Source organism: Dermacentor silvarum, chromosome 7 (genome assembly GCF_013339745.2).
Source record: "Dermacentor silvarum isolate Dsil-2018 chromosome 7, BIME_Dsil_1.4, whole genome shotgun sequence".
Lineage (NCBI taxonomy): Eukaryota > Metazoa > Arthropoda > Arachnida > Ixodida > Ixodidae > Dermacentor > Dermacentor silvarum.
Genome location: NC_051160.1, coordinates 53,432,054 through 53,553,105, shown reverse-complemented (window position 1 = coordinate 53,553,105; position 121,052 = coordinate 53,432,054). Strand labels below are relative to the sequence as shown.

The window sequence follows — 121,052 nt, the reverse complement described above, 5'->3', positions numbered from 1 at the left end:
TGGATACATTGTGAAAAGCTCACAAAAGTAGATGTTTTCGAAACTTTAAAAAATGCCGCCATTACCACTCACCAGAAGTGACACAACATAGACGTATTGACCAGGGGAGGCAATTGCTCTCCCACTTTCAAACGTGGGGAGCAAAGTGTGGCATTTGCCCCACCACTTTTGAAATCAGGCACTTTCACCTGCACACTGGAAAATACAGCAAAACAGCATTTGAGGCCAAATGTTACAGTGGAACCTCGTTGATACGATTCTGCGTAATACGTTTTTCGGGATGATACGTTTTTATCTCTTTTCCTGATAATACGATTTGGTTGGATAATACGTTCGATGATACGATTTTCTGATGATACACTTTATTTTCCGGTTCCCGTGAAGATCGTATCAACAAGATTCCACTGTATTTCTGAATAGAGAGGTCACTTAATGCCTTTATTTATTACATACACTTCGCTTCAGCAGCGAGGATTGCCATTTCGTGACACACTGTAGCGGATGACGCGTGGGATGCACCATATTGTAGCGTTCCAGGGTGTCATACTGCTGTTATTCGAAATGTTTCCGAGACTCCTAATACAAATGCATACGATACCAATTTCAAATTCTATCTGAGTAGGGACAATCTTAAGTGTAATGCATTGTGAAACTTCCGTGTTCCTGCTTTTAATGGAAGCGTTCCAATTTATTAATGAACCCTTGCCTTCTCCCTATTATCGTGTGTCGTACGAAGTTGGTTGTTTGCTTCTCCTGCATCTTCGGTGAACTAAACAAAGCACCTTGTTTTTATTTGAGAAAAATTAGAGACACCTTATGGGTAGTGCTTAGGCAACGTTCCAAGTGGGCGGAATAAATGCGTTTTGATCAAATACAGCTTTTGTAAAGAAATGCTTCTGCAAGGGTTTCAAGAGTGTCACTCTGCCGTTATCAGCTACGTTTCCCAAAGTCCCAAGGGAACTCTGCGTTTAAGAAACATACTTAAAAGGAATGGGTGACATCTGAAGAGCAATGTACTATAGCAAATGTTTAACTTTCCTGGCTTCCTTAGTAGACGTTACAAATAATTATTAAACCATTGTGTTTTAATTTTATTATTTGTGATATATATGAGGTTTGCCTGTCCTCAGTGAACTAAATGAGGCAGTGTCTTTATATTTAGTGACAGTAAGGACAAGATAATGAGTGATGCATAGGCAAAGTTTAGAGTGAGTGGATAATGGCGGCTTTAGCAATAAATTCCTTATGCAAGAGCTCAAGAGCATTATGAGTGTGTCTTACTACGACTGCCACCGAGATCAAATTTAGCTAAAGTGGGTGAAATGCCACAGCAAATCTCTGAGCGAAGTTGAATGCAGTTGGATCAAACACAATCTTTGTAAAAAATTTCTTAATAAAATGTTAGAGGGTGTGATACAGTCGCTGTCAGCTGTGCTTTCCAATGTTCCGACACAGCTGTAGGTTACAACAGGTTCATGTTTCGTGGAAAGGGGACGGGGTTCGTGGTAAGTGCAATGTGACACAAATTTTTCGTTTCTGGCCTAATTGGAAACATTTCACATAATTACTGAACCTTCTTTTGTTTTTCTATCTTCATGCGTCATACAACATTTGTGGTTTTCTCCAGTGTCCTCAGTGAACTAGACAAGGCACCCTGTTTATATTTGGCAAAAATAAAGGCTGCATTATGCCTAAATGTACGAATACAAATTCATTTTCCATCATTCGCTATACAAAAAAAGTAGTGATAGCGAGGACACAGATGAAAAGCCCGTGAAGGAGCTTGACAGGGCCAGTGCCCTATTCCGACATGGCAGAGATGGAAAAGCGCAGTACATCGTAAATGTAATTCAGGTTTTAAAAAAAATGTATGAAATGAAAAGGGCCTACTGGTACACCAAAATTAGTACAAAAATATGGAAAAAAGGCTTTCTCAAGCACAGCTATAAACATTAAGAAATTGGAACGAGCTGTCTTAAATGACTATTTTCTTCTTTAAAGCAGTGTAAATCGAATCATCTCTCGTTCATATTAGTGCGTGTGTTGGGTATTTTCCATCGGTCACTGTTTCGCATGTTAATGTTTCATTTCATTTTGAAGAATCGCAAGTTGCTATTTTAAACAGAATAGTTCTTTCTTGGAGGTCTATGAGGCCTGTTGTTGTGAGGCCTGTTGTTGTGTGTTGACATTTATTGTGCTCACTTCATAGCGCTTTATCAATCGGGCAAAATGTAAGTCTGTTATGGGCAGAAGTTTGAGTTGTACAAAGATAAGTTTAGTATGCACATCATATTTTATGTTGGCGATTGCACGAATGGCTTTCTTCTATAATAAATGGATTGTAAATGGATTGCAATAAATGTGTAGGTAAAGTTCAAAGTGAGGTGATTAATGACAACCTTTGCAGTAAACTACGCAGGCAAGCAATCTGGAGCTTTGTGTTTAAGAACAAAGCAGAATTTATCCCTCTACCTTGGGAGAACTGTGAATGCAACCGAGATCAAATCTAGCAGAAATGGGGTGGGGGAACAACATGGTCAATGTTCTGTTGAAGTAAACTGCTTGTTCATCAATTCCTGGCATTTTCAATGTTCCTTAACAATAGGTGCTCAAAAGCATTACATGCAGGCAAGGTTTCAAATGGAAGAGTCATATATATAGGCAACGCTTTAAAGTGTGTGATATAATTACAGGAAACTGAAACTCTTTTTTGCAACTGCTTTAGAAACAGATTCGCTGAAAACTCATTTGTAAATCTTCAGGGTCTCACACATCTGTTGTCTCTTTTTCTTGTGAATATTGCAAATATTTTTGTTGATTGTACTTTTCTGCGTGTTGCCTTGACAATACCATTGCCTTAAGTAGCGATAACTTTGAGCTGTAGACCATTGCCTTAAGTAGCGATAACTTTGAGCTGTAGACTTATAGACCAGGTACTATCCTTTGTATAGTTATTAAAATTGTTTGTGGCAAATACGTATTTTTTTACGTGTGTTCTACTGCTGCTATTGTGCAGGGTCAGAGACCTTTGCCAGGCACTCATTGCCATTTGTCCCTGCATCATCTTGACATTATGAATAATTTCAAGAAATAAATTCAAATATGTTACCCATCCTTGATGGTTCACCATGTGGGATCGATAATCAGATCTATGTCTGCTTATTATAAAAATAACTGACAGGCGTACACAACCTTCACATTGCATGTGCGATGCACTACCAATTGTGCTATGGCGTATACATATGTATATATGTATATGTATAAAAAGGAGAGACGAGAGAGGGAGGGGGTGCCAGTGGATTTGCGGTTTGCCCCCCCCCCCCCCCCCCACTCAAGAAATAGTTGGTACGCCACTGGCACTGAACCCATAACGTTGACGTGGCACCTTGGCATGACCTCCAAACTTGGGCAGTACCCACAACTTGCTGAAAATCTAGGAGGCAATGGTCTGGGATCTGTATTATATAGCTGCCAACCACCACTGCATGCGTTATCTGCTTTGGCACTAGTTAAAGGCCATAAACAAGAAAATGAGATACCTACCAGCCTCGCAGCTTTGCAGATTGCTTCAATGGAATATTATACGCGTAACCAATCTGTCCAAAGTGAAATTTCATTGTAGTTGGCCTAGGTGTACCTGTTGTACGTGGCATACACAGCCGTTGGCTGCTGCAGCTTAACTTTTCTCAAGTTGAACACCAGCTCCTAGATAACAGAGTGCTTGAAAGCTTTGTCTGTAGCAGTATATTGAAAGACTGGTGTTACCAATGAATGCATGCTGTAAAAAAGATGTGGTCATGCGGGGTGCTGCTTGCATCCCCGATTGAAAGATGTGGCCTTTCCGTCCTTTCAGCCAAACGTCTCAAGGCATCCAGGCCACCTTTTATCACAGAAGTGTAGCATTGGATCAGATCTACAGTTATCCACATAAACTGAACCATATATATGTGTACAAATCGAAACACGGTTGCAAAAAATAAGCTGCTTAACATGCTTTTTGTGTCTGTCTGCCAGTCCTGAACAGCAGCAAGCTACGAGACAAGCACGCAGAGTGTAATCTCCTGGTGGTTTTAGCCAGGAGCCTTGGTGCGTGAAACATTAAGCACTTTTGTATGCATTGTTATAACGTATATACTTGATTGTAACGCGAGATTTTTTTCTAGATTTTTGCTACCTGAAGTCGATCCTCGCGTTAAAATCGAATACCAAAATTCAAGTTGTCTATAAAGTGCAATGATGCACCCAATTCTAATGAACAAGAGGAATGTGCAAGTGAAAGCGCGCGAGGGATGCGCGCTTTTGTGGAGAGCGAATGCACGGCGGAGAGCAAATGCGAAGTCTCCATCGTGCGAAAGGCTTTGGGGGAATGGGAGGGAGGGAGGGGAGGCCACGTTTAGCTGTGGCACCAAATGCGTATCTCGTGAGTGGGCGCAAGGGGAACTGGCGACTCAATCTCTAACACGAAAGGAGGAAAGCGCGAAGGCAGCATGGGAGGGAGGGGGCGCGGCTTTCTCCGCAAGCCACTGCGTACTTTGCGCGGCTGAGGTAGCGCGCACCGTATCTTGAAAGCGATCTCCAGATGGCTCTGACCTTTGTATATGCTGTGCTTTCGCCGCTCAGTTTCCGTTGAAGCGATAGACTGCATGAACCTTCGTTCAGTGCTGTTGCCGCTTGCTCACACCAGCGTTTTGACAGTGGTTGTCTGCGGTCATCGAGTGTGATCTATTCATGTTTGCTTGTGCGCACTGACACCATGCTTGTTAATTCAGTTAGTAAGCGAATGTGTCCAAGTTTATGCAGCCAATAAAACTACTATCCTTTACTAATTTGCTATCGCAATTGATGCTTCGGCTTTTTTTTGGGGGGCGAAACTGTGACTTTTTCATGCATCCAGTGGTCTCGCATTACTTTAGCAGTTTTCTTCTTCATTTTTTTTTCTTGCTGGATGCAACAAAAAGTCACCCCTCGTGTTACTTTCGCGGTTTTATTTTTTCTTGATGGGCGCAATGAAAAGTCACCCCTCACGTTACAATCACGGTCGCGTTACAATCGAGTAAATACGGTAGTTAAATCTTACATACTGCGTGAACTCGCAAGGATATTTTCATGGAATGGCAACTATGATATGCAGTCAAGCATATATGTAGCTAAGCAGATAAAATGTGGCGAACTTCCTCATGCTAGCACCAGCTGCTTCCAAGCAGTTGTCAGAAGAGTCCTTGGTCCTTGGTCGAGGAACCATATACACTAGAGGACTGCTTTGCTTCTTGATGACTAATGCACTAAACAACTGCCTTTCACTTCATAAGGAACATTCCTTAATATGTACTACCAGGTGTTTGTGCTGCAACTATCTCATACTATTAAAAATAAAAGAATCGGGACAAAATTATCACTTTTATTTACTGGCCAAGTTTTATAGCAGCGGTGGTAATGAGAATTTGCAGAATATTTGTTAACTGAATTATTTATTGACAAATTTCACAAGTAATCTTTTAAATTAATGACTTTAGGGGCAAGTCACTGCACAACTAATATTGGTTCTCAAAGCATAACCTCTTGATAAAAAATTTTGCGACTAGCACCAATTTCGAGAAATATGAGCTGAAAGTATGCTGTTCCAGTTCGCATTAGTCTATACTGCATTTTTACAGAGTGTAGAAAAATATTTGCTTTTTTCATGGAACATGCATCCGGACTACAATAAAGAACGTCGGAAGGCAAGGGCTGCCTCCCTCATTAAAGCCTATGGCGACACCACGGGCGCCACCTTCGTCGACGCAGCTGAATATCAAGATGCGCACCGCTTCGCCGCGGCTACCACAGTAAGCGGCTCGCTCAAACATGCCGCCAGCATCGTGACCCAAAACGCCGAGACGGCCGAGGAAGTGGCCATCACCCTGGCCACCCTTGATCCGGACTGCCATACCATCGTGAGCGATTCCCGCACGGCAATCAGCAATTACATCAAAGGTCGTATTTCAAAACAAGCGCTACGTATCCTAAACCAAGCCCCTCACTCACTTGAAAAGCAAATCACTCTCGTCTGGTTCCCAGCGCACGCTGGCGACGTACACCTGCACCTCACCAACCTCAACGACGTTGCTTACTTCGTAGCACGAGGCCTTGTCAACCGTGCCGGAGACAGCGCAGGTGCACCAGCGGAACGCGATCGCCTCACCAGCTACAACGACTTCACGAAATCATTCTATCTCAACAGAAGAACCTTCCCCATCCCTCATCACAAGCTAAACAGAGCACAGGCAACCACCCTTCGCCTGTTACAGACAAACACATACCCCTCACTAACACGTTACCACAGGATCTACCCAGACACCTACCCTAGTAACATTTGCAAGATCTGTAAGACTGAGGTAGCATCGCTTCCCCACATGCTATGGGAATGTAAAAACCAATATCCGACAAATAATACCGCGACCCTCTCGTCGAGATGGCACGCCGCCCTGCGCAGCTCCCAACTCGACGACCAACTCTGGGCTACCCAGCAAGCCTGCGAGGCTGCGAAGAGGCAAGACCTCGATGTCCCCACGTGGGAGGCCTAGGCCCAGCCAACTAAACTGCTGGTTTAAATAAAAGTTTGTTCCTCCTCCTCCTTTCATGGAACCTGCGCTCTCTAAACTTTTGGAATGAACCATACATTGCCAGATACCATAATGGGGATTGTACTGTAGCAGAATTCTGCATCATTAATAGTTATAAACTGCACACACGCGAATAAAGATGCACTATGTTCATGTGTGGTCCAAAAAAAGCCATTTTGTCATGTTTTCACAACATACATTAGGCGTCATGTGATCAGCAGCGCAATGCCATAACCACGAACTACCACGATTCGGAACAAAAATTCTCTGAAAATTTTCAACGCGTCTTCGTTGTTTAACCTGAACCTATGCTTCCACCTTTTACTTCTGCAAAATTTAAGTACCACATTCAGTGTCAATGGCATTTCATGCACATTAAAGCTCAGGGAACTTGGCGTTTTCGAAGATCCAGGCGCATAAAAATTTAACTACAAAAACGTAATAACACCCCCCCAACCGATGCGGCATTTTAAATAAATCTTGAAATGTATCCAAAGAATATGACATAGCACATATGTATCTACGACGTCAGTATGTGATGTCCACATAAAGAGTTCAATTCTGAAGTAGAATGAATGTCAATAGGATATCGGCTACTACATATTTGCAAAGTGCATGTTAGTAGGACGTCCTTTAGATGTTATAACGAGACGTGGACAAATGGATCATTCCTGGATGTCGACAGGATATCGGTGGTTTGCTGGGATAAGGAACTAATTATTTAGTGAAGAAACTTCCCTGGAACAAATTCGTCAGGGCAGTTTATTATGATGTGCTGTGATTTTATTCTGGCTGCAGCTGCCACCTTCTACAATTGTAATTTCTCCGTGCAGACACTGCAGAGCAACTTTCACGAAATCAACAACAGGTATTTTCAGATTTTTATGCAGCATACATTTAATAGCTCACAAGTCTCACTTTTTAAGTGAGCACACGCACTTTTTTTCCTTATGGACACCCATAAAGGGGGTAAGTGTGGGTTCTTTACATTCTCTAGAAAATGGGGCTTATCTTGTTCCACAAATAATTATCGTCATCTATCCTTCCCACATTTGCCTTTCTTTAACAGTGCACCCGGTACTTGCAGGTCACGAACGGCATGCGCGTTATCAGCGTGATCGACATAGCATTCTCGAGAGGAAAGTAGGGAGCACAGAGTTTTCAAGAAAAGAAATGCAAGCGACGCAGATGACATTATTGATTGTCGTGGGACAAGGTAAGCTCCAAAGGGTGAAAACTTTTTTATGCGGCTGTTACAAGGTGCACTTTTGATCGCGATCAAGCCCGATCCGGAAGTGGATCCAGTCGTGAATGGCTCCTTTGCGCAAGCTGTGCGAGGGAGCCTATCGCATTCAAGAATTTCGATCCGGATCGGGCTTGATGACGATCAAAAGTGTTCGTGTGACACCGGTATGTTGGCGCGCTTTTTACACGATTTAAGTGCACAAATTTAAATATATCTTACATTCTAAATTATGTTTACATTATCTGGGGCGTCTCATGTCCCCAAACAATAATCATCCGTCTTGTTTGCGTTTTCTTTATTGAAAACTCTGCGCTCGTGATTTAATTTCCTGTCAAGAATGATATGTCACCCTGATAATGAGCATGCCGTCGTCATCGCGCAGCGTCATAAAGGAAATGCACGGCAGATATACAGTTTGCACCCTTCGGGGCTTATCTGGTCCCCAAACGATAATCATCTATCTTGCGTGCCTATCTACCTTTATTAACGGTGGGTGCCCGGTACTCACAGGTCACAAACGGCATGCGCGTTATCAGCGTGGCATTGCATTCTTGACAGGAAAGTAGCGAGCGCAGTGTTTTCAAGAAAGGAAACGCAAGCAAGGCAGATGGCAATTATCGTTGTGGGACAAGATAACTCTCAAAGGGTGCAAACGTTATATATAAGAGTGTAGATGACCGTTATTGTTTGGAGTACAGTGTACTATAAATAAGAGTTGTTCTGTTCTATAGTACACTGTAGTTTGGGGCAAGATATGTAAGCCCCAAAGGGTGCAAACTTTTCTTAGAGTGTATCTATGAAAAGTGTTCTATATACACCTCAAATGCGGTTGTCCTACACTCTTAAAAAAGTTTGCACCCTTTAGGGCTTATTTTGTCACACAATAACCGCCATCTCTTGAGCGCCTTTCTTTCAGGACCACTCACTCACTTACTTTTCCAGTACTTCCAGGCATAGCCTCCTCGATAAACGAGGAGGCTATGTTCCAGGTCACGAACGGCATGCGCGTTATCAGCGTTAGAGCAATATATCGACAAGAAAGTACCGAGCGCAGAGTTTTTCAAGAAAGGAAGCGCAAGCAAGGCAGATGACGATTATTAGGCAGATGGCGATTATTATTGTGTGACATATACAGGTAGGGTGGCTAGAATTGGTGGCCCAATTCTAGCCACCCTACTATAGGTGCCCCAGCTATCATGCAGCACAATTAAAAAAAAGAGGAACGGCGTTAAGCGAAGGAAACCTAGTGCGTACTGTTTACAGTACAGTGGAGTAGCCGCCAGTAATTTTTTCGTTACTGAGATTTAATTAGGTAATTGTAATTAATGATCTAACTGGAGAAGTACTCTTAATTATCAAAGTGTCAGTGAGAAAATTGTAGAGCAACATGAAAAACTCCCGATACAGCTTTCTGTCGCTCAATCTGTGCTACATAAATGTGTTTTTCCGAGTGTGAAAGAAGCCCGCGAATACACGCAGAATTCCCGCACGACTGGCCGCTCGAGGCACTTTGTGTGTATTCGCGGGCTTCTTTCACGTATTGGCTAAGCCTTTAGCGCAATTCGAAAAAGACAGGGACGTGACAGATGCACAGGACAACTGTCCTGTGTCTCTGTCATGTCCCTGTCTTTCTTTAATTGCGCTAAAGGCTTAGCCAATATGAGGAAACCACCGTGAACCAACTAGCCCAAGGATCAGCCTTGTTGAACTTCTTTCACGCTCGGAAAAACACTGTTTGGGGCTTCCCTTTTCCCTCCATCAGTCAAGTTTGCACCCTATTGGGGTTTATCATGTGGTCAAACAATAATCAGCTACCTTGCGTGCATTTTTTTTTTTTTTTTCCCTCCCTGCCCGTAGTACTTTTAGGTCACGAACGGCATGTGCGCGCTGGAGTACTTGCGGAAGACCGTTCCGATTCTGGACCACGAATCAGATCGACTAGCGCTTGAGCACTGGAAATATGCAGAGTGAGAGGAATTTGACTTAAGAGGCGAAGACATTGATCCCTACTATAAAACACCTCTTCCAGGAAATTTTAGCGTTGACACAGCAACTTGAATCCACGGTGGTGCTTTAACCTTTCATAAATTGCGCCCGGGCTTCTCGCCGATGGCGATGCGGCCCGGGCATCGAACATAAGGGTTTTTCCAAATGATTTGACAGCCTACAAACCGTCACGTTGACACTCGCGTTGACAGTACCGATTGTTTCAAACGAAACTCGCATTAAAGCTCATTCGAAAGAATGACAGCTTCCTGATCTCTCACGCGGCAACAACAAACCAGTGGCAGCTCAAAAAAAAAAAAAAAAAAAAAGTGTCGGCCTCTCACGTCCTTCGCGCTGTTTCACCGTCGCGCCGTTTGCGTTCGCCGTGCCACCTAGCTAGGCAAACACAAACACCCCTGCTGCTATGCTATCAAATACGTGTTTCTCTTGCTGCTGTGATCGGGAGCGTTTCTCAGCTGGAGCTTCCTCTATGTCGTGCTGTCAAAACTGCGATTGTTGCGAAGGGGCGCACCTCCGGTGAAAAAGTACGCATCGCGTCCTTTGCTTCGCAAGCCAACAGTGCGAAGACGACGCGTAAGTTGCGTGCTTCTTGTGTTGACCGCTCAAACACGCCGTGCCGTCGCTGTCGTGCGTTGAACCGCGAGAACCACTTGTTCGTATGCATGTCACACTTCGATGTTGGCACCGTCCCACGTCCCGTTTGTTTCCTTATGTTTCTGTCTGTTCCGCGATCAGCCCCCCACACCTTCTTGGAATGTTACGCAGGGCAATCAACCCACTCTTGACCGTGATCATAAAAGCGGGCCGAAGGGCTGTGATTAATCGCCGCTATCCGCGCCCAATTACGACCCACTACATGCAGCTTGCCGAAAGTAGGTGCTGCGCTGCTTGTTCGCTGATGACGTGCCTTGAAAGAGCTGCTGGTTCGGCGAACGACCAACAGTAAACTTGTGCTACTCCATCGGTAAACTATTTGTGTGCCGCGTGTGATCTCTTTCCGTTTATCTCTGCCCGCCGGTGTGTCCCGCCGAACACCGTGTTGACGTTTTCTTTCCGCTTTCAGATTGGCGGTCGCTGACTTGCCCGTATGCCCCAGATGAGTTTGCCGGTCGTTCTGTGAATGGATCGAGCGGCTTTGCGAGTCTCGGACGGTGCGTCGCACAATCACGAAACACCGCCCGATGATTCGAGCCTGAGGTAAGCGAGGCGGCGACGATTGCTTTGCCCTTGGGGCGGGGAAAACGGAATCGCGCGTGGTGTTCCCTCTGCCGTGTTGACGTGTTTGCGCCCGGTATGGTTTACGATAGTTGAAAAAAAAATAATTAAATAAATCGTCGAATGTGTAGCTGTTTTGGGTCGCACGTGTTTTTGCGCCACGGAACCGTAGAGCCGTTCAACGTCGCGGCGCCGACGACGTGGACTCCTATGTGGAAGAGTACTCGACGGGCGAAAATTACGATGGCAGCTGTCATATACAGCATGTGCTGCGCGTGGGAGTGAGTGTTGTAGTCACGAGTCAGGCTGTAGACGCCCTGCTCGGAGCTTTCACGAGTGCCTTTGGACGCGGGTAAAAGCTTAGTTTTTGCTTAGTCGAAATGCGTTACATCGTGCACCTTTATATCGCTTTCAAATGTGATATTCCCTGCGAGCCGGGAACCGAAACAGAGCCTGCGTTGTGTCAGTTTCTGTTAATTAGTTGCAGTTTTGCATATACTCTACTGCACTTAATGTTGGCAGTGCATATTTTTTTATTGTCAGCGTTTGGAAACATTTAAATCAACTTAAGATGTGACTTGAGAGCAGTACACTTTCATTTAGGAAGAAAGAGTGTACTAATTTTGCAGCTTGTTGCTACGCACTCTTTCGCTCTGTAAGTACAAAAATAATTATTTGGCCAGCATGAGATCAACAGGTCAATAGTGTGATAACCAGATGTCTCGCCTGAGTGCGGTTTGTCTGTCAACCAGCTGTGCACCAGGTGGGTGAAATGTAGGCCATTGTACTACCACTCATTCTGCCTTTTCTTGCTTTTGCCTCTGGCAGTGCACTAGTTTCCTAAATTTTATTTTTGCTGCCATTGCTGGAAGGTAAAATGCCATTGCAGCCAGCATTCTACATTGCCTATAAGAAACTGCCTTTAGGTGTGTCGCATAACCAAGGTAATTGATTGTCGGACCACCTGGTAACAGGACTGATCTTCATGCTAGTGCTCAATATGGCTACGGGCTAAACCGGTCATTCCAAAGCACATGCTCCCGTGCCTTGCTACCCAGTCAGTAAATGATTGTGGCTAGCATGCTGGGGGTGGCGGTGATAGTGGTCCACTGCTTTGCTCGTATGCCCACATATGACTCTTCCTTTTCTTAGAGTGAACTGTTATCACAAGTTCAGGCATTGTGGTGGCCTCGCAGTTTCACTGTTGCGAGTGGTGTGCCCAGCCTGTGACGGTGTCATTCTGGTCCAACAAGGGCGGTGTGTTTTGAGGTACCTCTTAGAGGTATTTCCTCATGGGATACAAGGTCTGTTAGAAAAGTATCTGACCTTTGGCCGAAGAAAAAAATCTGGCATAATTGGAGCGTTCGAAACCTAATCACCCTCAAAGTAGTCTCCTTGGGACTCCACACACTTCTCCCAGCGGTGCTGCCATTGTTGGAAGCATTCTGAGAAGGCCTCTTTCGGAATGGAGTTTAGCTCAGCTGTCGTTGCAGCCATAATGTCCTCTCTTGTCTAAAATCGCGCTCCTTTCAATGGCCTCTTGATTTTGGGAAACAGCCAGAAGTCGCAGGGGGCCATATCAGGAGAGTAAGGAGCCTGTTGAACTACAGGAGTCTGGTTTTTCGATAAAGAAGTCTGAATCAAGTGCGAGGAATGTGCAGGAGCATTGTCGCGATGGATGCGCCAATTTCCTGTTGACCACAACTCCGGTCTCTTGTGCCACACAGCATCACGTGGGCGACGGAAGACATTCCTGTAGTACTCTTTGGTGATTGTTTGACCCTGTGGTGCGTACTCGTGGTGTTCCACACTGCGGGAGTCAAAGAAAGCAGTCAGCATCACTGTTGATGGCTGACCGGAGCGTGGCTCGCTCTCCACTGATGTGCGGCCGTCTTGAAACCGGTTGTACCACTCCTTAATCTGTGTGCTGCTCATAGCATCGTCGCCGAAAGCCGTCAGAATCCACTTGGCTGTCGCCCAGTTTCTGGCAAAATTTGATGCAGTAGCGTTGTTCCAGTTGCTCTGTCATTTTCCCTGCAATAAAAAAAAAACGACGAGAACACTGCGCACTACCCCACTCAAGTGCTGCGTCCAAGCGACTGACGCTATCGGCAGGCGGGAAAAAATTCATGCATGCGCACGAAGGTTCAAGGTTGGCTGATGCAAGCACGCTTGTTTTATATCCATCAGGTGTTCGCAAAAAAATAAATAATAAGGTCGAATACTTTTCTAACAGACCTCGTATACACATTGCCTTTAAATGTGTGCTCAACATATGATCTCTAGGCTCCTGTTCCTTGCTGCTGTGCCCCTTGCTTTATGTAGACAATGGCACCAGGATGCGAGGGTGCATCCTGGTGCCATCTTCTTTCCCTGTACCCGATATTTACTATACTCTCTGGCTTCTCGCTAACTTCTTAGCTTGATCTTATGCCGATATTAGGACTTGTAGCTCCAGTTGAATTCCAGCAGCCCTGGAATCGCAAGGACATTTTGTTTTCAACCTGCAACACATTAAAAGTTGTCCGGGCAGTGTTCTTTCAGGTCCAGAAGGTCTGTGATGCCAAGAGAGCTTCTGCAATGTTGCTCGACTTACAGAGCATTTTCTTTCATGGGAGCTGTTTGTATGGAACTCTCTGTCTCCCCATTGCCTTGGGAATAGTGTGAACTTGAGCAACCTTTTTCACTCCCATCCCCTATAAAATTGTTTTAATTCAGTCAAACTAGACTGGTGCTTTGCCTGACTGAAGCACCTCTGCGATGCCAAAGCGAGCAAACAACTGGTAAAAAAAAGAAAAAAAGCTTGGCGTCCTATGTTTGTGTTGCTTGGACCTTGTCCAGTTGGAACAACTTCAAATAATGCTCAACAGAAATGATGTAGGGCTTGCCTTTATAAAAAAAAGGAAAAAGGAAGGCCCGTACTGACTACTTGCCCCAGAAGGTCAGGAACACATGTATTAAGTTCTGCTTCGTTTGGAAGCTAGTGGTGTCTCACGCAGGTCGGACATCTGCTTATGAAAGCTATGATGTCGCTATTGAAGGCAGGCCACCAAGTGGACTCTCGTGCTTGAGCCCCGGACCTCGCACTACATTGGTGACCAGTGTGTACTAGCTGAAGCACTTCCTGGTGTAGACTTGGTGGAAGTACTAGTCTTGAGCCTCTGAGCAAAAGTTCTTGTACGCCAAACAACTCCTCAGTCACACTGGCATATTTGCGCACTCGGAGTCGCTGATTCCGGCCACTTGTTTACCAATTAGTGTAAGGCCCAAGGCATTGACGCGTCTTTCTTAGGCTCAGCTATGGTTCTATTTAGCATGTCAGCATATGGGCCGGCAGTTGTTCAACTGTCAGAAGTTCGTACTCCTGTACTACTGAAGCAAGGCTTTTACTAAAATTTCAGGCTTCCATGAAAATACTTCTGCATTATGCATGTGCTTGTCTGGAACATATGCGTAACGCTGAAGTAATGTAATGCATTTTAAGCAGGATATGCCCCAAAGGGTGTAAACTGTTTTTAGTGTGCAAGTTTGCCAATGTTTTTTGAGGAGAAGAGAGGCACTAAAGGTTTATGGTCAGTCTCTATGTGAAATTGCAGACTTGGCGCTGAGCCGTGCTCCCTCAAGGGCTGCAGAAGATAGCGCCAACCTTTCCCTTTCCCTCAAGAACCACTTATCATCATCATCATTGCAGACTAAACACATACATCCGAAAGTGGCCACAGGCCCACGTCACCGGAAGGGCTTTCTTCTCAACTTGGGGGCATATTTCTCCTCCGGTGGTGACTTTGACCTTGAGGAGTAAGCTACAGCTAGGCAATTCACTTCATTGTCAACTTGTAGACATACTGCGCCCAACCCAAATGACGATATGTCTTGTGGGGTCTCACTCGCGCTCTTGGGACATAGGGACGACAACACAGTAGTGCAAACAAACAAAGGGGCATTTATTGCACCTTTCATACACTAATGCACGCTAGCCGAATTACTACCAATAGAACATTCACATGGGCGCGCGACAAATCAAGGAAGTCCGACTCACCGTGACCGGATAGCGAGCAAATATGTTCGCCCCATGCTACGACACCATCGCCTAGTCGTTCATGCATACGGTCACGCGAACGGTGGCACGTTCAAAGGATCCGTGTTCGTCCATACTGGTGCCCTGCTCCTAGCCACGCGAGACGGTCTCGCGAAGCGTGGATTGGCGCACGCGCGGGACGTCTGCATCGCTCACGACCCCAACCCGAAGAGGAACAACCTTCTCCCTGTTGCGCCCGTGTAACCCTCCACCGTGCGGCGAAGCCGGATTACAGGAGACGGGAGCCATGCAGGGAAAACAACATCAGGGGACGCGTGGTAGTCGCGCATCCCCACAGTCTGCTGATGTCACCTGAGGTTTCTGAGGGTTGTAATAGCACGGAACTGGTGTTGTTGGTAAAGCTGCCTTGATGTCAGCAAACCGTCACTTTTGTGGCTCTTTCCAGTGCCAACTGACATCACTCAGTATAATAGGTCTCTCGAAGGCTTGATTATCCCACCTAGTTACCCGCTGTCATAGCACAGTCACTACAGCGCTGTGCTGCTGAGCTCGAGGTAATGGTTTTATTTTCGTCCACAACGGCTTCATTTTGATTGGGGTGAATGCAAAAACGTTTGTGTGCTTACATTTAGGTGCATATTAAAGAAGCCCAGGGAGTCAAAATTAATGCGGAGTCCCCCACTACATTGTACCTCATAATCATATCCTGGTGTTGACACGTAAAACCCCAGAATTTAATTTGTCTAATCAATTTATCAGCAAGTCTTGGGAGGAACTGTGCTCGTATGACCACATAGGACAAGGCGCATATGCTTGTGATTGGTCTTCCATCTGTGTATAATTATAACATGTATAAATTTTCAACTTTTACAGTTCTTTTTCTCCGTGTTTTCCGTAAAGATACGATATTGTGCGATGCATTCACTGGTGACTGTGCCTTAACTTCATTACAGTACATCCTCGAACGAAAGTGCCGGAGCAAAACGAAATCCCCCTGCCAAGCCACCCCGACGGCGGCACTCGGTCACATCGTTAAAAGGTTGGTACGCTTAAAAACCTGTCGTGATGAATCGGCTTTCCGCAGTGCACAATGCTAAGCGATGTCAGCAGAGAAAGGCCATTGCCACTTGACAATGCTTGGTGCTCTCATTGGCATGGAACACCCTCATTAGACTTCAATGTCATTAGGGCTCATTTTTAACCAGGGAAGATTTTTCAGAACAAGGCACCAGACGTGCATGGGCATGTCTTGCCTGAGCTTTGCAATAAAACCTTGCAGTGAGGTTTCATTATGCTAGAAGTGTGTGATGTAGAATCATTGCCATCTGTATCTTAGTAGCACTAATGAGCAATAACATGCTGAAATTTCCACTGACATCTCTCAAGCGTGCACATAGTTGTAATCTGCCATTGAGCTAGAAGCATATGATCCCTCCTACCTGCCTTTCCCTTGTTCTTGTTTTTTAAGGCTCGATAGATTTACATATATTTACCTATGGTAGATAGCATAATGCTGCTGCATGGACTATATTTTTTGAAGAAGTGGACATTGCTTGCACAAATTCTGTGTTGCAGTTAGCCAATCGGCTTAGTACTTACTTTGTTGTGCATGTCGCAGTTGTCAAATTAAAGCCCCTTAGTGCTCGAGCCATGTTCATTCAGTAGGATTCTATAGACTTAAGTTTCGAGGTAACCTGTCACGAGAATCATTGTGAAGTGCTTTGGTGTTCCACTTCATGTTTTCTCAGGAAACATTCGTAGCAGTGCATGAAATGCCCAGGTATTTTCGGGATGCATTTTGGAGGCGAGCTATGTTTGTACAACATTCCTGTCGAACTCTTTCCAGACACGGAGTCGTACAGCAGCCTCTGTCGCCCCTCGCCAAGCACCACGTCTGGTCGGCAGGGGCGTCGCAGTGACGGCGACCCTTGGGCTGAGCACGGCCAGTGGATTCTCGACCCCCCGCCAAACTTTGGCGGTGGCACGCCCCCTTGCTTCTCGCTGAGCTATGGGGGTGGCCGTGGTGGATGTGGTGGTAGTGGCACGCCGATGCCCGACAGCCGAAACGACTTCCGCTCTCTGCCCCTCAGCGTTGCACAGGAGCGCAAGCTGTGCCATTCAACGGTGAGATTCGCGGGAGTTTGCTTGGCATTATGAATGAGCCAGAGCTTTAGTCTGGGGGGAATTATGTAGACATTTACCGTATTTACTCTATTCTGATGCGTACTCTATTGTAACGCGCACCCCTGATATTAATACCTGAAGAAATTATATACTTACGTTGGGCAACCTTACAGACCTTAATCGCATTTGCACATGCCGTGCTCAAAATGCAAGAGATTAGACTGCTAGTCAAGCTTTTGTCGAAGGTCAGTCTGAAATCGACTGCGTGCTCTTGTGTGAGTGAAAACCCCACTCTACGAGAAGGATTGCTTGTAATAATATATATATACACTGTTGAAACGTTGATGAATAAAAGCAATCACACTTAGGAGAATAAAGTTGCCCTTGATATCAGTCGAACAAAATTATCAAAGTAACATGCACTCATGCGCATCTACCGTTGTTTGAGACATCCTCAAAACAGCCTAGATGTTGGATCGGAAAATTACACATGAGAGAAGCTTCTGTGTCTTCGCTGCTGCTGTCATTTAAAAATTATGTGGCTGAGTTGACCAAAGCACAAACTTTGCATCGTCTTGCAAAATTTTGCAAATTCCAGAAAATCGGACGGCGAAGGCTTTCTGCGTCCGAAATTTCAGACGTTCTTATACATTATGTGGCTCTATGGGGTACGTGGCGGTGCCGTGAAGCCGTCCGAATTATCAGGCGTCTGAAAAATTGGTCGTTGACTGTACATTGTTCAAATTTTTGTTGCTGTGTTTATTAGTATAAGATTTTCAATTTGCCTTTATCATACAGGTTTTGTCCGCAAAGTAACGAGACTGCCTGCCGCTTGGCGAGCGGGATTTGTGGTGGGGATTCTAAGCTAAGTAATGCATCGGGTGGCAGTCTCTGACAGAGTCAAGATCTGAAGTGGCGCAAAAGCTGTTTTCAAGTTTTTGTCACGCCAGAAAACATCAAAAGTGGAGTGTTCGCTGGAGCAGCAGTACGCGCTTAAATTTTGCTTTCACCTGGGCAAAACCACATCCGAGATGCTTGCCTTGGTTAAGGAGGCTTACAAAGACGGGGCCCTCAGTGAGTTGAATGGACGGAAGACCGTTGAAGACATGGAGCGATCTGGACACCCTTCAATGAGTGGTTTGGATGAAAATGTGCCAAAGTAAAAAAATGGCCTGGACTCCGACCGTCGTTTGAGTATCACATTAATTGCCGAAGACCTCAACATGTGCAAAACAACGATTCACAAAATTATTTGTGAGAATTTGAACATGCGGAAGGTTTGTTGAAAATTGGATCCAGAAGTGTTGAGTGATGAACAAAAACGACGAGTTGACGTTTCCCGTGAGATGTTTGTGCAGTTAGAAAGGGAATGAGACTTTGTAGACGGCGTAATAACAGGCGACAAATCATGGGTGTTCCAGTACGACCCCCAAAAAAGCGCCAAAATTCGGAGTGGCACACCGCGAACTCCTCGCGCCCCAAGAAAGCGAGGATATCGAAGTCCAAGGTAAAGACAGTGTTAATTGTCTTTTTTGACAAGAGTGGGGTGGTCCACAAAAATGTGTACCTCTGGGACGAGCCGTCAATGCTGTGTTCTACAAAGTCCTTGAGCGCCTTCACAGAGTCGTCAAACGGAAATGACTGGAGATTGCCAACCGGGGGGGGGGGGGGGCTGGAAGCTCCACCACGGCAACGCTCCTGCCCACACCGCCTTCGTTGTGACTGTCTACCTGGCCCGGATAGAGGTTGCAACCTTGCCACAGCCACTGTACAGCCCCGATGTGAGCCCGGCAGACTTTTTCCCGTTCCCAAAGCTCAAGAGAAGCCTGAAAGGTCACCGTTTTGACGATGTTCCTGCCATCCAACGGGCTGTCACAGAGTCTATGAAAGAGGTTACAGCAGCTGACTTCCAGGGAGCCTTTGCAGCGTGTGAATCGCGTTGGCAGCATTGTATCGACATCCAAGGAGACTATTTTGAAGCATTTTAATGATATGTACTGATCGGATCAATAAGTTCTTTTTACCAGACCCAGTCTCATTACTTCATGGACAAATCCTGTATGTTCGCTGTAATAAATTTTAGTGTACAAACTTAGTCGGTCCCGTCTGTGGTTTGTAACCTTGGTACCCCCTTCTGCATGTTTCATTGTGTACCACTCTTTTTTTATCACTAATGAAGATTGTTTGATTGATTGATTGAAATTCAGACAAAGCTTTATTTTTCTAAACTCCCCAGTCTGCTGAAAATTGTGAAATCTTGCAAATAGTTAAAGTTCAGTCGTCGTTTGAGACTGTGCATGACGTTGCTAGTAGAAGTCCAACGGAAATGTTTGCCAGCGCGCAGAAAAACTGTTAAGTTGATTTATTTTTATAGGCACAGTAATGAAAGAGTTAAGCGTGACAAACTACATTAAGCCCAAAGATCTCCAAGTGGTCCAAATTATTCCAGAGTCCCCTACTACGGCGTGCCTCATAATCAGTTTGTGGTTTTGGCGTGTAAAGGACAAGAAGTGCCGAGGACAAGAGTTGTAGAGTGCCGAGTTATCTGTATATCAACACCCAGTGTGCCTTGTGTTTGTTCCACCTCTTGTGGTGTAACCAATCTTCCCAAAAAAGGCAGACTTGTCAGAATGCAAAATGTTCCTATCCGACAGGATAAATGTAATGCAATTTCATGGCCTCCTTGTGTGTGCATGCCATGCTGAACACGGGTTTCATGCTTTCACGCTTGCTATGCCATTTGACAAATGGAATTTGCTCCTTGCAAAGGATTAGCGCTTCAATGAGTTGCTTTGGTGTGATACCCGGAGAAACAGAATATCGTTAATGGGCATGAACATGTACACTTATTCTCAGTGTTTTATGTGCATCGCTCTGCTTTTGACATTTTGTATGTGTAGCCTAGCTATTCCAGGCAGAACTTTCTTTTAGTTTCTTTTGTTGCCCCTCAGTTTGAGCTAGTTGGTGAGTCATACTTCAAGAAAACAACGGCACAAAAGAGATGTAGATGAACACATACCGACAGGACATGCGCCTGGCTGCCAAGGGAAAGTGGCAGTAAGGGAAGCTATTGAATTAATGAGAGGCCATTCTGGATTCCGAAGATTGGGCCACTCACACATATGGTCAACAAAATGCATCCCAGGGATTGTTTTTGCCCGTGCTGGTGCTGCACTCCAAAGCGAAGTGAGAAAGCCATGCACAGAAAAGTGCCGTGGAGCTCACCAATCAGCTAGTGGTTGATCCATGCTCCCTGACATCCTGCAGCCAAAGAGGGTGAAGTAACTTCGTGTCGTGCCCGAGCTATCTAGGCCGTTAGATGGCACTAGCATAGCAGAGTTTGTGCCATATTTTGTAGTTGTGCGACTCTGATGCTGGCTCCCACCATTGCATGTGCGTCATGCGGGGAAGCTGAACATCAGAATACGTGAGAGTAGTGCGGTGAAGATTGGCATCAGGGAACGCCAGAGTTGAGTGTCCCTACAATAGTTAGTGTCGTTGTTATGGTGCTGCTATTCTGCTGTCTACATTTACGTATTACTGGAAGTATGGCATTGGCAATGAATCTAACTGAAGCTACCTTGTGCTATAGAAGTCTTGGCACAGGTTCTTTCAGTTACAGATTCATTATTATTGCTGAGGCTTCTCGTAGAACAGCAACAGTCATTGTTAGCACTTTCGTCATCTTGCTCTGTAGAAAGTACTCGCTTTAGCCAAACGCAACCAGCTCAAAGCAACTATAGCTGAAAATGTGGGGGGAAAAAAAGCAGCTCATGAGACAGCCTAGCTAATGCTATTGCAAGCAGCTATTGCTGCTGCGCCCAGCTATTGCTTTGCAAGTTTGTGTGCGCTGCATGAGACTTCATTCCTTTTTTGCCCTTGTAAAACGTTTTGTTACTGAACTCGCAGCCCAGCCAACCAGCAGGAACTTCCACACGAAATGTTTTGCACACGAGACCTTCACACCTCCCAACAAGCTCAACCCCTTTGCACTATGCCAATTTCCCGCCGAGTCCTGTCGGAAGCTCGGAGCGGGACATCCCCGACGTTGTATCGCGACCCATCCTAACAGTTGCCACAGCGGCGACTCCCGGCTCATTGAGTACTTCCACGTGTCGCCGAGGGTGTGTTGAAAGTGACAGGTCCACTGCAACTATAGGCGGTGCCAACGGTGGTTGCACACCAGCCTGGCTTGTGGCGCCCCCTGGCAGCCCACGCCGGACTCACAGCGACCCCGTCATCCATCTAGACGAAGTTGATGAGGAGCAGGCAGATAATCCAGGCATCTGGACATATCGACCTAGGTGGGTTCAGCTTGATTCTTTCATTTGAGTTTAGGTCATCAACTTAGAAGTGCTGGCAAGTCATTTTGGCCAAATCAGAGCCACCTTTCTGTAGTTCCAACGTGGTTACCACCACCCATTACAGTGTCTTTTGCTTGATGTTTCCTTCGGTCTTTGCAAACCTCTATTTCTTATGAGAGTCATTTGTTGGCCATTTTACAGCAGTAATCTCCACTGTAGCTTGACAGAATATTTTTTTTTTTTTTGATTTTCTGAGGCCTTCATGGCCTAAGAAAATCAGTGATTGTAAATCAGTGTCTGCCCAATTCAGTGTTTAAGTGATGTCTCTGGCATGGTTCAGATGTTCCAAAGACGTCATCAGTTTAGACAATACAGGCTTCTAAGATTGAAGCAGCAAATCTGGAGTGTGTAGTCTGCTATAGAGTGAAAGTGGCTTGTCATTCAGGTCCGGCTTGGTCAATAGCAAACCAGATCATTCTGCAACTTTGCGGGCACGAGCAGCGATACCCGAAGAAGTGAAAGCACTCCAAGAAATTAACAGCAAGGTAAGTTCAGACTTGCTTCAGTTGTAAAGGGCTCAAGTTTTCTCACTGTTTCAATGGCATGCAAGAATATTTTTTACGTAATGGTGTTACATTCTATTTTCCGTTACACTGATTGAATGATGCCAACGGTAACTGGCAGTGCAGAGGCAGTCATACTATTGACAAGCAGACTAAATGAAAGATTATTGCAATCGTTTTATTATCACAGTCCCGTTTTTTTATTCATTCATGCTTTTCACTTGGGTGACTTGGCAACTGTGGTGTTCCACTTGTGGGCAGAAGGTCATGAACATCAAAAGACGAGCATGAAATAGCATGACCCCAAGGAAGATGATAGGATGAGTGCTGCTTCGTTTTCATACTACATTTTGTGCTCGTCTTTTTGTATTAATAAACATGTACAAATTCGCCCAACAAATGATTTTGCTAAGAGTCATGGGTTGAATTCACAATCAATCAAATTGCAGATGTGATTGATTGATTTATTGATTAGCTGATTGGCTGATTGATTGACAAGTTCATTGGTTCTAAAGGTGTCGGCAGCTGTGCTAAGAAACCTGTGTTCCAAGACTGCAAAGGGAGCTGCAAAAACAGTGAAACACCTATTTTGTCGGATATTGGTGGACATAGCAAAACTCCAGATGGTAAAAAATGAATCCAGAGTTCAGTACACCAATGTTTTTCATTGTTCAAATGTCTAGTTAGAGTACAGAGCTTCACTAGCCAAATTAGTCGTCATTTAATTGTGGCTGCCATGCTAGTGCTTATAACTCGTTTGTCAATGCCCAGCTGTGGAACCAGGTGCAGCACCTTCAGTCGCAGCTGGAGCTGCTGCGAAGAATAAAGTCGCCAGACAAGTCTCTCTCCACCTCGTCCAATGGTGTCAGCTTTGCAGGTTTGTGGGGGCATTGCCCTCCCTTCTTTCATCCTTTAACTGGCGTCAGCTGGTTGGTGAGATTACTCAATGTTATCGTCAATGTGTATGGCAAAAAATCCCACTTGCTCTTATGATCAGCCCAGTGCACTGCTGCAAGCGCTGCTGCAAGCGCTGCTGCAAGCACTGCTGCAAGCGCTGCTGCAAGCGCTGCTGCAAGCACTGCTGCAAGCATTGCTGCAAGCACTGCCCATCAAGGAATGCTATCTTTCCTTGAATTAGCATGCCACTTGCCGTGGTGGTGTAGTGGCTTTGGCATTGCGCTGCTAAGCCCGCTGGCGTGGGATTTAATCCTGGCCACAGCAGCCGCGTTTCGACGGGGGCGAAATGCAAAAATGCCCGTGTACCGTGCATTGGGTGCACGGTGAAGATCCCCAGGGGGTCAAAATTTTTCTTTGGTCATTGTCATCGTGAATCTTCCTGCCAGTTTGCCATCACGTTAACTACGGTGTGCCTGATAATCATGTCGTAGTTTTGGCATGTAAAATCCCAGAATTTAATTTATTTTTAATTAGCATGTCCAATGGCACACATATTAAAGAAATTATGAGTATAGTCTTATTTCTCTCACCAACATAAGCTCTAACCGAATGTCTTATGTGCAATGCATCTACACTAATGTTCAGTTTTCAAAGCACACGTTAGCCCTGCTGTCGCCAGTGCGACCATACATTGAGTGGTAATTTTCACCCCCGAACTTCGCTCATGCAGTTGTGTCAACTTGCGTACAAAAATGAGGCTGGTACAGAATGATCCGACTGATTGTAAACTTGCCTGTTGGAGTTGCAAAACTCCTTACAAAATCTATCTCTGTAGATGTTTACGAGTGCAAGTAAAGGGCTGCATCCTTATTTGTAGCCAATGAGGCATCAACAGTGGAATCTAATGCCGTTGACTAACATTTTGTTTACATTAAAAAAAAAAAAACATTGATTGTTGCAGAACTGTTGGCAGACGTATACTATGCACAGCGAGAGCGGGACGACTCAATCAGTGAGCGGCTGGCAAGTGCCAACCAAAGCCTGGACCTGTACCAGAAGGAACTGCAGAAGCTAGCAGAAGCAAGGTCGGTGACACAGGCTCTTCCTTTCCCATTCTGCCTGTTCTGACATTGCAAACTCGACATTCCACGTCTCAGTGCAATTGACAGTGCACCATTTTTGGACAATAACACACACTATGGTTACTGTATCTTGTTTGTTTGTTTGTTTGTCTGTTTGTTGATACTGTTAGCCCCCAAACTTGTAATGAGGCCCCAAAAGGCTATTACAGTAGTGGTAATACAGAGCATAAAAGATGATGTATACAGTCGAATCTCGTTGATACGATCTTCACGGGAACCGGAAAATAAAACGTATTATCCGAACATAATCATATATAAGAAAAAGAAATGGTATATAAGAAAAATAGGTATTATGCAGAATCGTATCAACGAGATTCCACTGTATCTCACTTTCATATGAAACCTAACTTATCACAGTAGACACTATGCCTTTTGCTCATTAAGGCAGTGAATCTAGGAGCACAGACAAATTGTCCACATTCATACTAAAATAGTGCACGGTGATCACGTGGCACATGGTAAGAACAGGAAAATTGTAATTTTAGGGAGCTGCGTATGTTGCCTACATGCTGATAGGTTTTTGCATTCGGTTTTTGTGTGAGGTGTGCTCAGTGCATCAATCTCTGTAATGTCACCATTGCTGTAAGCAATTGTGTAAAGACAAGCCATCTCCTTAACAAATCGCACGCAGTGCACATAGTAAATTCTTAAATCACTGTGGTCTCTGCCGGTGGATTTAGAATGCCATAGGGCCAGGCATAAATGTAAAGGCTGATTGTAAGTTGCATTGCTTTGTCTGTTGACCAACGGCTGTGCTAGTCAGTCTCGCTGCTGTCGATTTGCTTACTTTTTTTTTAGATAGCAGGCGTTTTTTCATTAAAGACCATTTTTCCTTTGGTCATTGTCATCGTGAATCTTCCTGCCAGTCTGTTATCATATGAACGAGACAAGTAATCTACACCTTCATTTACAACCCTCAGAAAAGGAGTGGAAAAAAAAAAAAAGAATGAGCGGCTCTTATGTAACTACCTTATTGAGCCAACGGACAAAAAGGATTAAGCATTGGGGAGATTAACCATGTGCTTAACTGAAATGTGGAAGTAATAATGCAAAGGGAAGTAAAAGTGGGAGAGAAGAAAGCTTGTCACCAGAGGGAGCCGAATCCACAGTGTCTGCATGTGTGCAGTGCTCTACCAATTGAACTATGACTGCGACTGTTCCCCGTCCACTTTCTTGGGTAATTGTGTATGTGTAATTAACATGGCCGTAGTAGTTTTAGCCATCGCTACTCGCAGCAGTGGTGTTAGAAGAAGTTGAACCCCTCGGTTACTTTATTCTTCTCTCTCATTGCATAGCAAGGGTCTAGAATTTGGAAGTCTTGTTGCTGTAATACAGCATGTGAGGCTCTGTTGGCCAGTTTCATGTACCATGTAACACCTGTGGTTGAAAGGATGCCCCAGATTCGTAGTGAGGCATCATGAGAGATGTTTTACTTTCACATTATGCCAGCATGCACAGGTGATCAATAAAAAGTAGGGATCCTCCCTTTTTTTCATTTTTTTTAAATATTGATATAGGGGCAGGGAAGCAGATATGAGAGCATTTAAATATGTAACTCGTAGTGCCAGCGAGCTACAGCTAAATAGAGGAAAGATTGCTAAGCTGAACGCAGAGGCAAATACTGGTGTGAGCTTTGCATGTCCTTTGAACGAAATCAGTTTGGCTGAAAATTTCATGAGTTTGCATCCAGAACAATCAATGTCGTGGTTAGCTTGCTGCACATTGAAGGAGCTGATTATTGGCCTGACTTTCATTTTTTTTCTATTGTGCTCTCAGGAGTGATGCATCAGATGGCTCAGGCGATGAAGAGAACTGCGACAACCTGGTCCTGAGTGTGAGTCTGTTTGACGTTTCCTTCCTGGATTTTGTTTGTGGAGATGCAGTGATTTATTGGCAGTGCTCCGATGCCATTCATTTAAACCAATTTGTCACGCTGCTGCCAAGTGGCTTTTATTACAACTCTTGCTAGGTCTAGTGCTGTGTGGGCTGTGTGTAGCCTATACCACTGGCATTTTGTTTAAGATCGGGCAACTCAGTTTCCTGGTTTACAAGTGCAAAACTATCTGATGATATTCAGCACATGCTGTGTGTCACTGTCGCCGCTCTGCCACCGCGCACTTAGCAGCAACGACCTGATACACGGGGACAAATATGGGCTAGTGATTTTTAGGACCTTGAGACAGAAGTGGGGATGCAGTCCAAGCCGCGAAGGCCCTGCTGGTATACTTACGCCAGTCAGGTCTTGTAGACATTCTTTGAACTTCTCTTAGTCATGTGTGCTTGATTTGTTTGTTTATTCCTTGTCTTTTTTTCTCTGTTTATTTTCTTGTCCCCTTGATGTACCGTATTTACCCGATTCCAATGTGCCCCCGAATCTAACGTGCACCCAATTTTTTCGGGCTTAGCGGTAAGAACATAGAAGTGCACCTGAATGTAATATACTGCCGATTCATAAAAGAAAAATATAGCAATGCCCCCCACGTTCACCATTAGAAAACGGGGAGACGTGCAGAATTTACCTTCACAGACGGGATTTTCTTTTTAAATGAACTTTTTAATGAAAGCGGCATGTCGTCACCGCCATTTGCGCTTCATTGGCTGCAGACACCAAGTACACAGAGGCGGTGTTCCTCAAATGATTACTTTAGAGATACTACTATCACTTTCGCGAGACTGCATCGAACTTGTCGATGTATGCGTCTGACAGCCTTCCTGGCACTGTGCGCAGATAATGAGCTTGGCATAGCACCAGGAATGGTGGGGCCAATTCTGCTGATACATCCAGTGCCGAGTCTTGCGAAAGTGATAGTACCTCCAAATGTTAGTGGCCGAAAATACCGCTCAAAATATTAGTTGCGCGCAAAATGAACCAACAGCGACCTTCACAAAAACATGCTTAGTCACCTTTTTGGGATGGCGATGGTGCTCCGTCTGAGGGCTCTGACAGTGGGCTGTTGCCAACGCCATGACCACGGTTTTGGTTATGTATCCGATTGTAATGCGTTGGCAATTCACAGACCCATTTTCTTGGAAACAAGGCACACGATAGATTTGGATAAATACGGTAATTTCAAATACGTCATCTGAAGTAATACGTCCTGCATATATCGGGGCTGACATCTTCAGCTTCCATTTAGCCCTCTCGCTCTATCTCTATCATTGCCTTCTGATGCTACTAGCAGAGTTTGTCCAAGCTGGTTGCAAGGCTTCATTGTGTTGTTAGTGTCCTGTTGTGCTGTGAAGCTGCTGTACCAGCGTGCAAGCTAGCTTTCAGTGCTTGCTGCGTTGTGTGAATGGCTGCACCACTGTTTATGTGCCAACATTTGCCAGCCAGTGGTGGCATCATCGTTTTGCCTTTGCAGGGTCTCGACAAGATACTCCAGGGTCTGGAAGGCAGCTGGGCGCCAGCACGGGTGACGCGCCACCAGGAGACGCTGCTGGCGACTGTGCAGCGTCTGCGTGACCACCGAGGCAAGAGGGCACGGCACCGGCTGCGGGCCATCCAGGCCGAGCGGGACGTTGCACTCGAAAAGGTCACTGTTGTCGTCAGCTTCTTCTTTATTGGCTGAGAAACGTACCCCCATAAACGTACCCCTTTCTTAAACAGGCCTCCACATGAATGTCTTCAATGGCTCCATTGATTAGAGTGCAGTGCTGCACCTTAGCTGAAGTAGATACAGTGAAATCTCTTTAACATGTACCCACTTAAAGCGTACTAATGCTTTAAACGCAGTTGCGACAAATCCGCGACCCAGTCTCCACAGAGACTAATGTACTGGCTGATCACTTAAGCCGTAGCGGCTCGTCGTATGCTTACTCGTTAGTGTGTGCCACAATCACATTTTGTTGCGGAACGTTCAAAGCGCCACCTCGACTCTTGACGTGGCTGTTACCACTCTGTGCCACAAAAGATCTTCCTTTGTGAAAAGTACATATACCGGGCTAACCAATGATTGCAGCTTCTGTGCAGGTATGATGATAAGCATCGGAAATTAATGGAGGTGTGGTGGCGGCCTCGGCAAAGAATATAACCACCGACGAACGTGCTGATATGAGTTATCACTGCCAACCCTATTGCGATAAGCATCTTCAACTGTGTGCTCAGCAGCACATGTGGCATAGTGCGCAGCACCATCGTAAGCATACTGCATGTTTTTCCGAAGTGATAAGCCTAACGCACCGCCGTTCTCTGTGGCCTCTTTGAGAAACAAAAGCAGCCCGCTGCTGCCACATTGACTCAAAAAGATATGCAGTGTACCCAAGCACCGCCATGAGCAGCACGCGCACAAAAAGCTTAATGCAGGTGCAGGTCTGCCAACGAAAACACGCTTGTGTACAGCAAGTGTTCCGGTACAATGACAGCGAGTGCTTAGTAGGCGACACTGCGTGCAAATTTCACAACTGTCCTACGCTCAGTGGAGTTCAGAAGAATCTGTGAGTTCAGATTTTTGAATTCAGGTGCAGATTTGTTCAGAATGTTAATGGGAGGTTCCTAATTCCTATGTACCTAATTGGCCCGGGTGTACGTCTCTTAATAGACAAATAGGCATATTTTAGTGCTATCTTGTTCTCGCGTTGTGATTTTGCTGGAAGCTGATCTCCCGTATCCCTTTTCACATTCTTAATTAGAAATTGTCTTTTTTTTTCCTGTCTGTTCAGGTTAAAGTCCTCGAGAAGGAAGTTCAAGAGCTGCACATGAAAGCCATCTGGAAAAGCGAGAACTGGGGATGCTCAAGCAATGTAAGCAACAAATTCCTTGTGTTCTTCTTCTTTCTGGGGTTTTACGTGCTAAATTCCTTGTGTTTCTTCATCTCTCCTCATAAACATAAGAGGTGATTGCCGAACCAATCTTAGATTGTCAGATTGCCCTTCCAGAAACCTTGCGACAGTTTTTTTAGTGGCAAGACACCTAGCTGCAGAGAAAATTATAGCTGAAGGTGCTCCACGTCACGATCATTGTTGTAATTTATGTCCAGCGCAGGGTCATAGAATATATGTGCATAGAAATATATGCGCACTGGCTGGGACCTTCGGTCAGGATCGAATTAACCGAAAAATTCTATAAATCATAGTCGAACTAAAGTCTGCTGTACGAGCAAGGTCGTCTGTAGGAAAGTTTAATAATATTTCTTCTCCGGCGGCCGAAACATGACGTCGAAAACCTTTTCGTATATTCTAGCTTCTTCATCGCTTGAGTCCTCACTGGTCGATTCGGAACTAGAGCTAGAATCGTCGCTCTCCGCAAGCAGTAAAAGCGCGAGCAGACGCATGATTGCTTCCGAGCTGCGACAGAGCACGCCCGGGCTTGCCCGCGCAGCGCGTAGCGTCGGTCACGCGGTGCGCCACGTTCTGCGCACGCGCCGGGCGCTTGCGACTTCCGGTCGAATCCGCCGCGTTTCGCGGAGTAAAGAGAGCTGCTCCGTGGAGCGGATTTCGCGGCGGAGCTGCTCCAGATCTGCCAATGAAACATAGAGGGAGCACTCTCAATTTGCCAATGGAACAGACTTGCTCCGCGTGGAGCAGAAAAACTGCTACCGGAAGTGCTCCGAATCTGCCAATGGAATTCACCATAAAATTGAACAACTTTGCTTTCATTTGGTTGAGATTCAATGTGATTATATCAGTTATCATCTGTGATTAACTGCAATTTACTAATTATAAAAGTGACATTATTTTATTGGAGCTGGCATCATGTTTTCACAGTTGTGGCACCAATCTTGTCCTACATTTTACATTTGCTTGTTTACAAAAGACCTGTTCTGAAAAAAAGCAAATCTGTGAGCACCTTGGAGCACAAATCTGCCCTTTATTGCGTCCAAATAGTTGTCGCTGGCACCATATTACAGGTGTTATCACACTGGGGAACACATTGGCTAGCATTGCCCACCAGTGCTCGTCCGGATATGTGTTCTGAATCCTGACAATCATCGCTTCGGTGCAATAGAGCCACCATCAATGTGCCATTTCTGGACAGTGTTGCCCAATGTATTGCACCGTGTGACGGTACCCAGAGTGCCGAATGTTCGAGGTGCCATCTGCAAGGTTTCATTCAAAATTCTCGCAAACCTTGTAGACCTAGCTGATCTTGAATAAGAGTCTTGCAGATCTTGCAATGTGTCACCAAACCCTGCTTGTCCTCAGTGATCACGAAAAACAGTAAATCAATGGAAGGATAATTTTTCGCGCTTGTTGAGGTGAGGACTGAGTATGACGCTTCTCCGCCTAGTTCAGGGGACCAGCGCAACACATGGTCCACACGTTTCAAACTTGTTCTGGTCTGGGCTGTGAACACACCAGTACATCACAATCTGAAGAGGACACTTGCATTTTGAAAACTTGGTGGTTCATGAAGCAAGTGGCAATTATAAATGTCTAATGTAGTAAGCCAAACTAACTATTTTTAATATACTAAATGTTTTTAGTTCATCGAATAGGGTGTGGAAACATTGCTGAAGAATTGTTGCACCTCTTCCTTGCTTTTCAAAGTAAATGGTATAATTCTACAGCAAGCAATTAGCAGACTCGTGCGTGCTCTTACGAGTCTCTGGTTAATAGATACAAGGCCCATTGACAATGTCTTTTTCTCCAGTTTTCTTTCTTGAAACAGTCTTTGCCTCTTTGACAGCCTTGCCCAGTGTGCCCTGTTAGAGATGAGGGCACTAGTTGTCATTCATGCTCATGTAACTGGGCAGCAAAAATCAAAGGCTACCCCCCCCCCCCCCCCCGCCCTTTTTTTTCTTTTTTTTTTCTTTCTGTCTTTCTTTCTTCAAGTTTTGTTTATTCGGTGAAGCTCTATCTTTCCCAGACAGAAAACGGGATTCAGCCGGTGGGTGTCCCCCCCCTTTTTTTTAAAATTTTGCAGGATGCCGTGCAACAGGCGACCAATGAGCGGAACGCTGCACTCGGCCGACTTCACGAGCTTCAAGAAAGCCTCGCAGCACAGGCAAACAACGGGTGCGCAAACCTTGTCCTTGCTGAGTTGTCTGTTGAAGGCTGATTCCTACTGTGGACAGAATCCCCGATATTGTCCGCGGAGTGAGTGGTCGGTGGCTCTACAATGTCGAATCATGCTGTGAGGAGACAGTCTGCCAGCGCATGACTTAGTGCCACTGACTTGTAGGACATGTGCTCTACAGGTATTTCCAGAGCACATGGGAACCTTGAAGACTCCCTAAATTCTTTGAGAGTTTTCTTTTTCTTTGTAGCCAGAATATAACAGCCTCTTGCAAACAGAAATTTATTGCAGGCACTGCACATTGTTTTACATTTCACATTGGGTTTGTTTGATTACCCATGCAATCAGACCAAGGAAGCATTGTCCGGGTTTCATTTCATTTATTTTTACCCTCGGGGTCTTTTGGCATTAGTCATAGAAAGGCGTGGCTCATAGCAGTCTTTAAAAATACAGGTTTCAATTAGTGCAAGTTGCGAGAACTTGTGCTTATTTTTACATCAGCTCCTTTAATAGATATCAGAAATAACATTCTTTTGCACCTAGTGCTAGTTCATTGTGGCCTGGTATATCTTCACTAAGTGAGTACATCTATTGATATTTCTGAGTTGTCTCAATCACTCTTTTTTTATTTAATGCAGTGATCGAGGCACTGGTGACGGAGTCAAGATATCGACAGAAGCGCAGACAGACTTCATTGGCGTTCAAGATGGTGTTGATCTGGCTGCAAGCTCATTCCTGCAGGAGCTCAAGGAGGAAGTCAGTCGGATCAGCCAACGTCTCGACGAAGAGGCTGCATCACGGCAGAATGCAGAGCTGAAGTGTCAGAGGTAACGTCTGCGGCGCATCTGCTTTTTCGTTTTATATTTACATGGTGTCTTCAAGGAAAGATACAGTCGTAGCTGGGATGAACCCCCCCCCCCCCCAGAACCAACGCATTGTTGGACTCTAAATGACTCGAAGCTTGTTTAAGGTAGCAGCACTATCGGACATCACGAACACAGCCTTGCCGCCTGTGGCTGTCTGCTCCGCGAGGACGAAGGCGATGTATGGTGCTTGTTGCGGGAAGAATTGTGATGAGAGGCGTATGGGGCATAGAGAAGTTCGACACATATCCAAGTACATTTAAGGCTTTATACCCCTTGTGTCACAGCGGCTCACTTATTCTGAGGGATTTGCCAAGAATGGGCACATGCCTAGTTGATACATACCTAGTGACCCAAGTTGGTTACTAGGCCAGACAGCAGCCTGTAGCAAGCTGTCTGTTCGGGCACTTACCCAGTGGCCCAAGTTGCCAAGCCAACGTCCAATTTTTCGGACTCCCTGGGGGCCGCAAAAACGTCCGAAAGATCATGCAGTCCGAAAAAATGAATGCGTGCATTTTAGTGCCCCCAAGGGCTCAAATGGCCACAGGCACGTCCGACATAGCTCTAAAGGTGTGATGTTTTTTGTTGTCACCGATCTCGGAGGCGTGCGGGTGTTAGGAGAGATGGAGAGGGAAAGACGCATGGCAACACAGCAAGCAGATTTTAATCTCACACAAAACCCAAAAACCTCAAACTAAAAACTCAAACTACACTAAACAAATAAATACTGGAAAATGTACAACCTAATAAATTCATAACCATAAACTTAAGTACACTAAAACACGCTGCAGGAAAAATACTAACACATGTACAACCTAACCCTTAATAATCACTGAATGTGTCCTTAATTCAGACCACACTGATTCTGGGCGTTTCCCACATAGACGTCTGGCAACTCTGGCCTACTACAAGATTGGATCGTCCTTACGCAGTTCGTCCTCGTTGCTCGTATTCTCCCGGCGGGGATCTCGTTGGACCTTTCTTAATGTCGTTGCCTTCGCCGACTGTTGCATAGTCGTTGCTGCCTTACAGTCGGTCCTTCAACTTGTTCGCCTCCGAAGCCTGTATAACCCGGTCGCTGTTGCTGTGGCAGGAAGGCTTGACGGGTTAGGCCTAGGGACGTGCTCGGCCACCGCTTCCGTCCAGCTCCTTTCCCGAGTGCCGACGTTGTTTTCCGGGGATCATCGAACGTGCCGGTCTGCCGCGGAAGAGGGATCCTCTCTGGGGTGCCCGGTCCTGCCGTGAGAGGCTGCAGCCAGTCCAGGAGCCTCACTCGAACTTGCCGAGGTCGACGGCCACACCTTAGACGGCCAACGTCACGAACTCAGCCAGACCCCCAAGTCTTCCGTCGCCAGAGCGGAGCTGGCGATGCGACCTTCCTGGCCCGGAGCCACATCGATAATGCCCGAACTGTGCTGTTTCTCCCTCGATCACAGCTCGGTTCACGCGCCTCGCGCGCTCGCACCGTTCGGAACGCTCCGTTCATATCTTCTTTTTCGCGCCACAGGCGGCCTCTTACATATGACAAAAGGCCTGCCAATACACTTATTAGGGGTATCGGTGCTCTTACTATGATAGAAGACGCCGGGTGCACGCGTATATTAAGGGAAACATACCATGTCCCGTGACAATTGCCCCTTCCCACTCTTCATATGCTTCACTGGAATACTTTCCATATGCTTCACCGCGTGACACTGCCGTATTGAGGCGAAGCTGGCTTTTGGGAACCGGCATTATGCAACTCACCGTGCTTTCCGGGCTTTGAAGCCATTGGCGAGGATGACAAAGGCGGAGTCGGCACCATTGCTAACAGCGGCAAATTGTTTCAGTGAAAAACATGGCACCGAAAGCAAGAAGCTTGGTAGCGAACGTGGAAGTAGCTAGGCTTAGCGTTGCCGCGGTGGAGGCCACGGCTGCCAGTGGATCTGCGTGCGAGAGCGCTGGATCGAGGTGGCGAGATAATCAAAATGGCGGCGGTAGTGGCTTCGATTAATGCTGCTTCGGACCTACGGTCATGGCAAGAAGTCTGGAAATTGGACGGCGAATGCTTTTTACGTCCGAAATTTCAGACATCCTTAAAATTGACTCTGTGGTGTACATGGCAGTGACGCGAAGGCATCTGAATTATCGGGCATGTCCGAAAAATCGGGCATGTCCGAAAAATCGGGCATCCGGAAGATCGCTTGTTCGACTGTGTTTAACAATTGCATCCGCTGACGAAACGACGACAAATGCCGAACCCTGGGGAACAGGCAATAAAATCTTCACATTCAAAGAAGATAAATATGAAAGTGAGAATGAAATCAACATAGCTAACTCAGTATTTTAATGTAATTGGATGAAAGAAGGTACATATGGACATACATGAGTGGCATTGGACAGGTCTCCGGCTGTTTTTGTTGTAATCAGGGGTTTCGGAGGGAGCTTCTGTCCTGCTGTGGGCTTCATCCTGCAGCACAGACTGGCCACACAGTAAAAACAAAAGTGAAAGAAAAAATACATTCATGGCACCATAATGTTGATTTGAGCAGAGGTTGTTTTTTAGTCTTCTGTGCGTTGCTGAAGCACATAAAGTTTAGGTCAAAGTAGGTGACTACAACAAAAAGGTGCAGAGGCAGGGGACAAGTGCTATCACTGCAGTAGTACTTGCTCTGCATCGTGTGTGTGTGTGTGTGCGCGCGCGTGCATTCATTCATTCATTTCATGCTAGATATTATGTGCCGTAATGTAGGACCTTGGAACAGAGTTTCATCCCCATGAAGGCCGACACAGGCTACTTGTACATCAGGGTTTATATATTCCCAAAATTTTAAAGCCTAAAAGTTTTTCTTATGCCAAAGCAATTCCTCATTGACCAGCATTCAGACAGTCGCCACTCATGATAACATTGGCACGATTGCCATGGCAATGGCCAATCTTGGGTCGCTCTTGCATAGGAAAAACTTTGAGAATACAGGCCCAGGTTATTGCAATAAATCCTAAGTGAAGCACAAGAGCACAGATTCATACATCTCTGGCTAAACTGTTGGTGCACTTGCCAAAAGTTCTTGCTGAAGGATCCTTTTTGGACAGCGCCTTAGAAGTGCCTCTTGAAAACATAACTTCTTACTAAGTGTGGTTTAGTGGGTGCTTATCACATTTCCTTGAATCATTACAGGTTGGAAGAACTGGTGAACGGCTTCCAGAAGCGCCTCAACGGACTCAACAACAGCTTCTGATGACATTGAACCGTGGGACTGCTCGTGCCTTCAACCTTTGCAGCATCCAAAAGTTGAAAGCCAGCTTTTTAGGCCACTAGGGAAAGGTCAACATTCCAAGCAAATTGTGCATATTCTTTTCTTCTGGTTCATAAGCTAACCCCTGTTTCCACAGTTTAAGACACATTTTCTGCATCATAGATGCTCTATAAAGAGTGGCTATTGTATAGAGCTTTGAGAAAGTGAAGAGTAGAGTCTCTTTTTATTTTTTTAGAACTTGTTTGTATGTCTTGTTCAGTGCACTGTGTTTGTTAAATTGGTAGACATGCCGCGTTTCTTTCATTGATTCTTCACTGCCCGAAATTTTTCAGTATGCACAGGCGCACACCGCACCTTGGGCACTACAGATCTACTAGTAACTATAGGAACATATTTTCTTCTGCAATTGTATGAGCAGCATTGTTCACAGGCAACAAATTCCTGTCCAACAATAACTGATGGCTTGTTATAAAGCTGCAGCATTTGAACAGAAGAGAAAAGGCAGTAAGAAAGTTTGCCTGCAGTAATTTAGCTTGAGTGAAGAGAGCTGCTTCAGGGAGCTGCTTATCACATTGGGTTTGACCTGCTGCTCTCTGCAGGTTTCTAGCTCTTTGCCATGGAGTTAGTTCAACAAAAGTGCTGACTCGGCCAGCAAAAAGAAACAAACCAGTGTTTAAAAAATGAATGGATAAATTCTATGTGAGCTTTGCAAATGGGAATGCTCAACAGAGAAAAAGTAATTCGTTGCTGCTAGCTGGCCCACACTGCCTTCCAGCTGTTGGCCTGCAGTGACTGTACCCTGCACTGTGGATTGTTGCACGTTTATGCAGAGCTAAGCCCTGCTGCCGATTCTAGAACTGCCGAACCTAACCTCTAGGGCTGACAAACCACAGATCAAACAGTTTATCACATAACATGAAATAAAAAACTGCCTTTGCTGGTATAGCTGGATAAGCATCTGGTTAGGCTTAGCTGAGCTGTAGTGGCTTCCAGTATCAATTGGTTTGCCGTACAACACAAAATAGATGACTTTTCAGCTGGTGCTGATTCAGCCCACACCACAGTAGTTAGCTCAGCCCAGTACTTGAACTTAGTGGTTGCGTTTAGGGGTATGGGACTTGGCAAGCTTGTACTTGGTGTGTAACCTGAGGGGTCCATTGCATTTGCCTCACACTTCGTGAACTGTTTCACCGAAGGTCACAGAACCACAGGTCAGTGTTTGTTCTGTGCCTGTGCAAAAAAGAGTCCAGCACCTCTTGCATGAACCCGCACCAGCTTTTTGGCAAGTTCAGAGAATGCTGTGCACTTTGTCTGGAAATGCTTGCACTGTGCGAGATGAACGGCTATGCGCTAACACCACCATGTTGCACTGGTGAAATGAATAGCAAAGTGCAGAACCACCTGAACTAGCTCAATAAGTGCAGGCGAGTTGGATAGACCCAGCAACAACATTGTCACTAACACCGGCATGTTCCATATTTGTGTGGCAGGTGATGAGCTGTATAGGCTCAATGCACTCACTTGCATTCATGCATGCATTGCATAAAGTTTTGTGGTTCACATTTCATTGTAAAGAATGTCCCACTAGAAAATTTGCTGTAAGCGGCAAAGAGCAAGCGAAAATGCATGCCACAGTGCAAGCATTTGAAGTAGTGAGCAGAGTTGAAGAAAATGAGGCAGTGGACTAAACATTCGTCATTTACATTTGAGGGAAGAATCCTGATCTATTGCGTTAAAAGGACTCCCAAGTCAAGCACTTCTGTCCATCTTGCTGCAGGTTAATCATATTGTTGGAAGTTTTGTTCACATCAGTAGCATGTTGCATTGTAAGCACCAACTCAAGAAGTGAATAGCAGGTGTTGCAGAAGAGACATTCGCTTGTACGGGACACACGTCTCTGGCTTACAATTCTTTCTTCTTGCCAGTTGTTTCGACTGTTTTATGTGACAGCCAATTTGCCGCCATGTTCGTGGCATCCTCTCGGCTGAAACAGTGGCACGTTACAGGGACCAAACTTTATATAATCTACTTTGCATTGCTTTCGACTTTCCAGCCGCCTGCTGAATGAATATGTTCTTTAGTTGATGTAGCGACTCAATTTACACCTGTGCGTAGCGTCCATTACTATATTTTATTCCCCTCCCCACTTTATTCGTGATGTAGTGCACAAAAGCTCAGGTAATATACTCACCACTTGTGAATAGTACAAAGCACGGCGGCTGGGCCGCTCTTGCCCTTCTACGACTCCTTGTGCAATACGAAGGTCGCACAGCCAGCGCGCTGGTTTGCACGCGCACTTAACGCACTCCTAGCAGGCGTAGGATGGTGCCTGCTGTGTGCACAATGTTGAGGTGAAGGAAAGGTTGTGTGGACCACGGAAGTCGTGAGAAAACCGGTTTTCTAGGGTGCTCTGAAGTGGGCTGGTTGCAGTTTTATCTTCCACTCACGAATTCTTTCCAGAAAGAAATATCAAAATTTGCCTCTCCTCCCCCCTCTTTATTTTGCATTTGCATTCGTTTTTAAGTTTGCAGTCATGATAATTTGGGCCTTTTGGTGTGGCCATTACAGTAGAAATATTGTGCAAATTGCAAGCATCGTGAAATCTCTAGCGAAAGCTGCAATCTGCACATATGTATGCATGTATGTTGCACATGTCAACACATGCATGTGTGCATGTCATGGGGATGATGACCTGATGCAGGTGTTTTTGGCGAGTCTTCTCACTGCTTCCGTGGTCCACAAGCTTTCATTTCCGAGAGTACACATTTAAGTTGTCTCTTATTTCTTCTCACCTAGATCTTTATTTATTTGTGACCACCTTGATCTTGGTCGGGTGAGGCACTGTAATCTCTGTTTCTTTTACTTTTCTTTTTGTGAATTTTGTGGCGTGCAGTTATGATTTTAGAAATCGGTAGGGGCACGGGGAGATGGGTACAATGTGTGCGCTTTGGTGGCCTTCGCACATTGCAATTGTTGCGACACATGCGAGCAAATTGCCTCAGATTTTGTCACGGTTATTGGTAGTGTCTGTGAATGTGGTAGACACGGTGAACATTAAGGCAGCTTTAATGGCAATGTGTTTTTGAAGCTGTTTCTTGGGTGCTTTTTTTAGTAGGCAAGTGACTATTCCTTATAGTCATCTCTGCTGCAGAGAGTAAGATGCAATAGCTTTGTTAATAGTGTCATAAATCTTTGACTACGACGAAGTTTCATGAAGCTTTTGCAGCATGTTGCTGACTTGGAAAACAAAAAAAAAGTTTAAGAAATTGAAGATATCCTTGCCTGACATCATCACTGACCAGCAGCAGACAAAGTTTGTCTGTTTTTTATTCACCTAACAACGTTGCTGTCAGGTGCACAGTGGCTTATGATATTCTTGTGGCTTCTTTTACGGGTTTTTGCTTTGGCACAGTGACTTCTGCTAACTGAGTGTTACGTCTGTTAAGAGCTGAACTCTGCAATATTTTTGTGCATATCTATGCTTTTGGTTAGCACTGAAGTAATAATGTACACTCGTACCCACTTCTTTGTTGCTACTAACTCTTATTGAGAGTCGAGCTGTGTTTAATTTTGCAGATGGCACTTGGAAGTGGCGCACAAGGCAATGTCCAAAAGCAGTGCAGGCTGATACATGTGTGCACTTTATCTTATCTGTGTCTGCATAAGCAATGTTTTCTGGCCCATTGTGTAACTAGAGAGATAACTTACACATCCTGAGTTGTACCTTGTGCACCCCTTGTAAACACCCAAGTGCTGCCCATGGGTGCAAAGTGCTGCCGTACCAATGCTGGCTGCAACGCGCAGCCAGATAAAGGAGTAGCTGCAGTGATCACTGTAAACTGCCCACTCCGTATGCCCTTCAATGCGTCAAACTTAAAACCATCATCTGGTGCAAGCACTTGATATCTGCTGTCTGTGCCTTTCCAATGGCAGTAGTTGAAGTTTGTACATTGTCAACACACCGTCCTGATGCCAGTTTCTGAAACACCAGATTTCATGCCGGTGCCCATCAAACAGTGAGGCACATATGGGCTCACAGGCTTGCTTGTTCAGCAATAAATAAATCATATTTCATGGTGATTGTCACAAAGCTCTCATCTGCAGACAATGATGCTTAGACGCGGCTGTGCCTTGCACATATTGTATAGGCATTTCCTCCTATAGGAGTATTATTTTTTCACAAACTGCAAGCTGTATGGTGCTAAATAGTTCAATGCAGTCTGCATAGTGTGGATCGAATGGTGCCTAAATATGGAGAGGAGATTAAACTGTTCTTTCTGCGAAACTGCTTGCCCGTTCGAGTTAAGGTTTCGCACACAGCTAACATTTCATGTTATAGTTGGCTTAGTACTATGTGTGGGTGCAGTAGTTACCTGTCTTATTCAGAGTAAATTAAAAAGACACGTCCACAGCAGTGCCAGCCAGTAAATGTAGATTTTCTAAGCTACATGGCAGTGGTGTCTCTCAACTGTTTTGGCTAGAGACAGCATACACTGTCTCGCACTAACAATTACAGGTGGCGCCACTGTTTCTCTCACGGAGAAAGTTACCACTTTTGTCCTGCATGGCTGTGGATTGTGTGTAGTTAGTGTTTCTTACCCTTTATGTTTTTTTTTTATGAACATGTGAATACAACCATTTGTTTATTTATTATACATTCCCCCATTGCCCATAAGGCATTATTATGGGATTTAGTTACAATGTCAAATTAGCATATGCTTAAAATAGTAATACAAACAAGAATAAAAACCAAATAAACATCAAAGAGCCAAAAATCGGCAACAAACAAGCACTCACAAAAGGAAAAATTAGTTGCGTACAATCTTCGGTACTACAAATGACAAATTGTATACAATCGGCACATAACAAATAGTTAATTAGAAGGCTCGTCATTTATTCTGTATGTAACAGGCAAGTACTGCACTATTAGACATTAGACAATATGCACTCTCAAATACTACCACTGTGCAGGTTTTTAGTGCATACGAGCTAGTGGTTAAGCCAGAGCAGCAGTTTATGTCGTTTTCTTTGTTTATACAACATTCACTACAGATATGAGTGCAAAGGGGGAAGCTTGGAACTTGGTGTCGTTTTATTGTATGAAGATGCAGTCATGCATTTACAAAGTGATGTTGAAGTAATTAAGAGTATGAAGCCGTGACCCTGAATGTGTGAGTTCTAGTATGCAGTGCTAGAGTCCATAGTTTTTACACAAGGACATCCATTGATTGGTCTCACCATTGATTGGTCTCACGTTTGCGCCTCTCGATTTACTGTCCTCCTGTTTGAAGCACGTATGACTCCGATGTAGTTTTTTTTTTTTTTTTTCCGCTCACTTTGTGCCTTGAGCCAGCAATATTTTTGCAGTGATGCCACTTTCATGCCTCCTATTCATAGAGGACTTCTCTATCAAACAGCATTTCACTGCTATAGATATATAGTGTTTCCTACAAAAATCAAGCGTGGTGGTACAGCCAGCACAGAAGCAGTACGTGGATTTGCCTAAATTTAGTCCTTCTAGCTTCAAACGGCTTTGCGACTTTGCAGATTGGTGATTTTTTTGACCAAGTATGATTTTGACTAGCTGATATAAGGGCAACAATCCGCAATGGCTAGCGGAGACGTATTGCCTTGCTGTGTTTAGAAAACTGTGAATGCTTGGAAATTGAAAAAGATTAAGCGTAACAAATAACGTCACTAGAACATCTGAAGCTACAAGCATGAAAATCGGGACAAATACAAGTAGTAACCATAGTAGCTGAATGATAGAGCACCAGAATTCCCTCTAGTAATTTTTTTAGGAAACTTTATGGCTGTAGAAACACTGAGAGATGTTTGGTTGACCTAGATTGATAAAATACACTTCTGGAATTAACGAGTGTGTTGGCCTTTGCCATTAGTGGAGGCATTTGGTCATCAGAAAACGATGCAGAAAAAAATGGTGGCTGGCAATGCCACTTTGTGATTTATGAGCCAACTCTCTGTGGTGTTGAGTATTTTGGTAGCATCTGCTCAGCAGTGGTCAGTTGTTTATATCAGTAAAAAAAAGGGATTGCATTTCATTTTAGAACAAGCAAAGACTTTATCTTGCAACTTCTGTCGACATTTGATGCGCGAAACCCTAGAGGGCTTGAATATGTTAAAAAAGGTGATTTGTGACATCAGAATGACATTGGTGTCATGGCTTGAGTGTGAAATTTAAGAAGAAAGTTTGCCTGTTGTTTCCTCCACTAGTAATTGACCATTTTCTGCAAGGAAATGCAGTTGCGAGTATCGAAAAAAGAAAAAGATCCATCAGTCTAAGACATGTTGCTGTTCAGTGTTCCCTTTAACAAGTTTCAACTTTTGCCTTTATTCTTTCACGTACATGTGCAGAAATTGTCTATTCAGGCAAGTGCTGACACGATTTGAAGAAGTTTGCTGTATTAAAGCAAAATGTCAGTTTCTAGTGACCACTGGAAGCAAATGTGTTACGGGCCCTCGAATGTATTGCAATTTTATTTTATTTTTTAGTTTTATAGAAATCTAAGCATCCAGTTTATGACTGTAACGTGGCAACAAAAGGGGTTATGTGAACAGCACCTGATGGAGCCTATGAAGGAGGCAAAGGTTTCCTGTTAACTGTGGCACTGGTGATGCCATGCCACTGTTACGTGAACTGGAATTTTTGCATTTTTGTAATTTTTGTAAAAAATAATTGATAGCCTGAACAAGAAGTTTACTACCATCTGTTCACTGGAAGTGGGCTTTTCCTTTTGAAATGCAATACATTTCATTCGACTATGTTAAGATGTTGCCTATGGAGATCTTTCTTGTATTTCACCTTCGCATTCGAATAGTGCTAATGCTTTCCCTTAATGTGATTAATATTGTTACGCGAACGAAGGATTGAGTACTGGAGACTATTTACAAAATATATTTGCACAGGATAGCTGCAGCGCTGGCCAGTTCAGCCGACAGCTCGAGAGCCAAACGCAATTCGTCTTCTTCGTCTGGGCGCCCGCGCGCATCGTCCATAAGAAACACGCAATATGCATGTATCATTATCCCCGGCGGCAGAAGCACCGTCCCGGTGCATCTAAATGTCAGAGGGTACAGGAGGGTAATATGGTTTTAGGCGTGCGACATGCACAACGTCAGTGGAAGTCGGGGCAGATGGGGCACTGGTACTGACTGGGGCGATTTCATACGTAACTGGAGTCACGGCACGCAGCACTCGATATGGGCCTGTGTACCGAGACAGGAGTTTTTCAGACAGGCCAACGTGACGAGTCGGTGACCACAGGAGTACCAGAGATCCAGGCGAAAAGTGAACGTCTCTGTGATGTCGATCGTACAAACGCCGCTGGTTCGCTTGGGAGGTCAGGAGGCGAGCGCGGGCAATTTCGCGAGCTTGGGCAGCCCTGGTGATGGCGTCAAGTGCATATTCGCTGGTCTCTGCTGCGGCGGTTGGAAGGGATGTGTCCAGTGGCAATGTGGGTTCTCGGCCAAACAACAGAAAGAACGGGGAATAGCCGGCAGTGTCGTGGCGCGAAGAGTTATATGCAAATGTGACATACGGTAGGACGAGGTCCCAATCAGTATGGTCAGACGAGACATACTTTGCAAGCATGTCTGTCAGGGTTCGATTGAGACGCTCCGTGAGACCATTGGTCTGTGGATGGTAAGACGTAGTCAGCTTGTGCCTGGTTGAGCAGGACTGCAGTATGTCGGCGATGACTTTTGAAAGGAATGTCCGACCACGGTCAGTGAGCAGTTGGTGTGGAGCTCCATGCTGCAGAATCACGTCGCGTAAAAGAAAATCGGCGACATCTGTGGCACAGCTTGTTGGAAGCGCTCTGGTGATGGCGTAGCGCGTGGCGTAATCTGTCGCCACAGCGACCCACTTGTTGCCAGACGTTGATAGAGGGAAAGGGCCAAGTAAGTCCAAGCCAACGCGAAAGAACGGCTCCAAAGGAATGTCGAGCGGTTGAAGGCACCCGGCAGGGAGCGTCGATGGTGTTTTCCGCCGCTGGCATTTATCACACGCCGCAACGTATTTCCGTACGGAGCGGGCGAGGCCTGGCCAAAAGAAGCGTCGGCGAATCCGGTCGTAGGTGCGGGAGACGCCGAGGTGACCTGCCGTTGGAAAGTCATGAAGTTCTTGGAGAACAGCTGACCGGAGGTGCCGAGGAATGACGAGGAGTAGGGCAGGACCGTCGGGGCGGACGTTGTGGCGGTATAATACACCATCCCGGAGAACAAACAAATGAAGGGACGAATCAGAAGGCGAAGATTCCAAACGATCAATGATGGCGCGCAAGGAGGCATCACGGCGTTGCTCGTCGGCGACTTGTGGCAGCCGAGAAACCGAGAAAACGCAAAGCGTCGGCATCGGTGTCAGGGTCGGCGGGTGGTTCGTCCACTGGATAGCGTGATAAGCAGTCGGCGTCTTGATGTAGGCGGCCCGACTTGTAGACTACCGCATAGGAAAATTCTTGTAGCCGCAGAGCCCAGCGACCAAGCCGGCCGGTAGGATCCTTGAGTGAGGAAAGCCAGCAGAGCGCGTGGTGGTCCGTGATTACAGAGAAATGCGTGCCATACAAGTACGGGCGGAATTTAGAAACCGCCCAGACGAGGGCCAGGCATTCACGCTCTGTAATCGAATAGTTGCGCTCCGCTGCTGTGAGGAGGCGGCTAGCGTAGGCGATAACACGATCGCGTCCCTGTTGGCGTTGGGCTAAGACGGCTCCGATACCGTGACCACTGGCATCGGTACGGACCTCTGTAGGGCAGGACGGGTCAAAGTGGGCCAGAATAGGCGGCGTGGTGAGAATGTTGGTCAGGTGGGAAAACGCGGCAGTTTGAGCGGGACCCCAGGTAAACGGCACGTCCTTCTTCAGAAGATCCGTAAGTGGTCGGGCAATCGCTGCGAAGTCTTTAATGAACCGTCGGAAGTAGGAGCAGAGTCCTACAAAACTTCGGACGTCTTTGACAGACTGAGGTACAGGAAAAGACGTGACAGCACGAATTTTCTCCGGGTCTGGTTGAATACCGGAAGCGTCGACGAGGTGGCCCAGCACTGTAATCTGCCGACGACCAAAGTGACACTTCGAGGAATTTAGTTGGAGCCCAGCCTCGCGAAAGACTTGAAGAACAGCTGATAAGCGCTCGAGGTGTGTCTCAAACGTAGGTGAAAATACGAGAACGTCGTCGAGGTAGCAAAGGCATGTTGTCCATTTGAACCCTTGAAGCAAAGAGTCCATCATACGCTCGAATGTGGCTGGGCGTTGCACAGACCGAATGGCATAACTTTGAATTGATAAAGACCATCAGGGGTGACAAATGCGGTCTTCTCTCGGTCCCTTTCATCCACAGAAATTTGCCAATAACCAGACCGAAGGTCTATTGATGAGAAGTAGTTGGCACCGTGGAGACAATCGAGGGCGTCGTCAATGCGAGGCAAGGGATAGACGTCTTTTTTAGTAATTCGGTTTAGATGACGATAATCTACGCAGAAGCGCCACGTGCCATCTTTCTTTTTAACAAGCACAACGGGCGACGCCCAAGGGCTCGACGAGGGTTCAACAATGCCTTTGGCAAGCATCTTGTGCACTTCATCTTGAATAACCTTACGCTCTGAAAGAGAAACGCGATATGGCCGGCGATGAATAGGACTGGCATCACCAGTATTTATGTGGTGCTTAACATTTGAAGTCTGGCCCAACTGTCGATTGTTGAGGTCGAAGATGTCGTGGTACGAAACCAAAAGGCGACACAGAGCTGCTGCTTGTTCAGGCAATAGGTCCGCAGCAATCATGGGACTAAAGATTTCGTCACGGCAAATAGCATCCTGTGGACATGGTGAAGACTCGGAGCAGCCGTCGACGGAAAACGCCGTGACGTGGTCATCTCCTATAGCGCGCAGCGTTGCAACCGATATGCCTTGGGGTAGAACTTGCTTTGTTAGTCCAAAATTGACGACGGGAAGGCATGTCCGGTTATCGGCGACGGTTACGACGGAGTGGGGCACAGTGATATCGCGCATCAAAAGGACATCAGGAACAGGAGTAGCGACGTAATCACCATCGGGCAGAGGGAAAGATGATAGCAATTCGACGAAAGTCAAGGTTTTAGGCGGCAGGCGGACGAAGGCGGTCGGACTAAAGTTGTTCGGCAGTTCAGCACGAATATGCGCGAGTAGAGGAAGTTCGAGGCAAAGGGTACCGGTAGAACAGTCGATCAAAGCTGAATGCGCCGTAAGGAAGTCTAGTCCGAAGATTAGGTCATGGGGACAATTGGTCAGCACTGTAAAAAGAACGGGAATGTGGCGGTCGGCGATACTGATCCGGGAAGTACACATTCCAGTGACGGCAACAGCGCTGCCATCGGCGACGCGTACGGCTCGTGTAGTAGCAGGCGTGAGAACCTTTTTCAATCGACGACGGAGGTTATTACTCATGATGGACACCTGGGCTCCAGTATCTATTAACGCCGTCAAAGGGACACCGTCGACGTGGACATCAAGTAAGTTCTGGTTCGTTGGGAGCGTCAATGGGGGATTTTGACACGACGAAGATAATGCAGCGCTACCCCCAGGAGCTGCATGGTCTAGTTTTCCGTCCGGGAAGACCCATAATTGGTCGGCGACGAATAGCGGCGTGGCTGGGGCGACGGGGACCGACGGCGCAGAGGTGACGGTGAGCGAGCGGGACGACTGTCATCGATGGATACGTCAGAGGTAGAAGGCATACGGCGAGGCGAGTAGCGGCGAGGGTCGGCATAAGGGCGCGGAGACGGGGAGAAGTAGCTCGAATACGGCGAGATCCAGGAGGTGCGGCAGTGGCGAGCGACGTGGCCAATGCGGTGACAACGGAAGCAAATGGGCTTGTCATCCGGAGTTCTCCACTCTGTAGGGTTGCGGTATCTGGGAGGGGAATACAGATTGGTGCTAGGCGCAGCTGTCGGCACCAGTCGGGCGTCAGGTCGCGAGACGGAGCAGGCAGCAGGAAAACCCAGGTTGGCAAATTCTTGCCGCACAACTTCCTGAATGAGGGAGATCGCCGGGGCTGGTTGGTCAAAGGTGGGGTCAACTGGGCGTGGATGGAACGGGGCAGGACTTACAGCCTCGAGCTCGCGGCGAACAATACGTGTGACGGTCTCATTGGACGGGGGTGAAGCGGTAATGGCGACGCAGGAGGACGTCGCAGCCGTGTTAGGGAGCCGGGAGAACTGCGGAATGACGCGGCGGCTTTTGGCGAGCTCAAAGCGGCGGCATTCCTTGATAATGACGTCGATGGTGGACACATTGTTGAATATCAACAAGTTGAACGCATCGTCCGCGATCCCTTTGAGAACGTGGCCTACCTTGTCAACTTCGACCATGTTCGCGTCGACTTTTCGGCAAAGAGCGAGCACGTCCTGTATGTACGAGACATACGATTCAGTAGAAGACTGCACTCGAGTAGCAAGCTCTTTCTTTGCAGCCAGCTGCCGACCGGTCGGATTTCCAAAAAGGTCGCGGAGCTTCTCCTTGAAAGCATCCCAGCTAGAGATCTCCTCCTCGTGTGTCCGGAACCAGACACGAGGTGTTCCGTCCAAGTAGAAGAGGACGTTCGCGAGCATTATGGTAGGGTCCCAGTGGTTGTTGCGGCAAACAAGCTCATACATGCCGAGCCAGTCATCAACGTCGACATTATCTTGACCGGAGAATATGCCAGGATCGCGGGGAGTGGCAACCGTGACGTACGTTGTGGTTGGAGTCGGAGTAGTAGGAGCAGACGAGGTCTCGTCAGCGGGAGCCATGGTGGAAAGCTGGACGGTGCGGCCGCTGCGGAGCTCCGTGGCGAGGACGGGGAACGGCACGCTCCACCAAAATGTTACGCGAACGAAGGATTGAGTACTGGAGACTATTTACAAAATATATTTGCACAGGATAGCTGCAGCGCTGGCCAGTTCAGCCGACAGCTCGAGAGCCAAACGCAATTCGTCTTCTTCGTCTGGGCGCCCGCGCGCATCGTCCATAAGAAACACGCAATATGCATGTATCAATATTTTATGGGCATGTGCATGCCATATACATGTGCCTTGATTGCATCCCTTGATTCCTTGCGCCAACCAGATTTGTGGCTGATGTGTTGAGGAACGTGTGTGTTCACGACGAATTCTACAATGATGCACCTTCTGCTTTATGGCATTCAAATTGCTGCCCACGTCTTGACGGGTGTTCTTTGCACCATGTTGACAATGCCTGCCACGTTGATAATAAACATCTATGCACACGGCTATGGTACCTATGGACTGTCACTTGTCTGCTACCATGAAATGCCTCACATTACCGCAGCAGCCTGTTAAATTTGCTCTTTGCTGATTATGAAATCGGTGAATGTGTTTCCTTGCGTGATGTCAAGGCCAGTAGAATTTTTTTGTTGCCATTTTTCTTGCCAGCTGTTTATAGATACTGTGCTCGAAGACAGCGCTTCATTAGAAGTCTTGTGCTGCAGTGTGCAGTGTTAGTATTATGGATGCTCCAACAGTGAACGTCCAATGAAAGGTTACCGTATATCATTGTGATCGTTATACGCTGTGTATTATGCATAGTTCCCATGTGATGCACAAAGGTATTTTTTTAGCTTGTATGAAAAGGATTGATAAGATATTTTGTCCATTTTTGTTTGTTACGCAATATTGTAGGCTCGTGAAATACAAACTGCAGAAACCTTCTCGTGTCCATTATTTTTTACTCCTCTTCACAATGTTGCCTGTGGCACGCAAATTGGTGTACCCTAGGTAAGTTATCTCTACTGTGTGATACTTTGCTGTTCACCGCTTTTTCTGCAATGCTCTCGTGTGTTGGGTGCAGTAAGTCATAGGTAAAGGGTCCCTTAAAACAATTTTAGTCTTTTCCGAGAGAATTGTTGAGGTGAGCTTGCTCTAGGGCTAGGTGGCAAGTGGTATTTAGAGTGAAGACAGCGCACCCACCAGTGGGCACGTGGACACGAGACGTATAGAAAATCTCATCTAATTTTTAGTTTCAAGAGTGCTACAACAGTGCACTATATAATAACCCCACACAGCCCAAACGCCACGTGTATGAAAATTACAAATTACAACTTGTTCTCCTTTGTTTCTGGCCACGGAGAGCACATCCGTATCCAAAAAGCAAGTGTGAGGAAGAAATTCATTTGTTTAGTAATTAGTGACCGGTTGTCAGAACTACTCACAACTGAAAACTTCCTCTAGCATAGCAAGGAACACTACTGTTGGCTTTGATTTAACTTTCCCACGCTTAAATAAAACTTTGGAGGTGTTAAATTGAGCGTATCAAAAATATGTTCGGTCATGTGGAATCAAAAACTACAAGTAGTTCAAAATTGCCCTCGTCTTAAGCTGCAGTGTTCCCTGCATATTTTGTGATCGTTGGGCACAATGCCCCACCTCCTTGGGAACAGTGTCATCCGGCAATGTGGAACATTTTTTGCTTCCACTTGATTTTAAACAAGTGTCTCCACTCATTTTTCCGATGCGTTTCTTTCTCCTTACTGTGGTGGTGGTGGCAGTAGCTTCGCTATGAAGTTTACCTGCAGTGTTTATATCTTCAACAGTGCACTTTTTAAATACACTTGCAGTGCAAAACACAACCCTGGCAAGCAAGTGCATCAGGTGTATGTGAACACCACACATTTTTCATTTCTCCTGCCGAAAGACATCACTACACTGTTACTCCATATCATGCATAGCAAGTAGTGCTATAAAGGCTGAGATTCTCATTGCACATTTGTGATATAAAATGTAGTGCGTTACTTGTGTTTTTTGATGCAACATTAAGCCTCACGCTTTTGTCACAAGACTTGACATATATTCATTTCATGGTGTCAGATCTGAAAAAAAAAAAAAAAAATCCTTTTTTTTTTTTTTTTTTTCCAGCGGCCGTGGCACAGCACACCGCTCGCACTTGTGACCAACACATTGTACGTCATCTACTGGATGCACAAAGGTGGAGAAATATGTGATATGATGTACCCTTATGCCCACAAGTTGCAGTGGTAATGGTCAAGTAGTTATTACGTAGAAAACATTGCAGTTCAAAAGTAACTGAACTAGTAAACTCACAAAGTCAGGCTTTTACGACTGCGCTACGTGTGTTGCTTCTGCAGCATTGCCTGCAAAGTATGAAATTGAGTATAGTGGTCTTTTCTAAAGGACCAGAGCACAAGTTCATGTGGGATAATCCCCTTGGTGACCCACCGTAAGTCATCACCATTTCACAATAAATAACCTTATTTCTGTGTGGCTGCTATTCTTCCAGGACCGTAGCAACCTGCAGCCACGTCTGAGTCTGTGGTAGTTTCAAGCTGCTGCATGCTGAATATTCTTGTGGGTGTGCCGCATCTAAGCTTCTACGAGAAGTTTAAACTTTTCTAGTGCCCTTGAGACATGACTCATTCTTAAATTGGCCAAGAAGCGGGTGGATCATTTAAATGACAAGTAAAATTCTATCACTCGCCGCAGTTCTTGCGCACCATTTGTACTGAAAGTACAGATCGTCGTCTCTTATTTTTTAGAGGATGCTTATTTTCTCCCATAAATAATAATGATAAGCAGGGACCTTAATATTACTATTCAAAAGGCCCAAATCAACGTTTACTTAACATTACCTTCGCGATTTTTATTCTCTCTCAACTTATTCATGCCGCACGTATTGTTCGCCCGTAAGTATGCATGTTCGTAAGTGTTGAATCTGTGAAATCTGGGAAATTTGTATCTACTATCGCTTACACTACTTTAAAAATAATGCCAATCTGTTTTATTTGCATGTAATTTTATCAAGCAAAGGTTTAATTGTTTAAATGTAACCTTACGCTAGCGCCCTTCTGCATATTACGGTCGTGGTGTCAGGCCTTACAAAAGGGAGAAGAACGCGATTTTTTTAGGTCCGCGTCGGAACGAAACTTTTCTGCTTGCGATTTTCTGTTGTCATTAAGAAATTCACCCAAAATGCATCCATAACAGCTAAACAATATAGTTCGTTTCTTGGGCAGCGACAGGGTTTGAATGCGTCGAATGCAAACGTAGCATGCGTGTCGAACGTTTCATCGTCTGCTCGCAGACGCGCATAACACTTTCGCTAGCGCGAAATCGACCGACATAACGCTTCGTATACGTTCCTACGTTCAAACGCTGGTTGCGCCATGCAGAACATTTACCACTACGGTAAGAAATGCGACATATCTTTGCCCGTTCGAACTCGCGGGCCTGTAAATGCACCTCGATCATTTCCTGTCATCGTGCGCAGAACGGACCAGGACCCACTGCCCTGGCCTGTATTGCGGCCGAATCAGATTCGACAATGGTTCCTACAGCGATTGTGGGGTACGTATACAAACTCCCATGCCCAAATTTGCGCATAACTTTGACCTCGAAGTGGTTAAAAATGATGTGTAGACATATTTCGGATTGAGCCTCTTTTTGAAAGCATCCGCGGTTAGGAGCTGGAGCGCGACTATTATTACCTGCTGTGCCGCCGGATTGTATTTAGAAACTGTTCGGGAAATATGCTGTGTGCGTGCGCACCATGATGGACATTGACGAGCAGGGAAGTCTGCAGTGCGTGTGCTGTTCCATTTCTTAAATACTCTGTTGATTAAATTCTTTAATTTATTGTCAAGCCTGAATTCATTCATGCTTATTCCCAAGCTTTACGTAAGAGCCTGACCAGAGTGCAGAACGTAAGAAAGGACGCGCTGTTTAATCATGCACAAATATCTCGCATCAAGAGTGTAGTATTGGACATCAAACACACCATTAAGTTGGCAGATTGTTGTGTCAGGTGTAAATATGACTCTCCTGGCTAAACTGCTGGCTCATATCGCGTGCAAGTTTCACACAGCCGTAGCATTTCACGCTGAATGTATGTCAATAAAACTTTTGGAACCTTACTTTTGCATGTTTCATCCAGAACAAATAGGAATTAAGTATACGTTACATACAGCAATGTGCAACAGGAAGCGTTGAATTTGCAGTAATGGAATGATAGCGCGCTGTCTGTCATTGTTAGGGCAGTACCGTAGACCAGGGGTGACCATACAGGCTTATGCAAAGAGCCCTACAAAATAGTCTTTTTAGTCAAGAGCCAGAGTAAAATGGGGGCGTGGCAAATTTCATTTTCTCCAAGGTAACTTGTAGTCACAGTGAATGCCACTCATGCAGCGATGTCTTATTGTGCCTTTGCAATGTGCCTCCCGATTTGTGAAGCAAGCACCTTGAAGTATTGCTGCCTGTGTGCGCAATCTCTATAGCTAGAGCTCGGAGAAAGCTGGTCTTTAGAGGCAGAAATATGAAGGAGGGAGGGTACAGATGCCAGAAACTCGCAAGCTGCACTTGGACCCGCAAGGAGCCGCGTGCAGCACGCGAGCCGCAGTTCGGCCATCCCTGCAGCAGACTATGGCCAAAATGTGGTGTTCGCTGTGTTTTGCCGTTAAAGTGACAGGCGGCGATGCTGTTCCATTCCCACAAATTCTGCGCTTTCTGTTTGGCACCGCCGTAGAGGATGCACACTTCTTATTTATTCAGAATGAAACAGCAAGTAGCTAGTGCATCGAGACATGATATTAAAATGCATCCACCACAAAATGCTATCTCCGAAATTTGAGCTCGAACAAGCCAGCTGTTTAATCACAAGAGTCATGTACACCTGACACTCCCTCCTATTAATGGGATTACAATGTTTTGAGAACTTCACCCAGTTTGCGTTGTGTTTGACTGCATCTAACCTCTTTCACGCCAACTTGGGTCACTGGGTGCGTGCCACTGAGTGTGTGCCGCTCTTGAATGACCCAAAAATAAAAATTTTTAAAATTTCTTTGGTGCTGGTTGTAATCGAACCTGCGTCATATGTATTCAGGCACACAGCATGTGTGGACTTTGCGGCGGCGGCGTTGGCTGGCACAGCGTGTCCGAACGGAAGCGCGAGGAGGCCAGCTGCACTACACGCTCCATACATATGGCGCGTTTCGGCGGGGAAAAACAGTGTGCAGCTACATCGCTTCTCTGTTAATCGCATTAACATCAACAATCATTCTGAGGTGGTGTCTGCGTGAAATTCCGTGTGTGTCAAGTTGCGACATACGGAGTCTTGTAAAAAAGCAGCTGTTCACCAGTTGGTAACAGTCTAATAGGACCACCCAACTGGTCAGTCACTTTTACCACCTGAGCAAATGTACCTGGTGCACTCTGCCTCAGGCCTGTCCTCGTGGATTCCGGGTGTCCCGTGAGAGCAAGCTGTGCTTGCCATGTGGCGACCTGCCCCAGTTCTACGACTGGCTCTACCTGGGCTTCATGGCACTGCTGCTGCTGGTGGTCGAGTGGTACATCATCGACAAGACCATGCGTCGACGGAGGTCAGTGTTCTGCTTGACTTCGTGTGAGAGCCGCATTAAAGAGACACTGTACGCAACTGTTAAGACATACTAGAGTGATGCGTCAGCGTTCTGTGGTGTCTAGAGTGACACTTCTAGCAAAAACAAGGAACAGAGCTCTCGTAAGCAAGAAAATGAGGTAAACGTAGGACACAACTGGCACTGCCTCTTCGCCAATATGTCAGCGATTCCAATCACATAACTCGTCCCGTTTATACATGATAAGTTGTAGACAATCGCTGATAATAAGCATGCCAATTACATTGCACTTCCATGTGAAAGTAAGTTCGTACGGAACTCGCTGGTGCTGCCTCTTCACACCACACTGTTGGTGCTTTTTATGAAAGTGTGGCACCCCCTATCAGAGCTGGTTGAACATGGTTGAGCAGGGCCACTGAGGTTGCCAGTAGGTCTCTTCAATTTGTCATCGCAGACTGCCCAGGACCGCCCGAGGCATTGCTTTCAGCCAATGAGCGTAGGCGTAGGCAGTCCTCGGCAGTTTGGAATGGCAAATTAGAGAGACCCGTGTATAATTAATTCAATCTCTGTGAAGCTGCATGAGGGACCATGTTCAAAACGAGTGCTCTGAATTGCAGAAGAATTGTGCTACTCTTTCACTCACTATACTCGGTGCAGCTATCTTCTGTTGGCACTAAACAAATGTTGCTATGTTTCTATAAGAGTAATGTAATACTCAAGATTGAGTGTTCACCTTTTGGTGTCCTTTTAATTATGCCCTTTCACCTTATTCACAGCAAGAACCAACATGTCTTAATAAAACGTATTTCAGTGTGTGATGTTCATAATGAAGCAGTGAAGGGCAGTGTGCAGCGGGGGGGGGGGGGGGGGGGGGGGAGTCGTGTGTGGTTTGAAAAGAAGTAATGAGACCCAGCAAAAAATAAAAAAGATTCCTGATATGTGTCTCGTGTCATCTGCCTCTCCCGTAGCTTCACCCCCGAAGTGCTTGCACTCCACGCGTGTGCCCTGTTCGAGACGGTGCTGGCGGCAGTGGCGACGCTTCTCTCGACACCCCCCGTGGGTCAAGTGCTGCTTCACACGTGCCGAGTGCAGCGACTCTCGGACTGGTACACCCTGCTGCACAACCCGACGCCGGGGTACAAGCACACACTGCGCTGCACCCAGGAGGCCGTCTACCCACTGTGAGCGCAAAGGAGCTTCTTGATCACTTTCCTGGGGAAGTCACGGTAGAACAGGAAGGAAAATTATACACAAACACGTGCAAACACTTGTGCATCTGGCAAATGAGATCTGCATAAATCCACAGGGCTGAGGCATTTTTATGAAATGGAGATATTCAGCTGCGAGCAGTACGAAACTACAAAGGAAACCCATGTGGTTTCCTAAGGAAGAAACCCATATGGGCTTCCCTTGTGGTTTAGTGCTACTCTAGGCAGGATGACAGACTGTGTGTCTATTACTGTGTATAATTAATTTAATATGTGTGGGCACGAGCTGTGATTGAGAGACAAAGCTATTTCGGGCAGAGGCAGTATAACCTTTCAGGTTCAGGTTATACTGTGGTATAACCTGAAAATTAATATTTTAGAATAAAGCGAATTTGCAGTAACATATCATTATTTATTGGTCAGCAGCAGCTAAAAGCGGTATCTATCTAAGGCCCCACCTGTGCTTTGTGCCGGGTCGCTTCGCTCCCCTTTGCAGGAACCTTCTCAGGCCTGGTTTTGTAGCACAGGAAAATAAGTATGACTGCAGAAGTCAAAGGAGGAAATGATATAATAATGCAGAAATATATATAAAAAAAAGAAAAAAAGCTTGTTGAACACGCAATTCAAACTACGGATCTCCCAGTCGTGAGTGCAGTGCTCTGACCGCTAGGCCATGAAAGACAAACTCAGGAACAGCTAATTCCGTAGTATTTATCCGCTGTTGTGTAGTGCAGCTCGGCTAGGGACAGACGAAGCAAAGCATATTTAGAAGCAAGATTCCCCAACAAGAAGTCCTCAGATATCTCTTGCCGTACGGACCTAGCTGCAAAGAACCACTTCCAAACAACATCACCAGAAAGGTGGTGGCGCCACCTGCCTTTCATTTTGGCATACTTTCTGGCTTACCAATCCTTTGCCAACAGTAGGACTGACCGATTTAGTATCACAAAGTGTAATCTGCCCGTCTAGCCTAAGATAACCTTCCTCCCCTCGAAGTCTCCGTCTCCAGCTGCATCTCTTCTTGCCATGCAGGTTTTCCATGATCTTTGTCTTCTACGGCCTCTGCCTGGCATCCTTGCTGCTCCTGCGGCCCCTGCTAGTCTACAAGGTATTCTCCGGTCAGGGAAAGAAGTCAGTATTCCTGACCATGTACGCCATTCCTGCATTGGGCCTCATTCATGCTACTATGGGCGGGCTGCTGTGTGAGTAATGTTTTTGCTTGCAGTGTAACAAAGTGGAACACAGCATACACCAATGGTCTCTTAAAGTTACAGATTAGCTGCCAAGAGAAGGGAAGTGCAGTCGAGGACGGCAGATAAATAGATGGTGCGACAAGAGTAGGAGACAGGCAGGCATGCGAGCTGGCACAAGACAGGGTTAATGAACGACTTTGGCCGCAGCGGCCACATTTCGATGAAGGCGAAATGCAAAAACGCCCGTGTGCTTGCGTTGTAGTGCACGTTAAAGAACCCCAGGTGGTCAAAATTAATCCGGAGCCCTCCACTACGGCGTGCCTCATGATCAGAATTGGTTTTGGCACGTAAAACCCCAGAAAGAAGAATGGACGACTTTAGAAATGTTGGCGCCGCCTGTGGTGCCAAGGGCATTATGGGAACTGTGAGGGCCAGTTTCGGTTTTAGAGGCCATGTGCTGCGCATGGCATCCAGGTACCGCGGCCTCTGCGGGGTTCTGCAGTGAGGCCGCCAACCAAGCTTGCCATTGAAGCATCATTGAAACGCTTGGAAAACTGGGTGCCCTGATTGGTTTCTGTGTGTGGGTGGTCGTTGCGACGTGAGCCAGCCTGAGCTTGCGCAACTCCCGCTTCAATGCGCCCAAAATTTTTCATGCTGTGTCTGCACATGCTGGCCCTATACACGGAAATGTGCGAGTGCAGCAGCTGATGCTTTATTTTTGCCTCGGGCTCTTCACCTACACTTGCCGACACAACCACACTTCTGCGAGAAATGTCTGAGAAGTTATCTGCCCATGAAATGTGCGCAAGGCTTGTAAATGTTGTCGGACGGCTGCTGCAATCAATAGGGGCTGCGTAGCGTTTTGTGAAACAGTGTGCTCATGCGTGCTCTTAAATAGGAAAAACATACTGGCAAGAACCTCGTTGCTGTTACCATTATAAACCAAAGCATATTTTTCGGCACACACTTGGAAGTAAGCACCAGCGGCAGGCAATGCTTATGTGCAATCCATCGGTGGTCCCAGACAATTTGTCAAAATGCATTGAAAGACACATTCACAGTTACCCGTTCAAAATAACACTTTAAGTATTCTGACCGGCATGAAGCATATTCTAGTGCATAACAGATGTGGTCAAGAGTCCCACGAGAAACTGTTTATGCGCTGAATTGCTTTAAACATGATTCCGGGCAATACGGACAGCCCATACGGACAGCCGAAATGCAACGTAGTAGTATGGAAAACTTCATGTTCTGATCGCGTGCCACTGTCTTCTCAGCAGCGTGCCTCGGCTGTGCGTTTCACAAAAGCAAGTTGTCACTCATGAGCTTCGCTGCATGCAAAAAGCCGGTGTTGGAGCACTGCTGCACACAGCGCACCGATTGCTCGGAGACATGATGATTGCGGTACCTGCATGGCATTTTGTGGCCACTGGGGCCGCGCTTATCTTTGTTGCGCTCTGTAACCTGTTGTGCTATAGTTAATCAACACAGTAGAAGAAAGGTTTGACTCCAGTTAGACGAGGCACATACTACGTGAGTAGCTGCAAGTGAAGCAGAAGACAGAGCACCCTTCCTCAAGATTCCCATAATACCTTACTGGCGGCCACTTGAGGGCGCATGCCGCTTTCTAAAGTCGTCCATTGGGGATTTCTTAAGGGCAGCTTTTGTCCTGCAGTGTACATGAAATAGGCCAATAATGATAGTGACTAACTAGCTGGACGGCGTAGGTACATTGTGTGTTCTTCCAGTTAAACATGGCCATCACCACAATCTTCACCACAATCACGAACACCATCCCATATCCATTATCGTCATCAGTCTATTTAGGTCCTCTGCAGGGTAAAAGCCTCTCCCAATAACGTCCATTTACCCCTGTCAGCCATTGCACTCCTGTGCCTGAACATATCCTTATGTCATCACACCATCTACCATATTTACTCGATTTTAATGCGCACCTGATTATTAAGGCCAGAAATGTAAAACGAAACGCTCTCATCTGTAACACGCAGCCTGATTGTTTTTCATATTTCAAGAAATTAAAAATTTAGTGACCTTGATCGCTCACTCGCCAATTTTTCATGGTAAAGTAGGGAATAATGGCAATATGTTTTCACTTGAAAAAACAAAATTATTGCATGCAAGCTGCAGTGGACCAGGCATCACTCATAGCTACTGTTGGAGGCCTCCTTATTCCTTTTGATAGCCTCGAGCGTCTTCATCTTTGGCACTGTCTATGGTATTCGAGATACCACATTTCATAAACGCCTTGCAGACCATATATAGCAGCCTGGAGCATACAAAAAGCTACCACAGCTGCAGCGGTGTGGATTAGATTGGATTACCAAAATTTTAATGACAATAGCTTGTCATCAGAAAAAAAAGAGTGCATCAGAAGAGAGTAAATAAAATAGACTTCCATTAATTCCATCCGAACCGAAGGTCCAGGCCAGCGCTCATGCATTTTTATGGGCCAAAACTTTGTTATTTCGATCCTAAAATTGGCATTTGCCAGATAATTCGAACTTGACCAGTCAGCACACGTGCCTGACCCCTATGATGACCCCAATAACGACCCCTTTAGTGGTAGCGTCTGTCGTGGCGGAGCTTAGGGAACAGTGAATCTGCGCACCCAATGACGGCAAAGGTGGATTAACGTCCATAGCCACATTAGAGAAACCAGTCAACTCGCTGACGAAAGATGCGACAGAAAATAATTTTTTGGGTTCCTTTTGTAAAGCGTTGGGGGCTTTTGCTAACTCACCGCAACCTACCACCCTCCAACAAACAATGTGTTGGTTGTGAGGGTGAACAATGGTTATAATGACGTAATAGATATAACGAAGTAATTCTGGCTTTCCCTTCACTATTGTGAGGTTTTCCCGAATTTGGTGTTTGACCCTGTAAGCACTCAAATGTGCACAGATCCAGGAACTTCAATATTTGCACATCACAGTGATGCATGCAACATGCGTTAATGTAATGAAGGACCTTAGGCTGGTATGTGTCAATGTCCCAGTCAGTTACAGTTAGTACACTGTGCATATGCATTGTGGTCAGTATCGACACATTGCTTTTTCACGTTTGCATAGATAAACTAGTATTTTTGCACTTTATTTCCTCCCGAATTGAGGTAATTTGATAATCACCCTCACAACATTCTATGTAACTGGTCGGGCTAATGTTGCATCAGTTATTCATACAAATTGAAGCAGTTTGATAACGACCTTCCTTAAATTCTGAGGGCTAATGTTGTATCAGTCATTGGTTGCCATCTCTGTTCCAGATTACGCCTTTCCGTACATAGTGATAATCTTGTCCGTGGTGTCCATGGCTTCTCACTTTGCATTCAGGCTTGATCAGGTGAGCACACTCCCATCTATCCTATGGAAACTCGGTGTGGGAGTTGTACCTTCGTACTGTGTTTGCTTAAAGGGTCCGTGAAACGGTTCAGACAAATTTTGTAGACGCGTAGGGTACAGCCACGGTAAAACATTAGCACCACAATTAAGCGAAGCGTCTCATATTAAGAGAGCTACGAATGATTACAAGTTACCCTCCTTCCTAGCCATCCGTTTTCTCCTCAACTCGTTTGCCGAGTGATCGGGGCTAAGCTCCGCCTTCACTGGCTCTGCGTCATGTGTGACGTCGTGTCGTCTACTTCCGGTTGTCTTGGAGCCATCGCGCGAAGCCTCTCCAACCTCTCTGGTAGCCGTCTGGCTATCGATCCCCCGTGAGAGCTATCCGAGCAGTGTGTGTTGCGAGTGTTCTTTTGCAGTGCCGAGCATGTCCAGTATTACGGTAACTGCAGGCGAGCTGGGCGTTTTGACGAATTGGTGGAGGCGCGAACTAAAGCCCCTCGATCCATACTACTACCGCTGAGATGAAGGGGCTTTAGCGTAAACGTGAGCAGCTTGAGCAGCCTGTACAGTGCAGCCACCTGGTGGTGCAGAGCCAGACCCAAAGCTACTATTGCTATAGCCAAATGTAGAACATTTTAAACATTTAGAAAGACAATGTGTTCACGATTACGCTCCTGTCGAAAATTTACGCCAGCAGCGAAGTAGAATAGACTTGATTACTGATATACTAGCTCTGTGTTTGTCTCGTTGAGCTCTGTGCCACCAGGTGGCTGCACCGTGCAGGCCTTTCACATTTGAGCCTCTGCTCATCCTATAAAACTCCCAGTCTGCTTGTTTGCGCTTACCTGTATACCAGACACGTTAAAACTGTCTTTTGTGGTAGTTATCCTCCGACATGAAGTGACTGCTTCAAACGCATAGATGCTGGTGCCGATCAGATACCGACAGCCCGATGTGCTGCAGCCACTCCACTCGCATGTTGCCTTGCAGAGCGACATGATGTTGCAGTTTGACTTGTCGCGGATCGCTATATTTGCAGCCCACAACGTAACAAGGGCGATCCATGGTGCTCGCAAAATGAAAGCTCGAGACCAACACTGACCGTGTAGCTCGTGGAGAACATTGTAGCGCAAGCAGATGACACTTGCTGTGTGTCAGAAGTGCTCGAGTGTAGTGATAAATTGTCGTTGTGTATTCATTTTGTGTTTCTTTTTTTATAGAAACAAATTAACCAACATTCCCACTATTACGAACAACATTTGTTCATCATAAAGGTGAAAAAATTATTTTTAACGCGACCTGGGTACCTAATCATCCAGATAGCTCATCCATCTGATGTCAGTTGGGCTAACTACGTCAAATGGGAGGGGCCGGCTGAAAACTCAGGGGAGGGGCGCCGCTGCGATCACTAGCGATGCACCTGTTTAGGACCTTATAATAAATTACATGCTTTACACGGAGCAATTAAATGCATCACTTAATGTTCAGAAGGACCTTCCCTAACGACTGAGTATGTTTCTACAAAATTGTCAAAATCGTTTCAGGGTCCCTTTAATGTCGTGTTTTGTGAGGTTTATTTGACGCTTTGCCTGCATCACATACACTGAAAACCGTAATTCAAATGGTTAAGGCTAACAAACACTAAAATTCAGTGACTCTCATGCAAAGTGTTTATTGACTATCAACTGTCTCAACACCTTGTCTCACAAACAGTGCGCAATTATTGTTTATTGGAATTAAGACAGGTGACTAGTGGATAAAGTACAGTTTGCATTGTAGGAAACATCTTTGTACGAGTATATTACTAGGTGTACAAGAGATGCCTTGTACAAGTACAGTTGACTTCCGTTAATTTTACACCGGCTAATTAGATTTTTTGATTAATTCGATCCCGGCCAAAGGTCTGGCGGGCGCCTGTACATTTCTATAAGCCCAAGCTTTTGTTGTTTTCATCCTAAAATGAACCTTCGTCGGATAATTCAAACTTGACCAGTCAGCACACACGCGCCTGATTCCTATGGTGACCCCGATAGCGACACCTTTAGTGGCGTCGTGTCTTGGCAGAGCTTAGGGGGCAGTGAATGCGTTGAACACATGTCATCGCTCGTTGAAAACGCCCATTTTCTGCCCGCCGTAGGAATATTTTCAAGCAATAACCGTAGCTCACAATGCCTGATTAGAGTATTTACCCGATTCTAACACGTGCCCTTTTTTTTTTTAAAGAAAAGTGATCCGAAAATTGCCTCTGCAATGCAATAGGGGAAAAAAAAAAAAAAAAAAAAAACGCCTTCGCAACGTTTGCATGCTTTACTGCATAACATGGACGTATTGCAGCAAAGCTATCATTAAGAAACCGTTAACTTCAGGAAACCGGCCGCCACTGTGCAGCAATATTTCTTGCTGAACCATCGGGTGCGCGTTAGATTTCTACTTTGTTTAGGAGCTTTAATGTCATTTCTACGTTAGCGTTCTACTTTGGACACATTGAAAGTGGGCGCACATTTGATTCGGGGAGCTTGTTGGATGTTGGATGCTACTACCAAATGAATCAGCAGTGTGTTTTGGAATTTTTTTATATCGTGTTTAATTCGACCTGCCGGATAATTCGATCAGTTTTGTTGGTCCTGTCAGGGACGAATTAACGGAAGTCAATTGTATAATCCTGGTGCAGACACGTTTAGAGAAATCGAAAGCTAGAGGCATCTCTTGGGTGCCTGCCGAGACCTTGATTTTCGTGTGAAACACATAGTATTCACACAGAAATGGACGAAAAGGCTAAAATTATTGACAGGCCAGAAGTTCATACATACAGTGACAACTGCTTTCCCATACAAACAATTCAAGTCAGTGTGGCGAGGTACACATGTCGAAGAATGTGATTTGATAGCACTCTGGTCTTTTCTTCCTTCTTTTTCATTGCACATTAAGCAAGTCAAAGCAACAAATCTGTGTCGCTGCCTTTCTTAAAGGCCAAATGAAGCCACATTTTGCGTAGCATAAAAAATACTTATAGTGATAGTGTAACTACTGAGCAGGTTCACCACAAATAATTTTTTCTGGGAAATGTGAATGGTTGTGCCATCAAATTGCAACAACTACTGCTTTCTGTACCAAACTGGAAAGACCACAGTTGTTACAGCCTACTGGAAGCAACACAGAACCCACACTTGGCCTCACCAGAACCAACGTGCTTGCTTGCTACTTCATACGCATAGTGTGCATTGCTTGCAACTGCACTTACACAAGGCATTTTCACATATTCTAATGGCAAAAAATTCCATTGGCACAGCTCCCGGTGCAATTCTGAAATACGTACATGTCATATTTGCCGTATCGTGTAGCTGTACCACTATAGGGGTGCCTGTCATCAGCGATGGGGCTATCTCAATGCTGTTAATGATACATCCGTGTGATCGCTAGCTCTATAACTTTGCTACAGTTACTACTTGGGTGACATCTACTACTGCACGTTTTAAGCAAATTGAGATCAAGTGAGATTTTGTTGCAGTTGGTCTTTAATAGAGCCTACTACTAATAAAAGTATGGTCCCATTCACTTATCTCACATTCTCACCTTTATTTGTCTCTTTCAGTCCATGTGTTCCTTGTTCTCACAAACACTGAAGGAGTCACGGAACCTGACAATTCTCATCGGCCATTGGTTCCTCCACGCCTACGGAATCATCGCCATCACCCAGTTGCGAGATCCAGCATTCCACTGGGCACTACTTGCCGTCGTCCCCTTCCCATCATTGTTCTACATCCTGACATCAAAGTTCACAGATCCCAGCAAGCTACATGTGGAGTGACATGCAGTCTTAGCACGTGCCAAACAACATGCGTATGTTTAAACGAGGGCCTTCAATGTTTCTTTGCTTTTATGGTACTTGGCACTTTCTCGGTTGCATGGTCCATAAGATGTAGCCTGCTTTGGATCTGGGCAGCATTGTCTATTGATGAAATACTAATGCCTGTAATGTGCCCCAAAAGTTTGGTGCCCTACTTCCTGGACTGTACGTCTGCAACAAGGACATTGCGTGGCATGCTTTTGTGGTCGCCGGCGGCAGTAACGGCGAGCCTCGGCATTGAATAAGGTTTATGTTCATGGTGCATTGCCTACTATCAGGACACTGTGGCCCATTTGTAGCTGTCAACCAGTTTGCATTACAGTTACATTTCAGTCAATTTCTATTAGTGTCGTCGGTGTTCCCTATGCTTTGTTTTCAGGATGTATCATCCTATGTAAGCACTCTATGGCCAGCCTAAACAGGCCGTACCCCTTTTCTAAAGTGTAATATTCGCGGTGAACTACCAATTACTCATGGAGCGAATGATCACTGTAAATATGCGATTTGCTTGATTTTCGAGGCATGTAAATATGTGTTAATAAACTGTCTCAATGATTGGATCCTTTGTTCTTGGCTGTAATTTCATCACGTGTGTAAGCCGTGTGTACTTAAAATACATTTATGGAAAGCCTAAAGGTGCCTCTGAACACAAGGCAACGTTTTTTTGATACGAGGTGCGGTTGTGTGTGTAGCAGACGACAAAATAGCGACAAACCGCGCAGGTGGCGCTCGCGTCGCTATCAACACAAGATGGCGGCCAGTTGGTAAATAAATTCCCCCGACAGATTTCCACAAAAGGGCGTCTCGCGTTCGCGGCTTCCAAAATCGCGGTAGATGTTATCTGTGCCTCGTGGACCTGTCTGACGTAAGTTCCTGTCCGCCCTCGTGATTGTCATCGAGAGTGGAAAGGGCGTTTTGTTGACGCCTCATCTCTGTGTGGTTATCAAGCACCCGGGATAATAAGCGAACGTCGGGCACAGCTGCTTTCTCGTCGTGGTCAATGGGCACAGGAAAAGTATGAGCGATGAACAGCCTTCGCCGGAGACAGCTGGTTAGTTAGCGTTCCGCTTTCTCCAAGACCGCGTCGCCTTGACGCCTGCGAACCACGACCTACTCTAGTACAGTAGGTCGTGCTGCGAACTTGTGGCGCCTCTAAAAACGGGTCTGCCGCCGTTCCTCCCCCACGTGGAGGAATATTAGGTATATATTTTTTTCCCCCGATGAAAGCTAAACGTTGCTCGCGCTGGCAAATCTCCCGCTGCTCTCGAAATAATCCGCGAACCGATTTGGAGGAACGCAGTGTGCGGAATAGCGTTAAAACTTTTATTCCACTTTTCTTGCGGCCGTAGCACGCGATTGCGGTCGGTCTCGAAAGCTAGCTGCAGCTCCGTTCCAACCGACTGAACTACCAGTTGCGCAAGACTCCGTTGAATTTGCGCAACCGTCGTAGCGCGTGTCTGATTCTCTGGTGTCTGTTCGAAAGTACGGTAGACGCTGTGCCCCACGGCGCCGATTGGTGCAGGTGTAGACGACTTTCAATCGGCGGCGACCGTTCGCCTAGCTTCGCGGGCTTTCGACAGAAAATGAACCGCGGACGAAACCTACGGTAAAGTATCGACGTTTCAACCGTGATCGTCTCGATCGCAATGTACCCGACTCACTGAAATGCCTGGCATTTCCAATCGCGTATAAAACGTGCGCGTTGCAAGTACGACGAATGTTTGTAGTGACTGTCAGCGTGCTTTCGTTCTCTAGAGGTCACGAGAGCATTGTGCCGGTTGTACTATATACTCACACGTTTTCGTAATACCCTTGCCCGTTTAAGGTCTCCTGCTTGGTTATCTTGAATTCTGAGATGGATTGCTGTTATTGATATGAAAGGGAGAAGTTAACTAAGGATAGTTAACGGAACGTAAAATCTTGCAGTGTATGTCCGTAAATATATATATATATATATATATATATATATATTGTGGTAGCTGTTCCTGTAACGTAGATCCTTGTGTTACCAGGTGACAACTGTTTACAGCAGTAGTTAAGCGTTTTGAAATAGCATCACAGTTACAAAAAATAAAATATCCTAAAGATGCTTTAGGACATTATCCTGAGACCATTGCACTGTTTCAGAAAGTTAAAGCTTGATGTTTAACAAAGCAACGTGTACTTCTACGCTTACATAATGTCATAGTTGAGCTCATTATTTAAGCCGCAGAGGTAACTAGCCAAGCTGGGCAAAAATACTGCAGACTATTCAGCTGAATAATTTCTGATAGTGAAACCCAAAGAAACATGCGTGCTTGGTTGCTTCTTCAGCAATTCATTAAATTTCAAAGTAAAAATTGGTACTTACACTGGAACCTACTCCTTCCCTTGAGGTGTTCCTAAAATAGTCGTAGAGCATTCTTAGCTCTTGCCATGAGAGAATAGAGGTTGGGGGGGGTCAGTATGTTCATTAACGCTGTCTTGAATCAGTACCAGGACTTTTCATTTAAAATTTTTGCATTAATTAAGATTCCTCATAGTGCCATTTGTGCATTCTGTATAAAGCTTTACATTGTTTAAGTCGCTATGTTTGTTGCAAGCAGCATGGTGATGGCTCATTCCTATGCTGTGTCCCTGTGATTCACCTTTGTGCATTTCTGCATGGTTAGCATGTTTGCAAAGGTTAATTCCACTGGTAGGCTTAAGCAAATGTCTGTTTGTTTCTCAAATTTATTTTTCACTAATCAATTCGAGAAGGTTACGTTATGCTTACTCTTATTTACACATTTTGTTTCAGATCAGCTTGCTTTTTTGCGGATTGCTATTTCTTGCTCTGTCATTGAGTTACATATTTAACTGATGTTGAGCATATCATATTCTCTCGCTGGCAGTTACTTCTGCCATGATCTGGTGCATAATTCACTGTACAGCACAGAAAAGCCAGAATAAAGACAGATATGACACATGATAGCAGAGGGGAGAACGCTCAGCGTTGTGCGTCGTCCACTTTGCCTTTGCCCTGCCCTTTCTATGCTGTACAGTGAATCATGCGATACCAATGAGCCAGTGTGTCAACCCTCGTGATCCAGCATTAAGGTCATTATCGAATTGATGAGTTGAATTTATGAAGTCACCTAGGTTGGTTGCTCTGTGAGGCAGACAGACAAGCTAACAAAAAGGATAGTTTCAGATACGGTTGCTGCATCCAGCAAATTCTGTTAGTAATTTTTCGAGTCTCTGGGCTGATAGTGCCTGCCTACTGGTGCGTTCTATGTATAAAGGGTATAAAGGGAGTCTCCATTGCGGTGTTCGATTGTCAGAGGTGTTGAACGAGAGAAATAATTGCCAATGCCTGCATAGCCCTTGGGTTCACTGTGACCTAGTTGCGGGATTCCGCAGAACTGATTGCCATATTGAGTGACCTGGTTTGTGAGCCCCTCCCTGTATTAGACATTGAACAGAAATGTTATAATTCGCTGTGATTCTGTCTTATCGGCTGTCAGACATGTAAGTCCGGGGCGAAGGGCCTCGTCAGGAGACATCGGAGTCTACTTTTGCCTTACCTTGTGGACAGATTTCACATTGTGTATTTATGTCCGAAATAAATTGAACTGAAATAATTAATCAGGCACATGAGAAACTGCAGGAGTGATTGGCACTTCGAAAAAGATACTAATATGTTAAACAAGTAGGCATTCAGCAGGAAAGCTTTCTTGTCAGTTCTCGGATAACTTCTTGCAGTTAGCTTTGCAGGTACAAGGGTTTTGCAAAAGTGGGTAAAAGCTGTCACACCTGAAAAACATGTAACTGCATCTATTCCTTCTTCCAACTTCACACTGCCGCAAGCTTAACTTGCCTACCTGCTGCCGTGGCACAGTGGTTATGGCATTCTGCTCCCAAGCACGGGGTCCTGAGTTTGATTGCCAGTGATGGTGGCTGCGTAAAGTGCAAAAATGCTCACGTGTCAAGTTGTAGGGGACACTAAAGGAACATATCAAGTCTAGCTTGATTGAAACATTAGGCTTCTGTAATAGCAAATTCGTAACAAGAACAGAGCTTTCATAAGCAAGAAAATGACGAGAATGTAAAATAAGTGTGGTGCCACCTGTTGGGGGACAATGGTACCTCTCACGTGACGTCAGCACTGACTGATTAACAGAGAGCAGCAAAGAGGTAGGCCATGTTAACTCGTCTGTTCTGGCGCGGGCAGTTCGGACAGTGGTACCTTCAGTAGCAGTTTTCTACGCAGTAAAGTTATATATTGACACAAAGAAAGTTATTATAGACTTCTAGATGAATAATCTATCCATCTAACTCGGCTTGATATTTTACTTTTGTGTCGCCTTAAGTGCACCTCAGGTAGTCCATATTAATACAGAGCTCTGCATCATGATGTCTCACAGCCCTTGTCTTGCTTTGGGATGTTTTGTCATCGGCATACAGGTACGTTATGTTGACTGTAGAATGAAGGCCTCTTGATCTTCATTTACCCCTGTCGTGCATCAGCCAACTTCATCATCCTGTCCGTGTGTGTCAATTCTCCAATCTCATCAACCTCGTCACGCTGCTGATGAACCCTCGGCCATCCTCAATTGCGTTTTCCTTCCCTCAGCCCCTGTTAATCTTCCCCTCCCCCACACTTTATTAGGCAATACATCGGTATTGCCCATGAGGCAGTACGAAAGGAGGGCTCCTGACTGGGTCAGGACCACACTGGGTGTATATTCCGTTACTGTAATAAACTACTGATTATGTGCTCTCTGCACACATGACCTAACTTCTCGAGTTCTTTCTCTTAATGTGGAGTTTTAGATTGTCTGTAAACACATTGGCGTTTGTGGAATATCGGGCTACTAGAGACGCAAACATGAGCAGCTAGGTTGGTGGCACAGAGTTCACCAGAGAAGAGTTGTTATTGTAGTAATCATCTATAATCTTCTTAGCTCCTAGTGCGAAGTATTGGTAGGAACGTAATAGTTAACACATAGCCTTTTAAAAACTTTTCATAGACATGAACATTGGTGTAACACGAAAACGTGTCTAAAGCATTGCGGGTTGGACAGAGCATCAAAAGATGTCGGTACCAGTGGTGTTGCTGCAGTTCACATTTCCGGGAACTTTGTATTCCGTGAAGGTTGATACGACAAGCTAGAACGCCATAATCTCAACTAGAATATCGGCTAGCCGTGTTTGCCATCAACCACTGAGTCACCCTGCCTTCCTTGTGCTCTCCTCCCCCATCGTGAGCAGGTGCCAATGGCCAGCAGGCGCACGATAGCGCTGCGGGTGACGGGATCCCTCAGCTCAGTCGGGGTCGTGCGCGATCTAGCCCCCTGCCGGTTGCACAATACTGTCCACTGCCTCGTGTGCAGCCGCACCAGCAGCAACAGCAGCAGCCAGGGCCGCAGCCGGAGCTGCAGCCGGCCATGTGGTGGCCCAGTGCTGCATTCCGCCTGATCCGGCCCCCCGTGTTAGTGTTCCCACCCTCGGTGGCTGCACAGGGTGCCGTCGGGGCCCTGACCAACAGTGTTAGGCCTACGGCCCCTCTGCCGGTCGCAAGCTGGATTGCCCTAGGTGAGAGCTTGCGAGTCTGCGGTGCTTTGTATGGCGGTAGCGCAAAGATGTTGTGGAACCAGTATAACTGCCTAGGACGAGCACTGACTCTCAACTAATCGGTTTATTTGGAGGCCTGTCTTAGTTTCTGAGTGGTGTAGCGCAGTGTGTTCAACATTGTTCTTCTTTATCTTATTATTTGTTCTCTCCTTGATTTTCTTTTTGTATTTCTTTTTTCTCCTCCTTTTGTCCCCTCCTACATCTTAACCATTACAGTTTTTCTTGGTTTGAAAAAGAAGCTGGTTGGAGGAGGTGGCTGTTCTTTAATTTGGCTCATGGTCGATGAGATTGTGGCAATTGCATGTTTGGTTCATGGAGAACAGAGGCTCGCTGCACAACCAAGCTGAAAACACAAAGCACGAGTTGCGAAACAGTAAAGCTCAAAAAGCGCCCTCCACACCCTGCAACACTTCGAAGCGAGGAGAGACATTTCATTCAGCCTACTAGTCGCAAGTTGGCACTGCTCCCTTTTGGCCGATGACATTTTTGCACCGCCACCATGCCCATTGCAGTGTTTTACGATTTAACTCGGCAGCAACTAACTCTTGCATGTTGACATGGTTTATCAGGCAACATCGCAGCATCCTGTCTGGTTGGTTGACAAAGTGACGAGACACTGTGGCTGCTACAACCTGTCCCGTTAGATTCCAAGAGGTCAAATCATGTAGCGCCCCTGTGTTTTATAGGCGTATCATTTAGAAAGGAAGGCAGCGGTATGTGTAGAAAACCAAACACAGGCGATTGTTGTTGCTCAGTGGAATTGGCCGAACAGCAGCCACCCTCATTGCATAGTGGCACACATAAGTTCTTTGGTACCTTTGCATGTTTCTTGGTCTTCTGTGGTCTCACTGTGAGCCGCGAAATGCAGTCAACTATAGTTGTGCTGTGAAGGCACTGCCAGAAGAGGAACTTCGCTGTCGCTTGTGAAAGTGTTGCTTCATTTTCAAATGCTCGGCTTCAGTAGCGAAAGCACTAGAGAGTGTAAAAAAGACAGTTTGCCAGGACTTGATAAAAGCGGCTGTAAATTGCTGCAGGAATAATGGTTCTCGATGCATGGGATATATGACAGTCACCTTGATAAGGTCCGAGTCTGCCCTTGTTATTGGCTTCTCTAGTCGGCATACAGTTGTTGCCGCGAAACAAGACAGAGGATCGCGTGAAAGTGGAAAATTGGTGTGATCAATAGGGATGAGACTGGGGATGTCGTTGAAGCCACTGTTTCAACAAGCGGACTTGATGAAGACCTTCTTTTGGCTTCAGCGAAATCCCTTGTTCAGACACTGTTTATGCTTTGTTATCCTGACCACTTATGATGGTTTTCAGTGCAAGATTATGTCAACATTAGCAGAGGTCCAAAAATTCTCATTAAAAAAAAAAAAAGCTCTTAATGTAACTGTTATGGTATTGGCAAACTTAAACAGTTAAAATAGGCACCTTAGAGTATAAGTTGATCTAAGTTTTCTATATCTTGTCAAATGGCATATATATTGGCACATGACAGTATGTACTAAAGATTATAAAATTGTGTAGACAAAGACAGCATGACAGCGAAGAAGACGGGACAACTTCGAACTTGTGCTTTGCGCTTGTCATGTCTTCTTCACTATCGTGTTGTCTTTCTCAGCATGAACAGACTTTCCCACGAGTGTACGTTGCTTAACCTACAAGACGGCCTGCTGCCGAGCGGTGCTGACTTTTGTTTTCTGGCTCCAGGCAGGGCCCGACTGCTGCACGCCAACGCCATGGCTGCCAACCCAGACGTGTTGCTGGATGCCGGCCAGTTGCCACTGCCCTGCAACAAGCGCAGGCCAGGGTCACCAATGGTCTGTGACCTTGCCGATCCCTCCTCCGGGGCCAGGCCAAAGAGGCGCTTCCCTGAGCAACCACCAGCTGAGGTGATGATGGATGTCACTGATGCTGTGATCAGCGATGACCAGGTGGGCAGTGGTGTTGACACTGCCAGCACACCAGCTGCCGAGAGAGGATATGACCCAGTCCTTGCTGCCTGTAAGTTGCTGTTAACCCTCCCTGATGAAACCCGTGTCACATATCCCACGCGCTCCCAGCCTTTCCCGAGATAAATTGCGAATGTGTACGGGTTGCGCCATCTACTCAGAAGTCGGTTGAACTAAAATTTTATGGTGGTCTCTTTTTTTTTTATATACGATAGATTGCTCAACAAAGCTTGACACTGTAGCCAAACATCTCAGTCGAGCTAAAGTAGTGGATTAGTGCTGCATGATGCCCAAAGATGAAGCCATGTGAAGCCATTCATTAGAGTGCTGGTACAGTATAGACCACTTATAACGTAACCGCTTATAGTGCAGGACCGGATATAATACTGACGCGAGACAGAAGAAGAAGACCGGCACCGAAGCAGATGTCAGCATTAGACCGGCACTGAAGAAGAGGAAGGGGAGGTTGCTCCTCGCCATCTTGGCTGGTTGCTGCTACGCCTGTACTACTCGCCTGTTTTGTAAATAATTGTAAATATACGTTTTCGCGCAACATTTTCTCGATTGCCTCCACGGAGCGAGTTATTTTTCGTCCATCGACCTGCGGTGTGGCTATTGGCAGGTTGCCGTAGATCCTATGGACCGCGAGAAGACCGCTTTTGTGACACCTGATGGGTTATACCAATTTAAAGTTATGCCCTTCGGCCTATGCAATGCGCCAGCCACATTTGAGCGCATGATGGATTCGCTCCTTCGTGGCTTCAAATGGTCGACCTGCTTATGTTACCTAGATGACATTATTGTTTTCTCAACGACATTTGAGAGCCATATTCAGCGCCTGTCCGCCATCCTCCAAGTGTTCCGCAGCGCCGGTCTCCAGCTTAACTCATCCAAGTGCCATTTTGGTCGCCGCGAAATAACAGTGCTCGGCCACCTTGTTAATGGTGTAGGAATCCGACCTGACCCAGAAAAAATTCGCGCCGTGAAGCATTTCCCTGCACCTTGCTCAACCAAAGACGTTCGCTCCTTCATTGGCTTATGTTCTTACTTTCGTCGCTTTGTCAAAAATTTCGCTGACATCGCCCGTCCGCTCACCGACCTTCTCAAGAAAGATACGCCTTTCGTCTGGGGCCATCTCGAAGCTCAGGCATTTTCTGCGCTTATCCGCCTTCTGACGACTTCTCCTCTGCTGGCGCACTTCGACCCATCTGCTCCTACGGAAGTTCGGACGGATGCCAGTGGATACGGAATCGGAGCCGTCCTTGCCCAGCGCCAGCATGGTCGTGACTGCGTCATAGCGTACGCCAGCCGCCTGCTCTCTGCCCCAGAACGCAATTACTCAATTACCGAGCGTGAATGCCTTGCCCTTGTTTGGGCAATCTCCAAATTTCGGCCGTACCAGTGGATACGGAATCGGAGCCGTCCTTGCCCAGCGCCAGCATGGTCGTGACTGCGTCATAGCGTACGCCAGCCGCCTGCTCTCTGCCCCAGAACGCAATTACTCAATTACCGAGCGTGAATGCCTTGCCCTTGTTTGGGCAATCTCCAAATTTCGGCCGTACCTCTTTGGCCGCCCATTCACGGTAGTCACTGACCACCATGCGCTCTGCTGGCTTTCCTCGCTGAAAGATCCTACAGGCCGTCTCGGACGCTGGGCTTTGCGATTACAAGAGTACTCGTTTTCCGTCATCCACAAGTCTGGCCAATTACATCAGGACGCGGATTGCCTGTCCCGTTATCCCGTGGATCCACCCAACAGCACCAACCCTGACACCGATGCCTGTGTCCTTTCTATATCTCAGTTAATTCATTTCGGCGATGAACAGCGGCGTGATCCAGCGTTACGTTCCATCATCAACCGTCTCAGTTCCGGGCCCCCTGACGAGTCACTCCGGATGTTTACCTTACATAATGGCACTTTATACCGCCACAGTGTATACTCCGAAGGCCCTGAACACTTGCTTGTGGTGCCCTCCCACATGCGTACTACTGTCCTCCAGCAGCTTCACGACGAACCTACAGCAGGTCATCTTGGTGTAACGCGCACTTATGATCGCGTGCGGCGTCGTTTCTTTTGGCCTGGCCTTTATCGCGCCGTACAGAAGTATGTTGGCCGCTGCGAACTTTGCCAACGACGCAAGAAACCACCGACGCTTCCCGCCGGCCTTCTTCAGCCTATCGATGTCCCAGTAGAGCCGTTCTTCCGCGTCGGCCTCGATTTGCTCGGACCCTTCCCTACATCAGCATCAGGGAACAAATGGGTCGCTGTCGCGACTGACTATGCCACGCATTACGCTATTACGCGCGCACTTCCAACCAGCTGTGCCACCGATATTGCCGACTTTCTCCTTCACGATGTTATTCTGCATCACGGAGCGCCTCGTCAACTGCTCACCGATCGCGGTCCCTACTTCTTGTCGCGTGTCATCGATGACCTTCTACGCTCCTGTTCCACGAAACACAAAGTCACCACCGCCTATCACCCTCAGACGAATGGCCTCACCGAACGTCTGAATCGCACTATAACCGACATGCTGTCCATGTACGTTTCCGCCGACCACCGCGACTGGGATGCTACATTACCCTTTGTCACATTTGCCTATAATTCGTCACGCCACGATACGGCAGGTTGTTCACCATTTTACCTTCTTTTTGGCCGGGAACCGACACTACCTATGGATACTGTACTACCAGCCGCCCCACAACAACCATCGGAGTACGCACAGGATGCCATCGAAAGGGCGCACGCTGCGCGTCATATCGCGCGTGACCGCCTTCAGATGTCTCAGGTGTCACAGAAGAACCGTTACGATTGCCACCACAAGGATGTATGTTACGCTCCTGGATCCTTAGTGCTCCTCTGGTCGCCAACTCGACACGTTGGTCTCTCCGCGAAGCTTCTACCACGCTACCATGGTCCTTATCGCGTTCTGCGCCAAGTTACCGACGTGACTTATGAGATTGCACCGGCACAACCAATGTTATCTTCTGCGCCAATCAAGACTGACGTAGTTCATGTTGCCCGGCTGAAGCCGTATCACCCGTCCGCTGATGCTGCACTCTGACCTGCCCGGATGGTGCGCGTGTTTTCGCCCGGGGGGTAATGACGCGAGACAGAAGAAGAAGACCGGCACCGAAGCAGATGTCAGCATTAGACCGGCACTGAAGAAGAGGAAGGGGAGGTTGCTCCTCGCCATCTTGGCTGGTTGCTGCTACGCCTGTACTACTCGCCTGTTTTGTAAATAATTTTAAATATACGTTTTGGCGCAACAATACGGTCTTTTCAGACTCCGGTTAACTTTCCCATAGCACTCTATGTATACGCGTATCACTGATAGTGCACTTGCGGGACACGAAATACCGGTTACAGTGCGGCTTCCTGGAAGTTAGGCAGTCAGCCTAGACGGCAAACACTCCCCTCAAGCCACAAATACCGTATTAACTCGAATCTAATGTGCACTTTTTTTTTTCGATAAACCTGTTTTTGGACCTGAGGGCGAGTACGACCCTAAATCTGCATTACCATATAGCCGTGCGCATTTCAAAATGGCCGCCTCGCACGCGCGTTGAGCCTAGCTACTCGAGCCTAGCTACCGTAGCTTCCTCCATGTGCTGCAGTACACGTGCTTAGGCAATAGTCTACTGTCTGTCTTCACGTTCTCTGCATCTGCTCTATCAGCATGTACCAAGTTCATCGTGATGCCGCATAAAAGTAAAGTGATCATGTGTGCGGAGACGGACGGAAATCGGACCTTATCACGGGTGTTCGGGACTGGCACAAACAGGAGAGGATTTTCGCCAGCAAAGCAATGCGGAACGGTTTCAGTGGATCGAAGCAGGACGTAATCTGCGACGATCCACTTCGGTGATACGATCGCCTTGGCCCTATCTTGAAAGCAATCCGCGACGGGGAAAGTCTGCCGCACGCCGTGTTTTCACCGCTTATAGGTCGCATTGAAGCGAGAGGCATGATAGCACGAAAATCAATTCGCTCTCCGCGCTTCGTCACTCGAGCGTTTTGACAGTCCGTTTCCGCGGTCAACGAGTGAGATGTGTTCATGTTTGCTTGTGTGCACGTGACACCGTGCTTGTTAATTTATTTAGTAAGCCAATACGGAAGCTAGAGCACGGTGACAGCGACGGCAGAAATGCGCCTGGAGTGTCCATTATCGCAACAAAATTGTTGTTTTGGCTATAGTGTGGTTTTGGCTATTCGCGACTCCGACAACTTACGTTATAAGTGGTCTATACTGTACTGTAACTTGCTTATTTTTGCATTCTTTCTTTTTTGAGGCATCACAGATACAAATATGGCTAAAGATGAAGCCATTGACTAGTGTGCTACTGATGTAACCTGCTTATTCTTGCATTCTTTCTTTTTTGAGGCATCATAGATACAAATATGGCTAAATACACATTCAATGAAAATGGAGTGAAACACGATTGCAATGAATGTAGGTGCAATCAACAAAAATGTGATGTCAACTGACCACAGGCGTGTCATTGACTTGCATCTCGCAGCAGTTCACTGTCAGCACCGCTGGAACCGCCAGCTGTCTGCTCTCTGCATTTATAAATAAATTGGAGCCCTGGTCACCAGCAGAATGACGTGTTGGTGACGTATACACTGTGGTCTTTTAACAAAAGTGGAACCTTGACAGGGTGTGCACAGGTCCTTGAAATCCTTGAAAACCCTTGAAATTGAAAGTTCCGTTTTCAAGGCCTTGAAAGTCTGGAATTTCTTTTCCGTCCTTGAAAACCCTTGAATTCTTGGGGTTTTCACGGGGTCCGACAGTGCGACTCACATTATATGGCGGTTGAGGGTGGCCCCGGGAAACTTCATTGCTTTCCGCAAAGCCGGGACCACGAAGTCAAACTTCCTGCTCGAGGAAGAAGCGAGCGCGCGTCCGTCGCGCACTTTTTTATTTTTTTACCCTCTGGCTTGCTTCGACTTCGAGGTTGGCCAAAAGCCATAAGTTGCTGGTCACAATGAGGCTAGAGCGTCTTGACCTCCTCGGGAAAAATACAAGACGTGCCATCATGCTTATTTGTAACGAAAAAGCAGTTACATGAATCTTAACAGTTGAATTTGGTAGTATTTCACTTTTTGGGGGGGGTTTGCCTTGGGATGGATTTATTGGCAACCTACTAAAAACAGGTACAGCCTCATAGCCTGAGCGTTGTCTGTTGGCCACATTGTGCTTTGTTTCCAGTGCCGTCGACGCTTTGTTTGCTTTTTCCCCCGTTTCGGTTGTAGTGCGCATGGTTCAGAATAATGCCTGGGAAATGTAAATTCCAAAGTGCCTGGCTCAGCAACGACGATTACAAACTATGGGTCGCGCCGGATGCATCGGACCCCCACTGCGCGAAATGCACAACCTGCAGAAAGACCTTTGACATCGCTTCTATGGGCGAATGTGCTCTCAGAAGCCACGCGAGAAGTGCAAAGCACTGTGAAATTGTGCAAGTGGCAGCTGGAAACTCTATTATTTAAATTTTTTGAAAGGTCCTTGAAAAGTCCTTGATTTTTTTTCTTGGAAACCTGTACGAACCCTGCTTGATATAACGAACGCAAATATAACAAGTTATCGGATATAACAAAGTAAATATAAAAATTTCACGCCGATATCACCGTGAAATACAGTAAAATTTCGGTTATATGATCACACCTGATATGAATTTCGGGATGATATGAATTTTCCAAAAGTACCAGCCCCCACGTCCATTAACTTACAATGTGTCATATTTCGAATGTTGCAAGCTTCTTTTCGTGCCGCTGCGGATGATACGAGCAATCGAGCCGCTGCGTGAAACCCGGTGAAGCCGGCGAGGTTCCCGTAGCACCAGACACTGGCTGTTGTCAGGCTGGCAGAGCAGCCATGCCGATGCACCAGTCACATTTCTGTTGCCAGGGCGACTTCACTCCGACTTACGACTACAAAGGTGCACATACCCACCCCCAACTCAAAAAATAAAAATGTATCAAGAAAAAACCTTTTGCTTTGTGCAGTATCGTGCGATTTGCTGGCCATTTTCGAACACCTTGCAGTTTTATCAAGAGCCGATAATCATACGCAATGCACTCTCGCAGCGTCAGCAAGATAGGCAGCATTCACTTTTGTGGGTAGCCTTATCTCTGTATTTCACGCTTTCCGACGTCTTCGTCGCCCCATGACAATTCGAAACTTTTCTATCTTTGCACCTGTCAGATCGCACAATATGACATAGCTTCACTGCTGAGGAAAAAAAGAACCAGATTCCCATATCTTGTGCGAATGATGTCCTTATCGCCATCAGGCTGCAGCTAGAATGCAGCAACCAAAGAAACTCGAGATAACCAGGCAGCTCTTGAAATGTCGGCCTCAAAATGTGCAGCTTGGTGCTGTCAGAATGTGCACAAACAAATGCGCCAGTGATTCAAATTCGTGTTAGCCATTAGGAGCGCTCCCTGCCCGCCATGTGACTGCCGTAACAAACGCGATGCTGGTTTTCCGTTTTAGCGCCCACTTTTGTACTTTTATTTCTTCATTGAGAAATACAGCACTGTGGCTGTCTGAATTTCTGATTTCTCTTGTTTACGGTGATACAAATATCAGCGGTGTAATAGCACTGCCTAAAACCCGATTTTCTGACTCCTTTTATGTCCCTTTAAACTATGGTGGCATCTGTTGTCTGCTGATCCAATTTGTTGGGAATTTGAATATCAAATTACACACACACGGTATAGTCTAGACTCAGGAGTGCTAGTCTGTCAGATTTGTAATTCAGTATAACCTCGGTCATACATTTTCTAAAAAAAATGCGAGAATTGCACAAATCATTGTGGCACAAGACGCCAATGCGTGCCGAGCTGGTCCATCCCAAGAGGTCTGAGACGCACTTTGTCATTCTCCTGTTGCGTAGTATTTTAACGACAAAGACAGGAAACCGAAACAAAATTGCGCTGGTGAGTGACGGTGTAATACGATGCCGTAACATGACGCTCACTTCACGCTGCCTGCAGCAGAGAGTGGCGACGCATTTTGGTTACAGCCTATTAAAAGCATGCAGAACACTTCCAATGGCACTATGCCATGGGTACTTGAAACAGATAAGTGGAGGTGCCTATCGCAATAGGGTTGGTGGCCATTGCTGTGAATGCGACGTGCGACGACCCGCAAAGAGGTTCGCTGGTACCGGAAAAGGAAACTGAGTGCATGCCGCCATTTTCGTGCGACATGAATGGGTGAGGACTGCGGAGAAGCAGCCGTGGCGGGCGCCTACTGCTCGTGATCAGACGTGCCTTGCTCCTTTTCTTGTTCACATGGGATCTAGCGGCCGGGAAAACGTATCTTACAATCGCAGTTTGGCGATGTACTGAACGTTAGTGCCAAAAGATAGTGTTTTCCGGGAACATACAGTCGTCAAAAAAGCGTAACTGTATTGGGTAATTTTTTGTGTTCTCGATTGTAGACATTGGCGCCAGGATATTGTACAACATAGTATCATATCAACGAGGTTCTACTGTAAACAGTTTCCTTGGCTTTCTTAAGCCTGTTGGCTCATGTGATGATTAACTGAAAGTTTCACAGTGGAAATCTATAGTTGAGCGGGTCACAGTGTGCCAGACCCTGAGCAGCACTGATTCAGCGAGGTACTTCACTTTCCCTTCTAAAATGGATGGGAAGACCAAACAAGACCGTGTATTTGTTTGTGCTGCCTGTTTTGGAAGCTATGCACAAACTTTAAAGGTCCCGCATCTGTTGCTCTAGTGTAGACATAGAAATAAGGTTGGTGTTGGAGTTCTTGAATGTGCACAGGTCACTGATACCTTGTTTAGCGAAATCTGAGAAAATGTTTTTCCAGAAGTTTTTTTTTTTGGGGGGGGGGGGGGGAAATGAAGTACTAAAGGAGATTTGACTAGAATTAGAAAGAAATAAGATAAACAGAATTGGACCTCATTTTTAGCATTACCTATAACTGCAAGCTTTCGGCACCTTTACTAGAAGAATAACAATTTCTAATATATGTTTATTAAATGTTTTTAACATGTTTTGAAAACTTTTCAGCGAACGTGAAGCAGCGCATACGCAAGAGCCGGTACTGGGTGCCCACCGATCTAGGGCAGCTGCATGGCGGAAGTGGCACCTCCAGCAGTCGCAAGGACCTCGTGTTCACGGTGCTGTCGTACAATGTTCTGGCACAAGGCCTTTTGGAGGACAACCCCTACCTCTACCAGCACTGTCACGAGGAAGTGCTCCAGTGGCCCCTGCGTCGACAGAACCTCCTTGCTGAGCTCAGGGAGGCCAACGCTGACGTGAGTGGGGGGAAGGGGGGGGGGGGAGTGGTCAGGTACATACCTGCCAGTTCTTCAGAATTTTCTGTCGTGTTTGCAAAGTTGGGCTTGTTCTACAACTTTACTATGAGGCTTTTACGAATTTTAGTGTTCACGGGTTGGCAGGTGTGCAGTCAGATTTGTTTGCAGTCTCAGAAACCAGTTTAGCTAAGTGCAGACATCGATACAGGAACAATGTCAAAAGGTTGGTTTTTCTGTACAGCTCTGTTTGCTGCAGGTTGTACTCATCGCATAATGAAAGGTCAAAAACGAAAGAGAAAGCTGCATTATTTTCGTAACACTATTATGGATACAGCACGGGGTTCTTTCTCTGGGTGGTGCTTTTGCTAAAAGCAGTCTCTCTCTCTGTTTGTACGGTAATACCCGTGCTATTGCTTTCCACCACCAGAGGACAGTAGTGAATGCTGTCGACCACATGGTTGCATCTCGCTGGTAACAGATCTGATCTCTCTATACTCTTACTGGAACAGCGTGCGCTGACTATTTTCTATTCTTTTTCTGTAAATCAGTGCTACGAAAGCAGCATGTGGGACCGCAAAGCCTCGGCTTTCACGTTTGGCTGATGGGCTGTCGGGGTCGGCCACCTGTGGCCTGGGACTGCGGCATCGCAGAGCATCGTGCAGTTAATCTGACTTGCCCTCCTCACTGATTGTCCTCCCCCCCCCCCCCCCCCTGCTCCAGATCCTCTGCCTGCAAGAACTTCAGAAAGACCACTACGAGCTGGACTTCAAGCCCGAGCTGGAGAAAATGGGTCAGCATAGCTTCCTCTCTGCTCAGAAGTTGCCTGTGGGTCTCATCGGTGTGGCTGCACTTTCCACACTAGTTCAGGGAGTGCAACACTTTTGCCGTTGATTTGACAGTTCAGCACATGCTGCCTGCATTGAGCCCTTTTCTATTTGAATTTGTCTAACAGCAGTTGAGGGCAAGTTCATGGTTCTCCGACACTCGCTACTTAGGAAATGCAGGCGTCGTGCGAGCTATTGGTAGCAGACTACATGGCGTAGTGTTAGTTTATATTGCGGTGCGTGGATGTAAATGTCTTCTACTTTGGTCACAACAGTTTCTCTAGGTGGCATGAGGAGGCGAAGTACAAGTATGTCGGGCGTGTTGGTAAAGGCATGCAGGACTCCAAATGGCTTTAATTTGCACGGCCTTCCCTCGAAATGCATTTTGTGATGAAATAAATGGCATCCACAGCCACCATTCTATTGGCACCACGTGATATAGATTATTATAGTAGCTAAAAGAAAATACCCTGCTCTTTGCTACATGCACATTTGTCGAAAAGGCTTAAGTACCCACAGCAGACGATGGAGCTGATTCGTTTCTGCATTTTTCTCCTTCATATCAAAGGCCACGATGCATGCAGGTGGTGCGCTGCGCTATCACAACATGAACTAAGGCAGCACACCACATGACACTCTCGAGAACTGGTTCAGAAAGTGCAGTCAATTTGAAGGGACCTTATGCACCGCCTGTCAAGTGTGCCTTGGTGTGAAACCTATGTGAAATCTATGTGAAACTAGATTTTTTTAAAAGTGTGAGACTCGTCACTGTCCCTCTATATGAAATGCAGAGGGGGTTTCACTGCGTACTAACCTGCACAGCTGTAACTAAATAAGGCAGCCAAAGTTGGCGGTGCCAGGGTTTTCGGCTTTGGCAATTCCTTCATTGCTGCAGCAATGCATTGCTACAGGCGCACACTTACACTTGTGGTACATTCGAGTAGTTCCTACCCCGCTCCAACTCTGTTTGCAACGATGCGAAGCCCTCTCGAAATTGGAGCCAGAGAAAACTGGCCTCAGCTGATCATTCAGCTGCTCCCAGAGCTATCAAAGTAGCCACGCAATTGAGGCTCTGTCAGGTCTCAGTTGTACTCCCAGCTCGAGTTGCAGCAAAGTGATAGTTGCGATCAGAATATCTAGGCCAGCCCTTAAAGCCAGAAACATTGACTGGCAATGCAGTGATCGGCAACACAAATGTCTCATTACTACCACTATGGTTGTCGTGACAACTAAACAATCTTTTCTTTTATGCCATCAGATGCCACTTATCAATAGTACTTGACTTGAAATGTCTATCTGTGCTTTTCATTGCGTGCTGCTATCTGGTTGCATGCATTTGCTGGTGGGGACCTCAACTGTCTGCTTTGTTGTACGTTAACTTCTGTATGCCACATCCTCTTGTTCTCTTTCAGGTTATGGCTGCCTCTACAAGCAGCGCACGGGCGACAAGCGGGATGGCTGCGGCATCTTCTTCCGCAAGTCCGTCTTTGAACTGGACCGCTTCGAGCCAATCGAGTACTCCCGCTCTGACGTTACCGTTCTTGACCGCGACAACGTCGCGCTTATCGCTATGTTGAAGCCGGTTGCCGGTGCTGCCAAGTTTGGTAAGGACTTCCGGCTGTGCGTGTCAACGACCCACCTGCTGTTCAACCCGCGCCGTGGAGACATAAAGCTTGCCCAGCTGTGCCTCCTGCTCGCCGAAATAGACCGGCTGGCATTCTGCGGAGACTCACCAGACGGCGTGCCGCTGTACTTTCCCATCCTGCTGTGCGGCGACATGAACAGCGAGCCACATTCGCCACTCTACACTTTTCTCACCCGTGGAAGCCTGTGCTATGAAGGACTCCTCTCTGGTGACGTGTCTGGGCAGAGTGACGGTGCGAATCGAGGAAGGTACGTGCCCCTCGATGCCAGCCTCCGTCAGCTCAACATCTCTGGTTCTTCCCGATACCTACCAGTGCCAGCCAAGGAACATACATCTCAGGACAGTGACACTCGTGCAGCCAATTCGGCACAGCAGGGCGTAGAATCGAACGACGCTTTGAACCTCACACAACCTGGATCTGCAACAAGCAGTGCTACTGCAAACGAATCGGCGAGTGACTCCCTAAAGAAGGACTCGCCATCAAACTCGGCCACAAATAGTCCTGCAAAGGGCTCGCAAGCGAAAAGCCCTGCCACGAAAGATGCAGCGCCGGCAACGAAGGCGTCTGACGCAAATGGCTCGACGCCGGCCAAGGAAGGGTGCAACAGCAGTCAGCTGCGCATCGTGAGGCACTTCCTGAACCTGATCTCCGCCTACAAGCACAATGTCAAGGGCGCTAACGCCGAAGTGACCACGCACCACCAACGTGCGAGTTGCACCGTCGACTACATCTTCTACTCGGTGAAAAGGAAGGACACAATGTTTAGGGAGGGCCAAGTGAAACATACCAGTGTGGTCGAGGGACCTCTACGATTGCTGGCGACGTACCGCTTGATGTCGCAGAACCAGCTCATGGCCATTGGTGGGCTGCCTAATGAAGTGCAGTCGTCGGATCACCTTCCTCTGATCGCCAAGTTTCTGCTTAGACCGCCCAGCTAGTATTGGCGATAAATGAAGGTCAACACGTCACTGTCATCGGACTTCAGTCAGTGTAAATAGTGTTGCTTCCAATGCGAACAACATGGCCTTCCATTTTTCAGGCACCACCGAAGCAGCAAGTATGGTGCGGTAGTCATCAGTTGCACGTGCTCTGCGACCAAGAGGCATTACTCCCGTGTGCCACCATGCGCTGCATCGTTGTACGAGTGCGCTGTACAAGTTCACCGCCTCATTTTACTGTAGTTTTTAGAAGACAATGTTCATTACCAATGCTTGCGAAAATGCAATCATGGGATCATTACTGGTTTTAAAGCAGATTTCTGTACAAATCTCGCGATACTTGAATTAATAGTGAATATCGGAAAAATATTTCTTATGGGAAATTTTTGTTAGTAGTGTGATCAGTGTACCCTTAAGCCTGAGCAATCATGCTGCCTCAATTAAGTTTGCCCTGTCTTTCGGAACCCCGTGAGAACTTTGTGCTGGAATGAGAGCGAAATTATTTTTCCGAAAAAAATAAATGTTGAATGTATGTATTTAACCTACCCCTCTGGCTGCCATGTCATGGCAAGCAATGTCATCTTTGTGCTGTTCTTATTTAGACTCGCACACAAGATGCACAGAAGGGGCAGCTGTGCGATCTCAAGCCATAAGAAAAAGGTTTGTGGTTAAAAGTAGCGGTGTGCGAATATTCTGAACTTCGAATATTCAATTCGAATAGGTAGGTAATTGATTGTGTTCGAGAGACACTTTTACTATTCAAAACGTTCGAAACCCCCCCCCCCCACAAAAAATGCTGTTGTCCGTTCGTCAACTTCGCCGCAGTACAGTCGCGTTATGCGGCGAAGTGTACAGAGTGTACTGTGGTGAATATTTGACGTGCAGTGAAGCATATGAAAAGTAAAAGGGGCACTGTCCCAGGGCCACTGCTGGCCACCAGACACTATCAGCTCAATTCCCCTAACTGTACTGCCTCTTCATGCATTTGGTCAAAACCAGCCACCACGTGGAAACCTCTGCATATTCTACTAATCTGGCTGAATGCTTAAAAAAAGTTTCCAAACTACAAATTTGTACCGGGATACTGGGTTAAAAATCTGGCTTCAGAAGAAACAAGAGAAGTTCCAACACTAAAAAGCACAGATATGGCTTAAACAATTTAAGCTCCTGAAGAGGCTCCTTCCACGTCAGCTCTGCGAAAAGACTTTGATAAGCTCATCAACCAGCGGTAATTTTCACTTGCTTGTGGCAGCAATTTTCAGGGCCACAAAGACAGGTTAAAAGGTATGTGCATGACGAAATTGAGGGCCAGGGAGATACGTGTAAGTGGTGGCGTAAGCATGGTGCCCACTGTTCGCTCAACTTGCGAAGAGGTGTCTGCCGCTACCAGAGTAGTGTGTCCAGTGAGCGGCTCTCTTCGGTGTCTCTTTTCGGTGACACCCTGCTGCATGTCACAGGAACTGTGACATGCAGAAAATGCTGCTGCCAAGGACAATACATTCTTGCTAGCAAGTTATGGGGAGAAAAGGGAAGAGAAAAATTTTAATATTTTAATCCAAGTAAAAAAACCACGTCACTTTATGGGAAAAACTAAAATCCCAAAGAGCGAGCCACACCTTTAAAAAAAGAAGGCTTTTGTAACTAATAAAACGGAAAACTACAATAATTGTTTTTTCATACTGAAATGTGATGCAATTGACAGAGATCTTTTTCACGGTAGCGGTGCCAGTCCTGCTTCTGAACTGCCCAGGACAAGTGCCTGTCCTGTGTAGTTCATGTTTACAAGTCAGGCTGGCGGTTACGGCACCCAGACAACATCGAAGGACAAGCAAGGAGACGACCATCGCAGGGTGCCTTGTGATCGTTGCGTGGTTATCCCTGGTGTTCCTGGCTTCACTGCATGGCTGCTGCAGCAGACGTGCTTTGTTATGAAGCCAGAAACATCTTGTGTTTCAGCATTGCTCCTGTGTGTGCAATGTTAAAGTAGCACAGCTGTACTTTGTTGGGCTCTGAACACTTCCCCCCGTTGCCCAATACACATTTCCAACTTTTCTGTCATTTGGCGTTAAAGCATATGAGGAGCCACAAAAGCTGAAAGCATCACTTTGGACAACATTTTTTTTTCCCAGCGGATGAGGACAGAAGGAAGACATTGACATCACAATGTTATCCAAATTAGGAGTAAGCAGATATGGCGCTACCATAAGCTACTTGAAATGAAAAGCGGCGCGGGTTTTGTGAAAGTTTGTTTATAATTTCAGCGTTCGGTTAATCGTTTGGATATCTCCGCTACTAGAGATTGTTTCAATAGGCAAGTTTAGACTTTTATTTAAATTGTTTTAGAAGCTCTCCGACATTCTAAAAGTGCTGGTTTGCAGGCGCATAAATTTTTGAAACTTTGTTTTTCTCGATATGTCGTTTCTTTAGCAGGTAGACATTTTTGGTTGAGATACGCTTGCAACGTCAATCCATGTCATTTGTTTGAATCCTATAGTGGCATGCTTGAGTACGAGTTCACTTTGCGGAAGTGTTTGCGAGATTTTTTATTTATTTTTTCTTTGAGGGTAAAGCGCTTTATTTGAAGGAGCCGTTGTGTAACCATACCTGTAGAAATTGTTTGTACCGTTCCGTTAAAGCGTGTCTTGCGTGGACACAAAGTAGCAAAGCGCTGGTGTGTGTCTCGCGCGTGTATTTAGAACACGGCAGCATTTTGAGTTTCATTTAGTGCGTGGACTATATGGTCCACGCACTAAATACGCATATGACCTTCCATATAGTCTAGAAGGTCACGCGCAAGTTGTGCCAGTTGATGAGCGACGCTTCTGCGCGAGTTCGTGACAAGTCGTGTTCTGTTTGACGGTAGTGCACTTCTTTCGAGGCACGTTTGGCAGGTCGCGTTCTTTATTATTCATTTCTCTGAGGATACTTTGGAACAACTTTCAGTTTCAGGAACGTTCGGTTAGGCAGAGTGCAGTGTTAGTATCTTCCGATCGTGGTAGAGGCAGACAAGTTTTAAAGTTAATTTGATGTTTGCTTTCAGGAATCGAGAAAGGCTAGCTAGCATCAGTGTTTTCTTTTTTTTTTTTCCCCGCAGAGATATGTACATAGTTTGCGTGAGTTTCCATTAAACTAAGACGTTGTTTTCGGATTTCGCGAGTTCTCAAAATAACGCTACCGTAATAACGCTGTATCAACCAGGCAATAGAGAAATCTGCGGAGTACAATCAACCTCTCTATATGGCTTTCATAGGTTATTAAGAAGCATTTGATTCCTTTGATTCAGTAGAGATACCAGTAGTCATAGAGGTATTACGTAACCAAGGAGTACAACATGCATACGTGAATATATTGGCAAATATCTACGAATATTGCACAGCAACCTTGGTTCTCCACAAGAAAAGTAGAAAGATACCTATCAAGAAAGGGGTCGGGCAAGGTGAGACAATCTCTCCAATGCATGCTTAGAAGTATTGAAGCTCTAAGCGGAAGAAATGGAGCTGGGCAGGCCATGTAGGGATAGGAGTCACAGAATGGATACCGAGAGAAGGGAAATGCAGTTGGGGACGGCAGAAAACTAGGATGGAGTGATGAAGTTGGGAAATTCGCAGGCGCATGTGGCCATATCGCTCAAACGGGCTTGAGGTCGGGGCGAACATTCTAACGAAAGGTAACTCCACTAGCTAGGCTACACTGACGCCGGCTATCGCATCCGTCGGTTGTGTCGGGAGAACGTACGGGTTGTGCAAGCTAGCTTTGCAGCTGCCGTCGACGCGCGCTTGACCAACGATATATATATGTAAACCTTGCTTAAAAACATAAACCAGACAGATTGCTGACGTTACAAACAAAGCTGACTTTCTTGTTCTTCTGCTTCTTCTCTCTCTCTCTCTCTCTCTCTTTTTTTTTTTTTTTTTTACCGACGTGCGCTAACTAAAGCCCCTATATTTATAAAAGTAGCGCCATCCACTTCCCTCCTCCTCTGTTCCACTATCGCGCTCGGCGCGACCAGCGCGATCGAGGCGCGATATCGACAGTGGCGCCGCCTGCGTCGGGCCTGCCGTGGCAGACGACAGCTAACGCGCTACCAGAGGAAATCCGAGGAAAACTTCGATCGCGCCCTGCGGAGACGTTTTTGAGGCGCGATTTTGCTTCGTCAGTCAGTAACTGGTCTTAATAATGCCGTTTTGGAAGTAGCAATGCGACGATGCGAGACGGCGCAAATATCAAGTGTGCAGCAAGCGTTTGCGCACGCCGGATGGTAAACAAAAAAAGCCTTTTGCCCTCGCCTTGTCGGTTGCGGCAACTTAAGGCGCAGCAGCATGCCATCACAACGAAGTTCTTGTCCCTAACACGTTTGATCCGTTTGTGCGTACAGCACTTTCGTCGCACAGGCCCGAGAATGGCAGTCGGAGCGCGCTGGAAAGAAAAAAATATACAAAAGCGCGACGCGAACTTCCACGTGACACGGATTGGCCAATGGGGGAGCGGAGGAGGCTAGAGCGACAGGAGGCGGCTAAAAGGGCGAGGAGGAAGCGCCGGGGTGAGAGCGGTGGCGGCAATATCTAAGAATGGCGCTACTTTTATAAATATAGGGGTTTTAGCGCTAACCACGTAGGGCGCCACCGCGCGCGCGCGCCTAACCCCTATCAACGCGCTTTGAAGAATGCCGCCGCCTCCTCGCACAGCACCCTGTCCGAGGCCGACGCCGCGTGGACTGTCGAGCCGCCGGGCGCTGGCTGCGTTTGTTTACGATCACGCTCCATCGCCATTTTCGCCCGAGAAGCGTCCACCGACTGGCGAGGAGCACAACGATAGCGGCGAACACAGTCGGCGATCGTCGAATCTGATCAGCGGCGAAAGATAAACAAGTGCACGTGTTTCAAGCGGTGTAGGCGGCGCAGCGGTCGAAAAAGGAGCGCGAAAGAGAGGAGAAACGAGGAGGAAGGAAGGCGGAGGAGGAGGAGGAGAGTGTCGCTACTTTTTATATATAGGGGTTTTACGCGCGCCCACATGCGGGCGTCCGGGCGTCCGCACCCATCAGCTGACGGTGACTCCTATGGTGACTCCTCGCCGCGTGCGCGCTCGGTCAAGGTTAACAAGTGGCGTGTGCAGTGCCACCGCAAAGTTGTCGTAGAATTTCACAGCTGAAAGTCTCCTGGGAAGTACGTGGCAGCGGTTCCTCGACATTCAGTCGCGGAGAGCGAGTGTATTACGGCGATGGCTATCACACTTTTGACAGCTCACCGGCTTGCCGTGCGTGCCGTGGTTGTTGCAGAACGCTGTCGCCGACCGCTTTGCAGGTATGCATTGATGCAGCGGTTCGCGTGTCGTTCATCGGTCGAAGTTAATTGAGATAGACAGAGGCCGGCGCATTGTATGTCCTGTTTCATCATCGTTGCTGTCACGGAATGTCCGGTTTGTTTTTCATCTTTTCTCAGCAGCGGTGACCGCCACGTACGTGTGTACGTGTGAGACGGTTATCAAGGTAAAGTAAGCTGCAGCTGCAAAGCTGCAGAATCAATTAACAGCGTTTGTACGTGATATGATCGATTGAGGTATATGTGAAGGGTAAATTATAAACTTATACGGGTGTCACACGACCGCGTTTGATCGTGATCAAAAGTGCGCCGTGTGAACCGTATCCAGGGGAAATGACGCCCTGGCCCCTCCCCCTCTTGCCGGCTTGATCGCTCAGACTTTACCACCGAATATTCCTTGTGTATTTTGGATATTTAAACGCCAGACAAGGCTATGCCCAGCAGTCTGGATGTATGATAGACAGTTATCCTGTTCAATCACTGAGGCAGATCCGTACATTACGTAATTAAGAGTAAACTTCAGCTCGGGGATCGTTTTTCTCGGCATGCAACCACTGACCCAAATTTGATGAGGTTTGTTGCATTTAAAATAAAGCGTTAAAATATAGTGAGTGTTGGTTACTATTTTTTTCTTTAGGTCGTCTCAATTTTTAAACAAAAATTGCCAGAAATCGCAAATTTTCTGAAAACGAAACTATGAAGTTTACAAGCCCGTTTCACGTGGTGCGATTTTGTCTGCGAATTCGCACTAGTCAGCGATGAGAAGTGATATCACAATTCTGTTAAATGCATCAAAAGCAGACAAGATATGATGTATTATACATGGCTCTCGAACAGACCACGAATATGTGAGTAGAACTTGTGCAAAACTCTTGTAAATAATGTAACAAATTCACGTTCGTAAGATATAATTTGACATATACAATTTGTCCGCTTTGGATGCTCTCATAGATGTAGTTTACAGAACTGTGATATTTGTTCTAGGTGCAGAGCTACGCATTTGTAAACCACGTGCTTCTTTTTTTTTTTTTTTTCAAACATATATACCAATTTTTGAAAATGTAATAGAAACAGTCGGATCCTAAATCGAAATTACGCTTCCATCAGTCACTAGAATTTAACTTTCGCTCTCAAATGAAACAAATTTCATTAAAATCAGTCCAGTGCTTATCTCAGAAAAACGTTTCTGCGTTTTACATGTTATTTGAATAGGCGGCATCGGAGTTGGGGTCCGAGCTAAAGCTTCTTCTCAAGGCAGGGCTGTAAACACTTTTTTGCTTTAATAAGTGATGTTTTGTACGTTAATTGCATGTATGAGCACTAGTCTGGGCTTTAATTTAATCAAGTTAGTAAAAAAGTGAGTACATTATCTATGTTCTCTTGAATGTGTCAGTCATTTGTATTATCTCAGTTATACAGTGATGCAGCACTCTTGCTTGTTGTCCAAGGTCCAAGCCAATCACCAGTGGGAGGGTCTTCCACCCTGTGAACAGCTAAAAACACCTTTAACCCTTTGACTGCTCCCGCAGAGTATACTTGTTTTGGATTTTCAGTGCATTCCCTGCCTCTTTAGAAGAAAGTCACGCAGAAAGGAACATGGTGTGTCTGTTGTGCCATGTGTGGAGAGGCCATCTAAGCACATAAGACGCGCCAATTAAATTTCTGATAGTATGTCAATAGTTATTAGCGCAAAGAAACGCACAACACGAGAGGAGGCACCCAGGACACAGCGTGTGCCTTCTCTCGTGTCGTGCTTTTCTTTGCGCTAAAAACTATTAACATGCAATACCAACTAGCCCACCAGTCTCTTGCTGACAGCAAGTGGAGCAAAATTTTACAGTGCTCTGTGTCGGCAGAGTTGCCATGGCATATGAGTGTGGCAGTCTGGCAGACGAAGAGATTTGTTAACTGTTGATGAACTCTGCATCGGAAGAAAGCAACGACAAAGAACCAGCTCCTATGTAGCATGAAATGCCCATGGTACCAACACGCAAGAAAAAAAAAAAAAAAACCTGACAGGGGGCTCAGAAGTTGGAAAAATACGTAGCAGTCAAAGGGTTAAGCAAAATAAATATTAAAGATTATCCATTTATATCCAGAGAGCAAAATGAATCTATGCAAAGAACAATTAATTGACTATGCAAGAACGATGAGCTATACTGCTAACACCATAGGCTAATTGGCTAAACATTTGAAACCTTATTCTTTTTGTCCATGCATGCACACATAAATAAACCCACGCGTACATTCACACGTATATATGTATGTATATATACATACCATCAGCATGAATTGGAACGTGAACAAGAAAAAACTGATCACATGCCACATGTTATTTTATGAGAGTGTGACATGCAGTCACTACATACACAGCTGGTTTCTAAGCACGGAGGAGGCTCAGACGTATGCTTTGAAGCCAAAATTAAGCCACGGTTACAAACGCATGCGAACGTGGAAACACGTCAATACACTCTAGTCATGTTCTACTTTTTTGCATTTGAATGTGCTGATAGTACATACAGTGAGCGCCCCATGTATGCTTGAGGGCTCCCCTCGAGCATAGGGAGACATTTTAAGCACTGGATCATCAGAATTCTTAGTGTCGCAGATTTTGCTGTGTCCGTTGTTATGGAAATACATATTTATTTTGGTAACTAATAAGGTTAAGCTTTCACGGCATTTTTTGGTGATGCATTTACAAAATCATAAATTGTTCACCAAGAAAGCAAAAACATGTCATTATTAGGATATGTGGATAGAATATGGTTCTGTCCTCGTGTTTCTACATAGGTTATTGTGTAGGCAATCCTTGACCAATTACACTGGCACCATGGCCATATATTGTTCTGCGATGCTGAGCACAAGGTCTCGGGTTCAATTCTGCCAGTGGTGGTCCCTTTCAAGTGAGGGAAGAATGCAAAAGTGCTCGTTTACCTATAGTTTCAGGAGGCCGTTACAGTACCCCTGTAGTGAGTAGTCAAATCTCTATATAACGAACCCGGATATAACAAATTGTCGGATATAACGAATTGCATTTGAAAACAGTCTCGCCAGTGTCAGTGTGCAGCGATTATATGCTTATAACGAATATAGGATATAATGCATGTATCTTCCTGTCAGATATGACTTCGTTATAATGAGGATAATGAATTCAGAACCTACCACTGCATTCAGCATCACAGCCTTTAGCTTTGAGATGTTAAACCCCATCAATTAGCACATTTACACAGATCAACTCAGATGATCACATGATGCACATGATGATGCCATTTGCCTAGGTTTGTTCCTATAAACAATTCTGCTCTAGTTCTTGGTATGATGCAGTTGTCATATTCAGGTATGAGTGTGTACAGAGTTGTTCTCTGCACAAACCAACTTTCTGCTTTTGGGACCTACTAGATTTTGTCCAGGTTCATTTCCTTATATTGTCGCAGTGGCACTGCTTTCACACTTAATATCTCAACTGTGGCTCTAATTTTATTATTCATGTAATATCTTCAAAAGTAACATTGTGCTGGGTGGGAGTTGAAAGTTCAGAGTCTCACCAATTACGATTGCTACAGCTGGTTGCTTTACATCAGTTGGGCCAAGTTCATTACAAGACTGTAATGTAGTTATTAGGTCACAGTTATGGTTTACTGCCTGTGTGCAGTCACCTAATTTTGCCATTGTATATGCATTTTGAAATAGTTATGCGTACTTTGTTTTATTCATTTGTTCTGTAAAATATCATATTTTTAATCACTGATGGTGGCAGGTTGTTCCATGTCCACGTGGGTGTTCATGGATCAAGAGTCTTGTGTGGTGGTGGTTGTCTCGATCAATTATGTAACATGTTTTTTTTTTTTTTAGGCTTGTTAAGTGCATGTGTAAGAGGCATGTTGTGCCAGTCTATAGTGGGAAGACATTGCTGCCATTCTTAGAAATCCACTGAAGAATGTTACCTGTACCTCTGGTTCAATCAGTCTTGTGAAGTTCTGGTGACCATGCAAAAATAGTGCACCATCAGATAGTGGTGTAGCCAAGACTTTATTCAGGAGGGGGGGGGGGGGACGTGCATGGTTTGCCCCCCCCCCCCCCCCCCTTGGCTACATCTCTGCCGTCAGAGGCATTTATATAATAAGTGTGTGGAACAGGGTGGGTTAATTTGGTACTGATTCATTCTGTAAAACTTAGAGAAGAAACATGGGTGGACACATGCTTTGGCGATCAAAGGGGTGAAAACTGCTGAATTATTGAGGTGAACGTATATGTTACAGAGCTTAATAAATGGAACATAAACCTATAAGTTTTGAACAGGGTAGATTGGTCTTGATTTATTATGTTACCTATTCATTCATTATGGTACCGATAGTTGCCCACACAGGCTTCATGTGTATGCCTGTCTTCTGCCCGTCGTATATATCATGTAAATATATTTCCAAGCGCCTTTTCTCCCCGTAATATTTTGGCGCATAGTGCGGGTTTTTTCAGTATCAAGACGGACTTATGATACTATGGTAACATGTGGTACTAGTACTGGTGGCATAACTATGTAGTATCAGAGGCATAAATATATAACATTGAAAGTTAGTTGGCTGTTTTACTCTATGAGGTAACCGAGAAAAGGTTGATGATTCGCAGGTGGGAGTGCTATGCGTGTTTCCTTTCCTGGTCTGTCATTGTATCTCTCGTTCTCTGTCTCTACAGCAAGGAGATCAATCACATTGGGTACCTCTTATTTTGTATATGCAGTCAGCCTGCAGGACACAGGAAGCTACAGTCCAGCTACTGGCTCGAGCCATGCACCAAGCCATTGTCCGAAGATACTCTTGGCACGTGCATCGACAATGCGGCCCAGAAGTGGGGAGACCGCGTGGGGTGGGCCTTTGTCCACGAAGGGAGGCTCTGCACTTACGCTGAATACAAGGGCCAGGTTAGGGTGCTTGATTGTTAAAGAGACGCTAGAGGCAAATACTATTAAATAAACCTGAAGGGATCAATTAGGTTTCCAGGCTGCCCAAAGCATCAATTTTACTGAGATCAGAGCCTTTGTAAGTGAGATAATTATTTAAACATATAACAGGGGCTGGGATAATGTAACTGATTCCATTCCAATTCTTTTCCTTTTCACGCTTTGTCAGGGGTCCGAAGAATGCTCCGCCTACATTATCACCAGGATCGGCCAGTCGTCATGAGCGGCTGATGATAAGAAAGGTATAGAATCAAGCAAAAAGGAAGCATTACTACGTTATACTGGCCTGAAATTGACACTGCCACTTTGAAAGTATGGTGCCAGCTCCCATTACCTAACATCCCGCATTTATAACCGGCAAACTGCCACTAGTAACAAAAAAAAGTTAATAACATTAACGTGAAAGCATTGGCTAGTTATTCATATTCAGGCGGGAACAGCGTTAAGGACACGGACGTTTCGTTTTCTATGTGCCTTCACTTTTGTCCGTGTCGTTGGTGCTGCTCCTGCCTGATTATGTTAATGACATCGCATATCATCTTAGAAGAAGTGTAGTTTGTCCACTTGTGTAAAAATTCTATTCAATATAACTCGCTTATTCTGCTACTTCACTCTGATGTGTCAGTGCCATCTGCATGAGTCTGGCGCTTATCTGTGTGAGACACTGTCTCATAGAAGGCAGTAACACCCAGCAGAGCATGGCCTCGGAGATTAAAGGCACAGTTACGTAAGTGACTGCATTTATCTCAAACAATTTAAATTGCGTAAAAGTAGCACAGCCTGTTCATTCACGATTTTATCTGCAACTAGTAAGTCACCTCTTGGCATAAAACAACTGTTTCCAGGTTTTAGACAGGTTTCAGACACAGTACTAACGATCATGCCTTAATGCGCTTGACATCATTACAATGGAAAAGTCAGCTTAGAAAGGATGCCTGAAGATAATAGCTGTCCTAAGATAATAACTCAGCGGCAGCTTAGCTGCAAGCAGTTGCAGCCAAGAAAGAAGATCTCACCATTTTTGAGTGTATGTGCGAATAAGCTTTGTTTCCTCCTCGACTTTTGACCTTGGGCATCCTTGAAATTCTTGAATTGGCCTTACATTTTAAGTCCACGGTTCTGTACGAACTCTGGAAATGTAATATCATTTCTAGGGGGGTCGATTCAGTGTTTGCCTCTAGTGTCCCTTCAACCTTTTATGTGCTTCAATCTATAAGTTGATAAAGGAAAAAAAAGTATTGCCAGAGTGAAGGGAAAAGTGAAGCCTGCGTATTGGGGTTAGCCTTTTCTATCTCTTGCTAATGAAAAGCTTCGGTGTGGCATTATCATTTCTTGTTGTAATGGCTGCCCTGAACACCCACCAGGTTCACATGCTTTAGCTGTCCGTGGCAGCTAGGTGCTCTGGCAGGTGCTTGCATGGTCAAGATTGCCTAGTTTGTAAGTAGTTAGGGCAGTGTTTGTACGAGAGAACAGTGTCACAAAATATTCTATTTCTGAGCATTGATGTTTCTATTCGCTTTTTAAGAAGTGTAAAGAAATTAAAAATAAAAAAGCCCTTGCAAAAACGTGCCAATGATTCAGTTGAACACATAGAGCATGGCCAAGTGAAAAGTTTGTATCATAATGGTGAAGTTTATTCCCCCCCCCCCCCTAAATTTTTTTTACACACTAACGAACATGGGCTTACCTGCACACAACGGGTTTCACTGCATGCATGTTCTGTTGTTTTATTTTTTTATGTAGACGTTTCAACAAAACACACTGTATAGCAAGATCGCTCTAACTAGAATAAGCTTTGCTTTCCAAATCTCTACACCTTCTTTTCTTTTCACCATGACTCGAAGCATTCACATATCAAGGAGGCCACTTTAAAATAGTTGGTTGGCGACACAACAACAAAACAAAAAATGTTCACGAATTTACTCTGAACTGAACTGAACTTGTGGTGGTACCTTTTGTAATGCGCGAAGAATATTCTAACATACTCACATTGAAGGATAAAAGAGGAAAAAAAAATTGCCCTGTCTGGTGTCATTTAAAACAAGCGCAGAGCAATGGACGAGGTCAAATTGTGTTGGCTCTGGACAGGTTGGGCTTGTCCATCTTCTTTGTGAGTACGTGCTTGACAATCTGAGCTCGTCTTCTGTACCGAACGAGTTAATGAGAATGGCAATTGGAGCATGATTCGCAGAAGCCTCTTGAAATTTCAGCGCCTGTTCCCTGTGCTTTCTGTCATTTGTGTGTTTCACTGTGCTGCATTCATCGTGCAGTGTATGTCAACCAACTTTCCCAATTATCAGCTTTGCTGCGGATAGAACGTTGGAAACCAAAGCATTTTGGATTGGTTAGCCCAGCTGTGCACCGCTCGTGTCTTTTCTGCTTATCCAAGAGGCTTAGCTTAGTTCAGGTATTGTTCATTGAGTGGACCCCGCCTTTACAGGTGGACCGTCTGGCCCAAGGCCTTTTGTCTGCAGGATTGACCAAGGGCGACCCCTTGATGATTTGGTCACCGAGCACCTTTAATTGGACTCTTGTGGCCGGTGCAGCAGCCAAAGCCGGTGTACTTTCGGTGAGTGTTAGTGATTAGCAGGAATGGCATGCTCCAATGATATGTCAAAGCCTAACTCATGTTACCGGTATGATGTACAAGCTGATATGCACTGTGAGTGTATCTCTGTAAGTGTGAGGTGTGCCATCTGTTGCAAGTGTAAGGAGGAAACGGGCCCTTGTAATGTGCATAGTGTTACATGTTAGTGTGACTTGCTGCACTAGCCGAAACACTAGCCAACCCTAGCTGAAATGGAAAAAGAAAGAGAAGAATGGAACTGTCTATTCTGTCAACTCGTGTTCAGGATGGCAGCAGGTATTATAAATGCCGATTCAGCGTGACGGCTACAATCACTTCAGGTGTGCACGAGTCGCTGTGCAGCATGAAGTAATTGCGAAATGCCAGCTTGAATGTTTCATGTTTGCTTGCCTTGTGTGTCATGGAAACCCACAGTCATTGCTTTGGGCTGCTCGTAACAGCTGGAGCCTTCTGCTTTTGGGGTGTTGTAGTCTATATTAGACAACTATGAGGACATGTTTCTGTATAGTATTTGCCAATTTTCAGTACTACTGATATATCTTCTGTATGCGATTGCACAATAAATATGAGTGCCGAATTTAGTCTGCACCTGGTGTATAGTCCACCGGCACGACTTTGGTCTATTGTAAGTGGGCCTGCATCCAAGCCACCCACCAGACTACACTTAGTGGATTTATAATCAACTAGTAAATCTATATTGAACTTTACTGAAGAAAGCTACCTGTGTATGTATATCTAAGATACGCCAACCATTCTATTCTGTAGGATGAGCTGTTAAATCTAAAAGAAAGTTTTTTTTTTTCACATATAATTTGCATGCAGCATATAATCTGCAAGTAAAGAATTTGTAGTTGGGCTATAATAAATCCTGGCTAAACCATTTTTTAGAAGATTTAATAGAAGTTGCTCTCAAACTTAATTGTTATGTGCAGACAAATTGAAGCACTGAAAACCAGCCACTTCTGGTACTACCGCTGATATCAGTTGGATATGTTGCTCGTGCAGAACAAAGATCATTGCTGAGTTAATTTCAATGTATGCATTAGCCTTCAAAAAGGTTGTAGGTGCGCTTGCACCTCTTTTCTTTTTTTTTTAATCGGGCTTGAATTAAGGGACCTTGGTTTTGACAGCTTCAATAGTTCTCTTTGGCTGTGAACAAAAATGATCTCACAAATTTAAGTTACATGTATAGTCCGCCCCCGAAATAGTGCACACAGCTTATATATATATAGGAGGAGGAGGAGGAGGAGGAGGAACAAACTTCTATTTAAACCAGCAGTTTAGTTGGCTGGGCCTAGGCCTCCCACGTGGGGACATCGAGGTCCTGCCTCTTCGCCGCCTCGCAGGCTTGCAGGGTAGCCCAGAGTTGGTCGTCGAGTTGGGTGTATATATATATATAAACTTTATTTCATTGTAAAATATATTAAGGAGCGGTGGTCGGAGCCCCACTGGTCTCTGCCGCCTGGCTGACCTGGCTAATTAAGGACTTTTGTCCTGCCAAGTCGGAACGGGCGAGCTGTGCCTCCCACTGCTTCATTGTGATATTATTAGTTGGCCTATGAGGGTGCTTAGTACACTCCCAGGTTACATGTATTAGTGTAGGTATGCCATCGCACTAAGGGCACGTGGCCCTATAGTGGGTGGGATACATGGCGTTTAGCAGTTTTAGATGGGGGAATACCCCGGTCTGTATTTTGCGCCAATCGGCGGCCTCTTCCCCGCTAAGTTGTGGGTGAGGCGGTGGGTATTTTCTGCGGACTCCGCGCTGATGAGCAAGGATGTCTTTGACATTTAAATTGATGGGATTTTGTGAGGGATAGTGTGAGGGGTTGGGGTTCGAAGAGGACGCCATCGCTCGGTTAGTAGACGCTCGAGCTAACGTGTTAGCCTGTTCGTTTCCCTGTACCCCCGCATGTCCCGGGCACCAGAGTAAGCGATGGCGGTGGTTGAACGATTTGGGGACAGCATAAAAGTTCAACTTTCACAGATGTAAAATATACAGTGTACAATATGGTGCTGTAGAGTTACGTTCATACACTTTCCAGGGGTCTCGGTACAAACAAACATAGGAGCCAGGAAAACATAGAAGTAAGCAAGCCAAGAGTCCGTGAGCTTTTAACCAGGAGTACGTAAATGCAAATTAGCAACCACAAGAGCACATTAACCGTAAATGCTTCATGCTTCAAATTTAGCAACAAGTTTCTCTGGTAGTTCAGAATAATACAGCAGTTTCCAGAAAATAGGAACGCTGGGTGACAGTCTGCCTTGTTGGTCCAATTTTTGTAGTTGAAAATGTTTTTTTTTTTTTTTAAACAGGAAACTGGCTCTGATTAAGTAGTGCATTGGTTGCCCAAACAAGGGAGTAAAAATCTAGCTTTTAATATGTTGCTTCTCTATTCAATATTGAGCTGCGTGCACTGTGCTCAGTGAGGAATGAAAATCTATGTACCACAAAAGAAAGAAAAAAGAAGTAAAAATAAAGAAAAAAAAAACACATTGCACGAAATGGTACAAGTGCTCTACTTGGTTTTTGTTTTCAGGCAAGCACTCACTTTGGCCTGACACCTCCGGAATTCGAGAAGTGCCTGACAACCGTAAGTGTCGTGGTTTCATCAAACAGTGGGCACCTTTGGTGCAGCTTGAAATTAAGAGGGTTAAATCATTTAATATGGTATGGCACGATAATTAAACAGACAATTGGGGTACCGTCTGTGTGTACCTGTTATGCAGCTTCTGATTTTGTCACAAATCTGGCTTTCTAAGTACAGGGGTCAAAGTGATACAGAAGTGGAGTGGGCACAATAGATTACGTAAGCTACACAGAAATGACTTCTGTCTTAAAAGTTTAATAAGGAAAAAAAAATTCCATAGAGACTAGAAAGGCAAGATTACATATGGAAAAAAAGTGTTTAAACAGAGGAAGCTTAAAAAAAAAAGTAAATTTGGAACATCAGCATCATGGACCAGAAAGAAGGGTGGAAATGCTAGAGGTTTTACAGAAGTGTATTAATTGAAGGGAAATTGAAAACAACCTAACAACATGTAGTGTAGCACAGCTCATGATGTCATAACACGGTAATGAAACATAAGTTCATTCGGTGATACTACAACAATCAGAAGCAATTAAGAAAAAAGAAACTCAAGGTACTGAAAGGCTGTCATCCATATGACTAGCAGGTGCTCACATGAATGACGGGCATCTGTTGCAAGAGTTTCAGTGCTTAATTAACGCTAAGATAATAAAATAAAAAGAACAAGAGAACAGGAGTGTACACATGTGGCACACATCAGGTCTCACACCTGCAGCTGTTCTATGTTGATTTTGCGCAACCTTCAGCAATTAGTATTGTTCAAAGCTTTTTGTGGTCAGGTAGCTGTGTTCAGCATGAAAGTGAAATGATTTCAGTTGTCATCGGTGTCTGCAAGCTCTGTTTGAGACATGCAGCGTCTCTTGTAATCAGGCGAGTAGTGTGCATTGCACTGCTGAAGAAAGTTGCAGATCATTGCATTCATGCATTGATGTTGTTGACTGTGACATCAGCGGGATGCTTTTCTTTTTCTTTTGCCCACAGGCTTACCAATTACACTGAGTGAAGTGCATTCTCTGCTGCAGTATCAAACGTAATAAACCTTATATTTCTAGCCAACAAATTATCCTGGTCTGAGCAGTTATTTCTCGGTAACCTAAAAAATGCATCATCTCACAAGCTGTGTGGCGTAGAGAAAAAAATAAAAAAATCCTATAGTGTAATTAATGTTGACTTGCACTGATATCCTTATTTGTATATTGTGCCACTGGCTGGCAGTTTTCGTTCGGTTCGTTTATACTATAATTTATTATTTTACAATTTTTCAGTTACTGTATAAGGGCACTGTCATTTTCTGCTACTATCTTATGACACAGTTAGCTCTGCCACTATGCTTCCACTATGCTGGGCTGATTTTCTCATAGTGTTCTCCTCAAAAATGACTAGAGGGAACGCTGGCACTGTGGTCATTCAGCTACCATGACAATGATTGGCATAGTACGTGGATTTGTCTAATTTTGGTGCTTGTGGCTTCAGATGTTTCTTATGGCTTTGTTTACTGCACTTTATCTTCCTAAATTTCCGAGCATTCATAGTGTTCTAAGCACAGCAAGTCTATGCGAGCAAGTATAATCAATGCGATTTGTTGCATTTATAATGCAATAAATTTTGTTGGAAATGATCAGTTTGCAAAGTCACGCAGCCGTTTGAAGCCAGCAACAAGAAGTTTAGGCAAATCCATGTTCTAATCGTCGTGCCCATGCTGACAGAACCGCCATGCTGGCAACTTCCCCAGATGCTAGCACTACAGTTCCTTCTAGTAATTTTTTGTAGGAAACTGAACGCCTTTTCTGAAGCAGTTTAACTTTGAGACCTCCTTATATATAACATACCCAATGAAGCTTGTAGCATTTGAGTGTAGCATGAGCTACAACACAAAAGCGTGTAACAAAGCAGTTGCCCATTGTAGCTCATACTGAGCGCGATAGGTACTATTTCATAAATGTTGAATGTGAGAGAGAAAAGTATGTGCGGAGTTGAACGTACAGAAATGATCTTCACTTACAGTACATGTGATTATGTTTGATTGATAGGATTTAATGTAGTAGCAAAGCAAGACAACACAAGAGATGCAATAAGGCAGGGCTTTGGACAAATTATGACCACTTCAGGTTCTTTAATGTGCTTGAAGCTCACTGCATGAGCATTTCTGCATTGCATCCCCATTGGAATCCTGCTGCAGAGGCAGGAAATTGCACCCACAACCTCCTGCTTGGCAGCAGAAGCCATAGCCACCATGCCATAAGCATCTTGTTATTTCAATATTCTCTCATTGTCGTGTCCTAATTCCAAGGGATGAGCTTGGTACAGGACAGTAGCATCTTGATTTGTAGTATATTATTAATGTTGTTTGTATCGAGCCAGTTCAAGAGGGAATGAATGGTGTTCAGCCTCACCTTTGAATACCTTACAAGAAGTGTGCTTTATGGCAGGTCAACTTCAAAGGTATCTACATTCCACGACCGTTCAAGAGCTTCAACTACTACGAGATGCTCTGCTCCTTGATACCTGAATTGAAGGACTCCCCGCCAGGGCAGTTGAAGTCGAAAAAGTGAGAATGCTTTTTGTTTTTTTCAAGGGACACTTTCCTTGACTTTTTGCCCTGCTTTGCAAGTGCTGGCTGCTGTATTGCCAGTTAGACATGAGCTGTTACCTACTACCTCACTACACACTAGGCCGCTACCCACTAGTCTTGCCACCATGTGTTGCTAGGCCCTCATAGATGGCAGTGCGCATGCCGTACATTTTTTTCAGGGAGCAATGAGCAACAAGGAATGCGGTGAACATTGCGTCCAGAAATGCAGAACGGAGCAGTGCTGGTAAATATTTGGCAAAGGATGGCTTGGAAGCCTGAAACGGGGCAGCATTGATATGCTATAGTGAAATGGCAGTGAAACTAGATCGTGCCATTTACAGGTGCGAGCACTTTGTGAAACACTTAGCAGTGGACGAGTTTGGTTTGATGTGTAGACTGGTTTCTGTTGGGCCAACGCCAAGCTGTGGTCAGATGTTATCTGTGGTGTCGGAATGCTACAAATTTATGTTGAGCTAGGCACATCTGGGCGAAAACGTGTTTATCTTCATTATGTGCTGTACACTTGCAAATTATTAACAGGAACAGTGTTCGTTGAACAACAGCTGTGTTCCTTGCAAAACCGAAGAAAGCTTCGCTTAATACGATTGCCACAATGCGTGTGGTCTGCATATTTTTGTTGCTGCTTTACACCTGCATGCAACTATTTGTAATTTGAATGTGCACCTGGAGGGGAAGCCTTGCCTGGGGTGAGTTTTCAATGCTTCCCATTTGAGCAAATATTTACCCAAGTTTTGAAGCTTCAGGCACGACAACTCTCAGTGCAACTACTTAACAGTGACAGCTAATTACTTGGCTAATTAATGGCAGGATGATGAAAGGTTAATCAGAGAGAGGCACATGGCAGGCTTAACCTTTCTGGTGGACACGCAGGGCACTGCAAGTCATGGAAAGAGTCCATAAAAAGATTTCATGAAAAGAGTTTGTAGAGCTAATCCTTCTGTTGTGCAAATCATAAAACCTGTAATAATTCCCTAAAATGTAGAACAGCATTAATTTCTTACCCTATCCACCAGGTTTCCTTTATTTGAAATGGTTCAGGGCTGATGCTTTTGAAGCAAAATAAATTGTGCATGGCCTTGAGCACCACAAACAAATAATAACTGTTGGTTTAAGCAGAACCAAGTGCGCAGCATTCGACCAGCAATAGTGGATAGCAAGCAAATGGGTGCACTGTTGCAGCATTTCTAAGAGCCTTTTTCTGAATGAAAGTTCAGCTTTAAGCAGAAGTGTCGCACCTCTTTCTAACTTTTCTTCTTCTTTATTTCCTTAGGTATCCATCTCTGAAGACTGTCATCATCGACAGTGACCAGAGCGTGCCGTGAGTACCTTGCATCAGTTGTTACTGCTTTCCTGAAACGTTTGCCGTAAAGACACAAGCTATGGTCTAATTTGATGCCCTGTTACAGTTTAATGTCGCCATAATGAAGTTGCATCTGACACAGAAGTGCTTCCGTTATATCTGGTTTTCATTATAAGCATGTATTCCTTACATGCTGATTTGGCGAGAAAAACATTTAAATTTACTTTGTTATGTTAGATAATTTGGTACATATATCCATAAAAAATTATTACGTGCCTGACACAGGGATTGAACCTCCGTCCCCCGGCACAGCAGCACAGTGCTCTAACCGTTAGGCCAAAATCACTTTTATTTTTTTTTCTTACATGGTATTTATTTCAGGCATGCATGACTCCTGTGGGAAACAAACAGATAAACGAGCTAAGAAGCCTCTTCTAGTTGCACGGCGACGAAGACGCATGCACGGAGCACCATAGAGTTCCTCTTCATTCTTGAAATGTGCTGCTCAGGTTGCGGTCAATCTTCACAAGAAACACTAAAATGGTGGTAAGGATAACCACGTTACCAACACAGAATTAGGCCAGAATCACACTTACCCACAACAGGGGATTGACCAAGAAGCTAGTGGTACATATTGTGCCAACGCCAACCAGCTTTGAGACGATCGCCGTGTGTGGTTGATGATGATTTCCATACTACGGCACATTCCCACAATGGAGGATTGGCCAAGAAGTGGACGGTAATTTAAAATACCTAAGAAATAATTGCAAAATGCAAGGTAATATAAGAGTTGTCATATTGCACAGCACGGGTGCGCAAGAGCACATGTGCGCTTCCTTTTTGCCAAAGATGCAGCACGCAAGTAGAGCAGCGCGACCTCTCCCCGTGGCAGATAACGCAGGCTTCCGAGAACAAGGGTGACATGGCGCCTTGGCAATGCCATCTCCCCTCATGCAACACCTGGTGCGCCAGTGTGGCAGCAGGGGTTCTCTTCTGTCCGCTCTGCTCTGTCGAGGCTCGCACGTGATGTGGCGTCGCAGCCAATGGGAATTTAGGTGCTGTTTCGCTGCTACAGACGCCACATTTTTCACTCAATGGGCCATTTGATGCTTTCGCATCAATAAGTTGCACGCAGTTGGTCATTGCTGTGAGAATACCATGCACCATGTCTGGACGAAGCCAACGCGTTCTCCTTGCAATGACGCCTTCCATGATTCTGGTATTCGTGCATGCGAGTACATCTGTACAATGCTGAAGCTATGCTAGGTGCATGTCAGGTTGCGCCAAGATGACATGGCGAAATGTTGTGACATGGTCGTCTTGCTTATGCAAACTTAGTTAATGTCTCTAGGGATTCCCTATGTGCTTCAGTATGCTCAGTGGCTGTTATGAATCTGTAGTGAACTGAGAACAGGAATTTATACTTTTATTATTGCGATAGCAATTATATGGACATTCTAGGCAAATTCCTGCCGTCGTCATTGCCGCACGGGTGTATGTGGGAGTGAAAGCATGCGACGGGGAGCCAGCAATCGCGGCTTGCGCACACAAGGGTGGGAAGCGGGAAGGAAGCGCGCATTCTTCAAGTCACGTACAATGCTCCGGTAGGAGGGGCCGCGCTTCACTGTGGCCGCGTGCTCCTGCCGGCATGGAAGGCTCCAGGGGGAGGGGTTCTGCGCCGCGAGCGCCCGCCCGCGCAGCTGTATCTTGAAAGGCATCTGTGGCGGGGGCGGAGTCCGCCCTCCCTTTGTTTTCGGGGCTAAGATCGCGTTGATATGAGCGCTAGCACGAAGCTCAATTCGCTCACTGCTGCTGCTGCACTGACTCACTCCAGCGTTCTCACAGCAAGTTTCCGCGGTCATCGAGTGAGATGCGTTCATGTTTGCTCGTGCGCGCGTAACATGGTTGTTAATTTAGTTAGTGTGCCTATGTTAACAAGTTTATACGAACGATACAACTACTATCCTTACTTTGTATAGCTGTCCACTAATTTGCTATCGCAATTGATGCTTTGCCTTTCGGGCAAAACTGCTACTTTTTTCCCCACTGCTTCGATTGAAGTTGAGCACATGCCTGCGTGTGTGCACATTGATGCTGCAGTGGCTGCGTTTCCCTGCAAGATATGATGCAAGGAGGAGAAGCTGACCTGCAGGCAGCGCAGAAAAATGTGACCGCTGGTGATCCATTCACTATAGTGTTCACTTCTGTGAGTCTGTAGCATGTGCATGCATGGCCTCATGCATGATGGCTGTTCTGAACCATCTCGTATGTGTAACCTACTTATTTTACAGGGCACGACCGGAGTGCCCAAGGCTGCCGTGCTGAGCCACAGCAATTTCATCAACAATGTCCTCATGTACGACCAGAGGGCAAAGCTCACACAGGTCAGTCACAACAGTGCTTGCCTTCTGCTGCGGTTTGTGGCAACTCTGGTCGGCATGTGAGATCTCCTAAAGAAGTACTGACACATATTTCCATTGTTGCAGAAACTCACCGTACACTTCTCGCATGTATGATGGCGACACTTAGCGTATGAAGTTTGGGAAACATAATGTGTTTTAATTTGTTGAAAAAGTAATCTCAAAATGCTGGTCCTGATGTCATTGACATGGCCCGCCCAGCTCCATTTTTTTCTCTTAATGTCAATTAGAATATTGGATATCCCCATTTGCTCTCTGATTCACACTACTCTCTTCGTGTTTCTTGACGTTACGCCTAACATTTCTCGTTACATTGCTTTTTGCATAGTCCTAAACTTATTCTCGAGTTTCTTTGTTGACCTCGCAAGTTTCTGCCCCATTTGTTGGCACCGGTAGAATGCAATGATTGTGCAGTTTCTTTTCCAACGACAGTGGTAAGCTCCCAGTCAGGATTTGGTAATGCCTGCTGTATGCGCTCCAACCCATCTTTATTTCCTGTGAATTTCTTTCTCGTGATCAGGGTCCCCTGTGAGTAGTTGGCCTAGATAAACATACTCTTGCACAGATTCTAGGGGCTGACTGCCAACCACGAATTCTTGTCCTCTTGCCAGGCTATTAAACATTACCAGTGCAGGGTCACCAACCAGAAATACTGTGAAAGGATTACCTTTGTCTTCTGCGTATTAATCTTCAAACCAACTTTTACACTTTGTCGGCTAAGGTCTTCAATCATTTGTTGAAATCATCTCCAGTGTTACTGAACAGGACAGTGTTATCTGCAAACCATAGGTTGCTGAGATATTCGCCATATTGAACCTCACTCCCATTATGGAGGTCATTCAGTGTGGTTAAGTGTGCCAAAAAATAGCAGGCTTCACATATTGTGCTTACAAACTGCATGTTTTTGCATTTATTCTTTATGAAACCCATCAGAATGGCTCTTAACGCTGAGGGTGCTGCAATTTCACTAAAGACATTTGATTGGTGGGTGATTGGTTATCGTGTTAACCGCATGACCTGCCTTAAAATAAATGAGGTGTGTCGCAAAATTTAATTCTTTAGCAAGCGTTGAATACTAGAAAAGCATCAGGTTTAATGTAGACCCATTTGCATTTTCGTGCTAGGAAAATTAAGTTACGTGTGTTTTTTGAACCGTGCTGCATTTGTAACCTTACAATCTGCATGTGAATGCATAATTTGAGCTGTCATCATTCGTTGTTTTGCATGTTAGTGTAGTAAAAGCGCTTGCAAGCCCTGCTGGCAGTCATCATTCATTCCTCACCTGCACGGGCAGTAGACAAATGTGAAACATTTTGGTAGATTCATTCCGTCATGTTTTCCTCTATTATATATATAGTGTTGCAGATCAGTTCTGCAGAAGTCCCCAAGGTGGATGAAGGTTCATAAAAGGGGGACATTATCATCCACCCGCCTATAGCATAAAGCTACAAAGGAAGCCCATATGGGTTTCTCTTTCTAAGAAACCTGCATGGGTTTCCCTTGTAGTAAACTTGCAGTAAGATTTAGCTGATATCTTGCAAACTTTGTCTCAGTTTCGTGACATGCTCGAAAAAAAAAAGCTGGCAACACTGCATGGGTGTCGTTGGGTTTCAAAAGCAGCCACCACAGAAGGCAGATGACATTGTACTCGCAGGCAAAGGTGTATGACACCTTCATCCCTGGTTTGTACATCTTGTATGTTGGACAATCGAGGTCCTTCTCTGGTGGGCTGGTGGCTAAAATTTTCCAACTTCTTATGGTCATGTATTCAGGGAGCACTTGTCTCCTTTCATTAGCTCTCATTGGTTCAAACGTGAGAGCATGGCAAGATTTTACAACCTGGCAGGGTCAGGCAGCATCTAAAACAACATGCTATGTTCAAGCAATGCTGCTTGCCTGGGTTTAGGAGGGTGGCAGATTGGGCTTGTTAGTAATGCGTTCTTGCAGAGGTGTATCGTATAAAGCAGGGAAGAGGATGCGACGTTTGTCTGTTGTTTTGTTACCTGCTTCACGCTGTACAACTTCTGCCTGGGCTTGTTTTCAGACATGTACTTGTTGCGATCGGTTCCATGTGGCCCCTCGAAATATAAGCTGAACCTCTGATGTAGAAAGAATGGTGCTGTCCTGTTGGGCATACCCGCCACTGCAGGACACTGTGATGTGCAACCCACTGCCCTTCTTCCACGTGTACGGCCTGAGTGTCGTGCTGGCTCGTCCACTTGTGCTGGGTGTCAAGGCTGTTGTGCCAGCACCTGCATATGATGCTGCTGCTGTCCTGAAGGCCATCCAAGAACACAGGTGAAGCAGAGTTTTTCTGAAATGTCTTTACAAAACAGATAAGCGGATGCTCACATAGGTGTCTATTTAGCTGCTTAGACATACAGTTGTTTTCAAGTGCACACGCAGCCAGTTAACCAGTAAGGCGTTTCACCAAGGGCAACGATGCTGGATCAAATACTTGGTCATGGGCCCCGTTAGGTTTTTGTACGTGGGTGCTTGATTGCACGCATGTGCTTGTGGTGGCAAAATCAATTATTTGGACAGCTGTGCGCTTGTTTGGAGGCTTAATCACAAACTCACTGGGTTGAATAGTAGCAAGTGCAAGCAACGAGAGAACTCCCTCTGGCCTTTGTGGCATTGCCTGCTACGTACGGAATGCAGCGTAGGTTGCCGTATCTCGGGAAATCCTCTCGGCCTTCTGTCAGGTATGCCACAGTCGGACTCCTTGGGAGTTGTACAAAATTTTGTGTGGCCCAGTGCATGACAAGTTTGATGCCCTGCCTGTTGTGGTGGCTGAGTGGCTATGGCAATCTACTGCTGAGCGCAAGGTTGCGCTCTATGATTCTCGGTCACAGCGACCGTATTGTGGTGGAGAAAGAAGGCAAAAACAGTGATTTACTGTACTTCCCGCGCACATTGAAGTACCACATGTGGTCAAAGTTATTTTTGTTTCCCCATGACATCTCTCGCAATCCCCTGTGTTGCGTTGGGAAATTAATATCGATGAAGTTTGAGGCACCCCAGTCTGCACACTTTCCAAAGATCCACCACTCTTACAAACCACCCGGGCTCCATTTGCCTGCGAGAGAGGAGCCTGTTAGACTTTGCTCTTGTTTTTGACAAAGGTAACTGTATGTGCACGAATATAATGTAAGCTGTTCTGTGCACGTGTGAACAACTGACCAAAAGATATTAAGCGTTCAGAAACCACGGACTCGGAAGGGATAAGACTAGCACAAGTGAAAAGATGGTGGTTGTCTTATCTCTTCTGTATCTGGTTTCTGTGTGCTAAGTTTGGTCAAGGACTATTAACTAGCTCGATCTCTCACATTGTTAACAACTGTTGAGAAAGCATCTTGCACTGCATTTGAAGCTACGCTCCGAATATAATGGGAGGTTTTCCCTAATTATGTGCTTCATGACTCAACCACAAGGCAAATCAGCTTTGCGGGAAAGCTACAGCATGAATACAATGAAGCATGTGCAGTACTGAGCCAGTGTCTTCAAGGACGTGACAGTTCAAAGCGAGCGGGAGTGGTTGGGGTATCCACTCCAGTGTGGGCACATCCACGTCAACACAGCCGGAATTATATATTTGGCTGGTCGTGTTCGAGTGCTCTAGAGCGCTCTGGCGGCGCGTGCTAGATTCATCTGGTCAAAATCGAGTGCTCGGAACACATTCGGCTGGCTCTTTCAGAGCACCGTGCTACAGCTCGGGAGCGCTCAGAAGCGTTCTTACCTTCGACCTGGACGCATGACCGAGATCTGGCAGAATTCTGGTCATGCGACTCCTGCAACTTCTGTTGTTGCCGTGGCATCTGCCACGATGGTGCCATGGCGCCTGCGCGCCTTGTTTGTTTACAACAGAAAACACGCTGATGTGTTTGCTGTACTGGCCTCCCGATTGCTCTGGCAAGCAGCTGTGCATTCAACTTGGTCACGCTTTCTCTGGCTCCAATCAAGAGCGGGCGTCACGTTGTTGCAGTTTGAGTCGGAGCGCGATGGGGACCAGTCGAATGTACCCTACGAGTATGCCCACCTGGCCCCTCAATGCACTGTATCACAGTCCTGGTAGAGCATTCCAGTGCAGTGAAGTGGTGATTGCCGTGGTCCCGCATGGGCGCCAGCTCGTGTGAATAGTGGGCTGTGTGGGTGTGCATCACATGTCACGCTGTGCAAAAACGTTCTAGTATCTTAAACCCATCGCTGTGGTTGCATTAGACATCCTCAATTCCTGGTGTAATTGTAATAATTTCTTTTTCTTGTCTTCTAGGTAAACTACTGTTTTCTCTCATGTTATATATTCAAAGCCACGTTAACTACGTTTGTGCAAACGCGGTGGGTGCTCTTGTCGCAATTTTGAAGCAGAGCTGCTGCATGCCCTGCCCTTGTCCTTCGATGCAAATAAAATAAATCGGAGCACGCCATTCAGCGTTTTCTTGGTGCAGTTTGTGTTACCTGGTGATACTGAAAAAATAGAATGAGACATCTTCGTGGCAAATAAGATTACTTGTTTCCATGGGGCTTGCTGATTTACTTTCTTTAGTTTCCCACTTATCTTTGTTTGACTGATGTAATGCCACTCCTTAGTTCGTAAAATTCTGTTTCTTCTGCTTAAATGTCAATTGTTTCATGAGCTTCTGCAACAATATGCCGAATTATTTTTTTTCCAGATGCACTGAGCTATGTGGTTCGCCTACCATGTTTTTGGACATCATCAACTCTCCTTTGAGGAAACAGTTTGACATCCCATCTCTCCAGCGAGGTCAGCATAACTGGACACTAGGAAATTAAGCCATCAAATAACACTTGTGCATGATAACATCAGCCATCCTTTTTTTTTTCTTTTTGTAGTTGAGGATTTGTCTTGCACAAAAAAAAGTTAGTGGCGGGGTTCATGCTGAATCGCAGTAATTACAGGAACTGACTAAGCCAAAAGGGTGAAGGGTGAAAAATCAACCCTTTGTAAACCTTACAGGTTTCTGATACATTGTGAGCAAGATAAGCATAATTCATTGGATTACTTTGCATATTTTTGTTTTAGTTTATTGCACTAGCTGTTGCCATTTCCTATGGCTCATAAATTGTTCAAGAAAATTACATACTGTCTTGTCATGGCAACAATAAAATAAATCAGCTGTAAAGTTCTTTGTATATCTCGAATGTTCAGTTGTAGGTGTTGCTTCGGCAAATTTATCAACTGTGGTGCAAAAAATTTGTTAGTGGTTACTGGTGCTATTGTAAAGACTCTGTGCGATCTATCGGTAGCTAGCAGACTTCTTTTTTTTTGTGATTTTTTTTAATCTCGGAGCTTCATTTACATCAATATTTTTTTCTGGTTTTTACAACTTCCGAGTTAATGGGGTTGTTGTCATGGCAGCAATAAAATAAATCGGATATGAAGTTCTAGACTTGTCTCAAGCATTCAGTCGTAGGTGCTGCTACGACAAATTTATCAACTGTGGTGCATACTGTGTGTTTAATTAGAGGTAGTAGTTAGGTTTGAAGAGTAGTTTCAGAAGGTTGCTGAGCTTTCTTGTAAAATGTGATGATATGGGAGTTCAATTCATTGTCCCATTAGATGTGACTTTGCCATCAACATGTGCCATTTGGTTTACTGTGCTTACTTAGTTGCTTTACTTAGCTCACTATGTCCCAAGTGGGATCATGAATGGTGTCAAAGGCGTGACTTCATTGCTGTTCCTGAGTGCATGATAAAAACCAGAGATGACTGCACGTTTCTTGCTCTTGTGAGAGTCCAGAGTAACTTCACTCTAGAAGCATTGGATTCTGTCTGACACATCTATCAAGGCTTAATTATTCTGGCACCTTGGGTTACTGACCTATCATTTCAGTTATTTCGTGAGCTCGTGTTCACTGGGGTGAACTCTTGCAGGGGAATCCGGTGGAACTGTCGTCACCCCTGCGATACGTAGCCTGGTCCGGGAAAAGCTCAATGTGAACTTGAGGGTGAGTACGGAAAGTCCTCCTTGTGACGAATGGACACTTGCTCTTGGTGTCGTGTTTGTGTGTAGACTACAAAGTTATTGTGTTGCATGATCACAGCAGTCTGACTTACAGTTGAGCAAGTTTGTCTGAGAATGCCTGTCCGTAAACACAAATGATGATATCTTGGTGGCAGAGAAATAGCCACACTATTCAGTGATCTTTGCACTTCTACAGCAGACTGTATGCATGACCCAAACTGTGTGTGTGTAGTGTGTAACCACTATTTCACTGAGAATACATCAATGAGCATCCCCATTTCTGGTAACAGCTCCTCAAGTAAGCGTAACTTCTGTGCCTTCAAAAAATTTCTATTTCGGTGGAAGTGATCTACACATGTTTGGAAACATGCCACATATGCTACAACTACTGTGCTTCTTCCCTAATGTACCTTCTAGTCAGTGAATTGCTAATGTTTCATCATACTTAAAGGAAAAAGTAAAAGCAACTAAATGCCAGCATCAGTCCATCAAGCTTCCTATGAAGGTATTGAAAACTTAATGTATGATCACATGAGCAGGTTTTAAACAGCTTTGCATGTGGAATTCACGAAGAAATGTTGTAGGATGAGAGGCCTGAAAAGTACTAAAGAAATTGTTCTTTTTTTCAAGATGGTTAAGCTTGCATTCCTGGAGTGTTTATTTATTACACTAAAGCTTTTGAGTGAATTGCCTGCACAATGCTTGTAAGTTTTCAGGTATGAGCTTCACAATGCAGTGCACCTCTAAGTTTCACTTTATCTTGTTAGCAAAAATATTGGTGTTTTGTTTTACATAGTCTGCGTCTGTCGGCTCAAGCTGCCAGAAGCATGTATGTATTGTGCATTACGGTTAAATGTGCTACTAACAATACCAGTTGGTAATTGGTGCTGTGCATGAGGACACAAGTTTGATTCTAGGTCTTTGCAGTTATGTCCTGATAGAAGCTGAATGCACAAGTTTCTGTATATACTTAGATATGCGTGCATGTTGAAAGTGCCCACATAGCCAAAACGAATCTAGAACCCCACTACTACACCATTCTTCATAATCCAGGTGTTGCTCTTGGATGTTGTGGTCAATCAACGAACCATTTAGTAAAGAGAGATACTGCCACAAAGTGCATTACTCTGATGCCTTGGACACAACATGCACTTGTTGAAGCGATGAAAAGTTGGCTATCGTTACCCCATCCTACTGCAATCTGAAATGCTGGGCTTGTTTGAACACTCCTGCGACTGTCATTCAGGTGGGCTATGGCACGTCTGAGCTGACCACGGCGGCCATAGTGACGAGCAACGATGACCCCGATGACAAGCAGCTAAACACTGTCGGTCGACCACTAGCCGGCCTGGAGGTGAGGTTCTCTCCTTTGTACCCAAATATAGTAGGTGCCAGCCACATGTATCTCGCTGACAAAAACAGAAACTGTGAGGTGCCTAGCAGTGATGGAAAGGTGCCTTCTATAATGATTTTTTGAGTGGTCTGCTTAGATAAAGCATACATGCAGCAGTTACGGATACCTGGTGTTGACTTGCGCTGTGCTTGCCTTTTAATCTCGCTGCACAGTCACTGAGTGCAGATGTTCATTCTTTTCCAGCTTCTCCTTTGTGCTTCCGCTCATGCTCATGGTGCACATCGTTGCCTCTTCTGCTTCGTCTGTCTGCATGTCAGTACGTTCCTCTCTGCATTGTTAATCGGCTGGGAACAGTTGTCCGCTGAACTCTGGGTTGAAGCTGTGTGCTGTCCCTCTTTGCCTTGAAACTCTTTCCCCTCACACACCTGCCTACTCTCCCAAATTTCCTGTAATGTGTGAATTATTTGGGCTTGTTATAGGACCTTACGAATGTCGTGTCAAGTTCTACGGTAAAAGAAAAAAAATGCTCCGCCTGCAAAAACGTTTCGCTCGTTAAACCCCGAACCTTCTGGTGGGTGTCTTGTGATGGCGAAACGATGCAAGAAAGGTACTTTCTTTGAGCAAGTTTATACCAAGTTCCCGATGCAGGCAGTAGCATCAAATTTGCTGAAAAAGTTACCACTGTGATTTAAACACAATGTGTTTGTGAGTATTTGCTGTGCCAAGTTTGTTGCTGCTTGTGGGCTGCATCTAGAAGTAAATCATCTTTGATGAAGTGTGTATGTATAGTATCCCTGAAAAGATGTGTTCAGGGCAGGCCTTTAGAAAAATGTGTGCCGTTTCTTCCTACCCCTCTGTGTCATGTCCGTGGAATTTCACGAATTTTGCGTGTATTTGCGGGCTTTCTTCACGCTTGGAAAAACACTTTTACATAGCATGTATTGAGCAGCAGAAAGCTGTATCTGGAGTTTTTCATGTTGCTCTACAATTTTGCGTGGGAGTTTTGTGTACTTCACAGATTCTGAGAGCGGTGACATCTGTGCATGCTTGTTGGAGGGCACAGCAAGCAATTCTGCCAGATGTTTCCTTTTAAGCAATTTTTTTTAAATTGCCTGTCGAAGGTAGCGCTATTCTAACCCTTGAACAGGACTGCTTGAAAAGGAGGACATTATTGCATAGTAAATCGAAATGCATGATTGAATAATTAAAGAAAATGTAGTTTTTAACTAATTATTTGACATCCTATGTTGCAATTTATATATTGCAGCCAGTAAGCTTTCAAGGCATATCCACTTGGACTCATTTCTGAGGATGGCAGTAATTTCAATATATGTGCCATCAAAGTTGAGGCAAAAATACACTGTTCCATTTACTTTTTAAACAAGATGCATTGAAGCACTGGAACGCCAATGTATTTTGTTCCACACTTTGGGAATGAGTATCTTGAAACTGGTGTCATCCTGAGAATCGGTTACAAGTGGATATGCCTAGCGAACTCACTGGCTACAATTTCTAAATTGCAATGTCCCCTGTAAAGCAATTAGTTAGAAATGCAGTGAAATTTTGTTACTCAGTCGTCGTGCATTTTAGATTTTTTGTGCAAGTTATGCCCGCCTCTTCGAGCAATCCATTTCAAGTACTACTAGAATTGCGCTATTTGCCACAGATGATGTTTTAAAATTCTGTATAGCCTAAAAAAAGACCTTATACAGCAGATGAACATGGCGTTGTGCGCATAGTGAAAAAGAGGTTCTTGAGAAGATGTCCGCTGTTGTAGGGGTGTTGGAAGTAATTGGAAAGTAACTGCTGTCCCACTAAATGATTTCATAGCTGGAGAAATCACTAAAGTTTGCTGATTCCTTTCAATTTGGTCTTTTGAGGAGAAATTTTGACAATCTGACATTATTAGATCATCCAATAATCTACTTTTGAGCATCATGTTGTGAGCACTTCAGGAAGAGTAATGGTGAACGTCATCATCCTCGTGGCTTCAAGGGCACCACAAAGTAGTGATTGCATTAATGATTACAGTGATGGTTGGCTCTCGGGGATGACAGATTGTCAGAAAATGAAGTTATAATTAACTTATCGATGCCTTAGTTACAGGAAAGAGTGCAGTGTAAATTTGTCTTCCTGCATCTGACATGCAGTCGGACACCAGCTTCAAGCATGTCAAGATAAAACAAAAATGACGCACTCTGTGAAGTTGATGCCGTTTTGTTAGCAAGTGGAGTAACCTTTGGATTGAAACAACATATTTTTAAATTTGGGAAAAACCAGTAGCAACTCTGCGTTTCTGTCCAGGTGAAAATTGTTGACCCCAACACGGGCGCAGAGCTGCCGGTGGGCACACCAGGAGAAGTCTGGGGTCGTGGTCCAAATGTCTTCCTCGGCTACTACAATGATGAACAAAAGACCAAGGAGGTCATGACACCCGATGGCTTTTACAAGACGGGGTAAAGACAAATTGTAATGTAGTACTCTAGTGTTCTAGAACATCAGTTCTGTTAATTGGCTGATGGGATGTATGAGGGTGCTTCTGTGCATTGCACATTTGATTGGGTGGTTCACTGGTCTATTTCACGCGCCTAGAGTAGTTGAGGAATTGTATTTCTCAAGGAATTGTATTCTAGCAAACAGTCCTCCATACATTCCACACTGTGAGGAATTGCACATTTGTTGGACAATTGTTAAAAACCTGCGAGTACACAATTTATTTTTCTCTTTGCTGGAACACCTTCACTCTTAGCCTAAACTCTTAACTCTCAGCTCTTAGAACTCTCAGCTTAGAGACCTGGTATGCCTGGCGTTGCAGAATTAAGGAATGCCATACAAAGAACCACTTCTGGAGTGGCCTGACCATTTCTTGCATTAACTGTGTGGTGTTGCCTATTTGCTCTCTTTCCTGTCGAACTGTGCAGCGATGTTGGAGTAATGGACGACGATGGATTTGTGACCATCATTAGCCGCCTCAAGGATGTGGTGAATCGCGGTGGTGAGAAGGTGTACCCAACCGAAGTGGAGGAGCTGTTTCACACTCATCCAGCTGTCCAGGAGTGTCATGTGAGCAGTAACACTGCGGTGGGGGCTAGTTTGTGAAACATCGGGGCCAGGTGCACTGCTTGGAGGCATAACAAGGGACAGGTTAGGTGCGATAAGACAGATTAGGTGAAGCGCGAACTTGCAACTGATTTATTTCCGTAAAAGCAGGTATGAGTTCGTGCTTCACTTTGTCAGTCTTCTTGTCGCTCCTAAACCTGTCCCTTATTATACCTGTAAGCAGTGCATCCAGCCATGAAGCAGGTTCTTTTTGGCTGTGGCAAACCCGCGCGTGCTTTTACACAGAAAATGCGCAAATGTGGGTTGTGACAGAAAATTTTTGTAATGTGATGGCATTTCTGTCAGTGGTTAGTTCAGGTGCTTGTAATCTAACAATGGATGACAAAGAATATACTGACACCTTTCTCATCATAGAGTTTCTCACTATAACACCTAGAGGGTAAACTGGCGCCACCGTCTATACGAGTTTCTGAAAGGGCGCCGTGCCCTCATGGGAATGATGGGATATGTGTCTGCGAGGCTTGTGTTGGCTGGTGTTGAACGAGGCTTCGTCTAAAACGTGGATATGGATACACAAATAATGCGTTGTTAAAGTAAAATCTACTTAAAAGGCTTTCATTCACTCATATTACATCTCTCAATAAAGTTTACTCACCTACAATGCAGAATAAAGCGAAGAAAAGCAAGAACAGACGATAAGTCTGTTCTTGCTTGCCAAAGCGAGCCAGAATCTTGTCGTCTGCCCTCCAACTTTAGCGACCAGCTGATACTTTTTACGTTTCATATAATTGTGCATCCAATAGTAAGTCCTCAAAATTAAACAAAACATGTTTTTGTGTAATAAAAAAGCTAAAACAGTTTTTTACGTGCTGTTTTAGCAGGAAATGAATCATTGTGACAGACTAGCCAGGCGCGTCTTCAAGGCTTTCTGGCTCTCCAAGAACGATGCCAATCCGATTCCACAATATACCGGCATTCCCATGCATACCACAGCGCAGCAGCGCCACATTTCCCTCTAGGTTTTATAGTGTGAAACTCTATGTTTCTAATAGCTGACTTGCATTGATGAAGCATTTTCTTTTTCTCGAATTGGTACAATTAGATCATTAGTGTGCCGGACGGACGGCTAGGTGAGGAGGTGTGTGCCTGGATTGTACTCAAGCCTGATGCCAAGGTCACAGATGGAGAACTCAAGGAGCATTGCAAGGGCAAGGTGTGTTCAAAACAAGATCTCCACATAGGAGGGTACTGACTATCAAAGTTTAAAGAACCTCTGACATGGCATTCTTTACTTTTCGCATTTTTCCCTTTAAATGAAGGTTCTCGACATCAAAACCCTAGAAAACATACTTGTGAGCCTCGGAGAGCTCTAAATAATTTATTATAATGGCTTCTCTGCGAACTCGTTTTGGTTTCATTTCCCAAGAAATGTATGTGTTATGACGTGACGCAGAATGTGGTCACATGGGATCAGAGCGTAGTGATGTTTTGGCACTTGCGCCGGCTCGCTTGGTTGTCTGCAATGCTGATACCCCGGGCTACGCAGCGAGTAGCAGCATTGCAGACGACCCAGTGAGATGGAGTGAGTGCCAAAAAAAATCTGCGTTCTGCTCCCTTGTGGCACGGGACAAGAATGACATGAGAGATGTCATCATGGGTTGAACGGCCTAACTGTAGGCACACATCAATTATTGATGAATATAAGTACTATGTAATATGCGCTTTTTGTGAACAAATCCTCAATACAGTCAGGGAACAGTTATTACCATCAAACAACTTATGGCCACAGCAATAGCTCCCAGTGCATCCTCTGGTGCTCGCATAATCAAAAGGACTGGAGGTCTGTGAGAAACGTGTCGTTAGCAGTTTGAGTTGTGGCTCTGTTTGCGTGACCTAATGATGCTTTAGTGCCACTGTGTAGACCATTCCTCGTGCATACATCATATCACGTGACATCACATGAAGGTAACATTCTCACGGCTTTTTTTTTTTTTTTTTCCATTTTTCAGCTGAGTCATTTCAAGATTCCTCGCTACTTTATCTACGATGCCAATGTTCCTAAGACGCCCATCGGAAAACCACAGAAGGCTCGAATGCGACTGTTGGCCTCTGAAAAGCTCGGTCTTGCAAGATGAGCCCAACGAATGTCTGCGATCTGTGCCTTGCAATATATTGTTTTCTAGTATCCGCTACAGTGGGATTTTTATTTAGTATCTGCACAATATGGACAGGATGAAAAGGAGATTGAGGCTACAAAAGCATCTGCAAGTTTTCTTAAGTTATGAAGCTGTTGTTTTGACCTATTGGTTATACAGTGGAACCCCGACCATACGATTTTCTCGGGACCACGCACGAATGTCATAATCCGACCAACAAAAATTATGATTATACACGGCTTCACATGACAGAGTTGCAAAGAACTTCAGTTTAAACTATAGGCAGGACTCAGCAACCAAAACTGACAAAAAAGTAAATACACAAAGAATACTGCAGCCATTCATGTTTTATTGTAGGGATTTAGCATACCGGGTACCTCGATCTGCACCCGCCAGCATGCTAAAACGTCTATTCTCTCCTACATAATTAACAAAATCGGTCAGCTTTCTTTTGACATTGTGCGTCAACGTCAGCAAGGAGGTCACCTACGGTGTTGCCTGCACAGACGAATCTCTGAATGTTGCCGATGCTACATAGCACATCCGCGAACATAGCCACAGGCACAGCAGCATCTATGGTGTTGTTCTCATCCGAGCTGCATGAGGCGATGCCTCTTTGCAAGTCTTGTCTCATACTTCTACCCACGTGAAACCGGGAAGCCAATGATGGACGCGTGGAAGTTTTGTGTGCTCGCGTGTAGACTTAGCTTCGAACTGCTTGCGTGAACACGTGCATCCAACACGGTCAGTGTGCCTTCCAACGGCTTATCGGTTCAATCTTTGCACATGTTTTGCGCTTTCCATATGTGCTGGGACGGTATTCTCAGATGGTAACTGTCGGAGACACTTTCACTTTCCGCAAGACTAGGCACTGTGCGAACATAGAGAGCTTGGCTCAGAGCCAGAAGGCTTTGGGTGCCGAGCCACGCGAAAGCAAAGCAATCTCCAAAAGAAAACGTGGAAGTGTGGGCGGGCGGGCAGTCAACCAAAAACGGCAAGAGAGAGAGAGAGAGAGAGATAAAAATGAGACGGCAATGAGGGGACGAAGGTGGGCGGTGGTGGAACAATGCAAAGAAGGGAAGGGAAGCGAACGATGATAGCGCAGGGAATGCGAGGGAAGAAGAAAGTTGCAGTTTCACCTGAAAGGCAAAGCATCGATTGCAATAGCATATTATTAGGCAGCTGTGCAAAGTAAGGATCGTATTTTTATTGGCCGTATAAACTTGTAAACATTTGTTTAGTCAAAAAATTAACAAGCATGACATTAACATGTTAACAGGCACAGATGAACACGTCTCACTTGATGGGCTCTGTTGCGCCTCGGGGTAGCGTTTAGGCGAACAATCCTCCAGGCATAAAGTTGAGTACGTCCGGGAGTAGGAGCAAGAAAAAAAGGGGTTTATTTGACATATTAACACTGACTCCAGATATGGAAGCCCACTTCATGTAGGATCATTTTAAATGTGTGAGCTCACTACGCGTCTGAGCACACACATCAGCACACGTCAGGACACACACAGTGCACCAAAGGTGTCCTCTTTTAAAACAGTCGTTTTTCCTAGGTGACTAGGTGAGGTAATCTGATGACTGTACCTCGGCCAGTCATAATGGCTGAACTGTTTGCAACATAACATGAATTTATGCACCTGCAAACCATCTCTTTCATAATATCGGTGAGCTTGTAAAACAAGCTATCTAAACAGAGCTCGAAACTTGCCTATTGAAATGATCTCTACTATCGGAGGCCTCAAAACTTCTAACCGAACACTGAAAATAAAGAAACAAACTGTTGTTTACACAAAACCTGTATTGCCGCTTTTCATAGCCTATGGTTGTGTCATACGTTTAAGCCATACGCAAGGCTGGCACGTTCTGAAGCTCTATTTGGCAACCAGGGAATACAAAAGGCATGTAGGCCATTCCCCTGACTCCAGACCTCCGACACTTTATGTACCGGCAATGTGCCTTCTGGGCATCGCACTGCGATTTCACTGCCTTGCATGACCAATTCACGTAGCCGTAACACCTCGCTTTCCTGTGTCATACATACCATATTTATTCGAATATAAGGCTTGGTTGTTGCTCAGAATTTTTAGCCTCGAAAGTCACCCACCTCTTTATACGCAAATTTTGCCTTTAGGTGTTGCTTCACAGCAGCGTGCATTTCGCCTTAAAGTGTGGCTTTACGCAGCGCACACTGTGAAGCCACATCTAACGGTAAAATTCGCATAGAACCCGCACTTTGCATGTTGAAGCTCCTTTATCCCCGATTTAATGGTCGCCAATTTGCATTTTGGCTGTGTTAGTAATTCCATATTTCAGGCAATCGCCGCCGAGTCTCGATAATTCGTCGGCTACACTGTATCGCCTTGTGTTGGTGTGCATACTCAAGTATTTTGGGGGGTCCCCCTAATACACCCTTTCCATATAATCATGACCACCTTATAATTGAATAAATACAGTAGTACACCTCGAAAAGAACCGAACAAGGGCGAACGTAACTGTCCCCTTGCTTTTGTCCACTCTCACGCCAAACGTCCTTTTTTTTCTCGTCCAGCGGCTCAGACACGCTCTGACTGCAAACATTACGAGTGACAAATGCACCTTTCTAACTCTTTCACTCTGCTCCCCACAGGGTTTAGTGCCTTTCATTTTATTTGGCCGCGTCGCTTTCTCTGCGTACGTCCGGGAGTAGGAGTGAAAGAAAAAGGGTTTATTTTACATATTAACACTCGCTCCAGATATGGGAGCCCACTCCATGTAGGAGCACTTTAAATGTCTGAGCTCACTACATGTCTGAGCACACACATGTCGGCACACACCAGGACACACTCATTGCACCAAAGGTGCCCCTGGTCAGTCGGATAGTTTTCTATCCATTTAACAATTGGGCTTTCCCCTAGTGTACACTGGAGCTTCCTAATTAGTTTTTTGTGTGGTACACGATCAAAAGCCTTGGAGTAGTTCAATAAAATGAAGTATGTTTGTCTTCTATTATCTAGACTTTGTGATATGTCGTGTGTTAGTTCTAGTAGCTGAGTGACTGTTGAGAGACCGCGTTGGAAGCCGTGTTGATATGCAGAAAGAATAGATTCCTGTTCGAGGTATGTGTTTATGTGTTTAAGTACTGCTTGTTCGAGAAGTTTGCATATGGTCGAGGTTAAGGAAATGGGCCTGAAATTAGGTACCTCTGATGTGCTACCAGATTTATGCACGGGGATGATTTTAGCAGTTTTCCATTCGGCAGGAAGTGAGCACGTTATTAATGATTTATTGAAGATGTGGCATAGATATTTAACATTCCACTCAGCATATCTCATATTAGGTATGTTATTGGGTCCAGTCGCTTTCTTCGTGTCAATATTTAACAAAAGGTTTAACAGGCCTGGTTCTGTGATTGTGAGCGGCTCGATAGGCGTTTGGCCACTTGGCACTACTTGCGGAAGTTTTCCATCATCGATGTTAAATGCTGACTGAAAATAATTGTTAAAGGAATTTGCGGAGTTTCTCTTATCACTGGAAGTCGTGGGGCTGTCATGGTGTTTAGGGTTAAGGTAATTCCAAAATTTATGTGGCGCACTTTTCAAAAAGTTAGGAAGAGTTTTAGAAAAATAGTTTTCCTTAGCTGCCTTAATTATTTATTTCATATTTGTAATTGATGCGTTAAGCGTATGTCTGTTTACGTGTGTATGCTTTAGCTTGAGGGCTTTACGTAGCCTTTTTACTTTTCCTTTAGCTTGGATTATTTCGCGTGTTATCCATGGATTTGTTTTCTTTGTTTTTTTTCGTCTTGATTGGCACGTAATTTTGAAGCCTGAAAAATACAATGTCTGTGTATTTTTTCCACAAAGTGTCTATACCTATGGAAACGTCCGTAGTAAGCTCTTGAAATGTAGCGTATTCAAAACTGAGATGGCCGATAATACTGACGTCATCAGCATTTGAAAAATCATAAAACGTGCTACACTTTTCAACGACATGAATAGGGGTTTCTGTGCGGACGGTGCAATATGTTATTTCGGGGTCCGATATGCCTTGCAGAATTTGTAACTTTATGTTTTCAAGTGGAAAGTGATGACTGAGAAATGTCATATCAAGACTATTTGATGTAGTTCCCTTAGTGCGTGTGGGCTGGGTAACTACCTGATTCAGGTTAAAATGCAACATCATATCACTGATTATTTCAGAGGACATCGATGGAAAGTGCATGGCTTTCCAATCAATATCGGGTAAGTTGAAGTCGCCTACTAAGATTAGCCAGCCATATGACGTTGTAGATAGTCATATAGTGAACGGGTGACGCTACAGTCAGATGTGGGACTGCGGTAAACACACCCCACCGTAACCGCGCGCTGGGCTGACGTTAGTTGCTTCAACATTTTCTACATCAGGGAGCCTTGAAAAAGGGATATCTTTCTTTATATATATGGCAACGCCCCCGCCACGTGTCTGTCTGTCTTTTCGTACTACTGAATAGTTTGGTGGGGCCAATTCAACGTCCAGGATGTCATGTGTCGGCCATGTTTCTGTCACGGCAACGAAATCTGGTTCTAGACTAATTAACGTTGTAATGATGGTCAGTTCGTTATAACGTCGTAATGATGGTCAGTTGCTTCCATTGCGGGAGGTGCCTACCATATTGTCGATAAAGACCGCTTCATGCCACTATGAAACATTGCATCTCACGTAATGGCTTGGCTCTTGATCTTAAACTCAAACCTTTTCTTTCTGGTGACTGCTATACATACTTGATGCACAGTCGTGTTAACAGCCATGTAGAATGCTTTTTCTGGGTGGCTGTTTCAGAGAAAGGTGAAAGTAGTAGCATATATTTTTGTTAAAACATGCGTGCCTAACTCTTGTTTGTATGCATTACTGCGGTGCCCACATTTGAGTAGAACTACTCAACAGAGCAATAAGAAGCTTGAAAGCTTCGCAGGCAGTGTCCTATTCTAACGTACTGATTTATTTATAAAGTTCACACCAAATACCAATATTGCTGTGCCGTGTAAAACAAAATGTAACTAAGTACTAAAGGAATGTTGAGTTTGGAGCGAAGCATCATACAATGAAAATTATTCATACTGAATTTGCATACATTGTTTTTACACAAAATGCTTTATGCTTCAGTCAGATCTAGATAACATTTCAAGGTGGTGCTCACAATGGCTTATGTTCTTAAATCTGACTAAATGCAAAATTATGTCTGTCTCGCGTCAGTCAAACTCACCCACTCCTTTCGGCTATATTATCAATGAAACCAACCTTGAGCACGTGACTTCCTATAAATATCTTGGAATTCA

General features: G+C 45.4%; 4 protein-coding genes across 9 annotated transcripts; all 4 read left to right on the top strand.

The window, feature by feature from the left end:
- The first annotated feature begins 10,195 nt into the window (after window positions 1–10,195).
- Window positions 10,196–42,058, top strand: LOC119458030 (uncharacterized). The gene is made up of 14 exons (XM_037719822.2): window positions 10,196–10,428; window positions 10,919–11,052; window positions 16,063–16,148; window positions 16,956–17,233; window positions 21,143–21,537; window positions 21,983–22,082; window positions 22,872–22,977; window positions 23,959–24,082; window positions 25,916–25,973; window positions 27,502–27,672; window positions 28,799–28,879; window positions 31,002–31,093; window positions 31,733–31,921; window positions 35,115–42,058. Exons 2-14 carry the CDS (start codon window positions 10,976–10,978, stop codon window positions 35,173–35,175), a joined length of 1,818 nt encoding a protein of 605 aa, XP_037575750.1. The 5' UTR covers window positions 10,196–10,428; window positions 10,919–10,975; the 3' UTR covers window positions 35,176–42,058.
- An 8,025-nt stretch (window positions 42,059–50,083) lies between these two features.
- On the top strand, window positions 50,084–62,735 carry LOC119458029 (JNK1/MAPK8-associated membrane protein). Its single transcript, XM_037719820.2, has 7 exons — window positions 50,084–50,385; window positions 50,468–50,544; window positions 52,414–52,571; window positions 53,537–53,749; window positions 54,809–54,978; window positions 58,253–58,329; window positions 61,921–62,735. The coding sequence occupies exons 1-7, from the start codon at window positions 50,364–50,366 to the stop codon at window positions 62,134–62,136; spliced, it is 933 nt and encodes a 310-aa protein (XP_037575748.1). The 5' UTR covers window positions 50,084–50,363; the 3' UTR covers window positions 62,137–62,735.
- Window positions 62,736–62,902: 167 nt separating this feature from the next.
- LOC119458026 (protein angel homolog 2) lies at window positions 62,903–81,965 on the top strand. Of its 6 annotated transcripts, none has more exons than XM_037719815.2 (6): window positions 62,903–63,040; window positions 67,408–67,731; window positions 69,484–69,777; window positions 77,774–78,021; window positions 78,742–78,811; window positions 80,258–81,965. In XM_037719815.2, the coding sequence occupies exons 2-6, from the start codon at window positions 67,584–67,586 to the stop codon at window positions 81,427–81,429; spliced, it is 1,932 nt and encodes a 643-aa protein (XP_037575743.1). In that variant the 5' UTR covers window positions 62,903–63,040; window positions 67,408–67,583; the 3' UTR covers window positions 81,430–81,965. The 6 variants fall into 6 exon arrangements, with proteins under 6 accessions (XP_037575743.1, XP_049526637.1, XP_049526635.1 ...); XM_049670680.1 differs by having other exon boundaries at window positions 62,920–63,040; window positions 67,530–67,731; XM_049670678.1 differs by lacking the exon at window positions 62,903–63,040 and adding an exon at window positions 63,069–63,226 and having other exon boundaries at window positions 67,530–67,731.
- A 4,489-nt stretch (window positions 81,966–86,454) lies between these two features.
- LOC119458028 (medium-chain acyl-CoA ligase ACSF2, mitochondrial-like) lies at window positions 86,455–115,778 on the top strand. The gene is made up of 16 exons (XM_037719818.2): window positions 86,455–86,729; window positions 91,482–91,662; window positions 94,142–94,270; window positions 96,829–96,882; window positions 99,309–99,427; window positions 100,743–100,790; window positions 102,873–102,978; window positions 103,064–103,156; window positions 105,342–105,490; window positions 107,866–107,957; window positions 109,089–109,162; window positions 110,426–110,533; window positions 112,838–112,989; window positions 113,455–113,596; window positions 114,696–114,806; window positions 115,603–115,778. The coding sequence occupies exons 1-16, from the start codon at window positions 86,647–86,649 to the stop codon at window positions 115,726–115,728; spliced, it is 1,767 nt and encodes a 588-aa protein (XP_037575746.1). The 5' UTR covers window positions 86,455–86,646; the 3' UTR covers window positions 115,729–115,778.
- The last annotated feature ends 5,274 nt before the right edge of the window (window positions 115,779–121,052 follow it).

What these genes read in the sequence shown, in the direction of transcription:
- LOC119458029 (XM_037719820.2), top strand. Translation starts at nt 50,364, where the DNA reads ATGCAGAACATTTACCACTACG. An exon ending in GCAGAACATTTACCACTACG is followed by an intron (nt 50,386 to 50,467) that starts GTAAGAAATGCG and finishes CATCGTGCGCAG; the next exon opens with AACGGACCAGGACCCACTGC. An exon ending in CAGGAGGCCGTCTACCCACT is followed by an intron (nt 53,750 to 54,808) that starts GTGAGCGCAAAG and finishes CTTGCCATGCAG; the next exon opens with GTTTTCCATGATCTTTGTCT.
- LOC119458030 (XM_037719822.2), top strand. Translation starts at nt 10,976, where the DNA reads ATGGATCGAGCGGCTTTGCGAGTCTCGGACGGTGCGTCGCACAATCAC. An exon ending in CAATGGTGTCAGCTTTGCAG is followed by an intron (nt 22,978 to 23,958) that starts GTTTGTGGGGGC and finishes TGATTGTTGCAG; the next exon opens with AACTGTTGGCAGACGTATAC. An exon ending in CAGAAGCTAGCAGAAGCAAG is followed by an intron (nt 24,083 to 25,915) that starts GTCGGTGACACA and finishes TTGTGCTCTCAG; the next exon opens with GAGTGATGCATCAGATGGCT.
- LOC119458026 (XM_037719814.2), top strand. Translation starts at nt 63,193, where the DNA reads ATGAGCGATGAACAGCCTTCGCCGGAGACAGCTG. An exon ending in GCCTTCGCCGGAGACAGCTG is followed by an intron (nt 63,227 to 67,407) that starts GTTAGTTAGCGT and finishes CATCGTGAGCAG; the next exon opens with GTGCCAATGGCCAGCAGGCG. An exon ending in GCCCGAGCTGGAGAAAATGG is followed by an intron (nt 78,812 to 80,257) that starts GTCAGCATAGCT and finishes GTTCTCTTTCAG; the next exon opens with GTTATGGCTGCCTCTACAAG.
- LOC119458028 (XM_037719818.2), top strand. Translation starts at nt 86,647, where the DNA reads ATGGCTATCACACTTTTGACAGCTCACCGGCTTGCCGTGCGTGCCGTG. An exon ending in TGTCGCCGACCGCTTTGCAG is followed by an intron (nt 86,730 to 91,481) that starts GTATGCATTGAT and finishes TTGTATATGCAG; the next exon opens with TCAGCCTGCAGGACACAGGA. An exon ending in AGGAGCATTGCAAGGGCAAG is followed by an intron (nt 114,807 to 115,602) that starts GTGTGTTCAAAA and finishes TCCATTTTTCAG; the next exon opens with CTGAGTCATTTCAAGATTCC.